Source organism: Pseudophryne corroboree, chromosome 10 (genome assembly GCF_028390025.1).
Source record: "Pseudophryne corroboree isolate aPseCor3 chromosome 10, aPseCor3.hap2, whole genome shotgun sequence".
Lineage (NCBI taxonomy): Eukaryota > Metazoa > Chordata > Amphibia > Anura > Myobatrachidae > Pseudophryne > Pseudophryne corroboree.
In genome coordinates this window covers 27887714-28026468 of record NC_086453.1, presented here as the reverse complement: position 1 = coordinate 28026468, position 138755 = coordinate 27887714, and the positions used below count along the sequence as shown (strand labels likewise).

The following is a 138755-nucleotide window of genomic DNA, read 5'->3' as shown; positions in this document are numbered from 1 at the left end:
TCAGCACAGGTGCCGGCAATCATACACTAAGAGAAAAGTCCAGAAGCAGAGCATTGTGTCCCTCCTGGAGAGGGTCATGTTGGGAGGTATGAAGTAGCAGTAGTAGTAATAGTAGCAGAAGTAGTAATAGCAGCAGTTCTGGTAGTACTAGTATTAGCAGAAGTAACAGCAGTATTAGTTTATGTTTTAACAACTGTGCAGACCACACGATATATGTTTGGGTATCAGGACTGCATGTAACTAGTGTAGTGTGGCCAGTGCCAGGTGCCCTCTGTTATGACGGATCCCATCTGTAGGGTCTCCGCAGTCATGTGACCTTAACTTCTGTGTCGGATCTCTTATCTTCTGGCATGCTGTTAAGCATATCCCTAACCTTAATCCCTACCCCTAAACCTAATCCCCCCTCTACTGCTTAACCTACCACCACCACTGCAGCCTAACCCTAACCCTGCCACCCACAGCATAAACCTAGTGTCCACATTTCGCCTGGGAACATTCTAAAACATTTTTACAATGATGACATCATATCGACTTTTGTGTTGACATTTTCACTACATCCCACGATGTCACTGCGCTAATTCTATTATTAAGTAAATCATTTTTTTGATATGTTCTATTCTGTCACATGCAAGGTATGAGACCTACTTTTCTGTAACAGGTCATTTTCTGCATTGACTCAATAGCGGATCTGGTCACGGGCAAGCAAGACTTTTGCCCGGGGCGCCGCCTTCTGGATGGCGCAGGGCGCCATCCGGAGGGCACCGCACCAGGGCAAGATCCGCTGCTGCTGTGTGTCGTCGTCCCCCCCCCCCCCGCTGCCGCTGGCCGTTGCCCCCCCACTGCCGCTGGCCGCTGTGAAGGGAAACTAGACGCGTGGAGAGGTCCTTTACTGTGTGGTACGCAATGACGTCATCGCACGCCACACAGCAAAGGTCCGCTCCACGAAGGAAACTAGACGCGTAGCGTCTAGTTTCCCTTCGTGGAGAGAACCTTTGCTGTGCGGTGCGCGATGACGTCATCGTGCACCGCACATCATTTCAGTCTGTACAGGGGGCATAAATGACCACGTCCCCTGTATGAAACCACGCCCCCTATTGCCGCCCGGGGCGCACAGAGCCCCAGAACCGGCCCTGCATTGACTCTTAACTCTTCTTAAGTGAAAGTCAAAATGTAGAGCGCATGCGTGCTTAATATACCCAAAACGAAATTTAAACATGACAATTTCCTATACAAAATACTAACAATCATTAGAGTGACTACAGTGACATATTAATTAACATACTGATAAATACTGTGTTAATTACACACCCTTTACTTTTGTCAGACATTAAAGTTGTTTGTAATTAGAAAAATGGAAAGCACTATATATCCTGTAACTTACTGGATACTGGGATTACACCTGGGGTAACAGGATCAGCTTTCGCAGTATACATGATGAGATTTGTCAGTGACGCTGATAGAAATGAAACAGAAGAGAGTAGTAAGTAAGTAAGTAGTAAAAACAACAAAACACACTAGGCGCTGACTTCTGCAAGGAACCCTCCGTATATAAGTCGTATTTTTCCGGAATGCTGCAGTTTCATGAATGGAGATCACTGGGTCTCCAACCAATCAAAGACAAAAAAACATAGAGTAATAAAGTGCTGTTATGCCGGAAACATTTTGTATTATTATTATTATTTTTTTTATTATTCCCACAAGATTATAATATAAAATAAAATAAAAAAACATACATATACACGGATGGTGTTATATTAAAGTACAACCTGACAATTTAAAAACACCTATATAAGAAATTAGTCACCAAACAGCTGCTACAAACCTCCACAGATCTTAATTAGGGCAATTAATGAGTGTACAACAAATGCAGGTGACTATTTCTATATAAGCAAAATATCTTCTTAAATTCAAAAGAACACTTTTCATTTTATATCCATAATAATTAGCCTATTTAATAAATGGTTAGTGCCATCTCAAGATCAAAAACATGCTATTAGACACACAGTCCCATATGTCAAGCAGAGATTAGTTGTTTTAGAGGGTGGTCTTCAGTATGCCGGCTGTCGGGATACCGGCGCACAGCATACCGGCGCTGGAATCCCGACAGCCGGCATACCGACACTTATTCTCCCTCGTGGGGGTCCACGACCCCCCTGGAAAGAGAATAAAATAGTGTGGCGCGCGTAGTGCGCCACCGCGCCCGTAGCATGGCGAGCGCAGCGAGCCCACAAGGGGCTCATTTGCGCTCGCCACACTGTCGGTAAGCAGGCGGTCGGGCTCCGGGCGCCGGTATGCTGGTCGCCGGGAGACCGACCGCCGGCCAGCCGTAGTGAACCCGTTTTAGTAAGCAGTCTTCGTGATCACTCTTTCATTTGCTTAATGATGTATACACAAGATTGTTAGTAAGCACAGTCCCAAAATATCAAGCAGAGGGTATAGATTTAGTAAGCAGTCCATGCAAAGCCTCTGTCTCCTTGTTTAGTGCTGTATAATAAAGCTGGTTGAATGAAAGCATGTTCATACTTAAACTGCATGGGTCCGACTATATACTGTAGGCATACCTCCCAACATGACAGAATGCTCTGCTCCTGGACTTCCCTCTTAATGTATGATTGCCGACACCTGTATTGAACAGGTTAATGGAAAAGAAAGGTGTTTCAGCACACGTGATGGCAATCATAAAGTAAGAAGGATGCCCAGGAGCCAGTGCCGTTTCTTGCACGGGGCGCCCGCCGCGGCACTTCTTCGGCACTTTGAATCCCCCCACCCCTCTCCCAGCTCGGGGGGCGGGGTTTTGCGGAATGACGCATTTGCGTCGTGACGTCACGATGCAAACGCGTCATCCTGCGAAACACCGTCCCCCGAGCTGGGCACTCGGGAGGAGAGGGGAAGGGGGAGCCGCGCAGACGAGGGAGAGGCGGCTGAAGAGCGGGGAGAACCGCTTCAAATGTAAGTCAGCCCCTCTCCCTCTCTCTCCCTCCACCCCCCCACCACCTGCCTTAATGTGTAACATGGAGACACCTGTCTGCCAGAATGTGTAAAATGGGGACACTAGCCTGCCATAATATGTAAAATGGGGACTCTTGCCTTGCGTATTGTGTAAAATGGGGACACCTGTCTGCCGTAATGTGTAAAATGGGGACACTTGCCTGCCGTAATATGTAAAATGGGGACTCTTGCCTTGCGTATTGTGTAAAATGGGGACACCTGTCTGCCGTAATGTGTAAAATGGGGACACTTGCCTGCCGTAATATGTAAAATGGGGACTCTTGCCTTGCGTATTGTGTAAAATGGGGACACCTGTCTGCCGTAATGTGTAAAATGGGGACACTTGCCTGCCGTAATATGTAAAATAGGGACTCTTGCCTGCCGTACTGTGTAAAATGGGGGCACGTGTCTGCCGCAATGTGTAAAATGGGGACACATGCCTGCCGCAATGTGTAAAATGGGGACACTTTCCTGCCGCAATGTGTAAAATGGGGACACTTGCCTGCCGCAATGTGTAAAATGGGGGCACATGCCTGCCGCAATGTGTAAAATGGGGACACTTGCCTGCCGCAATGTGTAAAATGGGGGCACGTGCCTGCCGCAATGTGTAAAATGGGGACACTTGCCTGCCGCAATGTGTAAAATAGGGGCACGTGCCTGCCGCAATGTGTAAAATGGGGACACTTGCCTGCCGTACTGTGTAAAATGGGGACACTTGCCTGCCGTACTGTGTAAAATGGGGACACTTGCCTGCCGTGCTGTGTAACATGGGGTCGCGTGCCTGCTGTAATGTGTAAAATTAGGACTTTTTTTTTATCCTGTGGTAGCCGTCATGATGAGATCAGATGAGGCCACGCCCATTGTAACAATACCACGCCCATTTTAACGAGGCCACACCTCCTTGTCGGGAGCGCACGCGCATGCTTTTCTTCTTTATATCTATGGGGGGGAGAGCATTTTTTCTTATGTGAATGGGGTGGGGGGGACGCATTTTTAAATCTTGCACTGGCAGCCAAATTGGCTAGAAACGGCCCTGGAGCAGAGCATCCTGTCCCTCCTGGAGAGGTCATGTTGGGAGGTAAGACTGTAGGTACTGTCACATACAACCCTTTTTATCTTATTGCAGGGTACAAAGCAGTTGTTATGTCCAAAAACCAACACTGTTTAATGTAACACTTTACCGATCCTGTTTTCCAGTGCAGGGATCCAAATGGAGGGTCTTCTATATAATAATGTTGAAATCAATGGATTCTGGTTCACAGTTGACAATGCTCCAGATTGTTGGACTCCTCCATGGGCACTTGCATTGTTGGAAAAATTTCCAGGACGACCGAACCGACTTGCACATTGTGAACCAGGATCAATTTACCATAGCTTATTGCCACTGCATGGGTCATTAACTAATAGGATTCTTCAAATTAGAACACAGCCTACAGGACAACCTAATTGCCATCCTTGTTAAATGTGAACCAAAATCCATTCGTTACAACATTGTTATATAGAAGACCCTCCATTTGGATCCCTGCAACATGCAACAGTGCTCTGTCATTCCATCCGCCTGGGCACACATCAAGATGTGTCTTATCCCCTGAGGGTCCCACATGGGGGGTCATTCCGACCCGATCGCTCGCTGCAGTTTGTCGCAGCACAGCGATCGGGTCGGAACTGCGCATGTGCCGGCGCATGGCAGCTTTCATTACCTAGCGATCACCTCTGAGACAGAGGCGGTCGCAAGGCAGGTGGGGGCTGAACAGCGACGTTAAGCCGCCATTTAGGGGGAGTGGTCTGGCCAACGCAGGCATGGCTGGACCGTTGGGGGGACAGGCTGCGGCGGCTGTGTGACGTGTCACGCAGCCACTGCGGCCAGCGGGAGCGACGAGCAACTCCAGGCCATCTGCAGGAGCTGGGCTGCCGGGAGTTACTTCCCAAATGCTTTTGTATTTGTGCGGGGGTACTGACATGCGGGGCAGACTAGCCCTGTGCTGGGTGTCCCCCCGCATGTCTGAGTTAATGATCGTAGCTGTGCTAAATTTAGCACAGCTTCGATCAACTCGGAATGACTCCAGTGGTGCGGTAGTAGTGGCTGACTAGTAAGAGCTGGAACTGCAACTAACTACTTCCTTGGGATGTATAAGACTAGGGGCCACTAACATATAGTCTACAAAGTATTACAGTATGCACGCTGACATTATATATACCATGGATATTTATTGGGCTGATAGCTCTAGTTCTAGAAATATGATGCATTCCAAAAATTGATAGATGACTAAAGGGGCAAAGGATTTATTACAAATTGTACATTAATAGCTAGAAAAAAATCAATCTTCGGGTTTAAACATCAACATTCCATAAAAACCCAACTGAGATACTCACCCAACATAAGCAGCTGCAGCGCTGGGCGATTGCTGAATGAAACCATTTTTGTGTAGTATCTGCAAGAAACAAATATCTGTTGAGTATGGATGAGGAAACAAGAATATATCTATGCTAGTAACAGGATTCATATGTGGCATAGACACTTTGCAAGATATGCAAATATAAATGAGCTCTTGTAGCTGCTATTTACTAAAGGGATAATTATATTTACCTATTGTTTATGTCATTAGTCTTTTAAAGACAGATATTACAGATACTTTTCTCCTATTTAGATATCTGATGACATCTTCCATCACACTCCCAGTTGATGACATCTCCCCACTCTCACCTACAAGATTTTGCCCATGCTGCTCCCTGTCATTGAAACGTTTTCCTCCTTCCATCAGACTCTCCACCGCTATAAAACTTAAAACATGCCCAATTCTTTATCAAAGTCTTCCAGCTCTAATCACAACCCACAGCTCCATGCTCCTGGCTCACTGTCTCTCACCACTAGCACCCATGTCTGCTTACCCTCTCCATTAGATAGTAAGCTCTCTTGAGCAGGGTTCTCGTGTACTTTTCCTTCTTTCAAAAATACCCTCATCTCCTCCCCACTGCCAGCAATGAAAAATTTGAGTTTTGTCGCTCCACTGCCTATTTGAGTCTAAATTCTTCTGATGCAGCAATGTTTATAATCTATCTTCATGTTCTGCAATGTTTAGTACTGTACGTAACTTTTTATAATTTTCATAATCTTTATATACTTTGTAAAAGTGCCGGGGACACCTTGTGATGAGAAAGAAGGAAAAAGAAAGAAAGAAAGAAAGAAAGAAAGAAAGAAAGAAAGAAAGAAAGAAAGAAAGAAAGAAAGAAAGAAAGAAAGAGAAAGAAAGAAAAACAATAATAATAATAATAATAATAATAATGTCTTGTATGGAAAATAAATATTTATCATAAACTATCAGTAAATGTTACATTGTACACAATATATTAGTTGATTGGATCAATTATTTTCATGCAAGGAAGATGTTACTCTAGACTAGAAAAAACAAACAGAATCCCCCAGCACACTGCAAACAGGCCAGTACAATTCTACATGTAAATGAAGAGATCTCATTTACATACATTTGCAAATTTATGGTAAGCCTTCAGCCACATCAAGACTTCTCTGCTTTGGAGATCCTATAACTACATGATAATCGCACCTATTTTGGGTCATATGTTCATGTATTTCTAAATTGAGAGCTATAACTAGAGGCACCACCAAGAACCTCCAATATACCACTAAAGGTATCAAAATAGCTTCCAGAAACTGAGGGGGTAATTTCGAGTAGAAAAAGCAAACAGAATTGCCCTAGCACACTGCAAACAGGACATGCACACTGCATGCCCCTGTGGTGGGCCTAGTAATTGATCTGATCAACTGCCATATTGTGTATCACTGTTCTGAAAGACATACATTAGTTCAATAGGTGGATGGTATGCTGATCCCTGTAGTGCTATGTTGGAGGTTCTTGGGGTTCCTACAGGTAAATTAACTTTCAATTTAGAAAGACATGAACATTTGATGCAAAGTACAGTAGGTGCTGATATCATGTAGTATTAGGACCTCCAGAGCAGAGTTGCCTTGGTGTGGCTTACTATATGTTTGCAAATGTATGTATCTGAGGTCTCTGCACAATTGTTATCATGTAGAATTGCACATGTCTATTAGTGGGCTGTTTGCAGTGTGCAGTGTGATTCTGTTTGTTTTTCTAGTCTAATTGTTACAATGCTTTTTTTTTTTAAATTACAATAAGTGTAGCTCTAATTTCACTTAATAAAATGTGATATATAAATGATTATTAAATGTACCTGCTTTTGTGCCTCTTCTCAGTTGATGTCTTCTGTGACCGTCCTGTGTAACTTTGAGGCTTTATACAGCAAGTTGTTACAGTTTCCTCATTTGTCAATTTCTAATGTTGTGCCATTTCATAACCAGCAATTATAGTAATCAAAAATATACTGTCGGACTTCCTTACATACACAGATGGTAAAGTTTACTTAATGACTAAATACTAACTTGTCATTTGCATAAAAACGTGTTTAACTGCTTTGCTAAAGACACAAGACTGTCCGCCTGCACTTAAATTATGGACGAGAAAGAAATTTAACATTCAACACAATGGAGAAACGGGAGAACTACATTTTAAGCCAGTGAAATCATAGTTGTTGAGTTATAAGAAAGGTCCTTATAAAAGGAAATGTGTGCAAGCCCAGGGGAGCAATAGTTGGTATATCATTATTAGCAGAGGAGACCACAGATGTTCAATGTTGGGGAACATTTAATAATCGTTCCATTACAAACATGGTTGAACTTGCTGTTTGGTACCGAAGAACAATGGCTAAACAATGCTGGTAAGGACAGCTAGTGGTATGATGTTACCAATATAGGAACTGTAGATGAAAATGGCTTCTCCACTTTCTGTGATGTCCACTTTTTGTAGCAAAATCCCTAATTTGAGATCGAAGACTATCAATATCAATATAGAGCCTGAGAATTCTATTGAGACTCTTAGAATGCAGGATAATTGGGTCAGGGAATAAGCTGGCCTGGCAGGTGTTCCTTCAATTTATTATTGGAAGAAAAAAAAGAAAACAAATACACCTATATACAGATATACAAATGGATGCAAGATAAAACTTTAGAAAAGTAATTCCAATATATCTGGGATTTGACATTTCTGAATTCCTCACTGTACATCCTAATATTTTGAATATAATACAAACCATTACAGGAACCTTTTACAAATTATAATTGTATCTTAGGTTAATTTTGACTTTACAATGTTCGGAAAACCACTGAGAGTTTAATTGTGCAGTGAAGACAAATTGGGAAGGGGGGGGGGGGTGCTGTCTAATAAATACTGTAGGTCCCTGTATTAAATTAAACATATATACATACACCCTTGCCGATGCAGCAGCATGTTCCTTGTCTGCGATATCACCAGTTAGACCACGGGCGACATCGCAAGCAAACCGCCCGAATGCGCATCTTGCAATATATCGTCTGTACACACTAGTTGATATCGTTCTGAACTGCCCAATATTGGTCGGATCGTACGCGATATTGGATAGTGTTTATGCACCTTAAAACATGTTTTTGGCTTGTTAAGTCAAGGTGTGGTTCCAAGAGATATCTCATCACATGTTATGGGGACGTTACTTTTTCAAAGGTAGTTAAGGAGCAAGTGCCATGTTAAATGCTGGTTATTGTAGTGCCACATGAAGAAAAAATGTTTTGCTATATTGAAAATACTTTTGAAAACAAAGTGTGGTACAGGTTAAAGCAAAAACCGGTTACTGTGTTTGTATTGTACTGAGGGTGCATTTGAAAGCCAAGTTTTACAAGTGAAGCAAGAGAAATTGTTCCTGTGTGTATTGTGTGGGTAGAACTATGGGAACTTAAAAGAAATGTGCTTATAGTAAAATGTACTTTGTTCCCACATCTGACACTGACGAACCGGAAGCGGAAGTGACGAGGTGGTGCAGGCAGAGGCCGGGAGTCAGGAAGCGGCCGGGCTGTGCGGCTGAGTGGCGCCGGGCTGTTACAGTGGAACGGGCAGCGGGAGATTACTGCTGCTGCTGAGGGTGTCGCTGCTGAGGGTGTACTTGTGAGATGCTTGTGAGCTGTGTGAGCGCAGCCGCTGCTGTGTGATGGTGTGTGGGAGTGAGTGAGGACACAGCCAAACCGCTGCTGCAGCTTATGGAGTGAGTGGAGTGAGTGAATAAGTAAGTGAGTGGGAGGAAGTGTGAGAAGGAAGGCAAGTGTGAGTGATGCTGCTGGTGATTGACTGAGTTGTGCGCTGCGGGGGGTGAGAGAGTGGGAGTGTTACTGCTGCTGCTGCCGGGTGAGAGCGAGTGAGTGAGTGAGAGCGCTGCTAAGGGAGAGAAAGTGTGTGAGGGCTGCTGATTCAGGGTGTGAGTGTTCGCTACTGCAGCCACAGCTTGCGTGAGAGAGGTCTGCAGTCTGTGGACTGTGCAGACTGTGGACGAAGTAGGTGCCGGAAGCCGAGTAAGAAGGGAGTGCAGAGAGCTGGAGCAACTGCAAGGAGGAGTATCGGTGACGCAGGAGAGGGCCCACTCAGATAAGTAATGATTATCTACGTTATTGTGTATTTAATTGTATTGGCTATTTCTGCTGTGTTGTGAATATTGATTCTCTTCACAGCTAGGTCATAGTCAATATCGTATTGCATAGTTTGTATTGTTTTGCATTGTCTTCTGAAAGAAATAGGGAGTTAGAGATTCAATCAAATATGTGGGGCTGTGATTGAGAGTCTCAGTGTGTGTCGTGCAAGATGTATGTGCACCTGGAGCAGCCATCCCAGTGCGAATACATATGCACGAGATCTGTGCGTACGGTTGCCCTGGAAGCCCAGGTAACTGATCTCGAGCAAACCGTTACGCGACTGACGGATATTCATAATCTCGAGCAAGGCTTAGATAGAACGGTGGAGGAATTGCGGGAGGGGTCACCGGTAGACAAGCAAAATCAGGTAGCCAGTTGGGCCACTGTTAGAAGAAAGAAAAAGAGGGGGAAGCACGACATCTCGGATCTATCAAACCCGAACAAATTTGCCCGATTGGATGAAGATTTGGTGGATAATAGTGACGAAATGACAGAGCCGGAGGAGACTGTTCCCTCTAGCAACCGGAGGAGTTGTCCCTCTGGCTCAGATGGGATGAAAGCTAGAGGGGCACCCAGGCAGATGGTGGTGGTAGGGGACTCTATCATCAGGAAGGCAGATAGGGCTACCGGGATCATGATCGCCGTATAGTATGTTGTCTCCTGTGTGCTCGGGTATGGCACATCGCGGACCGGGTAGGTAGATTGTTGGGAGGGGCTGGGAAAGACCCAGCGGTCTTGGTGCATGTTGGCACCAACGACAAAGTTAGTGGCAGGTGGGATGTCCTTAAGAAAGATTATAGGGACTTAGGCCAGAAACTAAAAAAAGGACATCTAAGGTAATATTCTCCAAAATATTACCAGTGCCACGCGCTAGCCCAAGGAGGCAGAGGGAGATTAGGAAGTTAAATGTGTGGCTTAGAGACGGGTGTAGGAAAGAGGGGTTTGTGTTCTTGGAACACTGGGCAGACTTCTCAGTCAGGCACCATCTTTTTTGTCATGATGGATTGCACCTGAATGAAGAGGGGGCTGCGGTGCTGGGGGGAAGGATGGTTAGTAGGTTGGAGGAGCTTTTAAACTAGGAACCTGGGGGGAGGGTTTAGCTAGAAACTATGGGTCATGTAGTGAGAATAGTAGGGATGGTGGTAGTGAGTTAATTGGGGGTGGAGAATGAGAGAGGGAAAGATCAGCCAGTAAGGGTACTTACATGAGTTCTAATAAGGGTATTAATGAAGGTATTGCCAAAACATTAACTAACAACAATCTTGTGTCATCATTACAGCATATAGAAATAGAGGTACGGAACATAAGTGAAAATACTTATGTCGGGGTGGAGAGTTTAGATGGAAACATTGGGTTGCTCAAAGGGAAGAGTAGGGTGGGCATTATTAAGTATGGTGTGGGTGGGGGTGGAGAGGGAGCGAGAGGGACAGTCAGTAAGGGTAACTCTAGGGACGCACTAGTAAACCACGATAGGTTACCTTTAAAAAAACAAACGGACAAGGGAACTGCTAAACTAAAATCTATGCTTGCAAACGCAAGAAGTCTAGCAGGTAAAATGGGGGAATTGGAATTGTTAGCATCAAAATCTGAGTATGACATCATAGGTATTACAGAAACATGGTGGGACGACTCTCACGACTGGGTTGTAAACTTGGAGGGGTATTCTCTTTTCAAGAGGGACAGGGCTAACAAAAGAGGAGGAGGTGTATGTCTTTATGTGAAACCATCTCTTAAACCATACTTAAAGGAGATTGTTTATGAGGGGACTGGCGATAATGTGGAATCACTATGGGTTGAAATCTCAAGTGGGGGGTATTGATGCAAAAAAACTACTCATAGGCACATGCTACAAACAGCCGGATATTAGAACAACTCTTGCAGCAAATCAAAAGTTCTGCGGGATTGGGGGACATCATAGTGATTGGGGATTTTAATTATCCTGATATAAATTGGCGTAACGATTCCTGTGTTAAAGCGAGGGGCAACAGGTTCTTAAATATGTTAAAGGAGCAATACTTGTCCCAATTAGTCGAGGACCCAACTAGGGGTAAATCTACTCTAGATCTAGCAATTACTAATAATGTGGATATTATATCAAATACCAAAGTTGGGGAGTCTTTGGGTAACAGTGATCACTATATGATCACATTTGACATCAGTTTCAGGAAACATAGCTATAAGGGTTCAACCAAATCATTTAATTTTAGGAAGGCTAATTTCAGTATGCTGCGATGTGCAATTAAAGACATTGAGTGGGAAGTTTTGTTTCATAACAAGAACACTTTGGAAATGTGGGGTGCTTTAAAAGGGTTGCTAGATATTCACAAATGTATTCCTATGGGCAGTAAACGCAGGAGTACTAAACTGAAACCAATGTGGCTTAACAAGAAGGTCAAGGTAGAAATGGATAACAAGAAGCGTGTTTTCAGAGCATTTAAATCAAATGGAAAGGAGGAGTCATTCAAGTATTACAAGGAATGCAAAAAAAATGCAAAAAAGCAATAAGAGCAGCTAAAATGGAATATGAAAAGCAAATTGCTATAGAGAGTAAAACCAATCCTAAAAAGTTTTTTAAATACATAAACAGTAAAAGGTTAAAAAAGGAGAACATAGGTCCTATAAAAGATGAATTTGGAGTATTGATAAATGATGACAAAATAAAAGCGGAAATACTGAATACATTATTTTCATCAGTGTTCACCAGAGAAGAACTGATGGTAGGAGGAGTGCATAACGACAGTGACAGTAATGATTGGTGGTTAGATACTTGTTTAAGGGAAGAAGTAGTCCGGGAGAGACTAAGCAAAATTAAGATTAATAAATCACCTGGTCCTGATGGACTTCACCCAAGGGTTCTTATGGAGCTTGGGTCAGAACACCCAGAAATGTGTAAAGGCGGATTCTACCTGGAGTAATGTATAAAAGGGGACAATGCCTGGAGTAATGTGTAAAAGGGGGCTCTACCTGGCATAATGTGTACAAGGGGTTCGACCTGGTGTAATGTATATAGGTTGAACTACTATGTAATTTGAATAATAGAGACTACTGTGTGGTGTAATATGAATTTGTATTATTTTGTGACCACACCATTTACCCATGAAGCACTTGGCACACACAGAACTATTTTAATTAAGAAGGGGGGGGGGGGTCACCAATTCTCTTTCTGGCACAGGGCACCATAAAGGCTAGTTACAGCTCTGACGCTGCTAATTCCCCTCCAGCTTACAGAGGAATTACTGTTAGCAAGGGAAGTCAGCCATGGTTCTGCTCTCAAAGAATCCATTTTTAGTAAACCCTCTGCAGACAGCCACTGACCACGCACAATGGATTGAAATTCCATACTTTAAAATGGGACATATTTGACAAAATTTTTGGCCAAACAGGAAATAGAAGGAAAGCAATGACATTTTCAACTTTAGATTACTCCAAATTTCTCAAATGTGCTTTATTTTTTTGCTCTAACATTTGGCACACAGCACCAACCATCGGTTCTACATGCCCATGCCATATTGAGCACATTATTTCCAATAACTTTTGAGGTGTAGTCCATCAAACAATGTGCCACCTCTCAGAAAATCCATATGGGAAAATTCTGTTTATTCGATTCAGCCTTATAAGTTTTAGACCGTGCCCGTATAATGGGGGTCATTCCGAGTTGTTCGCTCGTTATTTTTTCCTCGCAACGGAGCGATTAGTCGCTAATGCGCATGTGCAATGTCCGCAGTGCGGCTGCGCCAAGTAAATTTGCTATGCAGTTAGGAATTTTACTCACGGCATTACAAGGTTTTTTCTTCGTTCTGGTGATCGTAACGTGATTGACAGGAAGTGGGTGTTTCTGGGCGGAAACTGGCCGTTTTATAGGTGTGTGCGAAAAAACGCTACCGTTTCTGGGAAAAACGCGGGAGTGGCTGGAGAAACGGAGGAGTGTCTGGGCGAACGCTGGGCGTGTATGTGACGTCAAACCAGGAACGAAACTGACTGAACTGATCACAGATGCCGAGTAAGTCTGGAGCTACTCAGAAACTGCTAAGAAGTGTCTATTCGCAATTCTGCTAATCTTTCGTTCGCAATTTTGATAAGCTAAGATTCACTCCCAGTAGGCGGCGGCTTAGCGTGTGCAAATGCTAAAAGCAGCTTGCGAGCGAACAACTCGGAATGAGGGCCAATATCCAGCCATTGCATTGCAGCATGGTTTCTTCCAGGACAAATGTTGCTATTTTTTTCTGCATTTGTATCCGCCCCTGTATTTTAGAAGTAAAGTGCTTCAAAAACAGAAACTCAGTTGAACTCACAGTTTACCAAACACCTTACAACAGCTGTAGAAACTGTGTTTAACTGCTACGGCCTGTCCACTTATCTCACTATGATGGATAAATATCTTGGTTGCAGGGTCTCTTGATTATCATTCATTCTATTGCAGGTATATTGATTTTATTGCCTGGTGATAGCCATTCACACCTCTCTTCTGACTCTGCACTTTTTTATTACTACAGCTCATCTTCTTTGTCTCACCTCTGGTTATTTGCATATGTCCATAGACATACTACATTGCAATTTGCAAAGCTCCTCTCTTGCACTTTCATCAGCTGCTACTTGTGCTGCCCACACTCCCTATAATATGTATCCAACACTTATTGTATAAGAAGACCCTACTGAGTAGACACCATTACAATGTCATTCCCCATCTAGGCCACAACATCAAGTCTCAGCCTTGGATATATCAGCAAGGTCACCAACCCAACCAGACCCCAACACCTCCTGCTCCTTACAACAATTAGACCTCTGTGCCATCTTGGCTCTCCACATTATCTACACCTTACAGAAACAAGGCTTCTGCTGAGATACATGGCTGTGCACTAGCAAGGCCCCCACACTACCTGGTGATTACCATTGTAGACTCCTTCTCCATCGTGGTCCTCCACACAGTATGGGCCTCTAATGTTACAAAAAGGGGGAAAGGCCCCAACAGCACTACTAATAAATTGAGTGTGTAGTAGTAGTAATAATAATAATAATAATAATAATAATAAATGGCACATTACAGAAGAGGAAAAGATCAGCGTTGCTGAAGGAATCATGTATAACCATGAAGAAACACATGAGAATATATGTACTGCTGTTAAATGGGCCCAGAGTGGAAATCTATTGCGGGTTTCTCTACTGACAGACCACTGGCTGGAGTTTGTTTTTGTCACTTTTTTCCTGGACTGCTTTCATGTGTATGATTCTATTATCAAGCTATCCACATAAGACCTGCAACATGCAGTATGTAGTAGTTATGATAACATCATAGCGCTGCATAACTTGAAGTCTGTTATCTCTATACAAACGACTATGGCGCACTAAGAAGACACTCTAGCCGTTTTCATAAGTACGGAGGTTCAATACTTTTCATTCCTTCTGCTCATTATCTTTTGACCACAATCAGCTAAAATCACATCAGAGGACTCTCTTAAATACTGGGATTTATTCTGGAGTTGTCACCAAACCTCTTAAGGTCCTGACATACCGAATGGCAAAAACTGTATATCTGAATATGTTGCTTTGTTGTTCATAAGTGTGCGAGTTTTTAACACTGTATGAGCTATTTTCTTATTGTGTTTTTTGGTTATGGTGTACAATTATATATGTGATTTGAGCACATATATAGATTTTTAATGGTATCTCCAAGAGTTGTTTTACGCTTGCTTACTGTACAATGTAATGTACAGTATATGAATATTAATTTGTTATACTGAATGCAACTGTGTCACTCACAGATAATTTTTATTTTGTGTGTTTTGAAATCCAATTTTGGGGCACTTTTTTAGCATTGACTAGTTTCCAATTTGTATTCCTAAAATAACCAAGCCTTTGCTGAAAGCCTAGCCCCCTCAAGGACTGCCTCGTGGACTCCCTCAGGCCACTAACCCACCCAGAGCCACTGAGAAGAGTGGTGGCCAGCTTGTTGGGGAGGTGTAAACTCACCCCACATGATGTTGTGCCCACTCCACCAAAAGTTATGTGTCAACACTCCATTGGGTTTACACAGTGGGGGTCATTCCGAGTTGTTCGCTCGTTATTTTTTTCTCGCAACGGAGCGATTAGTCGCTAATGCGCATGTGCAATGTCCGCAGTGCGGCTGCGCCAAGTAAATTTGCTATGCAGTTAGGATTTTTACTCACGGCATTACGAGGTTTTTTTCTTCGTTCTGGTGATCGTAATGTGATTGACAGGAAGTGGGTGTTTCTGGGCGGAAACTGGCCGTTTTATGGGTGTGTGCGAAAAAACGCTACCGTTTCTGGGAAAAACGCGGGAGTGGCTGGAGAAACGGAGGAGTGTCTGGGCGAACGCTAGGCGTGTTTGTGACGTCAAACCAGGAACGAAACTGACTGAACTGATCGCAGATGCCGAGTAAGTCTGGAGCTACTCAGAAACTGCTAAGAAGTATCTATTCGCAATTCTGCTAATCTTTCGTTCGCAATTTTGATAAGCTAAGATTCACTCCCAGTAGGCGGCGGCTTAGCGTGTGCAAATCTGCTAAAAGCAGCTTGCGAGCGAACAACTCGGAATGACCCCCAATATTGGGGCTTATCTGAGCTCCCAGAGGCCCTGATACCACCTCACCTTAATGTTTCTTAGCATTCTTTCTATAACGTAAGCTTTCATGGGTAGGGGTGTCTAGTGTCCATACTCTCTCCATCCTTTTTGTACATCCTGTCATGTGTTATGCCGATTATTATTTTTTGCCATGCAGGTTGGTTTTATTCTGTTTGGCTGCAGATCTTTTCTGTATGTAGGTTTATTAAAGCTTAGAGAGAGATACAGTAAGGTGGATAAAGTTAAGGTACCAATCAGTTAGGAACTGTTGGTTCATACTTTATCTCTCTCTAATGTATCTCTCTCCAAGCTTTGATACATATCTCCACCGTAATTAAATTGCAGTCACGCACTCTCAATTACAGTCAGACTGTTTCCCTGAGTGCCATTTCTGTATTCCTCTGTATTGTGCTGCAAATCTGTAATTAAAAGTACATTTTAATGATCATAATCATCATTATTATCATTATCATCATCATAGACTGCACTTCTCTAAAAAGTGACATACAGTGTTCATCTCTATAAGTGAGTGCAGAGATTGTACTTACAGCAGATTTCACAGTTGCTATTCATATTATAGACGCATCTTACTGCATCCATTATCTGACATACAAACAGCAACAACTCAACTCCCTGCGCTGGTCATAGGAATCAACAGATCCCTCTTTTGCAAACAGTAACAAGTGAGCAGGTATTAAACTACCCATGTGTGTACCTAGAGATGGTAACCAATGTTTTAGGCATAAACTAAGAGCCTAACTCAGACCTGATCGTAGCAGCAAATTTGTTAGCAGATGGGCAAAACCATGTGTACTGCAGGGGAGGGCAGATGTAACATGTGCAGAGAGAGTTAGATATGGGTGCGTTATATTGTTTTTGTGCAGGGTAAACACTGTCTGCTTTATTTTTACACTGCAATTTAGATTTCAGTTTTAACAAACCCCACCCAAATCTAACTCTCTCGGCACATGTTACATCTGCCCCCCCCCCCCCCCCCCCCACCCACCCCCCATGCAGTACACATTGTTTTGCCCATCTGCTATCAAATTTGCAGCTACGACCTGGTCTGGGAGTTGGTAAGGCATAAGGCACATTTAAATTATTGACACATTGTTGTAAGTTACGTTTTTTTATCGATTTGATTGTTTTGAACTTTTTGCATTTAGCACATAAAAAGAAAAGAAAGGAATCAGATTATTTTATAGCGGTTTATTGATCTTGACACACAGGATCTGAGGGCGTGAGTTGAATATTGAATTTTCTTTTTCCATTTTTAAATGATTTTGTAATGGTTATTTGATAAATCATAGTGCATCAGTGATCATTTTTTATTTTTCAAAAATTTCATATAAATCATTAGTGGTGCCACCTATAAGTATTGCACTTGTATGCCATGATGAAAATCAGCACTGACTGGGCAGAACACAATGTCCAGAGCTGCCAGATTCAAAAATGTATGGGTCTTGGCAAAAACATCCCTGGTTACAGCTGCAGTTCTTTGCGTCATGCGTTTTATAATTCTCACAATTAACCGGACAGGAACAATCATCCCAAACGTGATGCAGAAAGAAGCAATTCTTGTCTGTTAATAATAATGGGGAAAAAAAATAGTTTAAATATAAATCTAGTTGTATACAGTATGTGAATCTCTATCATAATCTTTCTGAAATCATGACAGAAAGCTTTCCTATTTAGTCGCAAATTCTATTTAAAATTGCAATTAAGTGCCAGTGACTGGTTGCAGCAGTTTAGGGATGAACTTGATGAAACAACAGTGCTACAATGTAACATTCATAATTTCCCCACGTTCTTGTGGGGTTATATAAGGATGAAGATGTACTACCAAATGATAAGCTTAGACGAGGGAAAAATTTAAATATGCATTGCATTGCTAAGTACATTGTACAAAGAAAAGAAGCAAGGCCAATGTCAGTGTTAATGAAGTAAAGAAATGTACAGAGCATCCAGAAAGTATTCACAGTACTTCACATTTTTCACATTTTGGTATGTTACAGCCTTATTCCAAACTGGAATCAATTATTTTTTTCCCTCCAAATTCTACACACAATACCCCATAACGACAATGTGGAAAAAGTTTTTCTGAGATTTTTGCAGATTTATAGAAAAACAAAAAACTAAGAAATCACATGTACATAAGTATTCACAGCCTTTGCTCAATACTTTGTTGATGCACCTTTGGCAGCAATTGCAGCCTCAAGTCTTTTTGAATATAATGCTACAAGCTTGGCACACCTATCTTTGGGCAGTTTTGCCCATTCCTCTTTACAGCACCTCTCAAGCTCCATCAGGTCGGATGGGAAGCGACGGTGCACAGCCATTTTCAGATCTCCCCAGAGATGTTCAATCGGATTCAAGTCTTGGCTCTGGCTGTGCCACTCAAGGACAATCAAAGAGTTGTCCTGAACCCACTCCTTTGATATCTTGTGTGTGTGCTTAGGGTTGTTCTGCTGAAAGATGAATCTGAGGTCAAGAGTGCTCTGAAGCAGGTTTTCATCCAGGATGTCTCTGTACATTGCTGCATTTATCTTTCCCGCTATCCTGACTAGTCTTTCAGTTCCTAGCGCTGAAAAACATCCACACAGCATGATGCTGCCACCACCATGCTTCACTGTAGGGATGGTATTGGCCTGGTGATGAGCGGTGCCTGGTTTCCTCCAAACATGATGCCTACCATTCACACCAAAGAGTTCAATCTTTGTCTCATCAGACCAGATAATTTTGTTTCCCATGGTCTGAGAGTCCTTCAGGTGCATTTTGGCAAACTCCAGGTGGGCTGCCATGTGCTTTTTACTAAGGAGTGGCTTCTGTCTGGCCACTCTACCATGCAGGCCTGATTGGTGGATTGCTGCAGATATAAATGTGCTTCTGGAAGGTTCTCCTTTATCCACAAAGGAATGCTGTAGCTCTGACAGAGTGACCATTGGGTTCTTGGTCAGCTCCCTGACTAGGGCCCTTCTCCCCCGATCGCTCAGTTTAGACAGGCGGTCAGCTCTAGGAAGAGTTCTGATGGTTCCAAACTTCTTCCATTTACGGATGATGGAGGCCACTGTGCTCATTGGGACCTTCAAAGCAGAAGATATTTTTCTGTACCCTTCCCCAGATTTGTGCCTCAAGACAATCCTGTCTCTGAGGTCTACAGACAATTCCTTTGACTTCATGCTTGGTTTGTGCTCAGACATGCACTATCAAGTGTGGGACCTTATATAGACAAGTTTGTGCCTTTCCAAATCATGTCCAATCAACTGAATTTACCACAGGTGGACTCCAATTAAGCTGTAGGAACATCTCAAGGATGATCAGTGGAAACAGGATGCACCTGAGCTCAATTTTGAGCTTCATGGCAAAGGCTGTGAATACTTATGTACATGTGATTTCTTAGTTTTTTATTTTTAATAAATTTGCAAAAATCTTTTTTCACGTCATCATTATGGGGTATTGTGTGTAGAATTTGGAGGTAAAAAATGGATTTATTAAATTTTTGAATAAGGTTGTAACATAACAAAATGGGGAAAAAGTAAAGCGCTGTGAATTTTTTCTGGAAGCACTGTATTACAAATGTATCTTCTTCCTCATCTACCTTTAACAAGTTCTAAAGTTTCAAGCAGCCATGATGCAGATAAAGCAATGAGGCTTCTGCAGTAGATGCAGCTGATATTCTCTGATGAACACAAGAAAACATTTCTAGCCCCACTAACCACATCTGAGAAGCAAAACTTTGTAATCCTGCCAAAAACCACAAAAAATTATACTGAAGTGTAATTTGCTGTAGAGTAAGTGACATTTTAATGATGGTTAGTACTAAGCAGAAGAAAGTTCCAAATCCAATCAATAAATAACCATCATTATTTATAAAGACCAGTCATCACTGCAAACTCAAAATCATCACTTTAGAATTTGTTTCAGAGTGATAACTGGATAGCTGAAGGACAGCCCTGGCCATCAATGATATTTTACACAAAAGCAACAGTCTTTTGCAATGAAAAAAAAATCTTTTCAATGCAGATCTTCAACTATTTCTCAGATTTTATATGGATTATTAGCACCAGATATACAGTTTGTATTAATGCATGCTGCTAGTGACGTTAGATACTTTTGCAGGTAGATTAACCTGTGTTGGCTGGTTAAGCTGGTTAGATATCAACATCATGGAATCCAAAAGTCTTCTAAAATAATGATTAATATAGAAAGGAATAAAACACACATTTAAGTTTGCCAAGGTTTGTCAGTCAACAGCCCATAGGTGGGTGGCTTGATATATTTACTGAAGAATACATAGAAAATAGTGGATAACCACTCTGATTCCTGGCACTAATAACATAGGGGGTAATTCCAAGTTGATCGCAGCAGGAATTTTTTTTAGCAATTGGGCAAAACCATGTGCACTGCACGGGAGGCAGATTTAACATGTGCAGAGAGAGTTAGATTTGGGTGGGGTGTGTTCAATCTGCAATCTAAATTGCAGTGTAAATATAAAGCAGACAGTGTTTACCCTGCACAGAAACAAAATAACCCACCCAAATCTAACTCTCTCTGCACATGTTATATCTGTCTCCCCTGCAGTGCACATGGTTTTGCCCAACTGCTAACAAAAATCCTACTGCAATCAACTTGGAATTACCCCCATAATTATTAACATAAGAATAAAGACATCGTAGCTGCAAGTAATTTTAGGTCTGCTTAGGACCCAAAAATAACAAAAACATAGAAAACACAATAATTACTGCTTTTGGCGATCTGTTTCTTTTTTTAAAGTAATATCTATAGTAATATTCCTTATATTTCTGCTTTCTTTTAGTAAACAGGAGGCTTGTAAATATCATTTAAAAATTACACTATTTTTTAACCAATTATTGTGGCTTCTGGTTGCAAAACAGACAAAATAGTAATCCCCTTAAGTAATTATTTTCATTGATACAAAACCACCAAGTACTGTATATATGATATTGCAGTATGACAGACCATTATATATGAGCTAAACGAGGTGCATGTTGTAGAATTTTTACCTGACTGGTCTGGTCCTTCAATGTTAAAAAAGTCTTCCAGGTCAGGTATTTCTATAGGAAAGATAAATATACAACATGTCATGTAATTGTATTAGTCCAAACAAACCATACAACCATTTTTTACAATATAACTTAAGTATTGCTGAAGATAAGTAATAATAAAAACATAGTACTGTTAAATTGGCTGCTCACAGCTGATCACACACATCAAGCGCTGGAATTTCCACCTCTTTATCATACACAGCAACCATTTACTATACAGTATGTGTTCATTTTGTCCACAAAGAAAACACTCGCACTATAGAATATATCTCAAGAGATTATCAGAGAAACTATGACAAATAATTGTTTTTACTGTACCTATTTCAGGTATGTCTGAAAGACAAAATATAAAATGCCATGTTATTTTTTTATGTCTATAGAAACCATAAAAATATATATTCACAATGTACGTGTTGCAGAAAATGAGTAATAAGAACTGTTTTAGTGTTGCTAAGAATGTAGCACTTAGGTTGCAGCATTAAGTTCATGACTATCCACCTCAGCCAGATCTATGTCCAGTTTAGCCACAAACAATATAGACTACTATATATCTTCTGTACATCTTATAAATGAGAGCGTGTTTGTTTGTCTAATTGCAATAAATTCCAAAACCACTGAACCAATTGCAATGCAGTCTTCACTATTATCTAGGTAATTTTCCAAGGCAGTTTTCAGGCTATCACCACAATTAGCCATCAGGGGGCTGTGGGTAGGATACACACACACACACACACACACACACACATACACACATACACACACACATAAGAAAAGGTATGTTATAATGACAGGAAGACCACTAACACGATTGGACAAACTAGATCCCATGGCCGTGCATTATGTCCCAATGACCATACACATCCAAGTGTAACCACAAAACTGAACATCTGACTGTCATAAAAAAACTCATCATAATCTCACAATTGTACAACACCACATAATTTACAGAGACACCACTCACAGAAAAGAAGCACATTGCTGCCTCATTGACAGCAGCACATCCCGCCTCACTGACAGCAGAACATCCTGCCTCACTGACAGCCGCACATCCCTGCCTCACTGACAAGAGCACATCCCCGCCTCACTGACAACAGCACATCCCTACCTCACTGACAGCAGCACATCCCTGCCTCACTGATAGCAGCACATCTCCGCCTCACTGACAGCAGCACATTGCACCTCACTGACAGCATCACATATCTGCCTCACTGACAGCAGCACATCCCCGCCTCACTGACAACAGCACATCCCTTCCTCACTGACAGCAGCACATCCCTGCCTCACTGACAAGAGCACATTCCTACCTCACTGACAACAGCACATCCCTGCCTCACTGACAACAGCACATCCCTGCCTCACTGACAACAGCACATCCCTGCCTCACTGACAACAGCACATCACTGCCTTACTGACAGCAGCATATCCCCGCCTCACTGACAACAGCACATCCCTGCCTCACTGACAGCAGCACATCCCAGCATCACTGACTGGAAATAACACAAGACACAATGCTGCCTGATTTAAAAATGTATGAGTCTCTGTGTCATGTATTTTATCATTCTGACAATTAACTGGACTACAGTATGTGGAATTAAGAATAAGAGCTGGAATACCAACCACGGCATCCCAATTGTCAGAAAGGCAAGTACAATTACCTCCACCCCTGTCACCCAAACCCTAACATACCCTCCACATAGCCTAAACCTAACCTTTCCCTCCCCACAGGCTAACCTAGACCCTCCCCAGTGGTGCCTAACCTCCCCCTCCCCACAGCCCAAACCTAATCTCCCCACCAAAGCCTAAACCTAACTCTTCCTGGGGGGTGCCTAAATCTAACCTCCTCTCCCTGCAGCCTAAACCAAACCCCCCCAAGGCCGAAGCCTAACCCTAGCCCTCCCCCACAGCCTAAGCCTAACCCCCCCTGTAGCTCACCTTTTGTGCGGCATGGTGTCAGTTCATTCAGCATCCCGGATGATGTGGATACCGATGCCGGAATCCTAATACTATTCGGAATGCTGACACAGGTGTACCAGTACTCTGACTGCCGGGATCCCAATAGCCGAAATCCTGACTGGATCCCCTGCTGTCAATGTATTCTGCCCTGCTGGTGGTCCTGGTTTCTGGGCTGCAACAACCACTGCCCTGAAGGAAAGTGATAAGCATTGTGTTGTCTGTTCTCCATTGGGTAATATCAGGGGGACTGGGCCATTTTGGACAGGAAATTCAGTAAAGCCTGTGACTTTGCCACAGTCTTATAATGGAGCGGCATCCACTTTGGTTGAGGACATTCAGGGCAACCCTTTGACTGCCATTTTTGATGTGCGATATAGGTGCATGTTGATTCTGTTGCTCAGAGGCTCCTCCTACTACTGTCATTTCTTCATCTAACTTTCTTATGCCAGTTCATTTTAATAACACATTTTTCTGTTTCTAGTGGTGTTGGTAATACGGGTGATAGGCCATTCCTGCCTTTGGGTTTCCTCTTCTGCAGCTCAGCCTGTGCCTCTATCGCTGCCTGTCAACAGTGTTAAGTCCATAGTTTATCCCCCTATGGTTGATATGTTTTGTGTTTCTCTTCCTAGTTTGCATGTGCTTCCATGGTCTTCTGCACTTAGGAAGGAAGTCAATTTGTATGGAATTTGACCAGGGTACAGCAAGATGATTGGGTTCAGTCAGGGAACATCAAGAGCAGGGGAGCATTCCTCTAGTTGGGATTTGGGAGGGGATCTAGGTTTTCCAGCACTAATTTTTTAGCACTAACAACAGCAGTATGTCTTCACCTGTATACTATAGGACTGTAATGCTAACATGCTTCTTGCACAGCATTTACAGCAAAAAGAAAAACTGCTAAAAAATAATTTTATTTCAGTTAGTAAAGTTAATTGGGAATGTTATATTGTCCGTTACATTGCAGTTCCGGCTGTTTGCATGCCCAGGTAAAGGACAAAATGTGGGCATGTCAATGATAATGGATGACACAAATGTTCTGGAAGAGGCCAAATTGGCAGTAGTCATAGAGAGATGGCTTATTGCAGCATAAACCACCTGTATGGGGGGCGGGTGGTATTTTACTATGTACAGTAGAACCTCTTGAATACATGAAATTAATCAAATACATGTACATGATCCATTGTACAATATGGTCATAAAATCTAAAGGAGTTATTTAGAGGCAGTATGATGAATAATTTATGGAAAAGCAAGATGGTTAGTCAGTTATTAATTTTTGAAATCAAGAACTGTATGTAGTGGTTTGTGCAGAGTTGTCCCAATAGAAGAAAAGGTTTGTGCAATCCCATTTGGTTAGAGGGTCTCTGGGACAGGCAAGTCTAGGAAGCATTTCTTTGACATGGGGCAAGTGGCAATGGCATCGGGTACCTAATGTGTACTTCTTGTCATTTTTATTACTCCTGTAGAATTATGCAGAGTCAGTCACACAGTTAAAGGATGAAACTGGTGTTCTTGTTAATAATGATCCAATTTGGTCTAATTCCATATGCATATGAATAGTTTGGCTACATGTATAGTTTGATACATGTAGCCATCTGTGTCAGTGTCAGCTCATGCCTATTACCAGTGAGTATCCACACACTGAAGATAGCCATGAGCTACACTGACATGATCATTCAAACTATTCCATGTGGAAATGGAATTAGACCAACCTGGATCAATATTAACAAGAACATTCTTATTATAAGTAAGTTTCAACATATAATGAAAAGGGCTGTGACCCATGAAATGCATAATTTTTCAATAAACCTGGACTCATGTTCAAACATAACTTCTGCTAAATTACTGTACATAAATGTATTACATTCACCTTCCCTCTCCTACAAGCCCTTCGTTGGCTTCCCTTTCCATTCAGAATCCAATTCAAACTTCTCACATTCACTTACAAAGCCCTCACCCAGTCCTCTCTCATTTAAATTTCTGACCTTTTCTCTCTCTACACTCCCATCCGTCCTTGTCGCTCCGCTAATGCACGCCTCCTCTCCTGCCTACTGATTACTTCCTCCCACTCCTACCTTCAAGATTTCTCACATGCTGCTTCCTTTCTCTGGAATTCTCTACCTCTCCCCGTCAGACTCTCTACCTCTCTACAGAACTTCAAATGAGCTCTGAAGACCCACTTCTTTACCAAACCCAACCTAATCTCATCCTAACCCTCTGTTCCATGCTTACTGTCTACCCCATCTGTGTCACCCCTATCTGTTTTCCCCTCCCCTTTAGAATGTAAGGTCTCAGAGCAGGGTCCTCAACCCTCATGAGCTTATCCTTCTCTTACTTAAACCATCTTCAACGGCACCAAATCCTGCAGTTTTCTGCCAACCTGATACTTATGTCAGTGTCGTCTGCTGATGCAGTTATGTTTATTTCCCCTGTACTTGTCCTATATTGTCTTTAACTGTAAGTGACTATTTTTCTGTATTGAGTATTTGTTTATGTATTCTGTAATTGGGTGATGGGGATCCCTTGTGGCGCCATATAAATAAAGGATAATAATAATAATAATAATAATAATTATAATAATGTGGTTACTGGATTATCCTAAATCTCTCAAGGGCTGCAAACCTCATCAGTAACCTCTTCATTGTTTGAGGCTAATATTAGTTTCAAAGCAACCCATGTTCCTGTGGATTACAATAGGATTAATACTTTGTTGCATTTTGATTGGGTATTTTTGTTTCATTTTGTATACATTTATGGATTGACCCAGCAAGGTTATCTTGTTGGCCCATTCATATATTTTTTTGCCTGAAATCCATTTTTTTGCTATAAAGGTGAGATGGGTAGTAGGTGGGAAAATGGGCATAAAAGGAATGTGTTGAAGGGTCTTGATTAGTTATTACTTTGTTGCACATTGCCACTGGTGTAGACCTTTTTTGGATTGCTTTTTTTAATCTCAGGGTGTTGACCTAAACTGGACTACTGGACTGGACTGGATAACCTAAACTAAAGACATAAAGGTGATTTTGAAAATCAAGTCAGACCTGTCTTACTTTAGGTCTCATTGACTGATGGTGTCTTTGGTTTGGTCAGATATTCTGACTCTGCAGTTATATAGAGGATCTCTTGATGGATTGGTTGCTGATAGTATGGAAAAAAAATAATATTACTGTGTACAGGTTTACACACTAATTAGGAGGCAGTGCATCCACTCTAGCACCCATTGCTGGAGTTGCAGGTGCAATAATATGGAAATGCTAGTTTTCGTCTTCCCCTTGTGTACTAGTGGGTGCTGGAATGTACAACCCATAGCTTCTTATTTTCTGCACCCATACATGCAGTATCACCATCAAGAGTTCCAGCCAGGCTACCATAGTCACACCATCATGTTCACCATCAACACTTGCACCTGCTTGTGGCAGTTGCTGTGTCTCCGTCCAACCGTGGCCTTTCTGGTAGCAGGTATGCACCTGAGAATGCAGCCCACTTGTAGTGAAATGCCTGTAAAACTCCCATTACATGCCCACATGGAAGATTTTTTGTGCTTCCTTTAGTCCACCTCTAAGACACCACCCAGAAATTCCCATCACTTTGCCTCACCATTTTTAAAGCCCTCGCATCTGTATACAACAGCACATTTGTGCATACACAGAGGGTAACGCATGTGTTGCAGAGAATTCCAGAAGAATTTGTGCATGTGCAGTAGAAAAACTAATCACTCAACTGTACAAACTTTGTCATTGCCTGGGGTTTGCATATATCTCTAAATCAGGAAAGTACAGTGGTGCAATAACCTTTGTTGAAAACGGAGTTTCTACAATTCCACGTCATCGCCTCACATGGTTCACATTAAAGTTTCTGGATTGGTTGGTTTTTTTTTGGGGGGGGGGGGTTTCCAGAAAAAAAGGTTTTACTTCTTGAATAAGCAAAAATGGTTTTCATGGTCCTGGTGCTGGTGAGTTGAACCTTGCTTAGGGGTGAAAGAATTGCTACTTGTGGGCACATGTTACTAAATTTGTTTAGTGTTTAAATAGTTACGGTTGGATATACAGTTGATTATGATATGGAAAAAAAAAAAAATTTTATTATATTTCCTAAAATATTTTCTATAATATTGCGATATTATTATTTCCCATAAATTCAGACTTCTAGAATTCCTGGGCAAAAGAATTCATATTGATCATTTCTACTATACATAACAACAGTCAACAAGGTTTCTGGAACATACTGTATATGAAAACTGTCCTTTACTAGTAACTTTTATGTGCTGATTCAGAATATGACACTAAAAAATGTCATGTCACATTTTGTAGATATAAGCAAATATATCTTAAAATAACACTTTAAAATGCTTAGAAATTTGTGAAAGTGTCTGGAATCAAACTACAGATGTGTCTGTGTTTGTAGTTGTTGCATTCACAGCAAACAGCCCCTTTCAATTGTACTACAATAGGTCCCATGAAACTCTGCTAGCACCAAGCTTTTTTTTTTCATATATTTTTACCCAAAAATGTTTCATATTTTTATTTGCATTGTGATGCACTAAGATGCAAAATAAGACTGTGCTGATTCATTTGATATGTGACACTTGTATACCTGTGTGCAACTGAGTCTCTGAAACTTTATACACATTGATATGATGGATCAGCCACCTTTTTTCAATGTCAAGTTCCATTGTTCTTCATACTGTATACAGACTTATTCACAAACAGATATAAAAGTATCAGTGTAACAAAACCAGCACCTGTGTTTCTGCAACAAGCCACTTTAGATACCAACCAATAGAAGGTTATAAAAATAATTAGCATTCTCAGCAACAACAAACTGTGACACTATAATTGGTTCTCCTATAGTACTGTTGTATTGAGATAAAGTGCTGAGCCACAATAATCAACAGTATTTTTCATACATAAATAAAATTACAAGTAAACATTTACTTTGTGATAAAGTGTGAAGCAATTGTAAAATAGTTGTATTTTGCAGCGCTAGGAGATTCTAAGGAGGAAAGATCAATGACACACTTAGAAGTAAATGTAACAATACTTAGGGCCATTTGCAATTGCGGTCGAATTGCCGCAAATGTCTAAAAACGGGGCATTTTCGACACAAAAAAATGATTTGACAATACAATACAGTACTTTTCGACAAAAAAAACGGTCGTTTAAAATTCGACTTTTTGCTGTTCGACAGTTGTCAAATTCAACATGTCTGCAATGGTAAAAATGTGGCTTTTCGACAAAAGTATATTCAATTGAAGAATGTCGATTCAACAACAGTGCTTTTCAACAGTAATTTCGTCAACGGAATCTAATAAAAAAATGTAAAAACGTGTTTTTTTGTGTTTTTTTTATTGCTAATAGCATATCTATTTATATTAGAAGGGATTATCTACTTGGGTTTGTCTATTAGGAGCCACAAGTATTATTTAATATATTTTTTAAAAGAATATTTTTTTTTTTTACTGACTAAAATAATATGGAGAGATCAGAGCATGTTTTTCAGTGGGAAGGGGTGGGAATGGGTTAAAAATCAAGAAAAAAAATGCGTGGGGTCCCCCCTCCTAAGCATAACCAGGTTCTGGTTGTAAAAATATGTGAAAAAAATTGACAGGGGTTCCCCCGTATTTGAAAAACCAGCATCGGGCTCTGCGTCCGGTCCTGGTGCAAAAAATATGGGGGACAAAAGACGTAGGGGTCCCCCGTTTTTTTCAAACCAGCCCTGGGCTCCACTAGCTGGAGAGATAATGCCACAGCTGGGGGGCACATTTATACCGGTCCCTGCAGCCGTGGCTTTAAATCCCCAACTAGTCACCCCTGGCCAGGGTACCCTGAAGGAGTGGGGACCACTTAAATCAAGGGGTCCCCCCCTCCAGCCACCCAAGGGCCAGGGGTGAAGCCCGAGGATGTCCCCCCCATCCAAGGGCAGCGGATGGGACGCTGATAGCCAAGTGAAAAAATAAAGAATATTGTTATTTGTAGCAGAACTACAAGTCCCAGCAAGCCTCCCCGCAAGCTGGTACTTGGAGAACCACAAGTACCAGCATGCGGGGGGAAACAAGCCTACTGGTACCTGTAGTTCTACTGCACAAAAAATACCCAAAAAAAAACAGTACACACACACTGTGAAAGTAAAACACACACACATACTTACCTATGTTGACACACCGACTCCTCTTCACCAGTAGAATCCACGAGTTACCTGTAAGTAAAATTATACTCACCAAAATCCTGAGTAGATTTGTCCTGTTTGTAATCCACGTACTTGGCAAAATAATAAAACGCAAAACCCGATCCACGCACTGAAAGGGGTCCCATATTTACACATGGGACCCCTTTCCCCGAATTCCGGGACACCCCGTAACTCCTATCACAGAGGGTCCCTTCAGCCAATCAGGGAGCGCCACGTCGTGGCACTCTCCTGATTGGCTGTGCGCATCTGAGCTATCAGACGGCGCACAGCACTATGCTGCTTCATTATCTTCAATGGTGGTAACTTTGCGGTCAGCGGCTGACCGCAAGTAACCTCACCGCTGACCACCATTGAAGTTAATGGAGCGGCTGTGCGATGTGCCATCTGACAGCTCAGACGCGCGCAGCCAATCAGGAGAGTGCCACGACATGGCGCTCCCTGATTGGCTGAAGGGACCCTCTGTGACAGGAGTCACGGGGGGTCTCAGCATTCGGGGAAAGGGGTCCCATGTGTAAACATGGGACCCCTTTCAGTGCGTGGTCCGGGTAATGCGGTTTGTTTTTTTGCCAAGTACGTGGATTACAAAAAAGAAGACGAGAGATGCTACACTGGATTTTGTTGAGTATAATTTTATTTTCAGGTAGCCCATGGATTCATCTTGGAGACGTGGGCAGAGCCAGCGTGTGAACATAGGTAAGTATGTGTGTGTCGGCATGTATGTAATAAAGTTTTACTTTCACGGTGTGCGTGTACTGTTTTTATTTGGGTATTTCAAGTACCAGCTTGCGGGGGAGGCTTGCTGGGACTTCTAGTTCTGCTGCAAAAAACAATATTCTTTTATTTGACACAAGGCTATCAGCCCCCCATCCGCAGCCCTTGGATGGGGGCAACAACCTCGGGCTTCACCCCTGCCCTTGGGTGGCTAGAGGGGGGACCCCTTGATTTAAGGGGTCCCCACTCCTCCATGGTACCCCGGCCAGGGGTGACTAGTTGGGGATTTAATGCCACGGCTGCAGGGACCGATATAAAAGTGTCCCCCGGCTGTGGCATTATCTCTCCAGCTAGTGGAGCCGGGTGCTGGTGTTAAAAATACGGGGGACCCCTACATCTCTTGTCCCCCGTATTTTTTTCACCAGGACCGGACGCAGAGCCCGGTGCTGGTTCTAAAAATACAGGGGATCCCCTGTCAATTTTTTCCCGTATTTTTAAAACCAGGACTGGCTCAAAAAGCCCGAGGCTGGTTATGCTTAGGAGGGGGGAACCAACGCAATTTTTTTCAGGGTTGTTTAACCATTTTTGTGCCGTCCAAAAAGTCAAATCCAGGACGAACACTATCCGTCAATTGGTCCGTTTTTCGACAGCTGGACAGTCGAATCCGTTTTTTATTAAATATGTCGAATTCGGGTGCCGGCGGGAGGGTAAGTGACTGTCGAATCGTGTCGAATTTAAAAACGGCCATTGCATATACCCCCAAGAGTACAGTGTGACATGAAACTCCAAACATGCTTATCTTCAGGGAGATATTTACAAAAATTATATACTCTTATGTATCAAGTTCCTGACCCATATTACACTTTGATTTCGTTTGCATCTCAAAAAGACCATTTAAAGAAATCAAAGGCCCAAATGTATAAACCTATGATTGGTGGGCAATGGCATGTTTTGGACAATATACCAACTTGATTTACAGTGAAAATTATTTTTAATGCCCATATTTAAATTGGCTGGTTGCAGAAATGCAGACACATGTTTCACCAGTTATGCTTTTTCAAGGCATCGTCTGGATTGGTTTGATGCATTGAAAAAGCATAATTTGTGAAATGTGCATATGTGTTTCTGCAACAGGCCACTTCAGATACTGTTTCTACTTAAAATTATTTCAAGCTTATTAGCACTCTCAGTAACAACAAACTGAAACTGTGATCATTTCAATTATAGAAGAGTAACTCTGCAAAACAGTGTATTGAGATAAAGCGCTGAACTGCTAGCAGTCACTGTAGTCCTAGTACATATAAAAGGCAGGCAAATACCACTGACTCATTACAAAATATCCTAAATCTTAAGGACTAGGAACTTGAAATTTGGACAGTAGCTTGCTTTTGTGACATGAGCATCCACTAAGAAGGGATTTTTCAAATTTCCACCTACAAAGGAGTTAAAAGGGGTGAGATGATAATTGGGAATTACCCACTCACAGAGGACATTTAAGACAGCCCAACCAGCTGGGGTTATAAAGAATACATGGTGTCAGTGATACCAAGTCACAGAGGGGGCGAGGACACAATGATTTATTCCTGTGGCAGTTGCAGAGCACTCCATTATTCAAATAGGGGTGCCACATCAACTGCCACCCCTAAACACTGTCAAACATCACTGGGTGTGGTTTCCCTATTTGAATAATGGACTGCTCTGCAACTGCCACTGGCAAGGAAGTCCAGCCTTATGTTTAGGAGATATTGTGATGAATCAGTGGTATTTGCCTTATATATATATATATATATATATATTGATTATAGATATAGGTACTTAACAAACCTTTTTTCAGTCAGGAGAGGATAGTGTCTCAATTATCAGAGGTTAACCTGTCACGTGAACTAAACATTGCTAAACCTCTCAGAAAGCAATAGGAGGAAAAGAGAGCTAGATATTTTGACTCTTAAATGCATTAAAGGAAAGCATGATAGTAAGCAACTGATTATCTGCCTTGTAAAGGGAACTGACAGCTCTCCAAGTGACCTTAAGTGTTGTGCAAAAAAATATTTCCTTTTTTACCTTAAAGGAGGAGCCCCAAGGAGAGCAAGAAGCTAAGCAAGTAGACCTAGTGCCCTTTGGAATAGAGTCAGCCTATCCCTGCAAACCTTACATATTTAACATACAGTGGGCGGAGCTTGAACTGTCATCCCAGCATTTACAGCACTGAGCAAGGCAGCATCAGAGGTGGAACGGGGCAGAGAAGGAGGCGGATTATTCTCCTCAGTGCCAGCCTTTTGACAGCATCAATCCGGGAAAGGCCCTCCCGGAGGCGTGGCCTGACAAAGATTGGCAGCGGTGGGTGGAGAATGTCCTGTTGTATGTCTAGCTGCTGATCTTCTGTGATAAACTAACCAGTTATCTTTAGGTATATCCCGTTGTGCAGGCCGTTTCATGGAGGGGCACTTTAATGCTACCTGTTCTCAACAACATCCTACCACAATTGAGCCTATTTTAGAAGCAGTATTATATTTGCTAAAATACCAGCGCTTTTTATCTCTTTGGGATTATGCTTAAAATTCCTTAGCGAAGCATGGGAATTCAGCTAGTATATAAATAAAATGACAAACATTTACTTTGTGATAATAGTGGAGCAATTGTAAAAGAGTAGGAGGGATTTGCAGCACTAGGATGCCAAGTTGAAGGAATGTATGTTTGTAGGCCCTCAAATTAGACTACTTTTAAAATACAAAAACTTTGAATATAAACTTAATGCTGCAGAATTAGCTGCAAGGAAATTCTGTACATCTGTGGTTGGTAGATTTTTAGAACATTAAAAAGCAGAAAACTATAAACAGCTGATAACTAAATTACTGAATTACTACAAAAAGTTAGGATACAATATGTCAATTAAGATACATTTTTTAAATTAATCATCATCTTCTTTCTGGACAATTATTTCTGGACAATTAACTCACGACCTGTGAGTTAATAAAAAAATAATAATTTACTTTGATATTGTACTTACCTATTTTGTGCTTTGGTGGATCTATGGAAAAAAGAACAAAATGATTACATTCATATTTAAATAATTTAAATATAGTCACTGAACATTATGAGTATGGTGTGACATGAATGTAAGACAATACTCCAAACTTGCTTATCTTCATGGAGATTTTTACAAAAATGATATACTCCTATGTATCAAGTTCCTGACCCATACTATACTTTGATTTCATTTGCATCTTTAAAAAGTCAATGACCCAAATGTATAAACCTGTGATTTGTGGACAATGGTACTATTTTGGAAATACAGCCACTAGATTTAAAGTCAAAATTATTTTTAATGGCAGTATCTAAATAGGCTGGTTGCAGAGATACAGGTACATGTTTCACCAGTTTTGCTTTTTCAAGCCATCATCTGGATTGGTTTGATGCCTTGAAAAAGCATAACTGGTGAAATGTGCATATGTGTTTTTGTAACAGGCCACTTTAGATACTGTGCCTACTGAAAATTATTTAAAGCTACCTACAGTAGGTTATAAAAAGAATTAGCATTCTCAGTAACCATAACCTGTGAAGCTTAGATCTGTTCAATTATAGCAGAGTAACTCTTCAAAACACAGTGTATTGAGTTAAAGTGCTGAACCACAATTATACACTGTAGTCCAAATACATAAAAAATGACAAACATTTACTTTGTGATAATTGTGGAGCAATTGTAAAACTGTAGGAGAGATTTGCAGCACTAAGATATAAAAAGTACAAGTGACTAGTGAATTAAAATGATTAAAAGATGAATATAAAAAAATTCAAACTTTTTGAATAAACTGTATTTGACTTTAAAAACAAGTAGAATGCAACCATAACAAAATATTCAACTAATAGAAAAAAAAAACCGAATTTACTTTGATATTGTACTTACATTTTTTGTCCTTTTGTGGATCTAAGGAAGAAAGAACAAAATTGTTACATTCATATCTAAATATTTTAAATATTGTCACTGAACATTTTGAGTACAGTATGACATAAATGTAAGACTATACTCCAAAGTTGCTTATCTTCAGGTAAAAACATAGAAACATAGAATTTTACAGCAGATAAGAACCACTTGGCCCATCTAGTCGGCCCCTTTTTATATACTTTAGGTAATCACAACCCTTTTTGAACCTTATTTCTTTGTAAGGATATTCATATGCCTATACCAAGCATGTTTAAATTGCTCTACAGTCTTAGCTTCTAACACCTCTGATGGGAGGCTATTCCACTTATACACTACCCTTTCTGTGAAGTAATTTTTCCTTAAATTTCCCCTGAACCTGCCTCCCTCCAGTGTCAGTGTATGTCCTCGAGTTCTAATACTTCTCTTCCTTTGAAGAATGTTTCCCTCCTGAACTTTGTTAAAACATTTGGTATATTTGAAAGTGTCTATCATGTCCCCCCTTTCCCTTCTCTCCTCCAAACTATACATGTAAAGATCTTTTAGCCTTTCCGAGTAAGTTTTGTGATGTAGGCCATGCACCATTTTAGTTGCCCTTCTTTGTACACTCTCTAATGTGTTTATATCATTCTGGAGATATGGTCTCCAGAACTGGACACAGTATTCCTGATGAGGCCATGCCAATTACATATACAGTGGCATTATTACTTCTTTTTTCCTGCTACTGATTCCTTTCCCTATGCAACCAAGCATCTGACTTGCCTTTCTCATTGCTTTGTTGCATTGCTTTCCTGCCTTTAAGTCACTTGAAATAGTAACTCCTAAATCCCCTTCCTCCTCAGTAGTTTCTATTATAGTACCCTTGATACTATATTTAGCCTTTGGGTTTTTGAGACCCAAGTGCATGATTTTGCATTTTTTAGCATTAAACTGTAGTTGGCACGTTCTTGACCATTTTTCAAGCCTAACTAGGTCATGCCTGATTTGTTTTACCCCTCCTGGTGTGTCTACCCTGTTGCATATCTTCGTATCATCTGCAAAAATGCATACTTTCCCTTCAATACCATTTACAATGTCACCAACAAAGATATTAAAAAGAGCTGGTCTGAGTACAGATCCCTAGGGTACTCCACTGGTAACATTTCCCTCCTTAGATTGCACTCTATTTACTACAACTGTCTGTTTCCTATCCTGCAACCAGGTTCTTATCCATTTAACTGTTTTATAATCAAACCCATGCTTTCAAGTTTATTTAGCAGTCTGCGATGTGGGACAGTGGCAAATGCCTTACTAAAGTCTAGAAATGCTACATCTACAGCTGCTCCTTGATCTATTATTTTCATCACAGAGTCAAAAAAGTCAATAAGATTTGTTTGGCATGATCTCCCACCAGTAAATCCATTCTGTTTTGGATCCTGTCAATTGTTTGATTTAAGATATTCCACAACTCTTTCTTTTAATAGTTTTTCCATTACTTTCCCTACTACTGATATAAGGCTTACTGGTCTGTAGTTACTTGATTCTTCCTTGCTACCACTTTTGTACAGTGGAACTACATTCACTCTTTTCCAATCCTCTGGAATGGCACATGTATTTAGTGACTGGTTAAATAATTAACTGTTAATGGTGCCACCAGCACATCTTTTAGCTCTTTTAGTATCCTTGGGTGTATCCCATCTGGCCACATTTATTAATTCACTTTTAGTTTTGAAAGTTCTGTTAGCACCTTGTCCTCTGTTAATGTACTTTTCATCTACCTTATTTTTATGAATGTCCTTGCAACTTAACTGTGTTCCCTTCCCTTCTCTTTCTGTAGTAAATACTGAGCAACAATAATTATTTAGGTGATCTGCTATTGCCTTGTCTCCCTCCACCAAATTCTCACTCTCTGTCTTATTATTCCTCTATTTGATTTTCTCCTTTAATTTATATACTTAAAAAAAAAGTTTTGCCCCCTTTATCTACTGACTGGGCCATTTTCTCCTCAGCTTCTGCCTTTGCATGCTGATCACTTTCTAAGCATTCTTCCATCTGTCAAGATACACCTCTTTGTCACTATTATTTTGAGTCTGTTTATATTTCCTTAAAGCCATCTTTTTTGCTTTCAGGTAGATTTTTACAAACATTATATACTTCTATGTATCACGTTCTTGACCCATACTATACTTCGAATTCCTTTGCATCTTTAAAAGACCATTTAAAGAAGTCAAAGGCCCAAATGTATAAACCTGTGATTGGTGGACAATGGTATTATTTTTGCTATATAGCAACCAGATTTAAAGTCAATGCCAATGGAGTGATTTCAAGATGAAGCAATGTATGGATATAGGCCCTAAAACTAGACATTTTTTTAAAATACATAAACTTTGAAGATAAACTTAATGCTGCAGAATTAGCTGCAAGGTACTCCTTCACATTTGTGCTTGGTGGATTTTTAGGACAGTAAAAAGCAGAACACTATAAAGAGCTGATAGCTAAATTACTGAATAACTACAAAAAGTTAGGATGCCATATGCCATTGAAGACACATTATGACATCCAACCTCAATTTTTTTTTAAATAATTTGGAACCTGTGAGTTAATAGAAAAAAAAAATCAAATTTACTTTGATATTGTACTAACCTTTTTTGTCCTTTGGTGGATCTATGGAAAAAAGAACAAAATGATTATATTCATATCTAAATATTTTAAATCTAGTCACTAAACATTATGAGTACAGTATGACATGAATGTAAGAAAATACTCCAAACTTGCTTATCTTCATTGTATTTTGGCAATATACCCACTAGATTTAAAGTCAAAATTATGTTTAATGCCGGTATCTTAATTAACAGGATGCAGAAATGCCGACACATGATTCACCAGTTATGGTTTTTCAAGGCATCATCTGGTTTTGTTTAAAGCCTTGAAAAAGCATAACTGGTGAAATGTGTATATGAGTTTCTGCAACAGGCCACTTTAGATGCTGTGCCTACTTAAAATTATTTAATGCTTCCTACAATAGATTATAAAAAAAAAATTGAATTCTCAGCAACAACAAACTGCGACACTATGATCAGTTCAGTTGTAGCATATTAACTCTTCAAAACACAGTGTGTTGAGATAAAGTGCTGAACCACAATCATCCACTGTAGTCCTAATAGAGAAATGAAATAACAGACATGTACTTTGTGATAATTGCAAAGCAATTGTAAAACAGTAGAAGGGATTTGCAGCACTAGGATATTATACGAAGCACAAGTTACTAGTGGATTAAAGTTATTAAAACATGAGTTTGAAAAAAACCTAACATTTTGAACATACAGTTTTGTACTTGACTTTAAAATCATGTAGAATATGGCCATAACAAAATATTCCAATAATAGAAAATAAACTAATTTTCTTTGATATTGTACTTACCTTTTTGGTCCTTAGGTGGCTCTATTGAAGAAAGAAAGAACAAAAATATTACATTCATATCTAATCTTTAAATATAGTCTCTGAACATTATGAGTATAACATGAATGTAAGATAATACTCCAAACTTGCTTATCTTCAGAGAGATTCTTACAACAAATATATACTTCTATTTAGCAAGTTCCTGGCCCATACTTCAACTTCCATCACCTTAAAAGACCATTTAAAGACATCAAAGGCTCAAATGTATTAACCTGTGATTGGCAGGCAATTGCACAATTTTGGCAATACAGACAGAAGATTTAAAGCCAATGGCAATGGAGTGATGCCAAGTTGAAGGAATGTATGTTTATAGGACCTCAAATTAGACTATTTTTAAAATACAAAAACTTTGAAGATAAACTTAGTCCAACTAATTGAGGAACCAACTAGGTACAATGCAATCTTAGACCTGGTATTAACAAACAATGGGGATTTGGTATCAGGTATTATAGTAGGGGAACCCATAGGAAACAGCGACCACAATATGGTCACATTCAATATCAGTTTCTATAAACAGCCCTATACTGGCTCAACTAGGACTTTAAACTTTAGCAAAGCAAATTTTGAAAAGATGAGAGTATTTTTCAGGGATATTGAATGGGAAGGTTTGTTTTTCGGAAAAAATACTACGGAGAAATGGGAGGTACTAAAATTCCTGCTAGCTAAAAATACACTCAAATGTATTCCTATGAGTAGCAAAAAAAGGAATAAAAATCATAAACCGATGTGGCTTAACAAAAAGATTAAGGAACTTATGGGCAAGAAAAGGAGAGCATTTAAAAAATACAAATCTGACGGGGAAGCAGAGTCATTTCAGCACTATAAGGAATGTAACAAAATTTGCAAAAAGGAAATAAGAGCAGCTAAAGTTGAAACTGAAAAATTAGTAGCAAAGGAAAGCAAAGCGAATCCCAAAAAATGATTTAAATACATTAATAGCAAGAGAATAAAGAAGGAGAGTATAGGCCCTTTAAAAGACAAGTTGGGAGTCTTAAGCAAAAATGATAATGACATAGCGGACACACTAAATGAGTTTTTATCAACTGTATTCACTAGAGAGGACCCAATTCAGGGACTGACACACAATCTCAATAATGAGAATATCACACTGATAGGTACTTATTTAAGCGAGGAAGTAGTCTGTGACCGATTAAAACATTTAAAGATTAATAAATCACCAGGGCCCGATGGCATTCATCCAAGGGTTCTAATGGAGCTTCACTCTGAACTGGCAAAACCGCTATCTTTGATCTTTAAGGATTCAGTTATATCAGGTATGGTTCCCAAAGACTGGCGTATAGCGGAAGTAGTGCCTATATTCAAAAAGGGAAGTAAAGCTGAACCAGGTAATTATAGACCAGTTAGTCTTACATCTATAGTGGGGAAAGTATTGGAAGGTATTCTAAGAGATAGTATTCAGAAGTTCCTTGAAACCAATAAGGTCATTAAAAGGAATCAACATGGGTTTATGAAGGACAGATCCTGTCAAACCAACTTACTTGGCTTTTATGAAACAGTAAGCGCAAACCTAGATCAGGGTAAAGATGTGGATGTAATCTTTTTAGACTTTGCCAAAGCATTCAATTCTGTACCACACATGAGACTTATCTACAAGCTACAAGAATCAGGGCTAGGAAGCACAATATGCACTTGGGTCAAAAACTGGTTAGATAATAGGGAGCAGCGCGTTGTGGTTAATGGATCTTTTTCAACTTGGACTGAAGTGCTAAGTGGTGTGCCGCAAGGCTCAGTATTAGGACCGCTATTGTTCAATATTTTCATTAACGACCTAACATAAGGTCTAGAGAGCATGGTGTAAATTTTTGCAGATGGTACCAAATTGTGTAAGGCTATAAATACAGAGGAGGATGCTGAGTCTCTTCAGAACGACTTAGTTAAATTAGAAGCATGGGCAGCCAAATGGAGAATGCGCTTCAACACAAACAAGTGTAAGGTAATGCACTGTGGTAACAAGAACAAAAATTATACCTACTTACTAAATGGGGTAAAATTAGGGGATTCTGTACTGGAAAAGAACTTAGGTGTCCTCATAGATAGCAAGCTAAGCAGTAGTACCCAAAGTAGGACTGCAGCAAAGAAGGCTAATAAGATATTAGCATGCATAAAATGGGGTATTGATGCTAGGGACGAGAGTATTATACTCCCGTTATATAAATCACTAGTGAGGCCACACCTTGAATACTGTGTACAATTCTGGGCACTGTACTACAAAAAGGATATCCTGGAGCTTGAAAAGGTACAGAGGAGGGCGACCAAACTAATTAAGGGCATGGAGACGATGGAATACAAGGAAAGGCTTGAAAGACTAGGCATGTTGACATTGGAAAAGCGGAGACTAAGAGGGGATATGATCAACATCTACAAATATATAAGCGGACAATACACAGAGCTTGCGCGGGACCTGTTTTTGGTTAGATCAACACAGAGAACTCGTGTACACTCGCTCATTTTAGAGGAGAGGAGATTCCACACAATACGGCGTAAAGGCTTTTTCACGGTAAGGGCAATATGTTTTTGGAATTCCCTGCCCGAGGGAGTTGTAATGGCGGAATCTGTCAACACCTTTAAGAATGAGTTAGATAAATTCCTAATGGATAAGGATATCCAGGGGTATGGTGCATAGTCATGCATTATAGTTACTATAAATAGGGATAAAATGCAACCGCTGACAGCAGCATCAGTCAGAAATTTTAGTCAAATCATCATGCATAGGAGACCACAAATAGGTTGAACTCGATGGACAATTGTCTTTTTTCAACCTCAGATACTATGTTACTATGTTAACTTAATGCTGCAGAAAAAGCTGCAAGGAAATCCTTCACATCTGTGCTTGGTGGATTTTTAGGACATTAAAAAGCAGAATAATATAAAGAACAAATACTATAGATCTACAAAAAGTTAGAATGCCATATATCATTGAAGATACATTATTGACATCCAACCTCAACTTCTTTCAAACCAATTTGTAACCTGAAAATGAATAGAAAAAAATATTAATCAACTTACTTTGTTATTGTACTTACTTTTTTTGTCCTTTGGTGGATCTATGAAAGAAAGAACAACATTATTACATTCATATCTAAATAATTTAACTCTAGTCACTAAACATTATTAGTACAGTATGACATGAATGTAAGACAATTCTCCAATCTTGATTATCTTAATTGTATTTTGGCAATATACCCACTAGATTTAAAATCAAAATTATTTTTAACACCAATATCTTAATTGACAGGTTGCAGAAATGTAGACTCATGTTTCACCAGTTTTGCTTTTTCAAGGCATCATCTGGATTGGTTTGATGCCTTGAAAAAGCATAACTGATGAAATATGTATATGTGCTTCTGCAACAGGCCACTTTAGATACTGTGCCTACTTAAAATTATTTAATGCTACCTACAGTAGGTTAAAAAAGAATTAGCATTCTCAGCAACAACAAACTGTGACACTATGATCAGTTCAATTGTAGCATATTAACTCTGCAAAACACAGTGTGTTGAGATAAAGTGCTGAACCACAATCATCCACTGTACTCCTAATACAGAAATGAAATAACAGTCAGTTACTTTGTGATAATTGCAAAGCAATTGAAAAACAGTAGGAGGGATTTGCAGCACTAGGATATTATAAGAAGTACAAGTGACTAGTGGATTAAAGTTATTAAAACATGAGTTTTAGAAAAAAAATCTAAAATTTTGAACATACAGTACTGTAATTGACTTTAAAATCATGTAGAATATGGCCATAAAAAAATATTCAATTAACAGAAAATAAACTAATTTTCTTTAATATTGTACTTGCCTTTTTGGTCCTTAGGTGGCTCTATGGAAGAAAGAACAAAATTATTACATTCATATCTAAACTTTAAATATAGTCACTGAACATTATGAGTATAACATGAATGTAAGATAATACTCCAAACTTGCTTATCTTCAGAGAAATTCTTACAACAAACAGATACTCCTATTTATCAAGTTCCTTGCCCATACTTTAACTTCCATCACATCTTAAAAGACCATTTAAAGACATCAAAGGCTCAAATATATTAACCTGTGATTTGCAGGCAATTGCACAATTTCGGCAATATAGACACAAGATTTAAAGCCAATGCCAATGGAGTGATGCCAAGTTGAAGGAATGTATGTTTATAGGACCTCAAATTTGACTATTTTTAAAATACAAAAACTTTGAAGATAAACTTAATGCTGCAGAGTTAGCTGCAAGGAAATCCTTCACATCTATGCTTGGTGGATTTTTAGGACATTAAAAAGCAGAAAACTATAAAAAGGAAATAACTCTACAAAATATTAGAATGCCGTATATCATTGAAGATACATTATTGACATTCAACCTCAACTTCTTTCAAAACAATTTGTAACCTGAAAATTAATAGATAAAAAATGCTAATCAACTTTGATATTGTACTTACCTTTTTTGTCCTTTGATGGATCTATGGAAGAAAGAACAACATGATTACATTCATATCTAAATGTTTTAAATCTAGTCACTAAACATTATCAGTACAGTATGACGTGAATGTAAGACAATACTCAAATCTTGATTATTTTCATTGTATTTTGACAATATACCCACTAGATTTAAAATCAAAATTAATTTTAATGCCAATATCTTAATTCACAGGTTGCAGAAATGTAGACTCATGCTTTACCAGTTTTGATTTTTCAAGGCATCTTCTGGATTGGTTTGATGCCTTGAAAAAGCATAACTGGTGAAATGTGTATATGTGCTTCTACAACAGGCCACTTTAGATACTGTGCCTACTTAAAATGATGTAGAATTACCTAGTAGGTTAAAAAAAATAATTAACATTCTCAGCAACAACAAACTGTGAAACTATGATCAGTTCAATTATAGCAGAGTAACTCTGCACAACACAGTGGGAGTCATTCCGACTGCCGATTTTCGCATCGCAGCGATCATGTAATAAAATGTCAAAACTGCACATGTGTATGCACCACAATGCGCACGCGCATCGTATGGGTACAAACAGCATCGTTGCTGTGCAATGTTTCTAGCGACTAATCCATTCGCACAGCCTATTGCAAGGAGATTGACTGGAAAATGACGTTTACGAGTTTTAACTGACCGTTTTCTGGGAGTGGTAGGGAAAACGCAGGTGTGATCAGGCATTTGTAGGGCGGGTATCTGATGTAAATTCCGGGACCTCCGTCGCTGGAATCATCGCACAGAATAAGTAACTACAGGGCTGGTCTAGTTTTGCACAAAATGTTTTTGCACCACTCGGCTGCACATGCGATCGCAAACTTGCAAAGCGAAAACACACTCCCCCGTGGGTGGCAACTATGCGTTTGCAGGGCTGCTAAAAGCAGCTAGCGAGCGATCAACTCGGAATGAGGGCCAGTGTGCTGAAATAAAGTGGTGAACCACAGTCATCCACTGTAGTCCTAATACAGAAATGAAATAACAGACATTCCCTTTGTGATAATTGCAAAGCAATTGAAAAACAGTAGGAGGGATTTGCAGCACTAGGATATTATAAGAAGTGCAAGTGACTAGTGGATTAAAGTTATTAAAACATGAGTTTTAGAAAAAATCTAAAATTTTGAACATACAGTACTGTAATTGACTTTAAAATCATGTAGAATATGGCCATAACAAAATATTCCAATAATAAAAAATAAACAAATTTTCTTTAATATTGTACTTGCCTTTTTGGTCCTTAGGTGGCTCTATGGAAGAAAGAACAAAATTATTACATTCATATCTAAACTTTAAATATAGTCACTGAACATTATGAGTATAACATGAATGTAAGATAATACTCCAAACTTGCTTATCTTCAGAGAGATTCTTACAACAAATAGATACTCCGATTTATCAAGTTCCTTGCCCATACTTCAACATCACATCTTAAAAGACCATTTAAAGACATCAAAGGCTCAAATATATTAACCTGTGATTTGCAGGCAATTGCACAATTTTGGCAATATAGACACAAGATTTAAAGCCAATGCCAATGGAGTGATGCCAAGTTGAAGGAATGTATGTTTATAGGACCTCAAATTTGACTATTTTTAAAATACAAAAACTTTGAAGATAAACTTAATGCTGCAGAGTTAGCTGCAAGGAAATCCTTCACATCTATGCTTGGTGTATTTTTAGGACAATAAAAAGCAGAAAACTATAAAAAGGAAATAACTCTACAAAATATTAGAATGCCGTATATCATTGAAGATACATTATTGACATTCAACCTCAACTTCTTTCAAACCAATTTGTAACCTGAAAATTAATAGAAAAAAAAATGCTAATCAACTTTGATATTGTACTTACCTTTTTTGTCCTTTGATGGATCTATGGAAGAAAGAACAATATGATTACATTCATATCTAAATGTTTTAAATCCAGTCACTAAACATTATCAGTACAGTATGACATGAATGTAAGACAATACTCCAATATTGATTATCTTAATTGTATTTTGACAATATACCCACTAGATTTAAAATCAAAATTATTTTTAATGCCAATATCTTAATTGACAGGTTGCAGAAATGTAGACTCATGTTTCACCAGTTTTGCTTTTTCAAGGCATCATCTGGATTGGTTTGATGCCTTGAAAAAGCATAACTGATGGAATATGTATATGTGTTTCTGCAACAGGCCACTTTAGATACTGTGCCTGCTTAAAATTATTTAATGCTACCTACAGTAGGTTAAAAAAGAATTAGCATTCTCAGCAACAACAAACTGTGACACTATGATCAGTTCAATTGCAGCATATTAATTCAGCAAAACACAGTGTGTTGAGATAAAATGCTGAACCACAATCATCCACTGTAGTCCTAATACAGAAATTAAATAACAGACATTTACTTTGTGATAATTGCAAAGCAATTGAAAAACAGTAGGAGGGATTTGCAGCACTAGGATATTATAAGAAGTACAAGTGACTAGTGGATTAAAGTTATTAAAACATGAGTTTTAGAAAAAAAAAATCTAAAATTTTGAACATACAGGACTGTAATTGACTTTAAAATCATGTAGAATATGGCCATAACAAAATATTCAATTAATAGAAAATAAACAAATTTTCTTTAATATTGTACTTGCCTTTTTGGTCCTTAGGTGGCTCTATGGAAGAAAGAACAAAATTATTACATTCATATCTAAACTTTAAATATAGTCACTGAACATTATGAGTATAACATGAATGTAAGATAATACTCCAAACTTGCTTATCTTCAGAGAGATTCTTACAACAAATAGATACTCCTATTTATCAAGTTCCTTGCCCATACTTCAACTTCCATCACATCTTAAAAGACCATTTAAAGACATCAAAGGCTCAAATATATTAACCTGTGATTTGCAGGCAATTGCACAATTTTGGCAATATAGACACAAGATTTAAAGCCAATGCCAATGGAGTGATGCCAAGTTGAAGGAATGTATGTTTATAGGACCTCAAATTAGACTATTTTTAAAATACAAAAACTTTGAAGATAAACTTAATGCTGCAGAGTTAGCTGCAAGGAAATCCTTCACATCTATGCTTGGTGGATTTTTATGACATTAAAAAGCAGAAAACTATAAAAAGGAAATAACTCTACAAAATATTAGAATGCCGTATATCATGGAAGATACATTATTGACATTCAACCTCAACTTCTTTCAAACCAATTTGTAACCTGAAAATTAATAGATAAAAAATGCTAATCAACTTTGATATTGTACTTACCTTTTTTGTCCTTTGATGGCTCTATGGAAGAAAGAACAACATGATTACATTCATATCTAAATGTTTTAAATCTAGTCACTAAACATTATCAGTACAGTATGACATGAATGTAAGACAATACTCCAATCTTGATTATCTTCATTGTATTTTGACAATATACCCACTAGATTTAAAATCAAAATTATTTTTAATGCCAATATCTTAATTGACAGGTTGCAGAAATGTAGACTCATGCTTTACCAGTTTTGATTTTTCAAGGCATCTTCTGGATTGGTTTGATGCCTTGAAAAAGCATAACTGGTGAAATGTGTATATGTGCTTCTACAACAGGCCACTTTAGATACTGTGCCTACTTAAAATGATGTAGAATTACCTAGTAGGTTAAAAAATAATTAACATTCTCAGCAACACCAAACTGTGAAACTATGATCAGTTCAATTATAGCAGAGTAACTCTGCACAACACAGTGGGAGTCATTCCGACTGCCGATTTTCGCATCGCAGCGATCATGTAATAAAATGTCAAAACTGCACATGTGTATGCACCACAATGCGCACACGCATCGTATGGGTACAAACAGCATCGTTGCTGTGCAATGTTTCTAGCGACTAATCCATTCGCACAGCCTATTGCAAGGAGATTGACAGGAAGATGGCGGTTACGGGTGTTAACTGACCGTTTTCTGGGCGTGGTAGGGAAAACGCAGGAGTGATCAGGCGTTTGCAGGGAGGGTACCTGACGTCAATTCTGGGACCTCCGTCGCTGGAATCATCGCACAGGATAAGTAACTACAGGGCTGGTCTAGTTTTGCACAAAATGTTTTTGTACCACTCGGCTGCACATGCGATCGCAAACTTGCAAAGCGAAAATACACTACCCCGTGGGTGGCAACTATGCGTTTGCAGGGCTGCTAAAAGTAGCTAGCAAGCGATCAACTCGGAATGAGAGCCAGTGCTGAAATAAAGTGCTAAACCACAGTCATCCACTGTAGTCCTAATACATAAACAAAATTACTAACGTATATGTTGTGATAATTCTGGAGGATTTATAAAACAGTAGAAGGGTTTTGCAGCACTAGGATATTACAAGAAGTACCAGTGACTAGTGAATTTAAAAAAAATCTAACATTTGAAAATACTGTAGTTGAATTTAAAAAAAAATGTAGTATACACTCAAAATAAATATTCAGCTAATAAACTAATTTACTTTGATATTGTACTTACCTTTTTGGTCTTTAGGTGGATCTATGGATGAAAGAACAAAATTATTGCATTAATATCTAAATACTTTAACTATTGTCACTAAACATTATCAGTGTGACATGAATGAAAGACTACAGTATATTCCACATTTGCTTACCATCTGGATGATTTTTACAACATTATATACTATATTATATATTACATACTTCAGTTTCCATTGCATCTTAAAAGACCATTTAAACATGTCAAAGGACCAAATGTGTAAACCTGTGATTTGCAGGAAATGGCACAATTTTGCAATATATCAACTTGTTTTAAAGTAAATATTATTTTTAATGCTAGTATCTAATTTGACTGGTTGCAGAAACACTCATTTCACCAGTTATGTTTTTTCAGTGCATCATCAAGATTGGTTTAATGCCTTTGAAAAAGCACATCTGGTGAAATGCATGTCTGCATTTCTGCATTACGCCACTTTAGATACTGTGCCTATTTAAAATGATATTATAAGGAGCAGAGATCAATCATACACTTACAAAAATATATAATAATATAAACAAAAATATAAAATTGTTGTTTAATTGATACAAAACTTTTACTCTTACTGAGAACATACTGGAGCTTTTGATGCAGTTGCTTGAGTTTAAGAAGAAAAATTCATTAAGGAAAGCCTCTGTATTTGATCAGAACATTGCAAGGAGTACTATCAAAATCAGTTCAGTACCTCCTCCCTGTCTCTAGGTGTCGCTCTTTGCATTAGGTCTGTCTAGCAGATTCCACTCAGCTAGTCTGTGATCCCGCAGCCCTGATTACTTAATCAACAGCTGTGGGATGCACCCGGGGACTACTTTTTATGTCTGCTTTGTATATTAATCAGATCATAATGTTCACCACTGTAACTACGCTCCAGGTTACCAGCTTTCAAGCATATTATCTGCCTGTCTGCTGTTCCATGTCCTGGATCCCTGTAAACACATTTCCTTTGTATTATCTATCTGGAACATTATTTCTACACCTGCTCACATTGTCAGCCTGCAAAATCCATAACCTATTTACATGGTGCATTTCAATCATGGACTTTTGCATTCAGTCTCTGATGTGTGTATCCATGCTGGTTCCATCTGGCGCAGACTGCACAATAATTGCCTGAATTCAAGCACTGACCAGCTTCCTGCAGCCTGCCATTCAAGTGCCATTTATTGTATACCAGTGTCTGCTCTAGTGCATACCAGTCTTACTACCTGGGAACCCAGAGAGAGGGCTGCGGCCTGTGTGTCATTGCAACATAGTCCAAACTTCACCGCAGGGATCCCTGGTGAACACCAACAACATGTTAGACTACACACCTTTGTTCAGAGTAGAGATGAGCGGGTTCGGTTTTACTCGGATTAACTTGGATTTACCCGGAGGTCAAAACGGCATTTTATTGGCTCATGGATATCACGTGTTTTGGATAGCCAATGAGAAAAATCCAGATAAAACCGACTTGCATTCATTCTGGAATTAAGAACCGAGTTAATCCGAACCCGCTCATCTCTAGTTCGGAGTATCTGCTAATCCCACAGTTCAGGTTTGCATCCAATCCGGCTTGTATACCTGTGTTCTAGCTTGGCTGTGTGTAAAATCTCCAGCTGCACTCGGACCAGCCAGTATACCCTCTCACTGTGCTTAAGAACTGCATATGTTTCTCAGCAATCATAACTCTGTTATTTTACTGTGGCTGTTTATCTGCATATTTCAGACATCTGCATATTCAAGTATTTGTGTCAGTATTGCTTGTTGTTTACACCTGACCATCCCAGATTCCTGTATTACACACTCCTTTTGCTATATAAATCTCATTTCATTACTTCTGGTCACAGTGTCAACCTCATTTCAGGTAACTTCATGCACACACATGGGAAACTCCCTTCAAAATCATGACAATTACTGTACATAATTAACCTCTTGTACATAATATCTTTAAATTATTGGGCTATTAAACTGTGTGAGGATAATGAGAAATATCAAATGCTAATTATATGTTGACTGACATTCTAATAAATATCACACTATAACAATTGACCTAGGAATAAACTTTGATAAAGGTGGAAAGTTTGGAGGCCAAGAAAATGTGTGAAAACACTAACTGCCTAATTAAGTAAAAAAATGTCAGTCAAATAAATACACACACTAAAACCATCAGAAATAATACTTTGTTAGGGGATGTGGTGAGCATCCTGGTTGATGGGATGACAGCATCATTCGGAAACCCCGGCACTGGAATGCTAACCGCCATCACCTCAAAGGTAGATATTGGGGTGACAGGGTTTGGACCAAGGGGGTTAGAGATAGGCACTAGAGTGGGTGAATTAGCCATAGCCAGCCCCCCCCCCCCCATTCCATGTCTTAGCTTTATCACCACCCCTTTGACTTAGTCCTAGCAGCCACCAAAATTATATTAGTCCTAGACTCCACCCCAGGCAGGTTAGGGTTAGAGTAAAGGATTTGGGAGGGGTAAAGTAATTACCCCATCCCCTGTGAGCATTCTAACTGTCAGGATACCAGTTTCGGTCATGTGACCACCATCATCCCAACTCCCGGGCTCACATACCGAAAAGTTTGTTAAAAACCCTATAATGGGAGACAGATAGTCTAAATATATGAGTATATTAGAGGATTCATGACTGACAAATTTATATTCAAATGGCAGTATAATAGAAATAAACTCCAATAAGAACCTGGAATAAATGTTCTATCTATTGTTTTTACTGTATATGCCAAATTGAAAATAATAAACTGATACAATATGGTATACTAAAAGATGAAGAAATTCACTTGGGGATTATTCTCTTCTGTGCCTACAAATATAACACATCAATACATTATAATCAATAACAACTGTATTCCTATTACATGGGAGAGCTACTATATACTGTAAGATGTGACAACATTAGAAAACCGGTCACTGCAGAATAAGTGTGTAGCACCAGAAAGGATGGTGCACTATATGTTGTGTAGTCCAATAAGAAAAAACACAGTAATGTTAAATAACTGAAAACATGTCACTGCAAAAAGGAAATGTGCATTCAGTCTGCACATAAATGCATCATGGTACCAATATTAGAAAACATGTCACTGTGGACAAAGTGTGTAGGGCTACAAATCTACCATTATTTATTGTAAAACAGTCCACTACGAGGCAAGTAAAGCTAGCACTGCTGTAAAACACTTTAAACTGATAGAGCCCACCAGCTGTGGTACAAAATTTCAATATTCAGAATGTAGACATGAATGATATCTCGACATGTCAACAATTATATAATAGCAACAACGCCATAATGTTGAAATTGCGATTGATGGTAGCTACCATGCTAACATAACATTTTCAGGTACGTGTAGCATTGTCACCCTAACTGCAGCCACATAACATTAACATCAGCCTAAACCTAACCCTCTAACACTAACCAGCCGCTGTGTAATGAGCAATGAGAGACAGACAACCCTCAGTATGCCAGATGGCATTGATTGTGTACTGACCTGGTCTTTTCACAGGCGGGAGAACTTTGAAAGACAAAAGACAAGTTTGAAAATTCCAACTATGTAGATACAATACATATAAAGTAATACAACGCAAGGGAAGGTTATCATTGATAATTGCTTCTTTACATCATTTAAAAGGAATGCCTGACACAGACACAATTCACAAACATACAATATTCATATATTAGGGTTTGACAGTAAGTGCAAAATAACCAGAACTTTGATAGTTATAACTTTTGATAGTTAGAAGTTTGATAGTTGGTCAAAATAACTTTGACCGATTAATATTTATATCCTCAAATATAAACTAAACACTGTGCAAATCTAAAAAAGACCCATGGATAACAAATCTAACTTAAAATTATGATGGGTTATATTGTTCTCCCTTTTTGTAAGTTGGAATGATATACATGAAACACGAAAATTTCATATTATTTTTAAATGTAAAAAAAATAAGTACTTTTTTGTTTAGCTCAGATGAGCCTGTGATCTAGACCATAAGGTCACATCAGGATTTACGGAGTTTGGTTCTTTAAAAGTTTTTTATCTATTTCATATCTCACATCCAATGTCTTTCTCACTGAAGCTTTAATATTACAAATAGAAAATATAATGTTTATCTTCATGTGCATCAATGAGCTTCAGGATTTCCATTGAATGTACAAAAATATATGCTAAAAGCACAAAAAGTTGCTTCTATTTTGCAACAGACAACAGAAAATCTGTCAACATGAGTGAAGTAATACAATTAGAATAATAACAAGACTTAATACACTGGCTGAGACTTTGAGTGATGCCTGATTGTGGATGATGACCCGTTGTGCGGCCTCCAATTAACTAGGCAGCGATTGTCAAGGTAGTTAGGGACAGGGCAATAGACTGTTCTGGCAGCACTGGTTCTGCTCAGAGTACAATCAGATAAGGACATAGGGGGTCATTCCGAGTTGATAGCTCGCTAGCTACGTTTAGCAGCCGTGCAAACGCATAGTCGCCGCCCACGGGGGAGTGTATTTTCCCTTTGCAAGTGTGCGAATGCCTGTGCAGCCGACCTCTGAAAATACAGTTTGGCAAGTTTCAGAGTAGGTCTGGACTTACTCAGCCCTTGCTATCACTTCAGTCTTTTTGGTGCCGGAATTGACGTCAGACACCCGCCCTCCAAACGCCCGGACACGTCTGCAATTTCCCTACCACTCCCAGAAAATGGTCAGTTGACACCCATAAATGCCCTCTTTCTGTCATTCTCCTTGTGATCGGCTGTGCAAATGGATTCTTCATTAAATCCACCGCCCAGCAATGATCCGCTTTGTTCCTGTATGGCATGCTTGCGCATTGCAGTGCATATGCATGCGCAGTAGAACCTGATCGCTGCGCTGCGAAAATCGTCAGCATGCGATCAACTTGGAATGACCCCCAGAATTTCCTTTAAAATCCAGCATCAGCTGTGATGAGAAGATATAAACCTAATATGCTATTGTATAGCACAACGGATTATGCTGACACTATATAAGTAATTGTTAATAAATAATTATAATTATTCTTCAACACATGTGAGGAAAAAGAAAAGATTCTACAACTGTGCAGCAACATGGTGCAATGAGCACAGATTGATATGCTTATAACATCGGTATAACAAGTTATGCCATATGCCACTGCTTTGCACACTGGGGGTATATTTACTAAGGTGTGAGTTTTTTAGAAGTGGAGATGTTACCCATAGCAACCAATCAGATTCTAGCTTTTATCTTCTAGAAGCAACTGGATAAATATTAAGTTTTTTTATATATTATATTATAAATCTTCAATGATCTGCAGTATCACCATGTCTTACGATGGAGTTCGGGTTAAAACTTGAATATTACAACATGACATTTATTGCAATACTTAGGATTTTTGCCAATCATTGTATTCTTACCTGCATTTTCCTTACCAAGGGTATCTGTGGAGGAAAAAATAATGTCAATGTATTCATTAATAAACAGTTGATATATTTTTTTGCTATGAAATGAAACGCGTCAGGTGTGAAGTGGGAACAGTTTATCTTATCAAGTGAGAACCACAAAAAAACACAAATTTTTCAGAATCCCTCTTCTGGAATGATTATCCAGGCTAGAGTTAAACTAAAGTCTTAAGGAGTCACAACTTGAGGTGGCAACTGTTTACCTGCAATGCAATAACTGACAGCGTATTACCAATACATCTACTGTCAATTGTGAATTGATAAGTAACCCTAAAAATATTATAGTTTAATATAAGTTTAATATATGTGATCCAGATGCACTAACATAACTGGGGACTATGTGGTTCCTAAGAAGCCCTTAATCACAAAATAGGGGCTTATTCACTCTGCAGCTCCTTTCATATATGCTGTATGGGGTGTAGTATGATTTGCCAGAGCTGGGGATCCCAGAGGCCAGCATATCAGCGGCGGGATCCCGACCACCGGAATACTGGCAGTGGGCCGGGCGCAAAAGAGCCCCTTGCGGGCACGGTGGTACGATACACATGCCACGCTATTTATTATCCTTCCAGGGGTGTTGTGGACACCCCAAGAGGGAGAACAGTTGTTGGTATACCGGCGTTTGGGATTCTGGCACCGGTATGCTGAACTAACTAAAACAAAATCACCAAGTAGGCGCACGGTACCAGTGATGTTGATAAAAACACAATTTATTAACATAAAACCAATAACAAACTGATTAAAAGACACAACACTACACAGAGCATATAACTGAGGTATTATACCTTATAGTTCACACATAAAGTGTATAAATAAGTGAAAGGGACACTAATATGCAGGAGAACCCGTCTCTGTAAGATAGGGTTAATCTCTCACATTAATTCCATATCAGACAGTTTAAATGAAAAGGAAGTCCTGTAAACTGATGTAATTAGCGTTTGTGACCATAAAGGTGTCCAGATTTAAATAGTGTTTCCTTGGAGCAAAATAAACCAGCCGATTAATGTTACTCACTGAGACGTAATGATCTCTTGCTGTACGGGATAAATGGTTAAGAAACCGCTTGTTATCACCCTGTGCATGGGTGAGACATCCGTCAGCGGTATATTCAGATGAAAGCCACTTCTTTCTGTGCAGCACCAGTTGCCTGTATTAGATCACCATACAGATCCTCCAGCTTGCTGAGCGACGCCCGGCCGGGCAGGAGGTAGCAATGTTCCAAATGCAAGGAGAGTTAGAGTGGAGTGATTGAATCACAGGCTGGATCATTCACCGGTAACTTGTAACAAACGGCTGAAAGTGATGGATGTCGTGCTCCGTGGGACACTTAATGGTCAAGTGTGGCCCTTACTTCTGTACCCTCAACGCGTTTCTCCGCACCTCAGGCGGCTTCTTCAAGAGGCAGAGTGTTCTTCTCTGAGCACAATTGTGGTTGTTTTATACCTTGTCCCATTAAAATCATTAGAAACAGGTGAGTGTGAAGGCTCAACAGGTGCTCTGAATTCAGAGTCTTCATACACAGATAACGTGTCACAGGGTTTTTAATTAGACATTTAATTCAAAAGATATATATTTTAAAATCAATCCTATGGCTAACAGTTTGTCATAAATAAAAACAACATAAATAAAAATATAAATATATTTCTGTTATGCGGATAGAATCATTTTAATCCCATGAGGCTGCAGCTATATTAAAAGATCTTTCAGCAGCTGCAGCATTTATCCATTAATAGTCTCCCACTTATGAGTGGGGAAAAGGAATATACAAGCATATATACACATATGGTAAATTAAGTGCTATATGTTGTTAATAGCATATTATAGTAGACAATACGTTTATTAGGTCTCAATTTTATTATTTATTTATAAATGTTTATACTAAAAAAGCCTATCATAAATCATGTGAAATACCAAGTGTAAAGAAATATCTACACAACACATCTCTTCATATTGCTATCTTTATAAGCTCAAGTCTTAGTATTATAGCATGGGAAAATGTGAATTAAAGACACTTCACACATATAAACATGTAGAAAAAGAAATATATATAATGTTGTTTTTATAGTTTTATAGCTATATAGTTTTATAGTTTTAGAGGATAGTATCTTCATCATATCAACATCTAAGCTATTGTAATTACACCTGTAATCTATTAACTAAAGTAGGACTGGCTGCATGGGTCAGTGGCCAGACTAGCGTGCAGAAAAAATCTGGCGCGTCACTAGCAGTATAGCGGCAGCGCCAGGTCTGCTCGCAGTCATGGTCTCAGACCCCGCAGATCCTCTCCATCAGTATGGTAGATAGCAATAAATGGGTAACCAATATAATAAATACGAACAACAAAAAAATATATATATATAAAAAATAAAAAATAATGGTAAAAAAAAAAAATTAATAAAATAATAAGAGAGAAAGGAATATGGACCAATCTTCATGTATGATTCTTTACTTCAACAGAAAAAGATGAAGTAAACTGAACCCGCTAAATGTAGCTAAATGAATTCAAGATCTATGGTTTCATTCAACCCTTGGGGTTTCAGAGTCTGTAATTTCCAGATCCATGCAGCTTCCTGACGACATAGAGTTCTAAATCTATCTCCACCTCTAGGGGTGATTTTAATCTGTTCAAGGCCAATGAGTTGGAGGCAAGCTGGATTACTGGAATGAATTTCTGCATAGTGACGTGAAACACTATGATTCATATATCCCTTAAGGATATTCCTTCTATGTTCCATAAAGCGCAGCTTCAGTGCCCTAGTGGTTCGCCCTACATAGTGCATCTGACATGAGCAGCGTAACAAATAAACTACAAAATGTGTATTGCAATTTATGAAGGATTGTATCTTAAAATCTGTACTTGATCCAAACGGAGAAATGTGTTTAATTTTATTGACCACATGAGTACATGTGGTACATCTATTATGATTACATCTAAAGAAGCCCACAACTTTTGGGCCCACTAGTGTGAGTTGTTCACTCCTTTCAATATTAACAGAAGATCTCTTAAAGAAACTCGGAGCTAATATGTTCCTAAGATTTTTAGCTTTTTTAAAAATAATCGTAGGGTTTGCAGGGAGAGTTGTATTTAATATTGGATCGGTCAACAATAGTTTGTAATTACGTTTAATAATGCAAGAAATTTTGTTTGCTTTTACATTAAATTTTGATTTGAAAGCCAGATTATAGTGATTAATTTTTTGAGTTTTATTCTCACTATTATCTTTTTTATTATTATTTTTGTTTTTGTTATTATTGTTGCTAATAGATCTAGATTCCTCAGGAGCTGTTTCAATGACTGAAGGAGGATCACATGCTATAGTAATACGTGAACCTTCTTTCTCATTTGGATTCATATGAGATAATTGTGTATTAGTAGTTTTAAAGATATTTCTCCTATCTAATGTTTGTGAATAGGCTATGGCCTCTTCTAATATATCCTCAGGATAATCACGTTCTCTCAAGGAGGTAATCAAGTTCTCCGCATGCTCAGCAAAGGTACAATCTAATGTACAGTTACGTCTAATCCTGAACAGTTGACTTTTAGGTACGTTGTTAAGCCAACCTTTCTTATGGTTGCTCGTATACGGAATATAGCTACAGATGTCAACCGATTTTTTATAGGATGATACTATGAGTTTCTCCTCTACCGCCTCCACTGTTACGTCCAAAAAATTGATTCGTGAGGAGTGATGTGTACAAGTGAATGACAAACCATATTCATTAGTGTTTAAAAAATCAACAAAATTCATAACTGTGTTATCATCACCTTTCCAAATAAAAAACAGGTCGTCGATATAGCGACAATAAAGGACCAGGTTCGCAGAGTATGGGCCCTCCCAGATCAGAGCCTGTTCGAGGTCACCCATGTAGATGTTAGCGAAACTCGGTGCGAACCTGGTCCCCATCGCTGTACCGAGGACCTGTAGATAGTGACAGTGATCAAATAAAAAGTGATTGTGTGTCAAAATAAAATAAATAGCCGAAGTGATAAAGTTGCGCTTCATCTCTGAGTCCATTCCAGATTTCCTAAGGGCCCTATCAACGGCTTGTACACCTTTATCATGTGGGATATTGGTGTACAATGCTTTTACATCACAGGTAATCAATTTATAATCATGGGCCCATTTATGCCCTTCTACCCGTTTGATAAATTCCGTCGTATCACGAATATGGGACCTCAGAGATGTCGCGCAAGGTTGTAAAAAGTGATCAACATAGTAGGATAAATTAGACGTAAGGCCTCCTATCCCTGAAATTATAGGGCGCCCCGGGGGTTCGTGAAGTGTCTTGTGAATTTTAGGGAGGTGATAATAAATAGGGACGATAGGGTGGAGGGGGTAGAGGAAATTGAACTCCTCCTGAGCAATCACACCTTCACTTTTGGCAGTTTCTAATAGAGTTTTTAATTCCAGCTGATATTTAGGGGAGGGGTCATGAGCCAACACTTTATAGAATGTTATATCAAGTAGTTGGCGCTTTGCTTCTTTTATGTAATCACAAGTATCTTGAATCACCAACCCCCCCCCCCCTTATCAGCAGGTTTAATTGTAATGGTCGTATCAGAGGCCAGCTGTTTGAGGGTCTTCCTTTCTTCACTGGTAAGGTTGTATAAACAAGAGGGTATTTTGCTGTCACATAATACCCGAAAATCATGTAAGGATTTATTATAGAATGTTTCAATAGCACTAGTCTTATGTTGAAGCGGATAAAATTGAGATTTGTTTTTAAATAGTGATTGAGGAGTATCATTGACATTAAACGTGAGGATCTCTGATGTTAATTGGGATTCACTCACTGCACTCTCTATGAGTAACTCATTTAGTATGTTAAGACCTGATTGATCATCTCTATCTAGAATAACCTGTGTTTCAACTCCAGAATTCTTTTTGGTACAAGCAAAAAATCTCTCTCTACATAGACTCCTAACATACCTATTGAGTTCAATAAAAAGTTCAAAAAAATTGGGCTTTGAGGTAGGAGCAAAATTCATTCCTTTAGCTAATATCTTAATCTCTGACTGATTTAGGGGTTTGGAAGAGAGGTTAAAAACTGCATCAGCACCTAGTGGAACCTCTGGTTCTTTCTTCCTCCTCCTCTGTCCCCCTCGTCTTCCTCTTCTTGTTCTCTTGCCCTTTTTGGAGTCCCTGACAGGGGTTCGTAACGGTTGTGATGTTGAAAGTGAGACAGGGGGACATGGTTCCCCGATCTCTGAGTTGGATCTAAAAAAGGCTCCTGATGGGATTTACGCTCGTAATTAGATTTAGTATAATAATTAGGGTATCTTTTCTCCCATTTGGTATGGCGGACTTCCCTCCACCCATGTGATGATGAGGGATATATACATGGTTTTCTCATCTGATTTCTACCACGGTCAGAATACCGTTCAGTAGACCTAGGTGAATTATATTCATCCCTACCCGTGTCTATACTTCGGACATTAGTTTGAGATTTCCCCTGTTTGGGTTTTAAGGGAGTATAGGATTCATCACGTCTTTTTTTGGAAAAACTTCTCACACAATCTGATTGATAATCCAATAAATCTCTTGTAAATTTCTTTTCCTTTCTCTCAATAATCTCTCGTTCATATTCTTCTATCCTCCTATTAACTATTCCTTCTCTCTCTTCATAATAAGGCTCTTCCTTATATTTTCCTAGTTGTTCTTGTAAAATCTTAATTTCTTTTTCAATTTCAATAAGCTTAGATTCTCTATAATCAATCAATAATTGCATTAGTGCCATGGAACATTTATCTAAAACATTTTCCCACTGTGTTCTAAGTTCTGGATTATCCTGAAATGAGAGGCTCTTAAAGATCCGCAGACCACGAGGAATTTTATTGTTTTCAATATATTTAGTAAGGGAAGTCTTATCCCACCAATGTCTGCATTCTGCTTTTAATAGTTCCTCGAGTCTGCTGGAATCCTGAAAAAACCCATCATAAACAGAATCATCTCTTTTCCTAGTAACATTCTCCAGCGTGTATTTCTTTAGTATTTCATGTCTACGATGTATTCTATCCGCATAACAACCAACATTCATATTTGAAACACACCACTGTACTGCTGCCCAAACCTATGGCAATTGAAAAAGCAAACAGAAAAAGGGTTTTTAGGCGCTGAACAGGGTCGTGCAAATATAGCACTGGTAATGGCAGCCACTTGGTAAGGAGGTAGCCGGCCTCCTGAAAGTGAAACAACTAAAACAAAATCACCAAGTAGGCGCACGGTACCAGTGATGTTGATAAAAACACAATTTATTAACATAAAACCAATAACAAACTGATTAAAAGACACAACACTACACAGAGCATATAACTGAGGTATTATACCTTATAGTTCACACATAAAGTGTATAAATAAGTGAAAGGGACACTAATATGCAGGAGAACCCGTCTCTGTAAGATAGGGTTAATCTCTCACATTAATTCCATATCAGACAGTTTAAATGAAAAGGAAGTCCTGTAAACTGATGTAATTAGCGTTTGTGACCATAAAGGTGTCCAGATTTAAATAGTGTTTCCTTGGAGCAAAATAAACCAGCCGATTAATGTTACTCACTGAGACGTAATGATCTCTTGCTGTACGGGATAAATGGTTAAGAAACCGCTTGTTATCACCCTGTGCATGGGTGAGACATCCGTCAGCGGTATATTCAGATGAAAGCCACTTCTTTCTGTGCAGCACCAGTTGCCTGTATTAGATCACCATACAGATCCTCCAGCTTGCTGAGCGACGCCCGGCCGGGCAGGAGGTAGCAATGTTCCAAATGCAAGGAGAGTTAGAGTGGAGTGATTGAATCACAGGCTGGATCATTCACCGGTAACTTGTAACAAACGGCTGAAAGTGATGGATGTCGTGCTCCGTGGGACACTTAATGGTCAAGTGTGGCCCTTACTTCTGTACCCTCAACGCGTTTCTCCGCACCTCAGGCGGCTTCTTCAAGAGGCAGAGTGTTCTTCTCTGAGCACAATTGTGGTTGTTTTATACCTTGTCCCATTAAAATCATTAGAAACAGGTGAGTGTGAAGGCTCAACAGGTGCTCTGAATTCAGAGTCTTCATACACAGATAACGTGTCACAGGGTTTTTAATTAGACATTTAATTCAAAAGATATATATTTTAAAATCAATCCTATGGCTAACAGTTTGTCATAAATAAAAACAACATAAATAAAAATATAAATATATTTCTGTTATGCGGATAGAATCATTTTAATCCCATGAGGCTGCAGCTATATTAAAAAATCTTTCAGCAGCTGCAGCATTTATCCATTAATAGTCTCCCACTTATGAGTGGGGAAAAGGAATATACAAGCATATATACACATATGGTAAATTAAGTGCTATATGTTGTTAATAGCATATTATAGTAGACAATACGTTTATTAGGTCTCAATTTTATTATTTATTTATAAATGTTTATACTAAAAAAGCCTATCATAAATCATGTGAAATACCAAGTGTAAAGAAATATCTACACAACACATCTCTTCATATTGCTATCTTTATAAGCTCAAGTCTTAGTATTATAGCATGGGAAAATGTGAATTAAAGACACTTCACACATATAAACATGTAGAAAAAGAAATATATATAATGTTGTTTTTATAGTTTTATAGCTATATAGTTTTATAGTTTTAGAGGATAGTATCTTCATCATATCAACATCTAAGCTATTGTAATTACACCTGTAATCTATTAACTAAAGTAGGACTGGCTGCATGGGTCAGTGGCCAGACTAGCGTGCAGAAAAAATCTGGCGCGTCACTAGCAGTATAGCGGCAGCGCCAGGTCTGCTCGCAGTCATGGTCTCAGACCCCGCAGATCCTCTCCATCAGTATGGTAGATAGCAATAAATGGGTAACCAATATAATAAATACGAACAACAAAAAAATATATATATATAAAAAATAAAAAATAATGGTAAAAAAAAAAAAAAAAAAAAAAAATTTAATAAAATAATAAGAGAGAAAGGAATATGGACCAATCTTCATGTATGATTCTTTACTTCAACAGAAAAATATGAAGTAAACTGAACCCGCTAAATGTAGCTAAATGAATTCAAGATCTATGGTTTCATTCAACCCTTGGGGTTTCAGAGTCTGTAATTTCCAGATCCATGCAGCTTCCTGACGACATAGAGTTCTAAATCTATCTCCACCTCTAGGGGTGATTTTAATCTGTTCAAGGCCAATGAGTTGGAGGCAAGCTGGATTACTGGAATGAATTTCTGCATAGTGACGTGAAACACTATGATTCATATATCCCTTATGGATATTCCTTCTATGTTCCATAAAGCGCAGCTTCAGTGCCCTAGTGGTTCGCCCTACATAGTGCATCTGACATGAGCAGCGTAACAAATAAACTACAAAATGTGTATTGCAATTTATGAAGGATTGTATCTTAAAATCTGTACTTGATCCAAACGGAGAAATGTGTTTAATTTTATTGACCACATGAGTACATGTGGTACATCTATTATGATTACATCTAAAGAAGCCCACAACTTTTGGGCCAACTAGTGTGAGTTGTTCACTCCTTTCATGCTGAACGCCAGGATCCTGACAGCCGGTATATCCAGTTACACCCTGCTGTGTGTTCCCCTAAGAGTGTATGCATAGGGCCCACTTCACTTTGTGTCTCTCAGTGTTATTATGTAAATCACAGACTGTAATTATGCAGTTATGCATAAATGTAAATTGTGCAGCGTTCTGTAACAGTGTGTGTATTGTAATGGGATGTGTGTTCTTATATTTATATACAGTGGTACGGGACCCTAGCGTCACTATATAAAATACTGGATGTAGCTTATATCCTGGCTGTTGGGATCTCGATGCCGGAATCCCAACAGCCAGGATTGCCAACAGCGCTCGCCAGGGCTATTCCCACTCGTTGGTGTCCATGACACACATAGAGCGGGAATATAACATGTGGCAAGCACAGGGAGCCACTGAGCCCGCAGCATGACGAGCGCAGCAAACCCGCAAGGGGAATTGTAGCGCTTGCCCCGCTGCCTGCATTCTGGCTGGTGGGATGCCGCTGTCGGGATATTGACAGCTGGCATCTCGTCAGCGGGATGACATATCCATCCCATAAAATACTGTAAAGATAATATTAGTTATAATAATAAGCTGGAGTTTTCATACTTCTTTTGTGCCCCAAGACAATCCTTTATGTGATTTATTTTAACAATGTTAAGTTGATCCAAAGTATCGCTGTTTCTTCTTGGGTAATAGTGCTATCTGGCTGGTGGTCAACAAGCGGAATGTCTGCAAATGGTTTTGCTCTGTTTTCTGGGAGCTTTTTTAAAGAGTGAAAAAGCTCCCAGGAAACAGAGTGAAACCGGTTAGAGGTACCCTGCTTGTTCTTTTACCATTGTGAATCTATTGCTTGGTGCCCATAGTAGATGACAGCTTGTTTGGAGACATCACACTTGTTGACCGCCAGCCACAGAGATGTGCCCCTGTACTGATCCTGCATGGCGATTCCGGGAATAGTGACTCTGTGTAACAGGGGGAGATTTCAACCATCTGCCTGGGGATAAATAAATGCGGTCATACATGCAAGCCGCTTACTCTCTGGGGATGTGGTGTAACAAACTGTAAGTACACAGGTCCAAGGTAATTGGGTGATTTCAGCCCAGGAGTTCCTGTTAACCTGGACAGCAATTACAGGACTTTAGAAATCTACTCCCACTTGTTGTTTAGAGATCCATTTGAACACAATATTGATTGCACACAGTAAATGAGACCAATCTAAAAATTCCTGCTGCAGTATAGACATAAGAAATGCTTTGTTTTATTATACTTTTGTCACAATGGTTTTATATGCCATCTAACTGTGATCTTTTATAGGATTATACACTGATCCAATACCAACCGGTTGCAAATGTTTTATTATTATATTGTGCAATAAATTATTTTGTATATATATATATATATATATATATATATACATATATACTGTATTTAAGAGTATTTCAGTGTTCAATACACATGGCAGACCTCTTAATAGCGCAAAACCTAATATATATTTGTTACGACATTTAGTATATTGACATGAATGTTATGCCGACATGACAACGTTTATATAATATTGACATGGCCAGAATGTTGACATTGTGAATGATGACATAACATTTTCAGGTGCTTATGGCCCTAACTGTGACCATAACTGTAGCCAAACCGTAACATTATCATCAGCCTAAACCTAACCCTCTAACACTAATTAGCCACTGTGTAATGAGCAACCCTCAGTAGGCCAGATGGCATTGATTGTGTACTGACCTGGTCTTTTCACAGGCAGGAGAACTTTGAAAGACAAAAGACAAGTTTGAAAATTCCAACTATGTGAATACAATACATATAGAGTAATAGAACACAAGGGCAGGTTATCATTGATAATTGCTTCTTTACATCATTTAAAATGAATAACTGTAAATTATACTGACATAGGGGGTCATTTTTACCCATTTGCGCGATGATTTTTATCGCAGCTGAGTGAACGGGTACCCACTGTGTATGCGCCGTCGTGCTCCGGCGCATGCTAGACGGCTGAAGGCTGTAGCAGGGCTGCAATTGCCTATGCCTGATTGACAGGCAGAGGCAGTCGCTGGGCAGGAGGGGGCAAAACGTCGGCATTTGGCCGCCGTTTCGTGGGTACGGTCCGGCCAACACAGGTGTGGCCGGACCGTACGGGGAGTGGCCCGCAGCGGCTGCGTGACATCACACGCTGCCACTGCAGGCCAAGTAGCTCCTGGCCAGCACGCTAAAGCTGCACTGGTGATTCATGATCGTAGCTGTGCTAAATTTAGCACAGCTACGATCAACTCAGAATGACCCCCACAGACACAATTTACTAAACATACAATGTAAACATTTTCATATATTAGGGTTTGATGGACAGTGGGGAATAACCATAACTTTCATAGTGCAAACCAATTATTTGTTTCTTTTTGCCTATTTGTAAACGCTGTGCAAATCTGTATGAGACCCACGGATAAAAATTAATAACTTGCACTTATTATTTAATGGGTTATATTTATGTAAGTGGTAGTGATATAGATGAAACACATTTTATTTTTACATTTTAAAAAAATAAGCACTTTTTTTTTAGCTCAGATGAGCCTGTGATCTGGGCCGCAAGGTCAAATCGGAATTTACGGAGTTTGGTTCTTTAATTTTTTTTTTTTACAAAACTCACGTCAATGTCTTTGTCACTGAAGCTTTGATATTACAAATTAAAAATAAAATGTTTATCTTCGCATGCATCAATGAGCTTCAGGATTTTCAGTGAATATACAAAGATATATGTTGAAGGCTAAAAAAAATGCTTCTATTTTTCAAACAGTCGCCAGAAATAAAATCCAAACTGTAACAAGACTTATTGCCCTGTCAGAGACTATGGGTGATGTCTGATTGTGGATGATGACCCATAGGTAGCAAATGTCAGTGTATGGACGCAGTGACAATGGGATGAGAAACAGATGTAGTCAACGACAGGCCAGTGGTCTGTTTAAGTAGCACTGGTTCTACTCAGAGGACAAGCAGGCAAAGACTTAGTTTCCTTTAAATTCCAGCATCAGCTGAGATAAGAAGATATATACCCTATATTCAATTGTATAGCACAAAGGAGTATGCTGATGCTATATACTGTAAGTGTTTATAAATAATAATAAATATTCAGCAGCACATACAGTATGTGGAAAGATAACATAAGGCTTTGTTAGTGATACAATAAATGTTCAATATGCTCCTTTTGTCAGATCTTGCTCCACATAAAGGTCATGTCATAGATGGAACAATCTGGGAAAAACTGAAAACTTTACTTTGTGATAAAGATTTTAAAAAAAGTGGAAAATAAGAAGCTGTTAAAAATATTAAAATGGCTATATTATAATGTGGTTCATGGCTCAAGTAACTGATTCTAGATTTTATTATAGCTTATTATAGCATATATTAAATCTTTGATGGTCTGCAGTATCACCATGTTTGACAATGGAGCTCGGGTTTAAACCTGAATATTACAACATGACAGTTGTTACAATAATTAAGTTATATGACAATAATTGCATTATTACCTGAATTTTCCTTAGCAGGTGTATCTGTAGAGGAAAAAAATAATGTAAATGTATTCATTAGTAGATGTTTGATAGAATTTTTAGCTAAAATGAAACGCGTCAGTTGTGAAGTGGGAACATTATATCTTATTGAGTGAGAACCACAAGAAACTACACATTTTTCAGAATCTCTCTTCTGCAATGATTATACAAGCTAGAGTTAAACAAAAGTTATGGAGACATAACTTGAGGTGGCAACTTTTTACATGCAATACAATAACTGACAGCGTACTGCTAATACATCTACGGCTAATTGTAAACTGATAAGTGACCCTGGACATATTGAAAGTTTAATATCTGTGAGCCAAATGCACTACTATAACTTGGGACTTTGTTGTTCCTAAGAAGCCCTTATTCACAAGACAGGGGCTTATTCCTTGCGCAGCTCCTTTCATATAGGCTGTGTGTTAGAGATATGACCTGCTCTTACCACAATGAGTTTAAGGCATAATCTATTTAGCTTGTTTAGAATTGCTATATACGTGTTCTTCCAATTATATTCTGCCCCTCTACCTCTATGTGTTAGTTTATACTCCCTTAAGAATGTAACTTCGTTTGTGCTCCATTACAATACTTTATGTGCTTTTTTTAACAATACTAAGTTGATACGAATGATCGCTGTCTCTTATTGGGGAATAGAGCTATTTGGAGGTTGCATTTTTACTGCAGTGTTTCCATGTTAAAAAGGAAAAGTTATTACTCTAATTGGAAAACCAACTGTTTATTTTACATTTAGTGTTTATTGGTTCTTTTTAGATTAAGCACCTAAACAAATGTCTTCATTCTTCATATTACTTCATTTATAATAATATTAGCAAACCATATCATTACCTGGCTTATAAAGGTAGCCCTGCAGATAATAATTCCTGCCTGCCTATAATGGTCTTCTTCTTTACTCCTCCTTGCTTTATTTTTGTTACAGTGGGAGTACAGATGTGTCCTCACTGACCCATCCTCACATTGTACCAAAACCCCCAGCTGGCCGCACCACAAACACTGCGACTAAGCTGCTCCTTGTGCCTCATCAATTGTATTTTATTTCACTCTCTTTGTATCTGTTTTACACTGCTAATGCAATAAATGAACAAAGTATTCATACCCTGCACCCCACTAGTGGCTCTCCATGCTATAACAGGGCGACAGGGGCTCTAATCTGAAAAAAAGTGAAGTGATGGCGCCAGGAGCTCCAACACTCAACATCGTGTGACTTTACACTGCCATAAATGCAATAAAGGCACCAATAAAAGTGCCAACAAAAGTGCACATTTTCAGCCCTCAGTATACTACAATCCAGTTTGTGTACAGCTAGGATGCAAAACAGATGCTAAAGTACGAAGGTCCAAAAATATCTATCCGTGGTGCCACGTCTCACTTGTGTCACGCATCTCACGCCACACTGCTAGGCAAATAGACACATATGACGTTTAGATGAAACAGTACACAGCATTTGCTCCTTTTTCAATTATAGAAATTAATTACTTTTATTTACTTAAAGTTTATCTATGATCTGTTCCACAATGGCAAAAAGCAAATGTACGTAGATTACTTCTAGAAATGAATGCCTCTTTGCCTCTGCGGTTTACTTACATCCTTCAGTGTCATTGTTATTTGTACTCTTTATATTCAGCATCTGAACTAATATCTTATTCCTTTTTTTTCTTTGTCTTTTTCTTTTTTTTTCTTCTTCTTTTTTTTTATGCTGAAACAGTCCACTATGAGCCAAGTAAAGATGTCGACATTTTAAAATATCGACAATACCACAATGTTGACATTGTGAATGATGACAGTTGGCATGCTGGCAGAGTTGGATTGGCCCACAGGGGAACTGGGGAAACCCTCGGTGGGCCCCATTGCCTGGGTTTTTTTTTTCACCCCCTCGTCAAGGTTTCAGGTTCCAGACTGTGTACTTGAATTATACATTATACATGGGATTCGGTTAATTTACTGGCTGTTGGGATCCTGGCGTTCAGGATACCAACGCCGAAATCCCGACAGCCAGTGAAATGCCAACGGTCAGAATCCAGATCGAAGCCCGGAATTCCCTCTTGGGTGGTGGTCCATGCCACCACCTGAGGGGCAATATAATGCTCCCCACCGGGCCCAATGCGTGGCGTCTCGCTGAGCTCGCTGCCAGCTGCCGGGATTCCGGCATTGGTCTCCTGACTGTCGGGATCCCAACCGCCGGTGAATCATACTGAACCGTTATACTGTTCATACGTTACTTATGTTACTTTATACCGCACAGGGCTATGGTTTATATTCTACAGTGCATTAATCTGGTAAATTATTATGCATGGAATGTACAGTATTTATAGAGGATCCCAGACCATACACTCTCTAATGGTTAGACAAACCTCTGTGTTGGCTGGCCAAGCCCCTATGCATGGTCTCCTACCACTGTATTCCCCCGGTGGAGCCTTCATGCCCCAGTCCGACACTGCATGCTGACATAACATTTTCAGGTGCTTGTGGCCATAACTGTTACCCTACTTGCAACCTAACCCTAATATTAACATCACCCTAAACCTACCCCTCTAATGTTAACCAGCAGCTGTGTAATGAGCTATGCTAGACAGACAACCCTCAGTATGTAAGATGGCATTGATTGTGTACTGACCTGGTCTTTTCACAGGCTGGGGAACTTTGAAAGACAAAAGACAAGTTTGAAAACTACAACTATGTAAATACAATAAATATAAAGTAATACAACACAAGGGCAGGTTATCATTGATATTTGCTTCTTTACAGCATTTAAAATGAATAACTGTAAACTGTATTGACACGGACACAACTCATTAAATATACAATAAACATTAATATATGGGTAATACAGGGTTTAACCGCCAGTTGGGAATAACTATAACTTTGATAATGCAAAGTAATTATAATTTTTTTGGCTCAAATGTAGACTCTGCGCAGATCTGTACTAGACCCATTGGATAACAACTTCTAGATTATGATAGGTTATATTTCTCTTCTTTATGTAAGTGGAGTGATATAGACGAAACACAGAATATTTTATTTTATTTTTAAATTTACAAAAATAAGCAAATGTGCCTGTGATCTGGGCTGTAATGTAAAAATCAGGATTTATGGAGTTTGGTTCTTTAAATGTTTTCATCTTTTTCCATAACTCACATCCAAAGCCTTTATAACTGAAGCTTTGATATTAAAAATAGAAAATAAAATGTTTATCTTGCATCAGTGGGCTTCAGGATTTTCACTGAATGTACAAAAACATATGCTGATAGCTAAAAAAAAAAATGCTTCTGTTTTTCAAACAAACGCCAGAAACCCTGGCAATTTATGAAGTAATTGAATTCAAACTATAACAAGACTTTTTTGCACTGTCAGAGACTGTGAGTGATATCTAATTGTGGATGATGAACCATTGTGCAACCTCAAATTAGCTAGGTGGCAATTGTCAAGGTATGGACACACTGACAAAAGGATGAGAAACAGATATAGTCAGCGACAGGTCAGTGGTCTGTTCAGGCAGCACTGGTTCTACTCAGAGGACAAGCAGGCAAGGACTTAGCTTCTTTAAAAGTCCAGCATCAGCTGAGATATGAAGATATAAACCCTACATTCAATTCTATAGCACAAAGGAGTATGCTGACGCTATAAGTAGTTATTAATAAATAATAATGAATATTCAGCAACATATATGAGGAAAAATAAGATAAGGCTTTGTTACTGACACAACAGACAGCAATCTGGTCCTTTTGTCAGATATTGCTCCACAGAAAGGTCATGTCATAGATGGAACAATCTGGGAAATACTGAAAAATTCATTTTGTGATGAAGATTCTAAATTAATTGGAAAATATGAAGCTGTTAAACATATTAAAATGGCTACAGTATCATGTGGTTCATGGCTCAGGTAAAATATATTTTACTTTTTTATAGCTTAGGTAAAAGTGTATATATTAAATCTTCAATGGTCTGCAGCGTCACCATGTTTGACAATGGAGCTGAAGATTTTGTGATGAAGATTCTAAATTAATTGGAAAATATGAAGCTGTTAAACATATTAAAATGGCTAAAGTGGTTCATGTCTCAGGTAAATGATATTAGATTTTTTAATAGCTTAGTTAAAAGCGTATATTATAAATTGTCAATGGTCTGCAGCTTCACCATGTCTTACGATGGAGCTCGGGATAAAACCTGAATATTACAACATGACATTTGTTACAATAATTAAGTTAAGTTATATTTCATTAATGGCATTCTTACCTGGATTTCCCTTAGCAACTGTATCTGTGGAGGAAAAAATAATGTAAATTTATTCATTAATACATGTTTGACACAATTTTTTGCTAAAATGAAACGCGTCAGTGGAGAAATGGGAACAGTATATCTTACACTTTTCTAGCTTAACCCAAGGGGCAGCCTATGGTAAATACATGTGGGTAGCCTTAACCCCAAACAATATATTATAGCAGTAATAGAAATGGGTATAGACCAAGGGCACCACCTAGTGAAAAGTATAAAAAAACTAAAATTCTTCTCTCCGATAGGGTTTTATGTTCAGATTCTCAATATATGCAGATGGAAATGGACAGAGATATAACTATATAATAGTGTGATATTGTTTTAAAATAAAAAAAGTTTAATAAACAAAATTAAAATATGAAAATAAAAATACACATATAGGTCACACAAGTAAATAAAACGTTCTAGCTGAAAAGTCCAAAGCAGTTGTATGTACACTCTAAAGCGGAGAAATGTCTTAACAGCAATATCAAATGGCAGTCTGTGGCTGACATGCCTTCCTAGCAGATTATTTTATAAAGCCTGTGCTGGTCTGCACCAAGGAGGATCTGGATACTATGGTAATTTGGAGGCAAACTGCTCTGCTGCTGTCACAACTGCATAGGTGATCTCTTGTGGTTCTTAATGCGTTTCGAGATTATACTGTAGCTCTTCTTCAGAAGGTTCAATCATTTTCACTAGGTGGCGCCCTTGGTCTATACCCACTTCTATTACTACTACACATCATTTGTTCTCGGCCACAGTGGCAAAAACAAAATGTATACTGATTGGTTCTTTAAATGCTTGCCTCTTTTACCATAACTTATGTACAGTACAATGGGCCTAATTCAGACTTGATCGCAGCAGCAAAATCTTTCTCTAATGAACACAACCTTGTGCACTGCAGGTGGGGCAGATATAACATGTGCAGAGAGAGTTAGATTTGGGTGGGTTATATTGTTTCTGTGCAGGGAAAATACTGGCTGCTTTATTTTTACACTGCAATTTAGATTTCAGTTCGAACACACCCCACCAAAATCTAACTCTCTCTGCACATGTTACATCTGCCCCCCTGCAGTGCACATAGTTTTGCCCATTAGAGACAATTTCTGATGCTGCGTTCAAGTCTGAATTAGGCCCATTGTCTTTGTCACTGAATGTTCAGTATGTCAACATAAAATAATATATTAATAATAGTTTACATCGATGTGCTGGATGTTTTCAAGTGAACATACAAAAAATGCATGCAGATTATAAATGACAGATAAAAATTACAAAAAAAGTCAATTAATTTAACAACATTCAAAACAATTGCAGGAGTTAATGTTTTTTCAGAGATTTTGGGTGATATTGCCAAACTGTGGTTGAGTAGCCATGAGCCTTCATTCAGATATGGTTGGAAGTGCTGCATCCGTCCAATTATCAGTACTTTGCCCATGTGCAGAACCCGTTCTGTGTATGCGCAAATGGGTCTTGCGATGATGGCCGTAGATCAATGATTGACAGTCTGATGCCATTTGGGGGAGGGGGCGTCAATGGCCTAAATTCCTCCAAACAGAAGCGTGTCACTGCCATTGCAGGGGAGAGAACTTTGTCACTGGATCTATATAGAGCAGCAAATGGCATGCCCATGAAAAACAGATCCATCGTAAGTGCTGTGGTACTTATGTTGAAATGATGACAACACTGCGTCCTCTGGCCAGCAATATCAGGTGACTGATTGGTAAGTGTGTATGCACATATTGTTTGTGCAGGACACTTACCAAATCTTTGGATTAGTCAGGTGGGCGGTCGGTCTTTCATTCAGGTGTGTACCCAGCCCTACACAAGTTGTTTAATCAACAACATTATTCCATTTTCAACTGATTCAAATCCCACTTGATGTTCTGTGTGGAAAATTGTATTTTCACAGAATGATTCTTAAGGAATCAGTTTTATGCAAAAAATCATTTTTGTTAACATCTGCATTAATCGTTTGTTAATATAGGAGCGGGATGCATCAAGCACTACATTTTGCATGTGATACATGCCGCCACTGAGCGCAAGCATAGCGGCAGGCATTTAGTAATGCTGTATTCTTGAACAATTGCAAGTAAAACCAGAAATTACAGTTTTTCCAACAAGAGCTGTCCTTTGCAATATAAGGACTTCTTGGTTTAGGACCCGGGAGCCCTTCTACGCATGCATGAGTTGCAGGGGACACTGGGAGGGCCTCTCAGTGAGCAATGCATCTATATGAAGTTGACTGTCGGATCCAAACTCCAGAAAGTTTTGCTTTCATGAGCTTTGTGCATATGGGAATTGTGGTCAAACCTCAGTAAATGGCGTTTTCAGAGGTATGACTGCAGTTTTGACAGTAATGCTGAAGTATGAATTTGCCAAAATTATCAAGCTTTATATTACATTCTCTTTGCTCCATTCTTACCTGTTTTTTCCTTAGGAGGGGGCACTGTGGAGGAAAAATAATGCCAAAGTTATTCATTTGTGATTGCTAAAAAAAACATACCTTACATAAGGTTACAATTAGTTCATTACCAGGTATACTGTATAAGCAATTAAGGCCTGCCCATCTTGACAACACTGCAATGTACCAATTCATATGCAGATACAGCCGTAGACACACACGGACAATGGGGGTAATTCAGATCTGATCGCAGCAGAAATTTGTTAGCTAATGGGCAAAACCATGTGCACTGCAGGGGGGCAGATGTAACATGTGCAGAGAGAGTTATATTTGGGTGGGTTATATTGCACATGGTTTTGCCCATTAGCTAACAAATTTGCTATTGCGATCAGATTTGAATTAGGCACTTTATGCATGCTGCATATCATTTTAATCAGCAGAGTCTGCTTGCGCATCTTATTAGCAAAAAAGACATCCAACGCTAATGGAGTTGCAAAAAACTGTAGGCTCACTCACGCCAGGCATCTCCTGCTACATGGCGTATTGAGGGAAGGTGTATGAGGACACATCTGTACGAGCAGTGTATTTGTTGTGGTAAAAATAGTTTTGGGGGGGTTTTTTTGTAAGCTTTAGTCCACATAAATATTTATACACATTTTTAGTAGTGACCTTAGTGCCAAAAGAGTTCTGTTCTTTTTGGGTTAGTTCTTTGATAGATAATAGGGGTATTATTTAACAATTTGTTATCATAGTGTCATTACTGTAAGCTGGTGTCTATTAATTTAATGTGGGTTGATTTCAGGAGGAATACTATGGGGGGTATAATATTAGTGGTGGTGACAGCTGTGCTGGGCCCAGGTAATGGGAGGGGGTGTGGCCAATGCAGGGAGGTGTGGCCAGTCCCCCTCCTTCTTAAATATAAAAAATATTATTTATTCGTGGCCGCACGCGCTGGACAGGGGGGGAGCTGGCATTGGGGTAGATGAGTGGCGGGTGGAAGGTGGCAGGTGGGTGTAATTGATCACCAGGGGAAGAGAGGAGTGACTACTTCTGCAGATGCCTCTCTCTCCAGCGCAGTAAACAGCAACATGTGTTCTGGGCTGGGGAGAGAGCAGGCCCACAGTGTGTGCTCATTGCTAGACTAGATTTCATCACATTAATATCCCATTTTCACAGCTGTGCGTTCACTTTTCTTGCTAGAAAGGTATTTTAGTGATTGTCCCCAGGGTGCTGCAGCTGGTTTTATTGTGTGTTGATATCATATGTTATTATTTATTATGCATTAATATTTTTTACCTCTTATAGTCATTCATTAGCGCCTGGACCTATAGGATTTTTAAATAAAGTATAATGCGCCAAGGATACTTTAAAAGATTAAAACTGAACTGTATAGAAAATCAGATTATTGAAGCTCAAACAGGTGCAAATGGTTTTTGTGAATGTAATTTTAATGTTTTGTTATATTGTTCTTTTTTGTTGAAGTCTGAAAGAACCATATGAAGCAAAATCCTAATTTTTGTATTTGATATATTTCATTGCATCATATGTTTATGAAGCATAATGACCCAGTGGAATACATAATCCTGAAGTTGCGGCGGCAGAATACATGACGACTTTCGATATTTCCTGGAATGGACAAACATCAAAAGATCTGGGTTTTGAGTGACAGCGGTCATGTGACCTGGGAAACCAGCATTGATTAGATTAACAACAAAATAAATAGTACACACTAAAGAATCCACTTTAATGGTTTTGAAAATGATTCATTATGAAATAGAAACGCGTCAGCTGGTTACGTGGATTTTGTCAGTAAGGGCTACCAGGGTAGTGAACGTTTCCATCCTTTAAAGTCTTTTATGGACAATTTATCAGACTTCTCAAATCTGTATTTTGTTCTTAAGTCACTTCAATTCCACACCCCAGTACACTGCTTAACTGTACTGCTCAGAGTACAAGGATTTGTATTTTTTTTTTTTATTGAATGTGAGGGTGTTTGTAAACATAATTTTTATTAACATTAAAAACTGTATTACTCTATTATAGGTTTCTTTTTACATGGATTTTACTACATATGTGTGACTTCTGTGACAGTGGAATACCAGGCCAGAGGAGAAATAATATAATATGCCACATAAAGATCATCAGATACTTATAAAGTGTGTACACTTTCCACTTCAGAGAAATCTAAGAAAAATAACTTTATCACTTTCTTGGAACCAAAGGGAATCTCTGTTTAAGGCATAGTGACGCTGAGAAATATTTTCTTACACAAATGGTGTAGTTATTGCAAGTACTACACTATGGTGGTAATTCCGAGTTGATCGCTAGCTGCATTTGTTCGCTGTGCAGCGAAGAGGGGAAAAAAATGGCACTTCTGCGCATGCGTATGCGGCGCAATGCGCACATGCGATGTACTATTACAACGAATGATGTAGTTTCACACAAGTTCTAGCGAAGCTTTTCAGTTGCACTGCTGGCCGCAGAGTGATTGACATGAAATGGGCGTTTCTGGGTGTCAACTGACCGTTTTCAGGGAGTGTTCGTAAAAATGCAGGCGTGCCAGGAAAAACGCAGGTGTGGCTTGGCGAACGCAGGGCGTGTTTGTGACATCAAAACAGGAACTAAATAGTCTGAAGTGATCGCAAGCACTGAGTAAGTCTGAAGCTACTCTGAAACTGCACAAAAATATTTTGTAGCCGCTCTGTGATCCTTTCATTCACACTTCTGCTAAGCTAAAATACACTCCCAGTGGGAGGCGGCATAGCATTTGCACGGCTGCTAAAAACATCTAATGAGCGATCAACTTGGAATGACCACCTATGTTATTTTATATCTACTGCATATCTCTATCTATCTCTTTCTATCCAAGCTGTACATTTTTTTTTATTTTTTATTTTTGCAAGGTTTTGATGTATTTCAGGGAAATAAGATGAAAAATAATTTCTTTGTTTATTATATATATAAACTCTTTGTTTAAATTGTGCATTCTGCAGGCTATTTCTTCACTTAGGAATCTGATAACAACTAAACTAATCCTTATGGGTCCTGTTTTCATACAAACTATTTGATATTGGCAGTAAATTGGAGTCTTAAGGTAGAAACTTTATATTGGATTTATTAACTGAGGCATATGCTTGAAATGTGTATACTTATTGGCTCTCTGATATGATATACTTATAATATTTTATTTAATTATAAATTAATAATGATATATGGTAATGAAAAATCCAAAATACAAAATACATCTGGTCCCAAGCAATTCATACATGGGAGACTCAACCGCTATTTATGAAATAATTTTATTTAAATATACATTTATAATGCTTAACACACACACACACACACACACACACACACACACACACATCAAATTATTTATGCACTAATAAATAAATCTATGCTACATTTTTATAAACACTGAAAAGTTCTGACATATTTTCTGCATACAGTATGAATTAGTTGTAAATTCACTTTTCCTTTGTGCTGTCTATTCCCGTACATATATTATACTAGGGATCATTGGACCCAGTGGAAGAGTTGTCATTCCTGAAGTCCTAATTATATTAAATTCCTCAGCATACCCTGCTGAGATGAAAATCTTCCAAGCTTCTAAGCATTTGATTGATGACATCTGAGAGGTAAGGGTACTCCTGTGCCACTCCAGAGGAAAATCAGCTCTGGACCAAAAGTTTGCCATCTAGTTGTCACAGTGGAAACTAATAATGCCAGACTCCTCCTTCCCTTACTCTGATTGGCTGTGCTGTGATTAAGCCCTGGCTTAATTGTATTCTAATTATATTTTATCAATGATCAACTCCTAAGATTCTTTAAAGATTAGACAGTTTACCAAATTTCACTGACAGTGTTCTTACCTGGAGGAACTATGGGTGGTAACACTAGGGGAAAAAAATAAATCAGTTTTAATATAAAAAAGAATAAACACACCTCTTATTAAATTAAACCTAGTAGAAAGTAACTATTAATGATAGATATTAGACATGAATCTAACCTTAACCACTTGCTAACCAACCAGACACAGTAAACTTTTTACCACCAGTGAAACCAATAGTTCTGTAGCGGATGGTGGCAGATCACTTTTGCAGAATGCATTGCACTTTCCCCTCCTCCCCTGATTGGCTATGATGTGCTATCATGACGCACAAACCAGTAACCCCCATTTTCTCCTATACACCTTTCACACAAAGTCTCAGACACCGGATAATGTCTGGGCAACCCAGGCCCTGGCTTGGTGTATAAGGGTTAATCCAGGTTTTCTGTCCTGGGTCAGCTACCTGGGGTCATGACCACAGTTATCCCTGGATCCAACCCAGGCCGGATCACCAATGTTTGGAGATGATGTCATGATTGTCAATTCTTAAGATACTTGGAAGACTTAAACAGTATACCAAACTCTACTGATATTGTCCTTACCTGGAGGCACCTTAGGCGGTAACACTAGTGGGAAAAAATAATAATTCAGATTTAGTATGTTAAAAAAAAATCAAAACATACCTATCATTGAGATAAACCTAGTAAAAAAAGTATCTGTTAATGGATTCATTAATGTTAGCTATTAGACATGGCTCACCTTTGTACCAAATAAAAGAATTATTATTGAATTTGGTCACACATGTCAGTGGCAAAATTCCACCAGTTCAACCACTCAATCTGTTTATCTGGCAGACTTTATACATTGATTCCAAATGTATACTTATGCACACTTCCAGAAATCCCATTCTGTCCTATACCCCTTTCACACCAAGTCTCAGACATAGGATGCTCTTGGGGCAATCCGGGTCCTTGCTTGGTTTTGAAGGGTTAATCCAGAATTTCCATACAAGGTCAGGTACACAGGTCATGACCAGGGTTATTCCCAGATCCAACTGCAGTATAAAATCACGACCCAAGTCATCCGACCTTGGTCATGCTAAAAGAATACAGTGGTCTGGATTACCAGCGCTTGGAGATAATGTTATGCAGCCCACCGAGAACCTTTGCAATCTGGTGGAAAACTATGCAATAAATAGCATCTATCCTTGTGTATCCATGCCTATTTCCTTATATATTTTAAGCTTGCGAGCAGGGCCTTCCTACCTCTGTGACTGTTTGTGATTACACAAGTTTCTTTTATCATTGTGTCCAATTGAAAAGCTCAACGGAATTTGCTGCGCTATATAAGAAACCATTAATAAACAAAATAAATAAATAAATAATAAATAGGTGCAGGCAAAGGACGACCCAGCAATAAACTGGATCCAACCCTGCTGTGAGAACATGGTTTCAAGCTACTGGGCATGGCTTGAAAACGCATTCATTAACTCAGGTTGGACACGGATTAATGTGTCTGAAAAGGGTATTATTAAGTGCTTTGTAAAGCAGAACATTGGCCCGAACAGCTGGCTGGGGTCATGACAGAAATACCACCTTACCCTAGTATACTTAATACAGTTGAGAGCTGCTGTTGTAAAGAAACAAGGTCTATTATTTTTATTAAAGAGTTTTGTTTATCAGATATCGCAAAGTAAATTGAAATTTTACGTTTACATTATTGAAGAAAATCAATGCATTTATTGGAGAGCAAGACAAAATGGTAACACAATGGGATCGGGAGATCAACGTAAAAATAAACTGGACAGTCCCATCAAAATGTGGTATATGGTCACCCTGGTGGTATAGGCTCATTACAGTGGCATATACCACTTCACAGTGCAGAGAAAAGGAGAAAGGCTACCTGGGGTCAGACACAGCCATAGCTGGTATCAGGAGAGTTACACCAAATGCTGATAATGAACTACAATGGTACAGCATGCTGTCATTGTATTATTTCTGTTTTTGGTATTCATTGTCAAATACGAAGATTTTTAACTTAAGAAGCATATGATAACTAATAGAAATGACGCTCACTTTATCCACTTTCCTCCTGGACACAGTCATTTTTTTTTATTATTGGTGAACCAAAGCTTTTACTTAAAACCACTTGGTCCACAGATTAAGGAGGCAGAACAAATGTGTGGAATGCGTTGCACTGTGCCCTTCCTTTTCCCCTCTGATTGGCTGTGCTGTGGTCTCATGACATGGAAACTAGCTGCTCCCTTTCACCTTATTTTCAGCTTTGTAAAGCAAAGAGTTATGGTGGGGTGATGCAGTTATCTGACCTGTGGTCACAACACCTCCCCCTAGATCCTGCCCACTGAAAATCCCAATGTTCGGCATGCTAACCAACAGGGACTATTCCCACCCATGGGTGTCCACAACACCTATAGAGTGGGGATAAACTCTGCTGATATTGTTCTTACCTGGAGCCACCTTGGGCGGTAACACTAGAGGAAAAAAATAATAATTCAGTTTTAGTATTTAAAAAAAAACTTCAAACATACCTATCATTGAGCTAAACCTTGTAAAAAAAGTAACCATTAATTAATGGTAGCTATTACACATGACATTATTAGACATGAAGCTCACCTCTATCACTTGTACCAAATAAAATAATTATTATTGAATTTGGTCACACATGTAAGTGGCAAAATTCCACATGATCAACCACTCAATCTGTTTATCTGTCAGACTTTATACATTGGATCCAGATGTATACTAATACACGCTTCCAGAAGTACCATTCTCTCCTTCACCCCTTTCACACCAGTGGCGGGATGTCATGCCGCCCAAGTTTGGTGGCTGTGCAGGATGCCTGCTGAAATCAGATTTTTTTTTTAAGGGGCAATCACTTACAAGGCATGATTTTGCTTTGTAAGTGATTGCCCCTTTAAAAAAAGTCAGAGTTCGGCTGGTGTCCCGCACGGCAGCTGAACTCGGGCAGCTTTACAAGCCACCACAAGTCTCAGACATAAGATATTGTCAGAGCAACCTGGATCCTGGCTTGGTGTGAAAGGATTAACCTGGGATTTCTGTCCAGGATCAGCTACCTGGGTCTTGACCAAGGTTATTCCTGGATCTGACCCGGGTTATTCACGGATCCGACCCAGGTAGCCTGCAGTGTAAAAGCAAACCCCTAATAATCTGACCTTGGTCATGCTAAAAAAATACAGTGCACTGGATCACTGGCACTTGGAAATGGTATAATCTCCAAGTGCTGGCAGGGAACAACCCAGAGATAATCCGGGTCTAGCCCTTCAATGTGAACCCGGTTTCAAGCTTCTGGACACAGCTTGAAAACATGTTCATTCACCTGCGTTGGACCCTGGATAATATGTCTGAAAGGGGTATTATTTAGTTCTTTGTAAAGCAGAACATAGGCCTGATCAGTAACCGCTGACTGGGGTCATGGTTGACATTCCACTTGGCTCTAGTATACTTAATACAGTTGAGAACCACTGTTGTAAAGAAACAAGGTTTATTCTTTTTATTAAGGAGTTTTGTTTATCAAATATCGCAAAGTAAATGAAACATTTAAGTTTACATTTTTGAAGAAAATCAATGCATTTTTTGGAGCGCAAGACAGAATGGTAACAGAAAGAGATTGGGAGATCAACGTAAAAATAAACTGGACAGTCCCATCAAAATATGGTATATGGTCACCATGGTGGTATAGGCTAATTACAGTGTTATATACCACTTTACAGTGCAGAGAAAAGAAGAAAGGCTACCTGGGGTCAGACACAGCCATAGCTGGTATCAGGAGAGTTACACCAAATGCTGCTAATGAACTAGAGTGTTACAGCATGCTGTCATTGTATTATTTCTGTATTTAGTATTCATTGTCAAATATGAAGACTTTTAACTTAAAAAGCATATGATAACTAATAGAAATGAAGCTCACTTTATCCAATTTCCAACTGGACACAGTAGCTGTTTATTATCAGTGAACCCAATCTCTTACTTAAAACCAGTTGGTCCACAGAGGAAGGAGGCAGATCAAATGTGTGGAATGCAGCGCACTGTGTCCTCCTTTTTCTCCTGTGATTGGTTGTGCTGTGGTCGCATGACATGGAAACTAGCTGCTCCCTTTCACTTTATTTTCTGCTTTGTAAAGCAGAGAGTTATGGTGGGTACACACTATGCGATCCGCTCTACTTGCAATATCGCAAATTTGTTCCCATTCCAGGCATGGCTGCCAACATAATGCATAAACACTATGCAATATCACAAGCGATTTTGCACAGTGATGTCATACCACGGCCATACCATGCCGATCCGAACATGCAGCATCTGACGATATAGTCAGATTGAGCTGCATGTACAGGTGACAGTGGAGAGTGCTCCTCTGCCATCACTGGCAGCATACACTCTGGGTGATATTGTAAACAATATCACGCAGGAGGCTAAAAATAAGCTTTATTGTTTACAAACTCACCTAGTGTGTACCCACCATTAGCCTGATCAGAAGCAGTTGGCTGGGGGTTGGGTCGGCATCATCACTTGACCCTAATATCATAGTTGAGATTCGCTGTTCTAACAATTTTTTTTCAACATGAAGGAAAGTTACCAAGGGTCAGACACAACCAGTGTTGATATCATCACAGCCATAACATATGATGCTAATCAAATGCAATGTTTTTCCTTTATTGTATTCTTACTATATTTATTTTATTTTTATTTGTTTTACCACTGATATTGTTCTTACCTGGAGGCACCTTAGGCGGAAACACTAGTGGGAAAAATACAATTCAGTTTTAGTATTTAAAAAAACATCAAACATACCTATAATTGAACTAAACCTAGTAAAACTGTAGCTATTAATAAATTAGTGTTAGCTATTAGGCATGAAGCTACTAGACATGAAGCAAAATTCCACACGTTCAACCACCCATCTGTATTGTATCAGCAACATGTCCTGGCTGCAGACACTAGATGCCCTAATCTGCCTACACAGCAGCTCCCCATGCCTGCCTGCCACAAATTTATTTTACTGATGGTTTTAACACATATAAATATTGCTTAGTTGATTAAAACACACAAGTACATTGTGAATTGCTGACGCACGTTTCACTAAAAGTTTATTCAAGGTTAACCTTGAGTCTACCCTTGAGAAAACGTTCTGTGAAATGCGCATTGGTGATTCTTAATGTATTTTTGCCAGTGGCAAGATTTATAGTGAGTATACTATATAATGTGATTAATCTTCAACGGTGGAAAGATACAGATATTAGGTGATATTCACCAGTGGCAGACGTGTTAGATACAATCAAGGGTACTACAATTGATGACTGCTATGCACATAATATTGCAGTGACCTTTCTCAGCAGCCAAGAATTTCCATTTTCCTTATAATGCTACAAATTTTATAAGGCCATTTACATACTAGCAACTAGCATCATCAAGGTATTTGATGTAGTCCTCATTGGTGATATCTACTGTACCAGTAGCAGATAATTCTGCAATTATCAAGGGCACTATAGAGTTCATTACATTACATTTGACAGTGTAGTGCCATTGGCCAGCAGCTAGTGAACTCTCCAGAAGTGTCACTTACGATGTGTCCATCAGGTACTAGATAATATCCAAATGATACACTGGAGACAAGTATTCTTGCGGAATTTAAATATTTATTTAGATTATTTTTAGTAATAATCTGACAATACACATAACTAATTCCTGTGAATGTCATTGTTACCCATAATAAATAATTTTTGGAAAGGGATGTTGCACACACAGGGATATACTGTGATATTTTTTATCCCACTAATAGTGTTTATATTTTCTTTTTTCATTATTGTCCACTTCTTTATTTTAATATTTCACAGTTCCTGGCTTTTTAACATTATTGATAATAAAAGCTACATTTTATACAGTCTTATTATTACTATTCCCATCTGTGCGCCACTGTAAGATCGATTCTCTTCTCTTCTTAACTTGTTTTAACATACAGTATATTGGCAATGTTATTGTCCATAGCAGCACCTCCAAATGTGATTATCCTCTACGTGATTGGAATATGGGGCAATGAAAACATTTATTGTTGGTACATGACTAGTACAGTAGTCTCTCCCTAATTCCCATTCCCTGTTATTATTTGCCAATGTAAAAATAAACTGTTTTGTACCAGTGAAAAAGGAATTTATATTCACCCTTGCTTTATTGGACCACCAGATGTTGCCCCAGACTTTGTCACAGACTTTATAGATTGATTTGATTAGCACTAATAATGCAGAGATGTGAAGAGAAGCTGACATGGGTCAGACACATGCAGAGTTGTTATGGATAAAAGCCATACACATGTTGCTAATCAAACACAGAGGGGTATATTTAGTAAAGCTTCTAAACTTGAAAAGTGGTGATATTGCACATATCAACCAATAAGATTCAGTCTAGACATGATAGAATCTGATTGGATGCCATGGGCAAACTCATCACTTTTCATTTTTAGAAGCTTTAGTAACTTTACCCCAAAGTTTCTACTGATACTGTTCTTACCTGGACGCATCGCAGGCACTAGGAAAATAAATTAATTCAGTATTAATATAAAAAAAGATAAAAAAAACAACTCTTATTAATTTAAAAATAGTAGAGAAGTAGCCATAAATGATAGCTGTTTGATATTAAGCTAACCTTAACTACTTGCTAACAAGGCAGAGTAGGCTTTTTACAACTAGTGAAACCAATGGACCCATAGAGGAAGAAGGCAGATCATATGTGCATTGTCCCCTCCTACTTCTCCTCTGTGCTGTGGCCTCATGACCTGAAAACCAGCTGCCCCCCTTCAGTCTTATTTTCTGCTTTGTAAAGCCAAGCATTTGTCTGATCAGATGCAGTTGGCTGGGGTCACGGTCAACTGACCCTGGTAACAATGAGAACTGGTGTTCAAAACATTTTTTTATCATGAAGAAAAGCTACCATGGGTCAGACACAACCAGAGTTGGTATGGTCTAAAAATTAGACCATTTAAAGATTTGAAAGCTGTGGTAAGTCTAATTGAGCATAGTAGGGAATTCCAAATGTAGACAAAGGTATATGAAAAGTGTTGCATAGTAGATGGGATGGTGATTTCTAGAGGATATGCAAGTCAGAAGTAGATCTAATATGGCAAGAGGGGGAGTATTTTGATCTGAGATTTAGGATGGTGTTTTTGAGGTCTTTACAGGTAATGATGGGTAATTTTTAATTCTGATCTTAGATAATGAAGTACCGCACATAGGGGGTGATTCCGAGTTGTTTGCTTGCTAGCTGCTTTTAGCAGCATTGAACATGCTAGGCCGCCGCCCTCTGGGAGTGTATCTTCGCTTAGCAGAATTGCGAACGAAAGATTAGCAGAATTGCGAATAGAAAATTCTTAGCAGTTTCTGAGTAGCTCAAGACTTACTCCTACACTGCGATCAGCTCAGCCCGTTTCGTTCCTGGTTTGACGTCACAAACACGCCCTGCGTTCGGACAGCCACTCCCCCGTTTCTCCAGACACTCCCGTGTTTTATCCAGGCACGCCTGCGTTTTTCCACACACTCCCAGAAAATGGCCAGTTTCCGCCCAGAAACACCCACTTCCTGTCAATCACACTCTGATCACTTCAACGATGAAAAATCTTCGTTCCGCCGTGAGTAAATCTACTAAGTTTTGAGCCAAAATACTTAGCACCATGTGCATGCGCATTTTTGCATTAATCGCTCCGTTGCGAAAATCGGCAATGAGCGAACAACTCGGAATGACCCCCATAGAGAGCCAGTGCAGTGATATGCAGGGTGGTCCGCGCAAAGGTGGAGCAGTGAGAGAGGAAGATTATATAGACCATATGGAATACCCCTGTGTCTTAGTTTTGTTTCTAATTTCACCATCATATTTTGGCTTTAGTTTTGGTTCTGCAAAACCACCCACAAGTGTTTTGATTCAAATTTTGGATTTCTTGAAAATGGCTACAAACAACTAAAATCATGTAATTTTTGCAATCCAAAACCAGAAATCCATTTTTAAAATATGAATTCTGAACTGCAGGTAGATCCAAACCAGGCCTCAGTCTTGTTCGGTTCTCCCCAGGGCACCTGAACTGGGTCTTTGTTTGGTTCAGAGCCTGAATTTGTGTGTTTTCAGATCTCTGTAGAACCTAACCACACATCTCTAATCAATGTATAATTTTAACATAAATTTTATCACCACTAACACTGCCCATCACATACATAAAAATACCATCATGTAAATATCTAAATACTGTTAAAGATAGAACTCTTGAAACTTTTTTTTACCTGGTATTATAAAAGGTCGAGGAGCTATGGAATGGAAAAAAATTTTTTTAATCTTGAAATACTGTAATAAAACATTACACTTTAGAAACTGTATTTAGTATAAAACATTATGCACCAAAAAGGGTTTTCATTTCTGTAGTAAAAAAAGAAAATATGATGTAGACTTTAGCAGTTGGATCTTTACCTGCATGACTACAATCTATTAGTGCAATTTGCAGATTACTAAACACAATAAAAGTGATCTTCAATCACACACTTGCTTTGATACTGGGTCATTGTACACATCTCTATTATTGGATGTGAACTGCAGTGTGTGACCGGCTTAATACCATGAAGAGTGGTACATATATTTCTAGAACCAAATTTCTTATTAGAATCCCCTTCAATTTCCCCTACTTTTTCCACTCCCCCCCCCCCATCCTGGGGGAATTCAACATCTCAACTCAGTATCTCCCCAACACTGCTGCCTCCAAACTGCTCATTTGGCCTCTCACAATGAACTACACTCCCCTCTCTATTCAATAATTACTCCCTTGACCTTGTCTTCTCTCATCTGTGTACTGTTTCTGACTTCAACAACTACTTGAACAGCACCTACTCTTAGTCAGCATTACTGTTCCAACCACTCATTCCTGACCCCTGAAAACATTATTACTAGGATGAATCTTGACCCTCTTGATTCCATCTGTGTCCTTCTCTCTTGACTACCTTCTCTCCCCCATACTATGTTTGTATGCCTATGACCTACTTTTCCCTTGACTATGAAGCCACAGATATTAACATTAACCTTCTGGTGTCCCCTCAAAATCCTGGCACTCTACTTTGTTCTTGCTCTGCTGAGCAACTCTGTAAGAAGTTTTACTTTCTTGTTGACTTCATCCACTTCAGGTTTATTCTATTATTCTATATCTCCATTCTCTCAATTGATAGGCGAATCCTCATCTACTGCCAGGCCTACAACTCTTGTCACCTCTTCACCTTTCAAATATTCTTGCGGAATTTAAATGTTTATTTAGATTATTTTTAGTAATAATCTGACAATACACATAACTAATTCCTGTGAAGGTCATTGTTACCCATAATAAATAATTTTGGAAAGGTATATTGCACACACAGGGATATACTGTGATATTTTTTATCCCACTAATAGTGTTTATATTTTCTTTTTTCATTATTGTCCACTTCTTTATTTTAATATTTCACAGTTCCTGGCTTTTTAACATTATTGATAAAAGTTACATTTTATACAGTCTTATTATTACTATTACCATCTGTGCGCCACTGTAAGATCGATACTCTTCTCTTCTTAACTTGTTTTAACATACAGTATATTGGCAATGTTATTGTCCGTGGCAGCACCCCCAAATGTGATTATCCTCTACGTCAGGGCTGGCCAAACCGGTCCTCGAGATCTACCAACAGTTCACATTTTCCAGACCACCTAGCTGGTACACAGGTGTAGTAATTACTAATTAAGATGTGATGCAATCATTCCTAACTGACAATTCTACAGATCTGCAGGAGGCCTGGAAAACATGCACTGTTGGTAGATCTCGAGGACCGGTTTGGCCAGCCCTGCTCTACGTGATTGGAATATGGGGCAATGAAAACATTTATTGTTGGTACATGACTAGTACAGTAGTCTCTCCCTAATTCCCATTCCCTGTTTTTATTTGCCAGTGTAAAAATAAACTGTTTTGTCCCAGTGAAAAAGGAATTTACATTCACCCTTGCCTTATTGGACCACCAAATGTTGCCCCAGACTTTGTCACAGACTTTATAGATTGATTTGATTAGCACTAATAATGCAGATATGTGAAAAGAGGCTAACATGGGTCAGACACATGCAGAGTTGTTATGGAAAAAAGCCATAACACATGTTGCTAATCAAACACAGAGGGGTATATTTAGTAAAGCTTCTAAACTTGAAAAGTGGTGATATTGCACATATCAACCAATAAGATTCAGTCTAGATATGATAGAATCTGATTGGTTGCCATGGGCAACCTCATCACTTTTCATTTTTAGAAGCTTTAGTAACTTTACCCCAAAGTTTCTACTGATACTGTTCTTACCTGGATGCACCACAGGCACTAGGAAAATAACTTAATTCAGTATTAATATAAAAAAGATAAAAAACAACTCTTATTAATTTAAAAATAGTAGAGGAGTAGCCATAAATTATAGCTGTTTGATATTAAGCTAACCTTAACTACTTGCTAACCAGGCAGAGTAGGCTTTTTACAACTAGTGAAACCAGTGGACCCATAGAGGAAGAAGGCAGATCATATGTGTATTGTCCCCTCCTACTTCTCCTCTGTGCTGTGGCCTCATGACCTGAAAACCAGCTGCCCCCCTTCACTCTAATGTTCTGCTTTGTAAAGCCGAGCATTTGTCTGATCAGATGCAGTTGGCTGGGGGCAGGGTCAACTGACCCTGGTAAGAATGATTGAGAACTGGTGTTCAAAACATTTTTTTATCATGAAGAAAAGCTACCATGGGTCAGACACAACCAGAGTTGGTATGGTCTAAAAATTAGACCATTTAATGATTTGAAAGCTGTGGTAAGTCTAATTGAGCATAGTAGGGAATTCCAAATGTAGACAAAGGTATATGAAAAGTGTTGCATAGTAGATGGGATGGTGATTTCTAGAGGATATGCAAGTCAGAAGTAGATCTAACATGGCAAGAGGGGGAGTATTTTGATCTGAGATTTAGGATGGTGTTTTTGAGGTCTTTACAGGTAATGATGGGTAATTTTTAATTCTGATCTTAGATACTGAAGTACCGCACATAGGGGGTGATTCCGAGTTGTTTGCTTGCTAGCTGCTTTTAGCAGCATTGAACATGCTAGGCCGCCGCCCTCTGGGAGTGTATCTTCGCTTAGCAGAATTGCGAACGAAAGATTAGCAGAATTGCGAATAGAAAATTCTTAGCAGTTTCTGAGTAGCTCAAGACTTACTCCTACACTGCGATCTGCTCAGCCCGTTTCGTTCCTGGTTTGACGTCACAAACACGCCCTGCGTTCGGACAGCCACTCCCCCGTTTCTCCAGACACTCCCGTGTTTTATCCTGGCACATCTGCGTTTTTCCGCACACTCCCAGAAAACGTCCAGTTTCCGCCCAGAAACACCCACTTCCTGTCAATCACACTCCGATCACTTCAACGATGAAAAATCATCGTTCTGCCGTGAGTAAATCTACTAAGTTTTGAGCTAAAATACTTAGCGCACTGCGCACCATGTGCATGCGCATTTTTGAATTAATCGCTCCGTTGCGAAAATCGGCAATGAGCGAACAACTCGGAATGACCTCCATAGAGAGCCAGTGCAGGGATATGCAGGGTGGTCCGCGCAAAGGTGGAGCAGTGAGAGAGGAAGATTATATAGACCATATGGAATACCCCTGTGTCTTAGTTTTGTTTCTAATTTCACCATCATATTTTGGCTTTAGTTTTGGTTCCGCAAAACCACCCACAAGTGTTTTGATTCAAATTTTGGATTTCTTGAAAATGGCTACAAACAACTAAAATCATGTAATTTTTGCAATCCAAAACCAGAAATCCATTTTTAAAATATGAATTCCGAACTGCAGGTAGATCCAAACCAGCCTCAGTCTTGTTTGGTTCTCCCCAGGGCACCTGAACTGGGTCTTTGTTTGGTTCAGAGCCTGAATTTGTGTGGTTTCAGATTTCTGTAGAACCTAACCACACATCTCTAATCAATGTATAATTTTAACATAAATTTTATCACCACTAACACTGCCCATCACATACATAAAAATACCATCATGTAAATATCTAAATACTGTTAAAGATAGAACTCTTGAAACTTTTTTTACCTGGTATTATAAAAGGTCGAGGAGCTATGGAATGGAAAAAAAAAAATTTTAATCTTGAAATACTGTAATAAAACATTACACTTTAGAAACTGTATTTAGTATAAAACATTATGCACCAAAAAGGGTTTTCATTTCTGTAGAAAAAAAAGAAAATATGATGTAGACTTTAGCAGTTGGATCTTTACCTGCATGACTACAATCTATTAGTGCAATTTGCAGATTACTAAACACAATAAAAGTGATCTTCAATCACACACTTTCTTTGATACTGGGTCATTGTACACATCTCTATTATTGGATGTGAACTGCAGTGTGTGACCGGCTTAATACCATGAAGAGTGGTACATATATTTCTAGAACCAAATTTCTTATTAGAATCCCCTTCAATTTCCCCTACTTTTTCCACTCCCCCCCCCCCCCCCCCCATCCTGGGGGAATTCAACATCTCAACTCAGTATCTCCCCAACACTGCTGCCTCCAAACTGCTCCTTTGGCCTCTCACAATGAACTACACTCCCCTCTCTATTCAATAATTACTCCCTTGACCTTGTCTTCTCTCATCTGTGTACTGTTTCTGACTTCAACAACTAATTGAACAGCACCTACTCTTAGTCAACATTTCTGTTCTAGCCACTCATTCCTGACCCCTGAAAACATTATTACTAGGATGAATCTTGACCCTCTTGATTCCATCTATGTGTCCTTCTCTCTTGACTACCTTCTCTCCCCCATACTGTGTTTGTATGCCTATGACCTACTTTTCCCTTGACTCTGAAGCCACAGATATTAACATTAACCTTCTGGTGTCCCCTCAAAATCCTGGCACTCTAATTTGTTCTTGCTCTGCTGAGCAACTCTGTAAGAAGTTTCACTTTCTTTTTGACTTCATCCACTTCAGGTTTATTCTATTATTCTATATCTCCATTCTCTTAATTGATAGGCAAATCCTCATCTACTGCCAGGCCTACAACTCTTGTCACCTCTTCATCTTTCAACTCCCTTGTCTCCAGCTCCCCCTTCCCCCCTCCATCTGCGTGATTAATTTTGCCATCTATTACACATACAAAATAGATACCACCTCCTTATCCACCTCATCTCCTACTGGTACTCCCAAATTTGTCCTCATTCACCCCAGTCTCCAGGCTGAAGTATGTGCTCTCTTCTCCACCCTCCACCTGTCCATTGTTGCTATTCCCCTAAACTTTAAAGCATGCACCCACGTTGCACTTAACTCTCTTTATTGACACTTTCTTTTCATCCTTCAACTATTCCCTTGTCTCCCAATTCATAAGAAACCCTGTTTTGTCCCTTACTTGCTACCTACCATTCCATTTCTTTGCTCCTCTATACCTCCATTCTCCTTCCTCTCCTCACATTCCCTCCTAGACCTTTTCTGATCTGGTTTTTTGTTTGTTCATTACACTGAAACTGCTCACACCTAGGATACTGATGAACGCCTCAGGGTCAAATCCAAAATCCTGTTCTCTATTTTCTATTCCTTGACCTCAGACCAGCATTTAACATTGTTAACCACTCCCTTCTCCTTAAAACTCTCTATTCCATTTGGCTTCAAGACTCAGCATTTTCCCAGTTCACCTCTTTCTTGTCCAACTGCTCTTTCTCTGTATTTACATCCAACTCCCCCTTTGCACCTCCACTTTCATTTCCACTTAAGGTGAGGGTTAACTAAGGTTCTGTCCTTGGCCCTCTTTTTACTCTACAGGTCTTCCCTTGGAGAGCTTATCAGTATTTTTAAACTTCACTACCACCACTATGCTGACAATAACATTGACAGCTCTCACTGCATCTCTCTCACATCTCATTCTGAATTGCACAATGATTTCTAATATTCAATATTTAAAAAATTGAACTCATTGTATTTACTCCGGCCAAGGCCCCCTCTACTCCTGCCCTACCTATCTTGGTTGATAATGTCCCTCCTCTGTTCCCTATGTCCGATGTCTAGGTGTCACCCATGACTTTTCCCTTTCCTTCTCTCCCCACATGCAGTCCCTTTCAAAATCCTGCTGTTTCTATAATAAGGCAATTTGTAACCCAGGATGCTACTTAAAGTCTTATTCATGCCTTCCAGATTTCCCTCCTTGATAACTGTAATCTGCTCCTCTCTGGACTTCCTAACTCCTGCCTTCACCCTCTCTACTGTCTTCCTTATTTTCCTCTCTTAAAACCCTCTGCTTCCCTTCTCAGCCACTGACTCCACATACCACTTATAATTACATTTAAACTCCTCTCTCTCACCTAAAAAGCTCTCAAACTCATCAATACTTCCTACATCTGTAGCCTCATTTCCTCACAAACGCCCTCCCACATATTCACTTTACTAACAATTTCAACCTCATCTCATCCCTGATCCTTTTTCCATTCTCAAATTAAGATTTTTCCCAAGTCACGCCTGTCCTCTGGTGTGCCCTCCTTTACTCCATAAAACTTTTATGAAGCTTTCTTGCCTTCAAGCATGCCCTTAAATCCCATTTATTAATTCTAGCTAACCCCCCTCCTCCTAATTCTGCAGTCTCAGCTTTATTTTCCCTATTGTGACTACCCATATCCCCGATCGATCATTAGCTCATATGAGCTGGGCACTCCCTTCTTTGTCTTCAATTCATAATTATGCTACATGATCACTTTTCTTAAGTATCTGTGTGAGCTTATATACTGTCAGCAGTTATTTTTCTTGTTGCCAGTTTTATTCCCTTACCCTACGGAACCATTTTGCTTCTAAAAAATAAATAAATTAAAAAATAAACAAGTTAAAATAATAATTAGAAGATGAAGAAGAAGAAGAAGAAGATGAAGAAGAAGAAGAAGAAGAAGAAGAAGACGAAGAAGAAGAAGAAGACGAAGAAGAAGAAGACGAAGAAGAAGAAGACGAAGAAGACGAAGAAGAAGACAAAGAAGAAGACAAAGAAGAAGAAGAAGAAGAAGAAGAAGAAGCTTGTAGAAAAGTTCTCTTTATTTAGAATGTATTTTAAATTAAGTAATTCAAGTAAAATCAAGTCTGCTCTATTTAAAAGTCAGTTGCAATGTAATATGTGGGAGTCTAATTGTCCCTGGATAAGTAGGATACTAAAGCTCACTATAAATGTTTTTACAAGAGTAAAGTTAAACCACTTGCCAAGCTTCTATATGTAAATCATTAAACAGCCCGTGCAAGTGTTTTCACAATGCTCACTCATATTACACAACTCATAACATTTCCAGAAAACATTTAGACAGTAAATCTAAAGTTAATATCCAGTTAATCCCAACTGATGTTGTCGTTACGTACCCCAGCCAAATCCAAATCTTTGCCCGGTAACAATAGGAGACTGCAGGACTAGGACAGGGGGAAAAAAAGTTGTCATTTCAATAGCCTGCAATTAGTAGTGTATCAAACTAGTGCTATTTGCACACTTGGCATTTGCAATGCATTTTTTAAGATGAGAAAAACACTTATCACTTATCACATTTATGAACATCTTTCATGTGCAATAAAGTACATTTACTGTAGGTGTGTTTATAATTGCATTTAGTGTTCGATTTTAAAACATGAGCCTGTGGCAAAAATAGAAACCTGTCATGAAATTCTCTGAATCCACCTCCTCTTCACTACCTCTATCAGTTGTAGTATTGCAAGGCTCAGTCTTAGGTCCTCTTATTTTCTCAATCTACACGTCATCTCTTGGTAAACTAATCAGCACTTTTGGATTTCAGTATCATTTGTGCGCTGATGATACTCAAATCTACCATCCGCCCAGATTTGTCACCATCTGTATTGGGTTGTGTCACTGAATGCTTTTCTGCCCTTTTCGATGCCTAGGAGTCATCCTTGACTCTGAACTGTCCTTTGTTCCACATATTTAATCTGTCTCTAAATTATGTTACGTGCATCTAAAAAACATATCTAAAATATAGTATTATCTTACACAAGACACTGCAAAAACTCTAATCCACACTCTCATTATCTCCCGCATTGATTATTGCAATAGTCTCCCTACTGGTATTCCCAATAAAAGACTCTCACCACTACAATCCATTTTGAATGCCGCTGCAAGGATGATCTTCCATGCAAAACGTACATTGTCTGCTGATCCTTTCTATCAGTCCCTGCATTGGTTGATAATATTCTCCCATTTTCAATATAAAATACTTCTATTAACATATAAAGCTATTATCCAAACTACACCAACATATATCTCATCACTTATCTCAAAATATCTCCCAACTCGACCTCTCCGCTCTGCTCAAAATTTGCGTCCCTCATCTGCACAGATTACTCTCTCCCTTTCACAATTGCAGGACTTTCTTCGGACAGAACTCACCCTATGGAATGCCCTCTCATGCACAACAAGACTCTCCTCTAGCCTCCAAACTTTGAAGGGTTCCATGAAAACTCACCTCTTCAGGCAAGTCTATCAAATTCCTGAACCACCCACATGACCTTCAGAACCTTCACTCATATCTAATTACATCCCATCTGGACGGTTTTTGCAATCTGGTGGGACTGCTATGCTATGGATTGCGCCTATCCTTGTGTATCTTTCCTTTTTCCCTATAGATTGTAAGCTTGCGAGCAGGGCCTTCCTACCTCTATGTCTGTCTGTTATTACACACTTTGTTTTATCAATGTTGTGTCTGTAAATAAATAAATAAAATCACATGTGGAACGCTTATGTATATGCAGTTTAATAGTATCTTATTTCATTTTACATGCCTCTATTTGACAAAATTGTATTCTATTGCATTGGCTAACGTCAGATGCACTAAAAGTAACAAAATATCACACCTCAGGATAATGCAAGTTAAATGTACAGAAAAATGTCAATATTTAAATGCATTTAGCTTTCTTTAGATATATGTTAAATACCTAATTTTAAATCCAGCAGAAGTATGTAGCTTAAATGGGTATAACACTTACCATGGGTGCTGGAAGGCAATTAAAAACAAATATTTTTTTCTACTAATTACATGTCATTTATCAAAACAATGCAAATGAAATGCATTAGTTACTATTTAAGGGGGCAATTCAATTAGCTGCATGTTATGTGCCTGGAGCTATACAATTATATCCCATAGTGAGCCCATGACTAATGCGTGGTAATGTACAGATTCAGCCTAGGTACAGACTATACAATTATCTGGTCGATAATCTACCAGATTTAGCTGGTTGGAATGAAAATTTGGTAATGGATGAGAGCAAATGGCAATTGACCATTTATTTTCATAGGGGGATATCCAATTAGCCCCGTTTTTTTATCGGGGCTAATTGTCCCGACGAGAGCTATCTAATTAGCCCCGATAAGGCGGCGTGTGCTGCGGCTTTTCAGGTGAAGCAGAATCCCCGGAAACAGCCCTGTTTTTGTCCTTAAAATGGGGCTGTTTCACCCAAAAACCCACAGGTTTCACTGAAACTGTGTGTTTTCGGGAGAAAGGTTTTTTTTTTTTACAGGCGATCTATCTGGATAGCCTGCAAAAAAAAATCAGTGAAACATCGGAAAAAAAGTCAGATAAGCGGACGAAAACACCCATTTTTCAGACCCGATGTTTTAACGGGGATAATTGGATATTCCCCATAAACTGCAAAATGGACAAAAACACTAGTTCATCCAAGTTGGTTAAGTTTGTGATTAACCAATTTGTATGAAGGACAGGTTTTGTTAGTTTTTCAGTGTTTGGGAGAAAATGGTCGATTGTCATTTGCTCTCATCCATTACCAGCTTTTCAATTCAACCAGCAAAATCTGCCAGATAATTGTATAGTGTGTACCTATTTTAAGAATTAAGTGCCTGGAGCTATGCAACACCGCATGCAGTAATACAAGTGGATGCACTTACAGGGCCGGTTCAAGGGCGCAGAGCGCCCCGGGCAGGAAAGGGGCGTGGCCTAATACAGGGGGCGTGGTGAGTCACGCCCCCTGTACATTGAAAGCGCCGCTTGAATGCTGAGCGGTGCGCGATGACGTCATCGCGCACCGCACAGCAAAAGGTCCTCTCCACGAAGAGAAACTAGACGCTATGCGTCTAGTTCCCTTCGTGGAGAGGACCTTTGCTGTGCGGTGCGCGATGACGTCATCGCGCACTGCTCAGCAGTTACTCTCCACGAAGGGAAACTAGACGCATAGCGTCTAGTTCCCTTCACAGGAGGCGCCGAGGACGGGGACGGCAGCAGGCAGCGGAGGCGGACGGGGGACACAGCGGGCAGCAGTGGCGGATCTTGCCACGGTGCGGCGCCCTCCGGATGGCGCCAGCGCCCTCCGGAAGGCGGCGCCCCGGGGAAAAAGTCCTGCTTGCCCATGGCAAGAACCGCCACTGTGCACTTACCATGGAATTCTGCCATTTGTCACTATGCAACTAAATCAGTATCATAGTGATTGTGACTATGGAGGGTTCTTCATTGTATCCCTTCTGATGGGAGTTAAAGATCACATTTAGCCTAAATGATCATACTGAATTGAGCCCACTGCAGTAAAGCACTTGATCTTGATCCAATACTGTACAATGGGGGTTATTCAGGTTTGTTAGCAACTCAAAAAAGTTAGCAAATGCGCAAAACCATGCTGCACTACAGGTGGGGCAGATGTAACATGTGCAGAGAGATTTAGATTTGGGTGGGGTGTGTTCAAACTGAAATCTAAATTGCAGTGTAAAAATAAAGCAGCCAGTATTTACCAATATAACCCACCCAAATATAAATCTTACTGCACATGTTACATTTGCCCCACTTACTGCAGAAACATGGTTTTACCCAATTGCCAGTGGCGTAACTACTGCCCCCGCAGTCCTCGCGGTGGCTTGGGGGCGAGGGGCTGCGGGGGCACCACTGATTACAGCAGACTGACATGCGGACGAGCGCCCGCATGTCAGTCTGCTTTCTCCTTCCCGCCGCCGCTTGTTGGAGGGACACGGACGGCACAGCGTGTGCCTCTCCTGTGTCCCTCCTGCATCATCTCCGGCGGCCGCGGGTCTAATAGGGGGAAGTGCCGTCCGTGAGCTCTAATTGGCTCACGGACGGCACTTCCCCCTATTAGACCCGCGGCCACCGGAGATGATGCAGCAGGAGGGACACAGGAGAGGCGATCTGTGCCCTCCGTGTCCCTCCAATAAGCGGCGACGGCGGCACTGGGGGGAATATCTGGCACTGGGGGGGGGGATGTCTGGCACTGGGGCATATATGGCACTCGGGGGGAGATGTCTGGCACTAGGGGGGATATCTGGCACTGGGGCATATATGGCACTGGGGGGGGGGATATCTGGCACTGGGGGGGGGGATGTCTGGCACTGGGGGGGATATCTGGCACTGGGGGGGGGGATGTCTGGCACTGGGGCATATATGGCACTGGGGGGAGATGTCTGGCACTAGGGGGGATATCTGGCACTGGGGCATATATGGCACTGGGGGGGATATCTGGCACTGGGGGGGGATGTCTGGCACTGGGGGGGGATATCTGGCACTGGGGGGGGGGGATGTCTGGCACTGGGGCATATATGGCACTGGGGGGGAGATCTGGCACTGGGGCATATATGGCACTGGGGGGGGGGATATCTGGCACTGGGGGGGATATCTGGCACTGGGGCATATATGGCACTGGGGGGGGATGTCTGGCACTGGGGCATATATGGCACTGGGGGGGGATGTCTGGCACTGGGGGGGATATCTGGCACTGGGGGGGATGTCTGGCACTGGGGCATATTTGGCACTGGGGGGGAGATGTCTGGCACTAGGGGGGATATCTGGCACTGGGGCATATATGGCACTGGGGGGGGGGATATCTGGCACTGGGGGGGGGGTGTCTGGCACTGGGGGGGATATCTGGCACTGGGGGGGATGTCTGGCACTGGGGCATATATGGCACTGGGGGGGGGGATGTATGGCACTGGGGCATATATGGCACTGGGGGGGGATGTCTGGCACTGGGGGGGATATCTGGCACTGGGGGGGGGATGTCTGGCACTGGGGCATATATGGCACTGGGAGGGGGGGATGTCTGGCACTGGGGGGGGATGTCTGGCACTAGGGGGGATATCTGGCACTGGGGGAATATCTGGCACTGGGGGGGAATATATGGCACTGGCGGCATATCTGGCACGGGGGGAATATCTGGCACTGGGGGCATATGTGGCACTGGGGGGGAATATCTGGCACTGGGGGCATATGTGGCACTGGGGGGGGTATATGTGTACCTGGCACATGGGGGGGGCTATATTTGGCACCGGGGGCATGTGAGTACCTGGCACCGTGGGGGAATATCTGGCACTGGGGTCATATGTGGCACTGGGAGCACAGCCCTAGCAACAAGGACTACCTCCTAGCAACGAGCATGACACCCAGTGCATGAAACACCTGACAACGAGCATGACACCCAGTGCATGAAACACCTGGCAACGAGCATGACACCCAGTGCATGAAACCCCTGACAACGAGAAGGTAATTGAAAAGTAATTAGAAGCCTTACTGTAGGACTTAATGTGTAATGGGCATTACGGTGTGTGGCATAATGTATCACGGACATTGCGGTGTGTGTCATAATGTGTCACAGGCATTACGGTGTATGGTATACTATATCGCGGGCATTGTGATATGTGGTATAATGTCTCAGGGTCATTGCAGTGTGTGGCATAATGTATCACGGACATTGCGGTGTGTGTCATAATGTGTCAGGCATTACGGTGTGTGGTATACTATATCACGGGCATTGTGGTATGTGGTATAATGTCTCAGGGTCATTGCAGTGTGGCATAATACATAACGGGCATTGCGGTGTGTGGCATAGGGTATAACGGGCAGGGCATTGCGGTATGTGTCACAGGCATTACGGTGTATGGTATACTATATCACGGGCATTGTGGTATAATGTCTCAAGGTCATTGCGGTGTGTGTCATAATGTGTCACAGGCATTGTATGTGCTATAATGTATCAGGGGCATTGCAGTGTGTAGCATAATGTATAACGGGCATTGCGATTCCTGTCATAATGTGTCGGGGGCATTACGGTGTGTGGCATAATGTGTCACAGGCATTACGGTGTGTGGCATAATGTGTCACAGGCATTACGGTGTGTGGCATAATGTGTCGGGGGCATTATGGTGTGTGGCATAATGTGTCATGTGCATTATTGTGTGTGGAATAATGTCTAAGGGCCATTGCAGTATGTGGCATAATGTATACTGGGCATTACTATAAGGAGGAAAAATGACAAATAATGTAAGGGGCATGAATCAGGATTATTTTTCTTTCCTGTGGTGGCTAACGTCTGGGCGTGCAGGTTGCAAAACTGGGGTATAAGGTAGTCTTTTCCTGCAATACCACGCCCCTTTATGAGAAACCACGCCCATTCCAACAAAACCACGCCCTTTTTTTGCAGCGCGCGCCTTCGCATATTTATCCCTTTCTTGCTCCCAATTATGCGGCGGGGGGGGGGGCGCCAAAGAATTTTTTGGCTTGGGGGAGAAAAATTTCTAGTTACGCCACTGCCAATTGCTAACTTTTTTGAGTTGCTAACAAATCTCATTAAGGCCCAGTATGTAAGACTACATTTCATTTTGTGGGTTAGTTTATTTAAATGAAATTCATGGGATAGGGACTGCATATTTTGTGGATCATTCTATATTTACCCACAGCACCTTTGTAGATGCACATCATCTTAGACGGTAGAGGTTGGATGTGCCCATTTAATTTGCACAATAATGTGCTCATATGTTCACGTAAAACAATACCTTCCAAAGTCTTTTTGCTCACAAGGGGGCTGATCCAAAGTTGGAGCAAAACAAAAGAGTAACTTTGTATCTGTAACAAACCATGCTGTATTGCAGGGATTGTAAAGACATTTGTTATTTTTGCATGCCAGTTAAATACTGGCTGCTTCTACATGTAGCCCACAAATGCTGGACAGCTTTATTTTGACACTGCAATGCAGATTTCAGTTTGGACAACTCCCTCTCAAATCCACATCTCTCTGCACATTTTACATCTGCCCCACCTGCAGCACAACATGGTTTTACACTGGCGTAAAGTTACTTGATTTTATTTTGCTCTAATTCCAACTGGTTCAGCTCAATGGCTTGATTTAGTATACAGTAACTTTACTAAAAAAAATGTTTTTTGACTCACCCAGACATAGCGCAAGAAGAAGTAAGGATTCTTTTAGCATTTCTGCTTCCAGTTGTCTAAATAAAAACACACTATATCTATTAAACATTGATAGTTACAGTGTGACAAAAAAGATGGTACTTAGTATAAATATTTGACTCTTGGGTTTAAATTTCCATAGTTTTCACAGTTTTTGGTTAATGGTGGTTGGTATTGAAAAGCTTTGAAACACTGACTGACAAACCACTCAAACAATAGACCTGTGAGCTTGGGAGAATCACTGCAAATCACACACTGTGTGTGCCCTGCTCTGGCATTAACCCCTGGCTAGTTGAGCCCATTGCTGGTCCTGGAAATACAGGGAAAAAAATTGCGCAATGCTCCCCCGTACTTCCATGAACTAGCAACGGGCTCAACCAGCTGGAGGGTAATGCCACAGCAGGGCACACACAGAGTGGAGTCCAGACCCAAACGACTCACCACAGTCCTAGGATTTCTTCGGAAGTAAGGACCCCTCAGACTTCCCTCCCAAACAAACAAAAATTACAATTTACCCCAATCCTTGGAGCATTAAGGTAATAAACCTACTTTACCTTTGAATGCATTCATGGTCTTTGCCATGTTCAGAAGAAAGCTATTAGAATCCAGGGACCACATCATATTAATGCATGCCTGGATGATTGGTAACATTTTACTTTTATGTATCTTTTATTGATGGAGCGGAAAAATATTTTCAAATAATAGATGACAAGAAAATCCCCTGGAAATTTATTTTAATTTGTTTAGAAAAAAAAGAAAAGAATGTAATTTCTAAACTGGGTTTCAAAATTCAGTTGACTACTACAACCCATAATGATAGAAAAATGAATCATCATTTTTATTTATCTAACGTCCCAGTCACAAAAAAATTGTTTCCATAGGCATTAAGCGGGTTACACCATTTGAGTATAGCATAAAGCAACAGTGCCAAACTCCCAAAAAGCTTTGACAATAATGGGAACTGTGGGGTGCAGCACTAACAAAACTTCTGCAGCAGATTGCTGTGAAATCTCCAGCATTATTCTGTTAGCATTTAGCAACAATTTCTAAGATTATGCAAAAATTGCTGTTTCTACGTAATTTTATGGGGGGGAAAAATTCCAATGCTTAAAATGTTACTAGAGTTTATATACAATTCCACCGTATAGTATTTTGCATAATCCTGTCTACTATATATTATTTCATTAAAATTATCAAAATGTGATGATTAAAAGAAAAAGAGATTTGAAGATAATTTAGTTTTATATTCAAAAGATATACAATTTGCAAATGCTTAATCTAGCAGTAGTCTGCTCTAAGGAAGAAAACAAAGAGTGATGATGATGATGATGATGATGATGATGATGATGATATAAAACATTTAAATAAAAGTGTTAATGAATAGGTTATTAGTATGTGCTAATCGGTATCTAAATAACATGTTGTTTTGAAGATGTATAAATTGAAATCTACGTACCAATCTAAAGCGACAGTAGTACTGACATTGAAAGTGTCTGCAGATCAGGGCAATTTATATCATTATGGTTTTCTTATCCATAACTATGATACTCACACAATGGTGGTTTTCAGAATTATTCAGAGTAATTCTTGTGCACTACTAACCTCAGATATAAGTGGAGCACGCAAGAAGCAATGACAATAAACAAGATAAAGTGTCCTACCTCTTTATATACAATTCCATGGCACCACCTTATCCAGTCATTAATTGACACATAAATATTATTCATGCCATTTATGAACACTTGCCAAGTCAGATTAAAATCTTTAGATTAGTTAATGCTGATTTTGTTACTAGTTTTTTTTTATATACTCAATGCCCTCAACTGACATTACTTTAACTTACCTTTCATTGTCTCACGTACACAATTCAGATTTGTATTTTGTTTCACTTTCTTAGTACATGTTTGACCACATGCCCAGTACAGAAACGTGTTAGGACTTGTGCACAATCCCCATAGAAAAACACATCCTCAAACGAAACATTCAAAAGTAGAGCTTGGCCAATTGTAGCTACTGTATATTTCAAATGAATCTTTGAATTGCTCTGGATTTGGGCAAAAACATTTTTTCAGATTATTATTGATTGATTTTATTGACAGGTTGCAATCATTAATGACAAAAATGATGCATCTGGGTTACAAACAACCATAAACATTCCAATAAAATCAAGGTACAATAGGCAGTACGGATGGTGTAATGGTTAGCATTACTGCCTCACAGCACTGAGGTCTTGGGTTTCATTCCCACCATCGCGTTTGTATAATCTCCACGTACTTGTGTGGGGTTTCCTCCGGGTACTCCGGTTTCCTCCCACACTCCAAAAATATACTGGCAGGATGTTGATTGGCTCCCAACAAAATTAACCCTAGTGTGAATGTGTCTGTGTGTACATGTGATAGGGAATATAGACTGCAAACTCCACTGGGGCAGGAAATAATGTGAATGGGCAAATATTCTCTGTACAGTGCTGCGGAATATGTGTGCGCTATATAAATAACTGGTAATAAATAATAATAATAATAATAATAATAATAATAATAATAATAGAAAACTGATGTATATCCCAAAAGTGGACAATCCACCTGGGAGGACATATATCTAAGGGGGGTAGTATGTTATGCCAGCAGCCGGGTCCCCGGCACCCAGCATACCAATGGGTAAAGGTTCGGAGGCCACAGAATGAACAATATTGTGTTTTGTTTTCTTGTAGCGGCTGTTAATTTTATTAACAGCATGTGGTTACCTTTAGTCAGTTTTCCAATATATTCACTAGGGTATATACCCCAAAAAGCCCAGGTTTTGGTGACTGTAAATTAAATATTCAATGTATTATTGATATAATCTTGAAGTTTCTGCCACAAAATTTGCACCTGAGAGCAAGACCATAAACAATGAACCAAGGGGGCATTTATCTCTGAATCCAGCCAGATCTGCATTCATCTCCGCACATGCTGTGGGGCTGCGCAACAAAGGGCAAGCCCGCCCAGCGTGTGTGAGGTCATCCTCCATTGCATCCACAATTAGATTGCAGATGCATCGGATCTAAGGTTGACCCCTGGCAGCGCATCCTGGCTGCTCTGTCAAGCAGTCAGCGGCCATCTTGTTTTTCGGAGCGGCTGCGTGTGACGTCACGCAGCCACCCCGAAAATAGAAAGCTCATGGAAGTCTTCTCTTCTCTTTAATAAACTAGCAAATGTATCAGAGTCTAAGTTAAGTAGAGGACGTGTGCAAGTATAAATTTGTGAGGTAGAAAAGGGACTATTAGGAGCACGACACCTTTCTTGTCTGCCACCCTCAAAGTACGTAAAATTGTTTGTACATAGCTAATAGCTTGTAAATAAGGGAATAAAGGTATAAAAAGCAAAGAACATCTGCTTTGTAGTTGGGAAAGTGTTAGTAGGGTCAAGGATTCTGGACATAGGAACTGAAAAATGAGGAGTGAGCCCAATCATGCCACTCTTTAAATATCTGAGAGGTTCTATTTGGTAGGATATTTTTGTTGTCCCCATAGCGGTAGGAATATAGAGACAGAGTTAGATAGTTTCATGCTGTTCCTAACCAACCTCCACGCAATACAGGTGGTAGTCAGCAGTAAGTTTTCCTTCACACTCTCAGGCAGTGTGTTCGGCAAGGTGTGTAATAAAGCTATTCCAATCAGGTACAAAGCCCTGTTCTATGCTACGTGATGTATTAGCAGGCTTGGACTGGCCCACAGGGGTACAGGGGAAACCACCGGTGGGCCCCACTGCCTGGGGACCCACCTCCTGCTCTACGGATCAGGTTCCAGTCTGTGCACTTGAATTATACATTATACACATGTTACCTTATACTAGACTATGGTGTATTTTCTACAGTGCATTGCTGTTATTAATCTGTTATTAATCTGGCACATTATCATGCATGCAGCAGCTTAATATACTGTATATATTTATGAAGAGGTCCAGACGTTGCACTCTCTAATGGTTAGTCAAACCAATGAGGTGGCAGGCCAAACCCTCTCTGCAGATTGGCCACACCCTCAACATGGGCCCCTACCACTGCATTTCCCCGGTGGGCCCTACATGCCCCAGTCCAACACTCTGTATTAGTATCCAAACCTCCAACCCAGACCATCGCTATCCTGCAGTTCGCAACCAGGGCATATTTTTGAAGACAGGGTAAATAAATGCCTCCCAATTCCTTAGGCTGCTGTAGCTTAAATAATGACATTCTGGGACACATACCAGCCCAAATAAATGTTGTCAGTGCCTTGATTAGTTGTTGTATAGCCCGCTTATGCAAAACCACCGGAAGCAACTGTAAGATATATAGGAGCATCGGAAAACAAATCTTTTTTATAAAGATGGCACCTGCCTAGGCAAGATAATGGTAAATGTGCCCATCTAGTGAAATCAGAATATATTCTAGAAAGAAGGGGTGGATAATCAGCCTTATATAATTTGGAAGGGTGCATAGGGATTACAATGCCTAGATAAGTAAAGCAATTATTATTGACTGATTGAAAAGGGAAGGTGTTGCCCCAACCTAATTTGGCAGTCATATAAAGGCCAGTGTCACTGTTTTTGTGTAGTTAATTCTAAATTCCACCACAAGTTCAAAGGTATTCAAAATTGTAAGTCGGGGAGGTATTGCCAGTTTGCATTGGAAAAGTAGAATAAAAGATCATCAGCAAATGCCGAAAACTTTATCTTGGAATGTACTATCGGAATTCCTTTCCATCTACTTTCTTGCCCAAAATGTTATCAATCATTTATAATGCCTGGAGAATCAGAGCAAGAGTACGTGGAATGTAAAGTACCAATCAGCAAGGATCCAGAAACATGGGTTGTCTGTGGTTTTATACAAGGTATTCAATGTTCCTGGATTGTATGGAACCTATTTATCATTCAGTATTAGTGGCATATTCTGAGAAAACACCCATTTTCGGTAGATACCTGCAAATATTAATTATCACTCAAATATATAAAGGAGAAACTGCCGAAGATATGTCCATATCTGCCACAGTCCCTCCATTTCCAACAGCAGTCGCCGTCTATATAGGTTTCTATGGGGGCTGCAAAGCTGTCAGATTTACCAAGCTCTGTATCGCAAAGCATTCTCTATTTTGGACCCGGCATCTGACGTTGTCTGAAGATAGAGTTAGCCACTGTAGCCTATGGGCTATATCCCGTTAAAATTACCAGGAGAGTTTGCCTCTGGAAAGGTAACATACTCTGTAAATGAAGACCTTATTTCTAGATATAGCTGCCAATTATCAGCCACATAATAAGGGTAAAAAACAAAAGCTTCCGATTCCACAAACTGCAACTGAAAAGAATAACTTCCCAATCATCATAACCCTCCAAAAGATCACTGCTCTGTGATGCAGAGTTATTTATTATAGGCTGAGAAAAATAATGTCAAAATACCAGTTAGGGACATGACTTCTACTTCTCCATCACTTGAAACCTTGCATATATGTGCTAGATTAACAAATAAAAGACAGACATTATCTAGAAGCCCATTTGCAATTGAGGTCAGCAGTGGCATCTCCAGAGGTGCGGCTGCAGCACAGTCCAATATTCAAATAGGGGAACCACGCCAACTGCCAGCCCAAACACTGCCAAACATCACAAGCCAGGACTCACTGGCAGTTAGCCTCTGGAGCTGCCACTAACGGTCAGGGTTACAATTGTCTGGGCATTAGCCAAGTGTGTTGTATGGGCACGAAGGTTCAATCAAGGCTTCTAGGGAACAAAGCTTGGAATGTATTAAGTGTTTCATCTGTACACTATGGTGTAGGACAGTGGCGTATCTATAATGCGTGCAGTGTGCGGTGCACATGGGCCCCTTGGTCCAGAGGGGGCCCACACCGCACACACTGCACCCATTTCTTCTATACTTATCTCTCTGGTGTCCGAGCATGGGCCCCCTCCTCTCCCGTCACTGTAGATGGTAACAGCACTGTTAGCACTCTGCCTGAGCACTAGAGACTCTGTCACGGTGCCAGAATCTACAACGCATGCACAGGTCTCCAAAAAATTGACCACTGCAGCATACGCTGTAGACTCTGGCACTGTGCCAGAGACTCTAGTGCCCAGACAGAGTGCTAAGATCGCTGCTGCTGGCTACGGGATGGGAGAGGAGGGGGCGCATACACGGTGACTGCACACGTGTCCCCTCCTCTCTAGATACACCCCTGGTGTAGGTTTATAACATATCCTACAAAAATAGTATTCATCCACTCAACCAATAAGTAGAGCTTAAAAAAAAAAAAGTTACTACTTACCCATTTGTAACTGTTTAGTGTTGGGCAGACTTTGAGTGGCCAGGAGGTTGGATGATGTGTTTTGCATTGAATTGTGTTATTTTAGCCCTGTTCCCTGCTGCAAAACACTACTTGTTGTTTTGAATAGCAGGATTGCATCTACATTGGCATGTAACCACGATGATGAAGATGCGCCCCAACACCAACCACGCATCTGTTAGGTTTGCTCCCTACAGGATTCTCCAGAATTGGGATCATATAAATTCAGTTGTTGTTAAGAACCGTCAAGTCGTGCCAATCTATAGCTGACCTGAACAAATTTTGATCTTCTGTTAAGTGGTTCCATGTTGATAGTGTGGTATCCATAGTTGTTGTGATTGTATCAAGACCATCTCGCTGCTGGTTCTCCCCTTTTTCATGTACCTTTAACTTTTCCACGTATAAGGTTTTTCTCTAGGGATCCTTTTCTACGCATGATGTGTCCAAAGTGGGAAAGGCGCAGTCATCACATTTGTGCTTCTAGGGAGAGCATAGGTTTTATCTAATCTAATACTGATTGATTTGTTCTTCGGGCAATCCATGATATACGTAATATTCCTCTCCAGTATGATGATTCAAAAGCGTCAATAATCTTTCTATCTTGGTTCTTGACTGTCCAAATTTCACACCCATATGACGTTACTGGAAAAAACATAACATGAACAAGTCGTATCCTTGTGTATAAAGACACATCTTTGAACTTGAATATCTTACCAAGATCTTTCATGGCTGTTTTACCAAGTGCTATTTGTCTTTGGCATTCTGGACTTCTTGCTGCTTTAGTGTTGAATATTGATCCCAGTGGGTTAAAACTACTATTTTAATTTCTTCACCATTTAGGTGAAAATAACTGAGGTTGCCAGTTCTTAAAATCTTCGTCTTCATCACATTAGGACGCAAACCCATTTTCAGACTACATTATTTGATCTTAATTAGCAGCTGTTTCAGATCTTCATTTTTTAGCACAATGGAGGTTATTAATAAGTCTTCCACCAATTTTTACACCCCGGTTTTCTTCATATAGCCATGAATCTCTGATTATTTGTTCTGCATAACAGGTTGAACAGATATGAGGAAAGGATGCAGCCTTGTGGGACAGCTTTGCTGATTTTTAACCAAGCTGGTTCTCTATTTGGACTATGGGGGGTAATTCAGACCTGATCGCTAGGCTGCATTTTCGCACAGCGGGCAATCAGGTCTGAACTGTGCATGAATACACACCGCAATGCCCAGGTGCGATGGTCCGCAGTGCCAGGGAGCACTGGGCAGTGACAGGATGGTGCGTAAAAAGTGATCGCACGGGCGATCGCAAGGAGATTGACAGGAAGAAGGCATGGCGTGTCCAGGCGTAGGAAAGGAAGGTGTCAGATGTCAATTCCAGTCCCGGACAGGCTAAATTGATCGCAGCGGCTGAGTAAGTCCTGGGCTGTGCAGGGAGACTGCACATAATCAGTTTGTGGAGCTCTGCTACACAGGCGTTCGCACACTTGCACAGTGAAAATACACTCCCCTGTAGGCGACGCCGATCCGATCGCAGTGCTGCACAAATCGCTGCCCAGTGATCAGGTCTGAATTACCCTCTAAAACTTCTTGATCTGTGTAGAGATTCTGTATGAGGATAATCAGACGTTCTGGTATGCCCATATTTTTTTATGTTTTCCAGGGCTTTTCATGATTGACACAGTCAGAAGAGTAACTGTAGTCAATGAAGCATATAAAGCTGTATTTTTGATCTTTCTCTTTTCGAGCACCCACCTTCAGCAGTGATATGTCCTGAAAGCTTTGGCACAGCCACATCATAAATACCTGCTTTACTATGAAAAGTACACAGCTCTTCCCCAGTAGCTTGTTGAGTGTGTTCTGACCTGAGGGGCTCATCTTTCAGCAATATATCAAAATTAATTTTTTCAACTCTCCATAATATTTCCAAGGCTAGACACCGAAGTAGATCACCAGGCCTTTCTTCCATGGTTTGTCTTTTTCTGGCACATCAACTGAGACCTGTCCACCATTGCCAGTGGTAAGATACTGATGGCATCGCTCTCAGGATCACTGATGCATGCAAGCCCTTGTGGCTTGACAAGCCAACAACCAAATCAAGGAAGCAATTCGGTAAGTATGCTTTAAGCCCTACTGCAGATTTTTTTCCAGGTATCACTTACCATTCCTTCACCTGGAATATTTTTATCTAGTATCAAACATGGCTGGAGGAGAGGAGATGCTGCTACACAGTGCAAATCTAGGGCCGGCCCAGCCAGTGAGACTGCACTGCACTACACTCTGCTGTTGTGTAAGAGACTGCTTTCTTACATGACTGCAGAAAACCACTGTTGTCCAGGAGGAAGTACCGGAACAGGAGCCTCTCCTTGGAGCTTTCCGCATCAGCGGCACATCATCAGCCAGCGCCTGCTGTCACCAAGCGCTTACCACAGTGGGAAGCGCTCCCGGCCACAGCACACCTCACCTCCAGAGCAGGGACGTGCAGTCAGGGGAGGCAGTGCCTCCCCTGTGATTAATTAGTAAAATAATACAAAGAAGATACTTATGACACATATTCTGTGTCATAAGTGTCTTCTTGATTTAATGGAATTAGTTTTTTTTGGTAAATGACTTTGGGAGGCACTGATAGCAGTGCCTCCCATACATAATAGGAACGGTGACAGTGTTGGGGGTGGAGCCTAGCACTGGGCTATAAAAGCCCATTGAAAAACATAGGGAAAGCGGCACTGAAAAAAGAGCCTCGCTGACAGGGACACCTCCCCCATGTCAGCGAGGCACCTGTGATTGGACAGTGGATCCAGCACTGGATCCGCTGTCCAATCACCCACTCTCGGATTGAGGCGGAAAATTGGACAGGAGCAGCGGTGGCTCTGCAGTGAGTGCTGCTCTCCCCTGACCTCCTCCGCCAGCTCTGTCCCCCCCTCCCACTCACAGGCACCAGACAGCTCTCCTCTGTGCTGCTCTCCCCTGTCCTTCTCCACCGGCTCCGTCCTCCCCTCCCGCTGACAGGCACCAGCAGGGTAGTGTGCGGTCTCCCCTGTGCGGCTCTCCCCTGTCCTCCTCCGCCGGCTCCGTCCACACACAGCAGCAGGTCTCTCTCTCTCACTCTCTCCTTTCCCCTCCTCCAGTGGATTGAAGTTTTTAAGTCTAAATTACTTATTTTACATTTACAGGTATTGGATTCTACATGGACAAGTGGACGTGATCGGCGTGGGATGTAGGTAAGTAATCTCTTTCTCATTTTTACAGGTACCCCTAATGGTTTCTACGTGGATAAGTGGATGTGACCGGCGTGGGATGTAGGTAAGTATGTGTGAATGTGTAAGTGTGTTATAATAAAATTTTACTTTCACGGTGTGTGTGTTGTGTTTTTATTTGTTTTTTTTGTTGTTGTTGTAGAACTACAGGTGCTAGCGGACCCGTCATTTCCCTGCATACTGGTACTTGAGGTTCTCCAAGTACCAGCAAGTGGGGGAGGCTTTCTGGGCCTTGTAGTTCCACATCAAAAAACAATATTCTTTTTTTACACACTTATGGCTATCAGCCCAGCACCCACCGCCCGGGGGTGTTGGGGACAGCCTTGGGCTTCACCCCTTGCCCTTGGGTGCCTGGAAGGGGGGAATCCTTTGATTTAAGAGGTCCCCACTCCTCCGGCGAACCCCGGCCAGGGATGACTAGTTGGGGAGGTAAAGCCACGGCCGCAGGGACCTACATAAATGTGTCCCCCGGCTGTGGCATTATGTCCCTGGCTAGTGGAGCCCGGTGCTGGTTTTAAAAATACAGGGGTCCCCTACATCTTTTGTCCCCCATATTTTTGGAACCAGGACTGGACTAAGAGCCCGATGCTGGTTGTCTAAATACAGGGAACCCCTGTCCAATTTTTCTCCCAGTATTTTAACAACCAGTACCGGCTCAAAGAGCCCGAGGCTGGTTATACTTAGGAGGGGGGACCTCACGCATTTTTTTTTAACCCTTTCAAACCCTTATCCATTAAGTTAATTTAAGCCCTGGACAACAACATTGCATTAATGCCCTCCTTCCACTCCCTTCCCAGTCCCAAACACTCATTTTTATTTTTTTATGATGAGCAGGCAGGTAGCGGGCATTGGCGGCATCGGATTGAGATGCAAATTAGTGGAAGAGGGCTGGGTCAGTTGATGGTGGCCGAGTTTGTAAGTCATTGACGGTGTCAGCGGGCATCGGCTCAGAGGCAGTAGCAGACATTGGCTCGGCGGTGGTAGGGGTCATCGTGAGGATTCGACGGACATTATGGTAATGCCTCACCAGCCACTGACCTCACCGCACACTACTGCTCCAGCGGGACTACATCATCTGAAGCCCGCCGTTATTAACGGCACCCGCAGCCGGAAAGGGAGACAAGCTCTGTGTTGACGGGAGGCATATAACATCATCCGAATTCCAGACTGCGGTAGAGGTAGGGTCAGTTAGATACCATCGGGGGGGAGACATACCCTCCAACTGTACCTTTTTGGCTGTGACAGCACCTTTTTTCTGTGGTCTATACTGATTTTTAACTCTCCATTTTTCCATTGAAAGATTTGGAAAGGGACGTGACCACGCCCCTTTACCCGTGGTCATGCCCCCTTTTCCTAATTTGTACCAATTTTTATGTCGAAAATATTGGAGGGTATGGGGAGACAATGGCATAATTTCCACCTTCAATCTTTTATCTTTTCTAAAAAAATCTTAAACATTCTAAAAACAATGTACTAACCATTTATATTTTTACAGGTGCCACAATATTTTACACATATTTAAGCGCTCATCTTTTCTTTAATAGTATCAGAATATGACATGAGAACCACATGCTCATTGGCTCTCACTTTTAGTGTGATCAGTACTGATTGACAGCTTTACAGGGTGACTCCATGATAGGCTGCAACACTGGTGTCCATTATTAATTTAAGGGCAGGGCCCTGTTGTTTATTTTATTTATTTACATATCTATTAATTATGGTGAATCTGATCTGACAAATTATTTTTGTGATGTGTGATGGAATTACAGAAGTAGCCACTACTAGTGCTACATGCTATATTGGGGCAAGTTTATCAAGCAGTGAAAAGAGTAAAGAAGTGGAGAAGTTGCCCATAACAACCAATTAATGTCAAGGTAGAATGTATAGTATAAAGTATCTTCTATATGGAAAATGTTAGATGTTGATTTGTTGCTATTGGCAACTGCTTCACTTGGCCATTCTTTTTACGGCTTGATACATCTTGACCCCCAGTATTTCAATGCAAAAGTTTAAAAGGAATGGTGAAATATTTTGACTTTGCTAGGTGTGAAGTCAATACTAGCTACATCTGTTCTTAAACTCATGAACATTTGTGCACTGTATATATATATATATATATATATATATACATACAGTATAGTCATATAAGTCACTTGAGGTTACGGTATTTTATTAAAAGAGTCTGCTTTGCATGAAATGGTTTTGCTTTATTATATTTACTAGTGTTGTATCCGGACATTATGAACATGTATGGTTAAGGCTGGAAACCATTTTGAAGTCTGTCTAAGTAAATCACAGATACAGTCATGTCGCCTTGTCTTCTACATTAAAGGTATGTAAAGGGAAAGATGCTGATTTGGAATGCATTCACTACACAAATGCAATTGTGTACAGAGGCAGAACTGCCGGAGAGAATGGAAGCAGTTGCTGCTTGGCTCTGGCCCTGAAGGAGGCACCTCTCCTCCATTCTCCTGGTTTTCACAGTCCTCCTAACTGTCTGATGTCCCAGCTTTAGTTTCTTACCTGATAGAGCAGCTGTATGGAAACCTGGTGGGAATGGCACTGTGGGAGGGGTTCTGCAGGGCTGATCACCCAATGATTGGTTTCTCATGTCGGGGTGTTTTGTTGGTGGAGCAGGAGCCATGATTGCCAATGGGGAGTGGAGATGGGCACCGACAGTGATTGATTGATTGCCCTGCCCGCCTCTCATCTTTCTCTCCAACCCAGCACTGCTGGGTTCCCCATTCACTGGTGGCCGCATTATGCAGGTAGAGAACCCTAATCTCTGTGTCGTGCCCCCTGTGATGAGTAACTTTACTATCTGCTCTGCCCTGCTTCTTCCCAGTGTGTATGACTACATCATCCCCCCCCCCCCAACCCCTGTGTGCACATCACTATGTCCCCGCTAGGTCTCAGTGTGTGTCAGGATTCCCCCAAACCCTAGTATGAATGTCAACATGCCACCTCTCCAGACCCCATTGTGTCGGATACCGCCCCACCCCCTACAGAGGAGTATGTCTCTATGATCCCTATATATATATATATATATATACTCAAGTGTGTTACCATGTCACCAATCTATGCCCCAATGTGTGTAAACATGACCCCCAGGACGCAGAATGTGTCACCATGCCCCACTCAGTCATTATGTCTCCATGTCCCCTTGAGTCCTCCCCAATATATATGTATGCATGACCCCACATATCTTAGTATGTCTCTGTGTATGTCTCTGGGTGTCTAGGTTTTTTTCCCCCTTCTTTTCATGTGTCTCCATTATTACTCTTATTATAACTTTCCCTCCACCTACTACTATCAATTTCCCACCACTACTCACCCTTCCCTGTGCCCTTCACTTGTTCCTATTAATCCCCATGCCTCCACTTTGTGCGTTTGCTTCTGTAGACTTCACCGCTTTCCTCCTCATGGTCTTCTGCTGAGTGTGATGGAAATAACATCTTGATGGCAGCTGGTTAGAAGCGACATGGAGACACCTGAGAATGAAAGGGGGGAAGGGGGTAATCAGTCTTTCCTCCAGGAGACTGGGATGATGGCCCTCATTCCGAGTTGATCGCTCGCTATGGATTTTCGCAGCACAGCGATCATGGCAAAATGTGGCTAATCTGCGCATGAGTATGCACTGCAATGCGCATGCATGTCGTAGGGGTACAACGAGCGACGTGGTTTTGCACAGGTTCTAGCAACACTTTCAGTCGCTGTGCTGAATGCAGGGAGATTGACATGAAGAGGGCGTTTCTGGGTGGCAACTGACCATTTTCTGGGAGTGTTTGGAAAAACGCAGGCGTGGCCGGGCGTTTGCTGGGCAGGCATCTGACGTCATTACCGTGTCACTCGTCGCAGCAATCATCGCACAGAATATGTAACTACAGGGCTGGTCTTGTTCTGCACAAAATGTGTTTGCAGACGCTCTGCTGCACAAGCGTTCGCACTCCTGCAAAGCGAAAATACACTCCCCCGTGGGCGGCGACTATGCGTTTGCACGGGTGCTAAAACTAGCTAGCGAGCGACCAACTTGGAATGAGGGCCCATGTTACGCCACTGATTGCATATATGGAAAGGTTCAGGAATAAAAAAATACAGTCTTCACCCATAGCAACGCCCCAAGTTTCTGTCAGTTATACAGCACATAAACTTACAAAGGTGGGAGACAAATTTTTAAATAATTGTGTCATATCTCCTATATAATAGCCCAGATCTGTGACTTTGTGCTTCATTTGCTAACGCTGGGCGGAGTCAAAACAGTGGGCGGAGTTAGTCAAATGAGTCACAGATCTGGGCAAATCTATAGGAGACTTGGAGCAGATGGTATGGGCATGGCACAGGCAGGGTTGCATACCTCCCAACTTTCTTCAGGCAGGAGGGACACACGCACAGCAAAAAGGGGGCATGGCTAATGGGGAAGGGGGCGTGGCTTCGCGGGTGGACCCACAATTGCGAGCCACGCCCCTGTTTTCGTCAGTGAGGAGGCATGCCCAGCGCTCTGTAAGCTGCTGGCATGCCCCCAGCGGCGGATTATGAGTCCGGGGGGCCAAGGGCACTTGAGACAGGAACCCTATCTCATTGCTGTGCCTGCTGTGGGTTTGGGGGCGTGGCCTAATTGCGTCCCTCGTGGCCACGCCCCCTTATGTGAATTCCGGGATTTTTTTTTTATGGGATTTTGGCCCCTCAGCTAGGGGTAAATCCAGATGGGGTGGTTGCTCCCCCATACACACCCGCTCAGGCAGAAGAAAGCAGGGAGACTGCTGCCTCCCTGCAACACCACAGACCTGCCAACACGCAGCAGCGTGTGCTGACTGTAGCACAATGCTGCCGCTGTTGCTGGCAGGACGGGGGAGCTTCAGAGCTGGGGCAGAGCTACTCCAGCCGCGGGCCCCCTAAAACTGTGAGACCCGGGGTACGTACCCCCTGGGCCCACCCTTTATCCGTACCCCCTGATGCCCCCTCTCCCTCTGTCTCCACTAAATAGATGCTGTGTGCATGCTAAGCAGAACAGCGAGTACAGGAACTTCCCAACTGCCCCCCACCCCCACCCACCACGGGACACTGCGGCCCGCGGGTGGGATAGTGGGACAGACCCAAAAAAATGGGACTGTCCCGCTAAAATCGGGACAGTTGGGAGGTATGGGGGTGTGTAAGGGGGTATGCCATACAGACAGACGGGCACCTGCTCACTGTGTGCTTGACCCCCCCACATCAGCCTACTCAGCAGGGGCTCTCTGGCGCAGAGGAGCGTCACTTTCTGGCACACTCCACGCTTCTTAGCTGCAGTTTTGTGGGACACCTGCCGCTGTGCAGGTTCCGTACTGCCTCTGTTATCTCCAGCCCCGGCAACCCCAATGCTAGCTGCAGCGCTGCCGCCCGCAGTGAGGTGCGCCCAGCTCCTTCACACACTTTAGCCGGCGGGCAGCGATGCAGAAGTCTGCGCTGCTTGCAGGCTCCGACCCCCTCCTCCCTCCAGCCGCAGCATCTCCTGGGGGCTAACCAGTCACTCCCAGTCACTCCTTACCACAGTGCCCGGCAGCCGCGCGAGGTCCGCATTGTGTGACTGAGGAGTGGGGGGGAGGGATGCGGACGGGCAGAGGAAGCAGGACTCCAGCCTGAGAGCGTCAGCCATGCCAAGTCTCCACCAGCAGCAGATCCCAACAGGTTGGAGAGGAACAGCAGCAGCCAGCAGCAGTGACTCCGGTAAGACACATCTGTCTGTCACCACTGTTCTGTCCCTAATACCAATCTCTCCCGTGCCCTGTGTTCTGTCATGTCCCTGTCACCCCTGGCCTTGCCCTGTCACCCTTATCCTAGCCCTTTCACCCTTGTCCTGGCCCTGTTACCCTTATCCTGGCCCTGTCACCCCTATCCTGGCCCTGTCACCCTTATCCGGGCCCTGTCACCCCTATCCTGGCCCTGTCAACCAAATCCTGGTCCTGCCGCCCCTACCCTGGCCCTGTCACCCCTATCCTGTCCCTGTCATTTCTGTCCTGGCCCCTTCACCCCTGTCCTTGCCCTGTCACCCCTGTCCTGGCCCCATCACCCCTGTCCTGGCCCCGTCACCCCTGTTCTGACCTTGTCACCCCTGTCCTGGCCCTGTTACTGCATACCCTCCAACTACCTTTTTGGCAGGTACAGTACCTGCAGCGCCTCCAGACCCCTCCCCAATGCACCACACCTCCGCACCTTCCCCTCCACATGCGACACTCCACCCCTCCCCCACACGCTGTGCCTCCAGACCCCCTACACCACCAGCGCCTCCCACTCCCCCACCACCCACAGCACCTCCAGACCCCCTCCACCATCCACCCCCCATATATGTCTCCCCCCACACCTGCCCCCCTCCACCCACAGCATCTGCAGACACCCTCCTCCATTTGCGGTCCCCCCCTCACCCACCCATGGCACCTCCGCACCTGCCCCTCCACCACCTGCAGCACCTCCGGACCCCCTTCCCCATCCGCCGCACCACCCGCACCTGCCTCTCCCCCACCGCGGTGCCTCTGGACCCCCTACCCCACCCACGGCACCCCCGCCCCTTCCCATCCCACAGCACCTCCGGAACTCTTCACCCATCCGCAACATCCCTGCACCTGCCCCTCCCCAGTGGCACCCCTGCCCCTCTCCCACTTGCAGTGCCTCCGGACCCCTCCCCCATCTACAGCCCCCACTCTTTTGTCTCTCCGCCACCCGCAGCACGTTCCAACCCTTCCCCATCCGGCCCCCCCCGCATCTGCCCCCCCCCCCCTCCACCTGCAGCATCTACAGACACCCTTCCCCATCCGCAATCCCCCCTGCACCCGCTCATTCTGTACATAGTGCCCTGCAGGTGCTGTTCACGCCGTTGCAAGGGGCTGCGCCTCCTTCACCATCGCACGCCCTTTCATTGTGCAATATTTAACCACTAACAAAGGAATGCAGGTAATACTCCATATAATACAAATATTGAACCCCATATAGGCATGCAAGGGTTAAAGGGGCGTAGCCCCTTGCGACGGTGTGAAGAGCGCCCGTAGGGCGCGATGAAGCACCTAGTTTAAAAATATTTGCTTTGGTAGTTAGATATGCGTTTGCTGTTAGGTTTCAACATAATTAAAAATATATATTTTTAATACATCGTTGGTATAACCCTCCTCCTCATGTATGAATAAAAATAAAAATATTGCTAAAATACTGTATATGCACAAAATCATATAATATATAAATGAGCAATTATCTGTTTCAGAGCAGAGTCAGCTGATTAGAATCTGTAAAAAATTGTTATTTCCACCACTGTGAATTGAGTGACTCCTTTGCTTTATAAAAGCTGCCATTGTCCCAGGGTGCTGTATTATAACAGCCAGATATACTGTAGTAAATATTTTATGTTCATTTACAGAAAGGGAAGTTGGCATTAATATTCAAAGCTGTTCTTTACTTCCTTTAACATTTGGGACACAAAAAATTATTTTGTCATTGATATGTGTATTAAACCTGATACTGCAGCTTACAGCAAGTCAAGCTTTCAACAGCCGCAATGAATTTGGCAGTTCTAAGTCTGGGTTTCTTACACTGTTCAAGGTGTGCCAAGTCATTCAGCTGCCTAGGGCTTAGAATGTCATTCAGAAGTCATGCTGATGCAATGTGACTGAAATCAGCGGGCATTTGCGGGGCAGCGACAAAGCATTGGGGGGGGGGGGGGAGTGCGGGCGAATAATGGGTCCGGGATCGTTTTAAGGGAAGTTGCATGACATCACATACAGTCGCTCTGATTAAAACAAATGGCAGCCGACCGCCTGACAGCGCAGCCAGGCTGGGCTGTCAGGGGTCAACCTTAGTTCCGATGCATCCACAATCTAATTGCGGATGCATCGGGAGGCCGGTCTTACACATGCAGGGCGGCCTTGCCCTGTGCTGGACAGCGCCCCCAGCATGTGAGGAGATGGACGCAGATCTGCGTCCATCTCTGAATTAACTGCTTAGTCATTCAGGTGTCTGTAGATGAGTGTACATGGTCATGCATTTTATCATGGACTGTAGTTACTAAAAAAAAAAAAACCCACATGTAAATTACTTCTTACTTTCAGCAATAGTACAGACCCAGTTTGTTCAGCTTGGTCTGGAGTCTCTAGGGTCATGGGCGTAACTGTAATGGGTGCAAACAGTGCCACTGCTATGGGGCCCAGAGGTTTAGAAGGTCCTGGACCCAGATATTTACAGTATACCAGTTTCCCAGATTTACCTGCATAATTTGAACAAGGGCACTGTAACATGGCATACTTGGACCTGGAGGGCACTCTAATGTGGCACAATATGAGCAGGGGGCACTGTTTTGTTGCATAATATGAAATGGGGACACCTGTGTGAATTGGGGGTACTGGAAATTAATATGAACTAGGGCACTAATATAGTACATAAAATAGACTAGGGCACTACTATGGGGCATAAAAATAACTAGGGCACTACCAGTGGCGTGCGGTGAGGTCAGAGGCTGGTGAGGCACTACAGCCATAATGTCCGCCGAATCTTGCCAATGACCCCTACCGCCGCCGAGCCAATGCCTGCTACTGCCTCTGAGCTGATGCTTGCTGTCACCGCCAATGGCGTAAAAACTCGCCCATCATCAACTGACTCAGCCTCCGCCACTAATTTGCATCTCAATCCGATGCCCCCAATGCCCGCTGCCTGCCTGCTCATCATACTTGTGATATATTGTACATTTTTATAGATAAATATTAAAATTAGTGTTTGGGAAGGGAGTGGGAGGACGACATGAATGCAATTTTGTTGTCCAGGGCTTCCATTAACTTAATGGAGAAGGGTCTGAATGGGTTAAAAAATGTTAAAAAAAAAAATGCGTGAGGTCCCCCTTCCTAAGTATAACCAGCCTCGGGCTCTTTGAGCCAGTCCTGGTTGTTTAAATACTGGGAAAAAAATGGACAGGGGTTTCCCCGTATTTAGACAACCAGCACCGGGCTCTTAGACCGGTCCTAATTCCAAAAATATGGGGGACAAAAGATGTAGGGGTCCCCCTTATTTTTAAAACCAGCACTGGGCTCCACTATCCAGGGACATAATGCCACAGCCGGGGGACACATTTATGTAGGTCCCTGCGGCCGTGGCATTACCCCCCCCCCCCCAAGTAGTCACCACTGGCCGGGGTTCCCTGGAGGAGTGGGGACCCCGTAAATCAAGAGGTCCCCCCCCTCCAGGCACCCAAGGGCCAGGGGTGAAGCCTGAGGCTGTAACCAGCACCCCTGGGCGGTGTGGGTGCCGGGCTGATAGCCATAAGTGTGTATAAAAAAATATTGTTTTTTGTTGTGGAACTATAAGGTCCAGCAAGCCTCTCCCCGCTTGCTGGTAATTGGAGAACCTCAAGTACCAGCATGCTGGGAAATAATGGGTCCGCTGGTACCTGTAGTTCTACAACAACAAAAAATACCCAAATAAAAACACAACACACACACCGTTAAAGTAAAATTTTATTATAACACACTTACACACTCACACATACTTACCTACATCCCACATCGGTCACGTCCACTTGTCCATGTAGAATCCAATAGGGGTACCTGTAAAAATGAGAGAGAGAATACTTACCTACATCCCACGCCAATCACATCCACTTGTCCAGTAGAATCCAATACCTGTAAAAATGAAAATTATACTTACAAACAAAGTAATCCACAGGAGGAGAGAGAGAAATTAATGAATATTGGGGGTCATTCCGAGTTGTTCGCTCGTTATTTTTCTTTCGCAATGGAGCGATTAGTCGCTAATGCGCATGCGCAATGTCCGCAGTGCGACTGCGCCAAGTAAATTTGCTATGCAGTTAGGTAATTTACTCACGGCATTACGGGGTTTTTTCTTCGTTCTGGTGATCGGAGTGTGATTGACAGGAAGTGGGTGTTTCTGGGTGGAAACTGGCCGTTTTATGGGTGTGTGTGAAAAAACGCTACCGTTTCTGGGAAAAACGCGGGAGTGGCTGGAGAAACGGAGGAGTGTCTGGGCGAACGCTGGGTGTGTTTGTGATGTCAAATCAGGAACGACAAGCACTGAACTGATCGCAGATGCCGAGTAAGTCTGGAGCTACTCTGAAACTGCTAAGAAGTGTCTATTCGCAATTCTGCTAATCTTTCGTTCGCAATTTTGATAAGCTAAGGGGGGTAATTCTGAGTTGATCGCAGCAGGAATTTTGTTAGCAGTTGGGCAAAACCATGTGCACTGCAGTGGGGGCAGATATAACATTTGCAGATAGAGTTAGATTTGGGTGGGTTATATTGTTTCTGTGCAGGGTAAATACTGGCTGCTTTATTTTTACACTGCAATTTAGATTTCAGTTTGAACACACCCCACCCAAATCTAACTCTCTCTGCACATGGTATATCTGCCCCACCTGCAGTGCACATGGTTTTGCCCAACTGCTAACAAAGTTCCTGCTGCGATCAACTCAGAATTACCCCCAAGATTCACTCCCAGCAGGCGGAATCTTAGCGTGTGCAAAGCTGCTGAAAGCAGCTTGCGAGCGAACAACTCGGAATGACCACCATTATACACTCGCTGACGCGGGAAGACATTAGCACAGACAGGGGAGAGTGCTGCTGCTAGCTGGGATGATGGAGCAGGCTCCCCCAATAGTTGTGAGCCTAGTAGCTGTACCCCTAGTAGCTTTGCCCCCTGTAGCAGTGCCCCCAGTAGCAGTGCCCCGAGTAGTTGTGACCCCTGTAGTTGTGCCCCCAGTCGCTGTGCCCTTTGTAGCTGTGCCCCCTGTAGCTTTGCCCCTTGTGGCTGTGCCCCCAGTAGTTGTGACCCCTGTGGCTGTGCCCCCTGTAGCTTTGACCCTTGTGGCTGTGCCCCCAGTAGTTGTGACCCCTGTAGCTGTGCCCGTTGTAGCTGTGCCCCTTGTAGCAGTGCCCTGAGTAGTTGTGCCCCCAGTCGCTGTGACCCCTGTAGCTTTGCCTCCAGTCGCTGTGCCCCCAGTAGTTGTGACCCCAGTCGCTGTGCCCCTTGTAGCTTTGCACCCAATAGCTGTGCCCCCTAGCTGTGCCATGAGTAGTTGTGCCCCCAGTCGCTGTGCCCCCTGTCGCTGTGCCCCCTGTAGCTTTGCCCCAAGTAGCTGTGACCCCAGTCGCTGTGCACCCTGTAGCTTTGCCCCCAGTAGCTGTGACCCCTGTAATTGTGCCCCCAGTTGCTGTGCCCCTTGTAGTTGTGCCCCCCCAGTTGCTGTGCCCCTTGTAGTTGTGCCCCCCAGTTGCTGTGCCCCTTGTAGTTGTGACCCACAGTTGCTGTGCCCATTGTAGTTGTGCCCCCCAGTTGCTGTGCCCATTGTAGTTTTGCCCCTTTTGCTGTGCCCCTGTTGCTGTGCCCCTTATAGTTGTGCCCCTGTTGCTGTGCCCCTTGTAGTTGTGCCCCTTGTAGTTGTGCCCCTTTTGCTGTGCCCCTTGTAGTTGTGCCCCTTGTAGTTGTGCACCTTTTGCTGTGCCCCTTATAGTTGTGCCCCTGTTGGTGTGCCCCTTGTAGTTGTACCCATTTTGCTGTGCCCCTTATAGTTGTGCCCCTTTTGCTGTGCCCCTTATAGTTGTGCCCCTGTTGCTGTGCCCCTTGTAGTTGTGCCCCTCTTGCTGTGCCCCTTATAGTTGTGCCCCTTGTAGTTGTGCCCCTTTTGCTATGCCCCTTATAGTTGTGCCCCTGTTGCTGTGCCCCTTGTAGTTGTGCCCCTTTTGCTATGCCCCTTATAGTTGTGCCACTTATAGTTGTGCCCATTTTGCTGTGCCCCTTATAGTTGTGCCCTTATAGTTGTGCCCCTTTTGCTGTGCCCCTTACAGTTGTGCCCCTTATAGTTGTGCCCCTTTTGCTGTGCCCCTTATAGTTGTGCCCCTTATAGTTGTGCCCCTTTTGCTGTGCCCCTTATAGTTGTGCCCCTTTTGCTGTGCCCCTTATAGTTGTGCCCCTTATAGTTGTGCCCCTTTTGCTGTGCCCCTTATAGTTGTGCCCCTTTTGCTGTGCCCCTTATAGTTGTGCCCCTTATAGTTGTGCCCCTTTTGCTGTGCCCCTTATAGTTGTGCCCCTTTTGCTGTGCCCCTTATAGTTGTGCCCCTTTTGCTCTGCCCCTTAGAGTTGTGCCTCTTTTGCTGTGCCCCTTATAGTTGTGCCCCTTTTGCTGTGCCCCGGTTGCTCTGCCCCTTATAGTTGTGCCCCTGTTGCTGTGCCACTTGTTGTTGTGACCCCCAGTTGCTGAACCCCTGTTGCTCTGCCCCCAACACACACATAATTTTTTTTTTTAAAACACACACATACTTACCGCTCCAGCAGCGCAGCTCCATTAGCGCTGTCCTCCGTCTCCGTCTGCCGGCTCGTCTCTGCTGTACTATGGGAGAGACGTCATGACTCATGACGTCTCTCCCATAGTAGCGCCGCTCAGCGGCGCTGGCTGCAGCAGGCGCCCACACAGCCCATGGCGCCCGCTGCAGCCGGGAAGGGGGCTCGCAAGTGATTGGACAGTGGATCCATCACTGGATCCGCTGGGCCAATCACATCTGGGGCACTGACAGGAGCGTGCATTAATCGGGGCTGAATGCACGCCCCTGTCATTGCGGCACCAGTATAGGTGCCGCTTCCCAATTCATTTTCAATGGGCTTTCACAGCCCATTACTGCGCCCCGCCCCCTGCCCACCCCCCGCTGCCCGGACTTTTAGTGTTAGCAGCGGGAGGCACCTCTCCCGCTGCCTCCCACCCTCACAAGCAGCCACAGGGGGGGAATTATTAAAATAATGAAAAAAGATATTTATAACAGACTGTGTTATAAATATCTTCTTTTTATTATTTTAATCATTATGACAGGGGAGGCACTGCCTCCCCTGCCTCCCCTGACTGCAGGTCCCTGGGCACTACTATAGTATAGAAATTGATGTAGGGCATAAAATGAATAACTGCTGTGGAGAAGTGTCGGTCAAGAAGCTCTGGAACCGGGGACCCTACAATACATGTTCTATAGGGCCCACAAAGTTATTGTTATGCCCCTGTCTAGGGGGGCTCTGCAAAAATGAGTAAGCAGACACTACTTTCTTGTGAATCCCAGCCCTGTGTTTAAATAGTAACAGGGCTCTTCCTGGTACCCCATCATCAGTGGGTGTCAAGTAATAGTAGCTACAAAATTCCACATTTCCTGTTATTGACTGTGGAATTACTTACTGTATTCCAGCAAGCATGGCAGTCATGGATGTTAATGTTTGCCATTACCAGTTGAAATTAAAAAACCAACATGATGTAGCTGTCAGTAGCTACTTCCCACGCTCTCTACAAAACCTGATATTTGCCAGTGGACAGCTTTTTCAAAGGCCTTTGAAAAAGCTGCAGCATATGCAGCGAAACGCGTCAGAAAACCTCCATAACCACCAACAAGACCCCTGAACTATCCAATCGGTGTTTGGACTCTTTCTCTGGACTGCTGCCTTCTTACATCTGGAATGTGGACATTCTGGTACTTCCTGTACTCACCTGTTAAGCCCTATGTGGATACCATACAAATAGGGAGGAACTTCATTGCGGGATAACACGGGTTTTAAAAAGTACCAAATATCTTCCAGCGGTCTACCTGCAAATATCAGCTTTATGGACTAAGTCCCCACCAAAGGGAAGGTAATCATTCCAGCACTGTCCAGATGAACTTTGTCCAGATTAGTAATGAAACCAACACCGTGGCATACATAGGTCTTGATTGTAGTGGTTATTGGAATATTTGATTTTATTCATTTTAGACCAGTTGTCGCAACACTTTATGTATGTTTGTATTTTTACTTTGAAATTTTTATTAAATTTGAGTAATATCTCCTACAATCCCACTGTATAATTGCACACTGTCCTTAAGTGCTATGTTTACATATAACCGGGGCCGGCGACAGGGGGGGTCAAAGGGGTCACCTTTACTGGGCCCCAAGGATCAGAGGGGCCCCAAGGATATGCTGCTTAGTGCCCGGCAGGGACTGTGTTGTGTGTAGGGAAGGAAGGAGAGATATTCATATGTATATATTTGTATAAATATATATATATATATATATATATAAACAAATTCTGCAGCGTGTTAATATTTAAATATAAATGATGAAACGCGTTGGACGTGACCAGCAGGACCTGTGACGTGGATCCACTGCCTAGACGAGAGGCGTGTGAGGTCCGTGTATTGTCCGTGCGGCTGGATATCCAGAGTGGCTTGTCGGTATTCCTGAAGCAACGTTACTCATCGGTGTATGCCATCCGGAGGCTACACGAGTTGTCTACATTGCGCTGGTTACCTCTTACTTTCAATGTATGTGAGCGAATACTTTATTAGTAAAGCACTTTTGATTATTACACTCACCATTGCGCCCTCCATTGTTTTCTTTTTTACATGTGCTGAGGAGTACAGGTTTACTCCTGGAGGAGGACTGCAGCAATAATACATTGGGACTTACATATATTTTACAGACTGTCTTGTTTCAATGCGCATTTGTATCTTTTTTCATATATATATATATATATATATATATATATCCATTAGAGATGAGCGCCTGAAATTTTTCGGGTTTTGTGTTTTGGTTTTGGGTTCGGTTCCGCGGCCGTGTTTTGGGTTCGAACGCGTTTTGGCAAAACCTCACCGAATTTTTTTTGTCGGATTCGGGTGTGTTTTGGATTCGGGTGTTTTTTTCCAAAAACACTAAAAAACAGCTTAAATCATAGAATTTGGGGGTCATTTTGATCCCAAAGTATTATTAACCTCAAAAACCATAATTTACACTCATTTTCAGTCTATTCTGAATACCTCACACCTCACAATATTATTTTTAGTCCTAAAATTTGCACCGAGGTCGCTGTGTGAGTAAGATAAGCGACCCTAGTGGCCGACACAAACACCGGGCCCATCTAGGAGTGGCACTGCAGTGTCACGCAGGATGTCCCTTCCAAAAAACCCTCCCCAAACAGCACATGACGCAAAGAAAAAAAGAGGCGCAATGAGGTAGCTGTGTGAGTAAGATTAGCGACCCTAGTGGCCGACACAAACACCGGGCCCATCTAGGAGTGGCACTGCAGTGTCACGCAGGATGGCCCTTCCAAAAAACCCTCCCCAAACAGCACATGACGCAAAGAAAAAAAGAGGCGCAATGAGGTAGCTGTGTGAGTAAGATTAGCGACCCTAGTGGCCGACACAAACACCGGGCCCATCTAGGAGTGGCACTGCAGTGTCACGCAGGATGGCCCTTCCAAAAAACCCTCCCCAAACAGCACATGACGCAAAGAAAAAAAGAGGCGCAATGAGGTAGCTGACTGTGTGAGTAAGATTAGCGACCCTAGTGGCCGACACAAACACCGGGCCCATCTAGGAGTGGCACTGCAGTGTCACGCAGGATGTCCCTTCCAAAAAACCCTCCCCAAACAGCACATGACGCAAAGAAAAAAAGAGGCGCAATGAGGTAGCTGTGTGAGTAAGATTAGCGACCCTAGTGGCCGACACAAACACCGGGCCCATCTAGGAGTGGCACTGCAGTGTCACGCAGGATGGCCCTTCCAAAAAACCCTCCCCAAACAGCACATGACGCAAAGAAAAAAAGAGGCGCAATGAGGTAGCTGTGTGAGTAAGATTAGCGACCCTAGTGGCCGACACAAACACCGGGCACATCTAGGAGTGGCACTGCAGTGTCACGCAGGATGTCCCTTCCAAAAAACCCTCCCCAAACAGCACATGACGCAAAGAAAAAAAGAGGCGCAATGAGGTAGCTGACTGTGTGAGTAAGATTAGCGACCCTAGTGGCCGACACAAACACCGGGCCCATCTAGGAGTGGCACTGCAGTGTCACGCAGGATGTCCCTTCCAAAAAACCCTCCCCAAACAGCACATGACGCAAAGAAAAAAAGAGGCGCAATGAGGTAGCTGACTGTGTGAGTAAGATTAGCGACCCTAGTGGCCGACACAAACACCGGGCCCATCTAGGAGTGGCACTGCAGTGTCACGCAGGATGTCCCTTCCAAAAAACCCTCCCCAAACAGCACATGACGCAAAGAAAAAAAGAGGCGCAATGAGGTAGCTGACTGTGTGAGTAAGATTAGCGACCCTAGTGGCCGACACAAACACCGGGCCCATCTAGGAGTGGCACTGCAGTGTCACGCAGGATGTCCCTTCCAAAAAACCCTCCCCAATCAGCACATGATGCAAAGAAAAAGAAAAGAAAAAAGAGGTGCAAGATGGAATTGTCCTTGGGCCCTCCCACCCACCCTTATGTTGTATAAACAAAACAGGACATGCACACTTTAACCAACCCATCATTTCAGTGACAGGGTCTGCCACACGACTGTGACTGATATGACGGGTTGGTTTGGACCCCCCCCCAAAAAAGAAGCAATTAATCTCTCCTTGCACAAACTGGCTCTACAGAGGCAAGATGTCCACCTCATCTTCACCCTCCGATATATCACCGTGTACATCCCCCTCCTCACAGATTATCAATTCGTCCCCACTGGAATCCACCATCTCAGCTCCCTGTGTACTTTGTGGAGGCAATTGCTGCTGGTCAATGTCTCCGCGGAGGAATTGATTATAATTCATTTTAATGAACATCATCTTCTCCACATTTTCTGGATGTAACCTCGTACGCCGATTGCTGACAAGGTGAGCGGCGGCACTAAACACTCTTTCGGAGTACACACTTGTGGGAGGGCAACTTAGGTAGAATAAAGCCAGTTTGTGCAAGGGCCTCCAAATTGCCTCTTTTTCCTGCCAGTATAAGTACGGACTGTGTGACGTGCCTACTTGGATGCGGTCACTCATATAATCCTCCACCATTCTATCAATGTTGAGAGAATCATATGCAGTGACAGTAGACGACATGTCCGTAATCGTTGTCAGGTCCTTCAGTCCGGACCAGATGTCAGCATCAGCAGTCGCTCCAGACTGCCCTGCATCACCGCCAGCGGGTGGGCTCGGAATTCTGAGCCTTTTCCTCGCACCCCCAGTTGCGGGAGAATGTGAAGGAGGAGATGTTGACAGGTCGCGTTCCGCTTGACTTGACAATTTTGTCACCAGCAGGTCTTTCAACCCCAGCAGACCTGTGTCTGCCGGAAAGAGAGATCCAAGGTAGGCTTTAAATCTAGGATCGAGCACGGTGGCCAAAATGTAGTGCTCTGATTTCAACAGATTGACCACCCGTGAATCCTTGTTAAGCGAATTAAGGGCTGCATCCACAAGTCCCACATGCCTAGCGGAATCGCTCCCTTTTAGCTCCTTCTTCAATGCCTCCAGCTTCTTCTGCAAAAGCCTGATGAGGGGAATGACCTGACTCAGGCTGGCAGTGTCTGAACTGACTTCACGTGTGGCAAGTTCAAAGGGCATCAGAACCTTGCACAACGTTGAAATCATTCTCCACTGCACTTGAGACAGGTGCATTCCACCTACTATATCGTGCTCAATTGTATAGGCTTGAATGGCCTTTTGCTGCTCCTCCAACCTCTGAAGCATATAGAGGGTTGAATTCCACCTCGTTACCACTTCTTGCTTCAGATGATGGCAGGGCAGGTTCAGTAGTTTTTGGTGGTGCTCCAGTCTTCTGTACGTGGTGCCTGTACGCCGAAAGTGTCCCGCAATTTTTCTGGCCACCGACAGCATCTCTTGCACGCCCCTGTCGTTTTTTAAAAAATTCTGCACCACCAAATTCAAGGTATGTGCAAAACATGGGACGTGCTGGAATTTGCCCATATTTAATGCACACACAATATTGCTGGCGTTGTCCGATGCCACAAATCCACAGGAGAGTCCAATTGGGGTAAGCCATTCCGCGATGATCTTCCTCAGTTGCCGTAAGAGGTTTTCAGCTGTGTGCGTATTCTGGAAAGCGGTGATACAAAGCGTAGCCTGCCTAGGAAAGAGTTGGCGTTTGCGAGATGCTGCTACTGGTGCCGCCGCTGCTGTTCTTGCGGCGGGAGTCCATACATCTACCCAGTGGGCTGTCACAGTCATATAGTCCTGACCCTGCCCTGCTCCACTTGTCCACATGTCCGTGGTTAAGTGGACATTGGGTACAACTGCATTTTTTAGGACACTGGTGAGTCTTTTTCTGACGTCCGTGTACATTCTCGGTATCGCCTGCCTAGAGAAGTGGAACCTAGATGGTATTTGGTAACGGGGGCACACTGCCTCAATAAATTGTCTAGTTCCCTGTGAACTAACGGCGGATACCGGACGCACGTCTAACACCAACATAGTTGTCAAGGACTCAGTTATCCGCTTTGCAGTAGGATGACTGCTGTGATATTTCATCTTCCTCGCAAAGGACTGTTGAACAGTCAATTGCTTACTGGAAGTAGTACAAGTGGGCTTACGACTTCCCCTCTGGGATGACCATCGACTCCCAGCGGCAACAACAGCAGCGCCAGCAGCAGTAGGCGTTACACGCAAGGATGCATCGGAGGAATCCCAGGCAGGAGAGGACTCGTCAGAATTGCCAGTGACATGGCCTGCAGGACTATTGGCATTCCTGGGGAAGGAGGAAATTGACACTGAGGGAGTTGGTGGGGTGGTTTGCGTGAGCTTGGTTACAAGAGGAAGGGATTTACTGGTCAGTGGACTGCTTCCGCTGTCACCCAAAGTTTTTGAACTTGTCACTGACTTATTATGAATGCGCTGCAGGTGACGTATAAGGGAGGATGTTCCGAGGTGGTTAACGTCCTTACCCCTACTTATTACAGCTTGACAAAGGGAACACACGGCTTGACACCTGTTGTCCGCATTTCTGGTGAAATACCTCCACACCGAAGAGCTGATTTTTTTGGTATTTTCACCTGGCATGTCAACGGCCATATTCCTCCCACGGACAACAGGTGTCTCCCCGGGTGCCTGACTTAAACAAACCACCTCACCATCAGAATCCTCCTGGTCAATTTCCTCCCCAGCGCCAGCAACACCCATATCCTCCTCATCCTGGTGTACTTCAACACTGACATCTTCAATCTGACTATCAGGAACTGGACTGCGGGTGCTCCTTCCAGCACTTGCAGGGGGCGTGCAAATGGTGGAAGGCGCATGCTCTTCACGTCCAGTGTTGGGAAGGTCAGGCATCGCAACCGACACAATTGGACTCTCCTTGTGGATTTGGGATTTCAAAGAACGCACAGTTCTTTGCGGTGCTTTTGCCAGCTTGAGTCTTTTCAGTTTTCTAGCGAGAGGCTGAGTGCTTCCATCCTCATGTGAAGCTGAACCACTAGCCATGAACATAGGCCAGGGCCTCAGCCGTTCCTTGCCACTCCGTGTGGTAAATGGCATATTGGCAAGTTTACGCTTCTCCTCCGACAATTTTATTTTAGGTTTTGGAGTCCTTTTTTTACTGATATTTGGTGTTTTGGTTTTGACATGCTCTGTACTATTCCATTGGGCATCGGCCTTGGCAGACGACGTTGCTGGCATTTCATCGTCTCGGCCATGACTAGTGGCAGCAGCTTCAGCACGAGGTGGAAGTGGATCTTGAACTTTCCCTAATTTTGGAACCTCAACATTTTTGTTCTCCATATTTTAATAGGCACAACTAAAAGGCACCTCAGGTAAACAATGGAGATGGATGGATTGGATACTAGTATACAATTATGGACGGGCTGCCGAGTGCCGACACAGAGGTAGCCACAGCCGTGAACTACCGCACTGTACTGTGTCTGCTGCTAATATATAGACTGGTTGATAAAGAGATAGTATACTCGTAACTAGTATGTATGTATAAAGAAAGAAAAAAAAACCACGGTTAGGTGGTATATACAATTATGGACGGGCTGCCGAGTGCCGACACAGAGGTAGCCACAGCCGTGAACTACTGTACTGTGTCTGCTGCTAATATATAGACTGGTTGATAAAGAGATAGTATACTCGTAACTAGTATGTATGTATAAAGAAAGAAAAAAAAACCACGGTTAGGTGGTATATACAATTATGGACGGGCTGCCGAGTGCCGACACAGAGGTAGCCACAGCCGTGAACTACCGCACTGTACTGTGTCTGCTGCTAATATATAGACTGGTTGATAAAGAGATAGTATACTCGTAACTAGTATGTATGTATAAAGAAAGAAAAAAAAACCACGGTTAGGTGGTATATACAATTATGGACGGGCTGCCGAGTGCCGACACAGAGGTAGCCACAGCCATGAACTACCGCACTGTACTGTGTCTGCTGCTAATATATAGACTGGTTGATAAAGAGATAGTATACTCGTAACTAGTATGTATGTATAAAGAAAGAAAAAAAAACCACGGTTAGGTGGTATATACAATTATGGACGGGCTGCCGAGTGCCGACACAGAGGTAGCCACAGCCGTGAACTACCGCACTGTACTGTGTCTGCTGCTAATATATAGACTGGTTGATAAAGAGATAGTATACTCGTAACTAGTATGTATGTATAAAGAAAGAAAAAAAAACCACGGTTAGGTCACTGGTATATACAATTATGGACGGGCTGCCGAGTGCCGACACAGAGGTAGCCACAGCCGTGAACTACCGCACTGTACTGTGTCTGCTGCTAATATAGACTGGTTGATAAAGAGATAGTATACTACTAATATTGTATACTGGTGGTCAGGTCACTGGTCACTAGTCACACTGGCAGTGGCACTCCTGCAGCAAAAGTGTGCACTGTTTAAATTTAATATAATATTATGTACTCCTGGCTCCTGCTATAACCTATAACTGGCACTGCAGTAGTGCTCCCCAGTCTCCCCCACAATTATAAGCTGTGTGAGCTGAGCAGTCAGACAGATATATAATATATATAGATGATGCAGCACACTGGCCTGAGCCTGAGCAGTGCACACAGATATGGTATGTGACTGACTGAGTCACTGTGTGTATCGCTTTTTTCAGGCAGAGAACGGATATATTAAATAAACTGCACTGTGTGTCTGGTGGTCACTCACTATATAATATATTATGTACTCCTGGCTCCTGCTATAACCTATAACTGGCACTGCAGTAGTGCTCCCCAGTCTCCCCCACAATTATAAGCTGTGTGAGCTGAGCAGTCAGACAGATATATATAATATTATATATAGATAATAGATGATGCAGCACACTGGCCTGAGCCTGAGCAGTGCACACAGATATGGTATGTGACTGAGTCACTGTGTGCTGTGTATCGCTTTTTTCAGGCAGAGAACGGATTATATTATGTACTCCTGGCTCCTGCTATAACCTATAACTGGCACTGCAGTAGTGCTCCCCAGTCTCCCCCACAATTATAAGCTGTGTGAGCTGAGCAGTCAGACAGATATATATAATATTATATATAGATAATAGATGATGCAGCACACTGGCCTGAGCCTGAGCAGTGCACACAGATATGGTATGTGACTGAGTCACTGTGTGCTGTGTATCGCTTTTTTCAGGCAGAGAACGGATTATAAATAAAAGTGGTGGTCACTGGTCACTATCAGCAAAACTCTGCACTGTACACTACTGAGTACTCCTAATGCTCCCCAAAATTAGTAAATCAAGTGTCTCTCTAATCTATTCTAATTCTAAACGGAGAGGACGCCAGCCACGTCCTCTCCCTATCAATCTCAATGCACGTGTGAAAATGGCGGCGACGCGCGGCTCCTTATATAGAATCCGAGTCTCGCGATAGAATCCGAGCCTCGCGAGAATCCGACAGCGTCATGATGACGTTCGGGGCGCGCTCGGGTTAACCGAGCAAGGCGGGAAGATCCGAGTCGCTCGGACCCGTGAAAAAAAACATGAAGTTCTGGCGGGTTCGGATTCAGAGAAACCGAACCCGCTCATCTCTAATATCCATTCCATGGTGCGGCACTCGTGCTGGTCTCAGAAATAAATGGACCTTAGTCCTTCTTGCTTCAACGTTTCAATTTATTTAAATTGTCATCACGAGTGCCGCACCATGGAATGGCTATTTGATTAATCGTTGTGAGGGCACCAGCGACAGATATTTTCCAAGGCTTACACGGAGTGCCGGACCGCAGCAGCTATATATATATATATATATATATATATATATATATAAAATCTGCAGGGGCCCTACCAAGATTTCTGTTGCCGGCCCTGCATATAACTTTTTGCCTGTCACTTTAAAAGGAACTGACCTTTCCTATCCTTAGCAGCAGCATAAGATACACAACCCAACAAGCGCCCAATTCCCACTTAACATGGTAAATTTAGAATATAAGTATTTGAATGGTTTGACATAATATACAATGTACAACATGTCCATAAATGAAGAATTACATATACGTTATACATTACAAGTTATTGCAATTATGTTTTCTATCTTTTCTACTTGAACTCAAATTACATGCAATTACTACAACTACATTGCTTAAGATGTAACTGTAAGGTTTAAATGTAATTTAATTTTATAGTATTTTGCATAATCCTGTCTACTATATAATATTTAATAAAAATGATCAAAATGTGATGATTAAAATAAAAAGAGAATTGAAGATAGTTTAGGGGTCTATTTACTAAGCTGTGGAGAGAGATAAAGTACCAACCAACCAGTTCTTAACTGCCAAGTTACCGGCTGTGTTTGAAAAATGACAGCAGGAGCTAGTTGGTTGCTACTTTATCTCTGTCTGCTTTATCTCTCTCCAAGGCTTAGTAAGTAGACCCATTTGTTTTATATTCACAAGATCTATAACTTCCATATACTCAATCTAGCAGCAGTCTTGTGTAAGGGAAAAAACAAAGGTGGTCATTCCGAGTTGATCGCTAGCTGAAAATGTTCGCTGCGCATCGATGATGCAAAAAAATGGCACTTCTGCGCATGCATATGCAGCGCAATGCACATGCGCGACGTACTTTCACAATGGCCGAAGTAGTTTCACACAAGGTCTAGCGAAGCATTTCAGTCGCAGTGCTGGCCGCAGAGTGATTGACAGGAAGGGGGCGTTTCTGGGTGTCAACTGACCGTTTTCAGGGAGTGTTCGAAAAAACGCAGGCGTGCCAGGAAAAATGCAGGCGTGGCTGGGCGAACGCAGGGCGTGTTTGTGACTTCAAAACAGGAACTGAACAGTCTGAAGTCATCGCAAGCGCTGAGTAGGTCTGGAGCTACTCTGAAACTGCACAATTTTTTTTTGTTGCCGCTGTGCGATCCTTTTGTTCGCACTTCTGCTAAGCTAAGATACACTCCCAGAGTGCGGCGGCTTAGCCTTTGCACGGCTGCTAAAAACAGATAGCGAGCGATCAACTCGGAATGACCCCCAAAGAGTGATAATGATATAAAACATTTAATTGAAATTTAAATATAAGCCAGTGGTGCAAGTAGAAATATTTTCTTAGTGGTACTGAGTGCTGAAAAATGGGCGTGCTCATGTGTTGTGAGGGGGCGTGGCCATATGCTGCTAGTGGGAGTGGCTACATGACACAGCCCCTTTTTGGGGGGAATCTGGAGGCAAGGCTAAAAATATATAGTAATGCCTCCCGTATAGTAGCAATATATAGTGATACCTCCAGTATAATAGAAATATATAGAAATGCCCCCAATTAACTAACAATATATAATGATGCCTCCATTTTAACAGGAAAATACAGCTACTGTCGCACTCCCAGTAACCCTGACAAAGTGGGAGGAGCCGTCATGCTGCCAAACACCATGGTCTTGTTGCTTTGTGGCACATTCTAATTGTGGAAATGGCAAAGTGTGTGGCAGATGGTACTGAGTACCCGCTGCCAAATTCTTATGGGTACTCCGTACCCGAGCCTACCCGCATACTTGCACCTCTGATAAAAGCCTACGTGAATAGTTTATAGTGTGTGCTAATAGGTATCTAAATAACATGATTGTTGGTATAACCCTCCTCCTCATGTAGTAATAAAAAAAAAAAAATGCTGAAATATATGCACAAAATCATATAATATATAGATGAGCAATTATCTGTTTCAGAGTAGAATCAGCTGATTAGAATCTGTAAAAATTGTTATTTCCACCACTGTGAACTGAGTGACTCCTTAGTTTTATAAAAGCTGCCATTGTCCCAGGGTGCTGTATTATAACAGCCAGATATACTGTAGTAAATATTTTATGTTTATTTACAGAAAAGGAAGTTGGCATTAATATTCAAAGCCATTCTTTACTTCCTTTAACATTCGGTTCAAGGGATTATTTTTTTTGTGTGCTATAGATGCATTAAACCTGATACTGCAGCTTACAGTAAGCAAAGTTTTCAGCAGCCACAATTAATTTGGCAGTCCTAAGTCTGGGGGCGGGATGTACTAAAGGAAACATGCGGTAAAACCCCCGACAACGGGGGTTTTACCGCATTTTCAAATGTATTATGACCCTTCCGCCGTTTTTTTGCCGTCCAGGGTATCACCATCTCTGGATGGCGATACCCTATAGAAGCCTATGGGCTTCGTATCGCCGACCGCTGCAACTCGCCGCCTCCGCCGCCCTCGCCGCAGATGCTGACCCCCCTCCCTTCCGGCATACCTTCCTCCAGGCAGCCCTGGTACCGGAAGGTAATCTCCTCCTCCCCCTAGCATTGCAGCCGGAGGTCCTTCCGGCTGCAGTGGGGAGGAGGAGGCACCGGGGGCAGCCTGCTGCTGCTTCCCAGCGTCTAGTCAGTGTGAAGATCCCGGGGAGGTGATGGAGACCCCCCCGCAGACCACCTCACAGGTATCACAGGGGGCCTCCATCACCGCATTGCGATATTGATCGCATATGTTAGTACATATGCGATCAACATCTCTGCGATAAGCAGCGAGGGGCGGCGATGTATCTTAATACATCCCGCCCTAAGTTTCTTACACTGTTCAAGGTGTGCCAAGTCATTCAGATGCCATAGGCTTAGGAGGTCATGCAGACCCATGCGCTGATGGAGGCCAATTGCGCAAGCGCAGCGGCATCATTATGGCTGTGTAGGCACGTGCATTGCAGTCGCATCCCCGATGGATGCAAGCGCAATTTGATTGACAGTAGCGGGCATTTTCAGGGCAGCGATGCGGTATTGGGGGGGAGGGGTGAACGGGGGCAGCAATTGATACTTTTCCATATATGACTATAGAAACTGGAGATTTACTAATAGTTGGTTTGTAAACATACCAAAACTGGTGAAAAACTAACTGACAACCCACCCAAACAATAGACCTGGCTGGTGGGCGTATCACTCCTCAGATCAGTATTATCTGTGTATTGCTTTTTAGAGTTAACAGTGCTGAGTTATTTAGAAAAAAAAAGTTGTGATCCCCCCCTTCCTCAAAAAAAATGTATCAAACACCAGACCAATGAGCAGGTCTTGGTCTTGGAAATACGGGGAAACAAAACTGCACTGGGGTCTCTCGTACTTAAATGAACCATCACCAGGCTCAATGAGCCAAGGGATAATGCCACAGCAGGGGTGCACACAGAATGGAGTCAAGCCCGAAACTAGTCTTCCCGAAACTGAGATTCCTCAAGAAGTGAGGACCTCCTCAATTAAGGAGTCTACCCTTCCAAACAAACAAAAATGCAATTTACCCCCATGCTTGAAGCATTAAGGTAACAAACCTACTTTACTTTTGAAAGCATTCTTGGTCCTTGCCATATTCAGTAGTAAGCTATAAGCACCCCAGGGACCAGACCATATTAATGCATGCCTGGATGATTGGTAAAATGTAACTTTTATTTAACTTTTATTGATGGATTGTTTTTTGTTTTGTTTTTAACATATATTTATTGGAGTTTTTCAAAAGAGAAAATATACATACATTTAGAGATATGTTAGTACAAACAGCAGAATATAATGGTTGCACTAAGAGTGGAGACATTACAAAATGTGTAGAGTCGTATATTAATATAAATTGACAAGGATCCAACAACAAAGTGTCCTGTAGGAAAAATGCTAAATATTGCATTCCAAAGGAAAAGAGTCTATTGAATAAAGATTTCATCGACGGGGGCTTGCTGTAGTCTCATTTTTTTTTGTCTTCTGTGTTTGTTTTTATACAGTGGCAAAACCACTATTATGAGTGGCAGAGTATATAAGACCACCAAAAAGCACATGAATATATATTTGTAATATCTCATATAAGATAATAAACATAACACAGAGAAGAAACAAACAGAAAAAAAAGGGGACACAGAAAAAGGGGAAGGAGGGAGAGGGGGGAAAGGGGATGAGTGACGAGACTTTCAAATAGTGATATCGTCATACATAAACTGAAATACTTATATAGCACATGCTCACTATATCAAGAAAATGTAGCTATAACTTCAAGGATATTTGCCAAAATCTAAAGGTCAATGGAGAGAGAAAGCTATACGTTGACTTGTTCAAAAAATGTTGTGATCTGAGATTGTGTATCAGGGGAGCTTGTGGCAATATAAGGTCTCCATTTTTCAAAAAATTTCTTGGCCCCCAGCTGGACATTAGGCAGAAGAGAATATCTTTCAAAATACATTGATTTCTGTAACAAGTTATGTACCTCTGTAAGAGTAGGAGCAGATTTGGATATCCAAGAATTCAAGATTACCTTAGTTGCCACAGTGACCAGCACCGTTAGAAAAGGCAAAACATTTCTGTCACATGTAACCAGAGATCATGCATCAAAATTGGCAAATTGCATTGAAATTGGTTCTAAATGGATATTTAAGGAGATAGAGGAAATAAGAAAATTTCGTATTTTATGCAAGAAACATTTAATTTAACCACATGACCAGAAATTGTGGAAGAATGTGCCAGAGGAATGGTGGCATTTGGAGCATGAGCCATTCTCTTCATGAACAAAGAAGCTCCTTTGTCTCTGTGATACATATGCTCTATACAACGTTATGACATGGGTTTCCTGAAGGGAAGACGCTTGTAACGTCTTCAGCGTTTTGTTGTAATATTTAAATAACACTTCTCCAGATATGGGGGACAGAATGTCCTTCCGCCACCATTCAGCCGTGGATTCCCAAATAACATGTTCACTAGGTGACATAAGCTCTTGGTATATATGTTTCGTTTTGTAAGTAGAGTTTAAAAATGTATGTGCAATTCGAGCTATAGGATCCGGGGATTCCGGCTTTACCATTATGGGAGGGAGAGATTCAATATAATGTGCAAGTTGGAGATAACTTATAATGTTCTGGCACACCATACGTCTCCTTCAGTTGTGTGAAAGAAATAAACTGACCTCCTTGATCAAAGACCTGTGATGTACTACGCAATCCCTTCAATTTAAGTCTGTGGAAATATGTATTATATATTTTAGGAATAAACATGGGATTACCCCAAAGTGGAATCCATTTAGAATTTTGTGGATTTTAGCCAAATTTCTTATTAGTCGCCCACCAGGCATTGTATTTGTCCTTAAAAAAATGGGTTTGAATAGATCCCTGAGGGTAGGTCTGCTTTAGCCGTATGCAAGAGTGCCCCAGGAGCATAGGGCAAAAGCAATGCGCAATCTAACTCGTAAGAATTGTAAGTACTTTTTTTCCAACAACCAATCTAATATATATCTAAACATTAAAGCACGGGAGTAATTAAGTAAATCTGGAAATCCCCCCCCCCCCCCCCATTTGCCTTTGGTAATTGAAGTTTCATTCTGGAGATTCTTGACTTTCTTGAATTCCAAATAAATTTCTGGAAAATGGAATACAGTTCCCCAATATCTTGTGCGTAAGTCTAACTGGTAACATTTGCATGATGTACTGTATGTGAGTTTAGGAAAAAGCATAGCTTTTACAACTTCAATCCTGCCCAGTAAAGGAAGATTATTCCAGTTCTCCAGAGATTTAGTGAAGTGAGTAATCATAGGGGTATAATTAAGTTTATATAGAATGGACATATCATTTGGGATCATAATACCCAGAAATGTAAGAAGAGAATGCATAGTTTTGATAGAATTTAAGTTATACCTGCAGGGTAATGTGGAGGGCGAACCCCTAAGAATTAAAAGTTCCGACTTATTTATATTAATTTTATACCCCGAACAGGAGTCAAAGTGCTGTATTATATCAAAAGCTATCGGAATGGAATGTTCTGGATCAGATAGAAATAGCAGCATATTATCTGCAAATAGTAATAGGCGAAGGTCCACATTACCTATCATAATTCCCGAAAATAAAGGGGATTGTCTTAAAGCTATTGCCAACAGTTCTAGGGCCAGGATGAATAAGAGGGGGGAGAAAGGGCACCCCTGTCGAGTCCCTCGTAGCATTGGGAACCTATCTGACAATGTACAATTGAGTTTCTATGAATGTAATAAACTGACGTGGGAAGCCAAAGTGGTGTATTATACAAGTGATCCCAATGCACCATGTCAAAAGCTTTCTCTGCATCAAGAGATAAGATAGCTCTTGATATATCTGACATGGCGCACCGGGAATCACTTACCACCGCCAAGACTCACCTGATGTTTACCACCGAGTTTCTGCCCTTCTTGAAACCCATCTGATCCGGATAAATAATATCAGGAAGGATTTGTTTAATCCTTTCAGCTAATATTTTTGTCAACTATTTAGAGTCAATATTAAGGAGCGATATTGGCCTATATGATGCAGGATCAGAGGGATTTTGACCAGGTTTTGGGAGTATCCTCAAAACAGCTGAGTTAAAATAGGAGGGCATAGTCCCTGATGATAACATTTTATAAAAGGCAGAGGTAAGTGTGGGTAGTATTTTCGGAGCAAATAGTTTGTAATAGTCTGAAGTAAAGCCATCTGGGCCCGAAGCCTTTCCAGATTTTAATCCTGAAATGGCTTTTGCTATTTCTAGGTCAGAGATGGGAGCTATTAAAAAAGCACCTTGAGCATCTGTAATTTGTGGAATTGGGAAATCTTCCCAGAATGAGGTGCTATGCGCCAGAGGGGAGGGGGGAGTATAATTTGGGTGTAAAAGTCTTGTAGGACTGAGGCCATTTGCAAATTATTTGAAGAGAGAGATCCATCTGCCATCTTCAGCGGATGAATAGTGGATGAGGGACGTTGCCCCTTTAAAAGATTTGATAAAATTTTACTTGACTTGTTGCCAAATTTATAGAATTTATACTCTTTTCTAAAGTAGTAAGTAGTCTCGAGTTTGGCAAATAAAGCATTGAATGATGGGGGTCATTCCGAGTTGTTCGCTCGCAAGCTGCTTTTAGCAGCATTGCACACGCTAAGCCGCCGCCTACTGGGAGTGAATCTTAGTTTATCAAAATTGCGAACGAAAGATTAGCAGAATTGCGAATAGACACTTCTTAGCAGTTTCTGAGTAGCTCCACACTTACTCTGCATCTGCGATCAGTTCAGTGCTTGTCGTTCCTGGTTTGACGTCACAAACACACCCAGCGTTCGGCCAGACACTCCTCCGTTTCTCCAGCCACTCCCGCGTTTTTCCCAGAAACGGTAGCGTTTTTTCGCACACACCCATAAAACGGCCTGTTTCCGCCCAGAAACACCCACTTCCTGTCAATCACATTACGATCAGCAGAACGAAGAAAAAACCTCTTAATGCCGTGAGTAAAATACCTAACTGCATAGCAAATTTACTTGGCGCAGTCGCACTGCGGACATTGCGCATGCGCATTAGCGACTAATCGCTCCGTTGCGAGAAAAAAATACAGAGCGAACAACTCGGAATGACCCCCGATATCTTTGCAGTTGTATATTCCAATTTAGTATTCTGGGAGGGAGAATGTTTAAAATTATTAAATGCACTGGTAAGGGTTTGTTGTGCCTCAATGTAGTCCTTCACTAAGGATTTTTTAGTTGTTGTGGAGTGGGCAATAATATTTCCCCTAATCGTGGCTTTAGAGGCTTGCCAATAGAGAAGGGGGTTAGTGTTTTGTATATCAGAGTTGTGCAAAGCAAAATCATCCCAGCTATATAGGACCTTCTGTCTGAAATAAGGGGATGAAGCAAGTGTAGGGGGGGCAGAGCAAGGAAATAAAATTGTTCTGTACAGGTGTAATTTGAAGCTCCACCCAGATCACCGAATGGTCTGACAAAGATATAGATTCAATCTCAGAGCGGATCATTTTGGCTAACATAAATTCAGATAAAAGAATATAATCTATACGTGACAACGTACCTCTCGCTGCGGACAAGCAAGTAAAATCCCGTTCAGTCGGGTGCATGACTCTCCAAATGTCTAACAGCCGTAATCTTCTAGCCAAAGAAGGCACCCCCAATTTAGGCGGGTTACCTCCATGTTCATTCGGAAATTGTTTATCTAAACATTTGGAGGATATAATATTCCAATCTCCACTTAGAATAAGTGGGGAGTCCGCTAGAGGCGTGAGCATAGTGAGAATGGACTGCAGAAAACACTTGCTGTAGACATTTGGAGCACATATATTACACAACGTATAGTCTTGTTTATCATATATAATTTGGCACAATACCCATCTACCATCTGCGTCTGTGGATACCAGTTTGATTTTCAAAGATTTTTATTGATTTTTGACAAAGAAGTAACATATGAGTCAAACAATATGAAGCTTAACAAGTGCGCTCAGGTGGTAACATGAGGTTTTGCACTCCGTTTACCTGTATAGAAGTAATAATATCTGAATAGTGGTCTGATCATATATAAATAAGTACATTTGTATGAAGAATTGCCTTCAAATGTAATTTTTCTAGGATCTCCAATATTGCTGAAACAAAAAGTGACCCTGAAGCACTTTTGACAGGCAACCATAAGCAAAGGAGAATGAGAATAGGAAGAAAGAAGAAAAGCATATATATGATGATAAAAGGAGTAATTGAAAGAAGACAGGAGAGAGGAGACGATAGTTGGAGACACGACACACTCGAGGGAGAGGGGGGGGGTTAGTAATTAAACATAGACCATACTTTAAAGTATTATACATAGAGACTATGATTAAAGCTAAGATCTACTAAATGAAGTTACTAGGGTTACAGCAAGTTCCTCCAAATGTCCAGTTGAGTAGAGTCATCTAAGGTAGATATATACTTTCCCCATTTTTTAATAAAGGAGTCGTAGGAGCATTCGGTGTTGAGTGAGAGTGATCTTTTGTCGAAATAGATTAGTTGGAGGGTTCTGTTCCGAAGTTCTCTAATAGACGGGGCGGTTTTTTGTGTCCAATGTATCAAGATGAGTTTCTTCACCATAGTAAGTACTGTGATGAGAAATGCTGAGGGCGGGCTCTCTGTCTTGGGAAAGTTCCAATCTTTAAAGTTTAGGCATATACAGGCAAGTGGGTTGAGGTCCAGATTTAGGTGTAGTGTAGAGTTGAGAAAGGCTATAGTCTTGCGCCAAAACCTTAACACCTTAGTGCAGGACCAAAAACAATGAAAGAATTTGGCGTTGACCATAGAACATTTGTAGCAAGAGCCAGGGTCTGAGGTAGACATATGTCTTCTTTGTGCTGGGGAGATATAAATCCTGTGTATAGACTTAAAGTGGACTTCTTGAAGATAAGATGAGTGGAGTGTTTTCATAATTTTCGGAAACTGGAAGGTATTAATAATCTCGGCACCTGTAATCCCAGGGATGTCGGCACTCCAAGCAGACACTAGGTTAGTTAGACCAAATTTATTTACTGAACTTGTTAGGAGAGCATACAGCATCTTGGTTGAGGATTTATGACTATTGTAAGATTTAAAGATAGCGTCCAGAGGGTGAGTAACTTTAAGTGAGGAGCTTAGTGAAGGCAGTGACATTGTATAATGTCTAGCTTGTAGATATAAATAAAAGTGGGAGTTAGGGAGGTCGTAAGTGTCTTTTAGGGTGGAGAAGGTAAGTATATGGCCTCCAGGGTCAAAGAGTTTCGATGCTAGATTAAGGCCTTTTTGGGACCATTGGCGGAAGATTGGATTAGTTAGGGAGGGTTGGAAATTGGGGTTGCCCCATAATGGACAGAAAGGTGAGTATGTGTGTGGGAATTTGAGGTTTTTACTCAGCTTGATCCAGCTGTTGTATGTGGCTCTAAATAAAGAGTGGTTTGTGATGTGTGGAGGTATTAAGTGGGCAGGTGTGTGTAGTAAAGCTCCTGGGGAAAATGGGTAAAATAAGCATTGTTCAAGCGCCTTATCAGTGAATTTTGAGGTTTCCATAAGCCAATCTGCTATTATTCTGAATTGAGTCGTGATAGAATACATTGCAAAATTTGGAATGCTGAGGCCACCGTTTGACCTTGGTTTGTATAGCTTTTTTAGGGCTAATCTAGGACGTTTGCCCTGCCATAAGAACTGTGAAATTCTTTTCTCGAGGGTGCTAAGGTCTTCTTTGGATATGACACACGGTAATAATTGTAAGGGGTAGTATATTTTTGGAAAAATTACACTTTTCAATATTGCTGCTCTGCCTAGTAGCGATAGAGGGAGTTTTGACCACCCATCTAGTTGAGAATAGATTTTTGTAAGGAGGGGGGGGAAATTAGCTAAATATAAGGAGTGAGATTCGTTAGTGATCTGTATACCTAAATATTTAAGCTGAGAGGTTTTAATGCGAAATTGGGACAGTATCGGTAAGGATTGGAAGTCAGGAGATTGCTTAGATATGGGGAGAATTTCGGACTTAGCAATATTAATTTTATAACCTGCTCTCGAGCTGAAAGATGATATTATCTCTAATATCACTGGGAGGGATTTAACGGGGTTAGATATGAAGAGTAACATGTCGTCTGCAAAGAGGGACACTTTCAATTC

At 41.4% G+C, this 138755-nt stretch overlaps 1 protein-coding gene and 1 long non-coding RNA gene across 2 annotated transcripts in view; both read right to left on the bottom strand.

Moving 5' to 3' along the window:
- The window catches only part of LOC134966918 (uncharacterized), a 10957-nt gene extending 3593 nt beyond the window's left edge, over positions 1-7364 (bottom strand). The window contains exons 1-3 of the long non-coding RNA XR_010188741.1: positions 7201-7364; positions 5362-5420; positions 1382-1453 (exon numbers count right to left, since the gene is read on the bottom strand). This is a non-coding gene — a long non-coding RNA (uncharacterized LOC134966918). The remainder of the gene's footprint in view (positions 1-1381; positions 1454-5361; positions 5421-7200) is intronic.
- A 9926-nt stretch (positions 7365-17290) lies between these two features.
- On the bottom strand, positions 17291-98305 carry LOC134965869 (uncharacterized). The gene is made up of 32 exons (XM_063942255.1): positions 98259-98305; positions 96639-96694; positions 89821-89868; positions 86532-86555; positions 82692-82715; positions 80935-80952; positions 79145-79168; positions 76860-76883; positions 74995-75018; positions 74436-74459; positions 70585-70608; positions 68142-68165; positions 66523-66546; positions 63867-63890; positions 62074-62097; positions 51746-51769; positions 49831-49854; positions 46333-46353; positions 45110-45130; positions 44482-44502; positions 43702-43722; positions 43077-43097; positions 41816-41836; positions 41188-41208; positions 40410-40430; positions 37327-37347; positions 36550-36570; positions 33913-33933; positions 33016-33036; positions 21481-21495; positions 21121-21171; positions 17291-17678 (listed from the first exon to the last, which is right to left on the bottom strand). The coding sequence occupies exons 2-32, from the start codon at positions 96676-96678 to the stop codon at positions 17500-17502; spliced, it is 915 nt and encodes a 304-aa protein (XP_063798325.1). The 5' UTR covers positions 96679-96694; positions 98259-98305; the 3' UTR covers positions 17291-17499.
- Between the last annotated feature and the right edge of the window lie 40450 nt (positions 98306-138755).

Excerpts from the sequence above, each read along its gene's own strand:
- LOC134965869 (XM_063942255.1), bottom strand. The coding sequence starts at position 96,678 with ATGCTAAAAGAATCCTTACTTCTTCTTGCGCTATGTCTGG. Across the intron at positions 40,431-41,187 it reads GCCACCTAAGGACCAAAAAG|ATCCACCAAAGGACAAAAAA; the intron begins GCAAGTACAATA and ends TTTCTTTCATAG. Across the intron at positions 33,037-33,912 it reads TCCACAAAAGGACAAAAAAT|ATCCACCAAAGCACAAAATA; the intron begins GTAAGTACAATA and ends TTTTTTCCATAG.